At 38.6% G+C, this 144,179-nt stretch overlaps 3 protein-coding genes, 1 non-coding gene and 2 pseudogenes across 5 annotated transcripts in view; all 6 read left to right on the top strand.

Moving 5' to 3' along the window:
* Mcm4 (minichromosome maintenance complex component 4) overlaps positions 1-8,038 on the top strand; it is an 18,004-nt gene extending 9,966 nt beyond the window's left edge. For both annotated transcript variants that reach the window (XM_027932901.2, XM_027932902.2), the window contains exons 11-17: positions 791-1,050; positions 1,700-2,065; positions 2,551-2,678; positions 3,140-3,347; positions 4,467-4,695; positions 5,642-5,775; positions 7,127-8,038. In XM_027932901.2, the coding sequence (XP_027788702.1) occupies positions 791-1,050; positions 1,700-2,065; positions 2,551-2,678; positions 3,140-3,347; positions 4,467-4,695; positions 5,642-5,775; positions 7,127-7,219 (1,418 nt within the window). In that variant the 3' untranslated portion in view covers positions 7,220-8,038. The remainder of the gene's footprint in view (positions 1-790; positions 1,051-1,699; positions 2,066-2,550; positions 2,679-3,139; positions 3,348-4,466; positions 4,696-5,641; positions 5,776-7,126) is intronic.
* Positions 5,177-5,310, top strand: LOC114090713 (small nucleolar RNA SNORA71). Its single transcript, XR_003582405.2, has one exon. It is a non-coding gene; the product is annotated as a small nucleolar RNA SNORA71 (small nucleolar RNA).
* Positions 8,039-20,436: 12,398 nt separating the features above from the next.
* Positions 20,437-21,875, top strand: LOC114090566 (perilipin-2-like; annotated as a pseudogene).
* A 23,656-nt stretch (positions 21,876-45,531) lies between these two features.
* Positions 45,532-46,842, top strand: LOC114090569 (chorion-specific transcription factor GCMa-like). Its single transcript, XM_071602005.1, has one exon. The coding sequence runs from the start codon at positions 45,532-45,534 to the stop codon at positions 46,840-46,842; it is 1,311 nt and encodes a 436-aa protein (XP_071458106.1).
* An 8,535-nt stretch (positions 46,843-55,377) lies between these two features.
* Positions 55,378-92,920, top strand: Ube2v2 (ubiquitin conjugating enzyme E2 V2). The gene is made up of 4 exons (XM_027932823.2): positions 55,378-55,431; positions 73,234-73,382; positions 81,825-81,950; positions 86,234-92,920. Exons 1-4 carry the CDS (start codon positions 55,416-55,418, stop codon positions 86,378-86,380), a joined length of 438 nt encoding a protein of 145 aa, XP_027788624.1. The 5' UTR covers positions 55,378-55,415; the 3' UTR covers positions 86,381-92,920.
* Positions 92,921-103,527: 10,607 nt separating this feature from the next.
* LOC114090661 (serine/threonine-protein phosphatase 2A catalytic subunit beta isoform pseudogene) lies at positions 103,528-104,466 on the top strand (annotated as a pseudogene).
* Positions 104,467-144,179: the final 39,713 nt, after the last annotated feature.

Here is a 144,179-nt window from a genome sequence, read left to right as displayed (position 1 = left end):
TATCGCTTTGGGAAACAAAGTGGGTACATAATTGGTGCACTTGATGTGTTATTGATTGTAATTTCTCAATTATATTCTTTATTTTGGGGGATTTTTGTTTTTTGCAGTGCTGCAGTTTGAACCTTGCACATGCGAGGCAAATGCTTTAGTCCTGATGTACATTCCCAGCCCTTGAATTGTATTCTCAAGAAAATACCCAGAAACACCTTCGATTACTAACCAAAAATAGTCCTTTTTCTTTCACCTTTGACCCAGTAGTCTGTCTTGTTCATGAAACTTACTTTCTAGTTTGAGCTTTTAGAATTTTCTTTCTTTCCAAGTTTTTGGTATGGGATTTCAGCATATGTTCCTGTCAAAATTGTTAGCGGGTCTTGTGCACTGAGCCAATGGAAATACAAGTACTATATATTGAACATAATCATGAGCCAGGCCTTGTGCTGGAAGCAGTGTAATGTCATTTCATCCCCAGAATGATTTTATGCCATGCAGTTATATCTAGATAGATACCCAAGGTCATAGCTAACGGGAAAACAGATGAATATGATCTTAGGTTCACCATCCTCAGAAACCTATGTTCTTCCCAGCGTGGCCTTTTCCTGTTGCCGTTACCTGACTTGATCAAGGACAGGAGCTTAATAGTATAGGCCCAAGTCCTCAGCCCAGGAGGTCCACGGAGGTTATGTCTTAGGAGCTCAGCATGGAGCGTCTCACCTTGGCCATTGCCAGCTACTTAGCCCTTCTGAGGAACAAGCCTGAGGGTAAAAGTGTGTCTCCTGGTTGTAATTTTCAGGCATCTATCGAGCAGTGCCTATTCGAGTTAATCCAAGAGTGAGTAATGTGAAGTCTGTCTACAAAACCCACATTGATGTCATCCATTATCGGAAGACGGATGCAAAGCGCTTGCATGGTCTTGATGAAGAAGCAGAACAGAAACTTTTTTCAGAGAAACGTGTGGAATTGCTTAAGGAACTTTCTAGGAAACCAGACATTTATGAGAGACTTGCTTCAGCCTTGGCTCCTAGCATTTATGAACACGAAGATATAAAAAAGGTAACAGGGCTGGGATTGTGGCTCAGCAGTAGAGTGGTAGAGCCTCGCATGGGCGGGACCTGGGTTCAATCCTCAGCACCACATAAAAATAAAGGCATTGTGTTGTGTCCGTCTACACCTAAAAATAAATAAATAAATATTAAAAAGGTAACAAAGGATTTATAACTCAGAGTTGGAATCTATAGTTCTTTGAGATCCAATAGTATAAACACTCATCTTCCATGTTACTGCCATCCCCTTGAGGATAATAGTTACTGCTTGATAGAGCAGGTGTGTTGTCTTGATCATTGGTTGGGAATCATAGCATTATTGTCTGTTTACTCATCCATGCACTGGACTCATTCGTGTTTCTAAACATATTAGGCCACATGGGGTCAGAATAGAGATTTATGTGAGTAGTGTTCTGGCATGATTTAAATTTTTGAGAAAGTGGGTACATAATTGGTGCACTTGATATGTTATTGTTTTATAATATTAGTGATAGTTTAAAGTAATCAAAGCACTTTCATGTGCTTTTTTTGGTAACACCTTCAATTAAGAATAGATAAATACCTCTAAAATTTAAGCTAAATCTGTTATTCTGCAGTAAATGAACATTCATCATTCATTTGTGTTATTTGTTTGGGGTTTTTTTGTTTTTGATTTTTAGGGAATCTTGCTTCAGCTATTTGGTGGAACAAGGAAGGATTTCAGTCACACAGGAAGGGGCAAATTTCGTGCAGAGATCAATATCCTGCTGTGTGGTGACCCTGGTACCAGCAAGTCCCAATTGCTACAGTATGTGTATAACTTGGTCCCCAGAGGCCAGTACACATCTGGGAAGGGCTCCAGTGCAGTTGGCCTCACTGCATATGTGATGAAGGACCCTGAGACCAGGCAGCTGGTCCTGCAGACAGGTGCCCTTGTCTTGAGTGACAATGGCATCTGCTGTATTGATGAGTTTGACAAGATGAGTGAAAATACAAGATCAGTGCTGCATGAAGTCATGGAGCAGCAGACTCTCTCCATTGCCAAGGTAAGCCATGGACTCACTGTGTACTTGGACACATGTAAATGTATGGGTCCCTTGAATCAGCATCTGTAGAGCTATGCAGCACTGCCCTGGTTCTAACTTGAGGGAACTGATATTTTTCATACCAGATATCAGCTAAATCTATAAGTGTCTTCTACAGAGTAACCTCTTTAATCATTTTTGCTATACCACCCACTAATGTGTTATTCATAGCACCAATGTTTGTGTTTAAGTTCATGCAAGGGTGGGGGGGTTGGTTTTTTTGTTTTTCTGAGGAAAAAATGTGACTGAGGCACACATTCATCTAAAATCAGGCATGAAGAATGGGACATTTCCACATTTAACTATGGAAGTCAATAAGGGTGACAAGGCCCTTGGGTAGCAAAAATTTAGAGTGAATGAAGTTTAGCAGGATTCTGAGCAGAGACCACTCTTTCCTGCTGCTAGCATCAGGGTGAGGCTTCTAACTGTACAGTTTTCTCTTATAGGCTGGGATCATCTGTCAGCTCAATGCACGCACTTCTATCCTGGCAGCTGCAAACCCCATTGAATCTCAATGGAATCCTAAAAAAACAACCATTGAGAACATCCAGCTACCCCATACGTTATTGTCAAGGTATTGAAACTTTTTTTTTTTTTTTTTGCGGGGAGTAAGGGGGTACTGAGGATTGAACTCAGGGGCACTTAGTCTTACTCTCCAAATGTGGATATATATGGATTTTAGATCTTAATTACTTTTTCTAACCAAATAGTGTTTTGTTTTGTTTGCCTGTGTCTGAAAACAATCGAAGGTATTTTCCTTTGAATCTTTAGATCTTCAGAATTGTAGTAACATTTTCCTAAGGGAAGTCTTACTTCCTTGACTTAACCATTACCTGGACAGACCTAAGGATGAAACTGCATAGGTTTAACCCACGGGCTCTTTCAGGGATGGAAAGCTGTTTTTTCCTGTGATGGCCCTCACTGGGTACTTGTTCAATACATAGTCTGCAGTGGCTCAAGCAACCATTAAATTCTGTTTGTAGATATATTTTCTCCCATACAGAAAGACAGTGTTTATTTCCTACTGTTCCTCAGGTTTGATCTGATCTTCCTCATGCTGGACCCTCAGGATGAGGCATATGACAGGCGTCTGGCTCACCACCTGGTTGCACTGTACTACCAGAGCGAGGAGCAGGCAGAGGAGGAATTCTTGGACATGGCAGTGCTAAAGGACTACATTGCGTATGCTCACAGCACTATCATGCCCCGGCTGAGTGAGGAGGCTAGCCAGGCTCTCATTGAGGTAACCTGATAGAGTATTTGTAAGCCCAGTGAATTTATGATCAGAAGACCTATGTTCAAATACAGGCAATGCCACTTAATAACTTTGGACAAGTAATCTAGTTTCTCTAAACTTCATTCTCTTGTCTGAATGAAATTAAAATGAGTGAGGTATGTTACCTTCACTTTTCAGTATCCTTGTACAAGGACACAGTACACTAACACATCCTAAGTTATTCAGGTATTCTAATATCAAGGTTCTTGGTACCTTGATGGGCTTTCCATCCTCACTGAGCTACCAAAAATGCTAAGTGAATGTTACAAAGAACATGGAATTTTCCATCTGAATCAAATTCTTGAGGTTTGTTCATAAGGTTATGTCATATATGAAATTAATACAACTTAATCTTTGTAATATTATCCCACTGATCCTTTCTGTGCCTTATCACACAGATCCTTGCTAGGTATACATCAAAATCAGTATTCAGGTGCTTTCGTCAGATTCATCATCTGCTCTAATCATACCTACTTCTCACCCCATGAGTCATGTCCCCTTCTCTGCCACATAATAAAATTCTTTGTTCTTCAAAGCTACAGCAGATATTGCCTTCTTCAAGAAGTCTTTCCCAGTCTGAATATTTGGGGGTTTTTGTTGTTGTTGTTGTTTTGTTTTTGTTTTTTGTGGTACTGGGGATTGAACCCCAGAGCACTTAACCACTAAGCCAAATCCCCCCAGCCCTTTTTTTTATATTTTATTTAGAGATAGGGTCTCACTAAGTTGCTAAAGCTGGTTTTGAACTCCTCCTGCCTCAGCCTCCTGAGCCACTGGGATTACAGGCGTGTACCTGCCTGGCCCCCAGTCAGAATATTTCTGACCATCGCTGCACAGTGTTGTTATGGTCTTCCTCTGGAACTCCCATGTTCTGTGTGTCAGTCTCCACCACTTGATGAGCTCCAAGGCCAGAAACTTGATGAGCTCCAAGGCCATAAACTAGATTTGATTTGTGATTTCCCCCTATTACCTCTACAAGACAGCCAAGCAGGATTTCCGTTTATTTAATGGCCCCCTAACTTCAAAATTCAGCCACAAAATTTTCTTATGAGCAAGGGGTTTTGCTTTTGTTTTTTCTGCTTTCACTAGGCTTACGTAGACATGAGGAAGATTGGTAGTAGCCGAGGCATGGTTTCTGCATACCCTCGACAGCTGGAGTCATTGATTCGCTTAGCAGAAGCCCATGCTAAAGTACGATTTTCAAGCAAAGTTGAAGCAATTGATGTAGAAGAGGCAAAACGTCTCCACCGGGAAGCTCTGAAACAATCTGCAACTGACCCCCGGACTGGCATTGTGGACATATCTATTCTTACTACAGGTTTGTTACTTGCTTTGAACAAAAAAGACTTGGAAATTATTTAAATATAAGTGGTTGTCATTCTAGGTGTAAGCAACTGTTAAATGACTGAAGCAAGTGTTCTCAACCATTTAGGGATTAGGGCCCCTTTGAGACTGATCAAAGTTGCCACCACCACCTCCCATCTTCTGATAAAACTAAGACAAAAAAATTTTGTCTATAATTTTAAGGGGAGTCTATCTCCTTTGCTGTTTCTACCTGTGATAACCCATTTTAAACAAGCAGAGCCAGGCATAGTTGCACATACCTGTAGTCCCAACTGCCAAGGAGGCTGAGACAGGATAATCACTTAAGCCCAGGAGTTGGAGCCAATCTGGGCAGCATGACCCAGTTTAAAAAAAAGTAGTTCATCTCAATTTATGTGTTTACTATACAGATTACATAGACTGTCTTTCAGTATAAAGTAGCAGCTACTGGCATATACAAAGTTTAAAAGAACAGCCCCTGTATTCGAAAGTGATCATGGGCTACCCGTGCCCTGGTCATTGATAGTACAGGGAGAGGAATTGCTGAAAGCGTTTCCCCGTGTTTGGAGGGTCTGCTTTTGTCCCTTTCAAACTCTGGAGCTTTTGTACATATATTGTCTCTCACTCTCTTTCTTACCTCCTGATACCTGGTGCTGAGGCCCCTGCAGTGCACCTTCTAGCATGGTGTGGGCACTGGGGACTTACAGAAAGGGAGTCAAAGCAGGGCTCTGCCCCGGGGGACTTTGTTCATAGGCTGATTTTACAATCACAATAGAGGTCATTTCTCATCTTAAAAAAGAACAGAATTCAAAATTTATGTTTTTGAATTCTAGGCCACAGTCTCCTTACCTTTCTTGGTGATACTACTAAAGGAATGTTTATAGGAATTTGAAACATTTTAATTCCTAATTGCAAAAATATTATTTTCTTTTTTAAATCAGGAATGAGTGCCACTTCTCGTAAACGGAAAGAAGAATTAGCTGAAGCATTGAAAAAACTTATTTTATCAAAGGGCAAAACCCCAGCTCTAAAATATCAGCAACTTTTTGAAGATATTCGAGGACAATCTGACATAGTAAGTTTTAATATGTATTTTTTGTTTAGTAGAGTTTTCCTCTTAATATTGCTTTTAGAGTTTCCCCCCTTCTTTATTTATTAAGTAATAAATGTAGATGAGAATGAAGAGGTAAGATGATCCATAAACCCATAATCAAGATATAATCAAAATTAAAGTTCTGTTATACCTACTGGGCATAGTGGCACACACCTGTAATCCCAGCAGCTCAGGAGGCTGAGACAAGAGAATCATGAGTTCAAAGCCAACCTCAGCAACTTAGTGAGGTCCTGACCAACTTGGTGAGACCCTGTCTCAAAATAAAAAATAATCGGGCTTGGGATATGGCTCAGTGGTTAAGCACCCATGGGTTCAATCCCCAGTACCAAAAAACAAAAAAGTTTGTTATGCCCTTTCACAGTATTTTTATGTGTATAATTTTGCTTTAAGGATGAAATATTTGGGTGCCTTTTGCAAATAATTAAAGTTGAATTATAAGTCAGGTGCAGTGCGGTGTTGTTCAGCAACAAGGGAGGTTGGGCAGAAGAATTGAGTTTGAGGCCAGTTTCAGCAACCTAGTGAGGCACTAAGTAACTTAAAAAGATGCTATCTCAAAAAATAAAAAGGTTGAGGATGTAACTCAGTGGTAATGTACCCAAGGGTTCAATCCCCAGTACCAATAAAAGGAGGAAAAGGTTGAATTATTCAGTAAAAAGAACTACATGGACTGGGCAGCGCACACCTGTAATCCTAGCAGAGACTGAGGCAGAAGGATTGGAAGTTCAAAGCCAGCTTAAGCAATTTATCAAGGCCCTAAGCAACTTAAAACCTGTCTCAAAATTTAAAAATGAAAAGGGCCGGGGAAGTGCCTCAGTTGTTAAGCACCCTGGGGTTTGATTCCTGTTACCAAAAAAAATGAAAGAACTACCTGGGTCAAATGCAGCCCTGGCTATTTTTGTTTATTTGTTTGTGTGTGTTGTAGATAAACACAATATTTTTATTTATTTGTATGTGGTGTTGAGGATCGAACCCAGTGCCTCACACAGGCAAGGCAAGCACTTTACCACTGAGCTATAGCCCTAGCCCTCCCTGTCTTCTTTTTGATGTTTTTGTTTTACTTTGTTTTTATAAACACGCCTTTGCTTATTGCCCCTGGCTGTATTGGCACCAGGAAGGCAGAACTGGGTAGTGACAACAAAGACAGAAGGGATCCCAAACCTAGCCCTTTAAGGAAATGTTTGCTGTCCCTGATACAGAACATAAGAAATATGTGCAACCACCAAAAAGAGAAATAAATAGAAAAATTAACATTTCTCCGAAAGTTGATGGGATTTGGGATGTGATTTATTTATTTTTCTCCTCTTTCCCAAAGGCGATTACCAAAGATATGTTTGAAGAAGCGCTGCGTGCCTTGGCTGATGACGACTTCTTGACAGTGACTGGGAAGACTGTTCGCTTGCTCTAATGCTCCCTGAGCTGTGCTCTTGCGTGCTCCTAGCTGGACCTATTTGTATGCATGTGCAACCTGTAGACCAGTCACCTGTCCCTATTGCCATCAGTACAAATAGATTCTGAGAGGCATTATTTGGCTACATAAAATATTCTAACCTGGGTTCAATTTTGTTAGTGTATATTTTCATTCTTTTAACTTTTTTTTTTTTTTTTTCCTGCTGGGGATTGAACCCAAGGCCTTGTACTTGCAAGACAAGCACTCTACCAACTGATATATACCCTCACCCCCACATTCTTTTAACATTTTAAGTAAAAATAATATAGCAATTTATAAACGTAGAGATTATGTGCCATCTCATTAGCAGTGGGGCTTTTTGTCTGTACATAGAGAACAACATGTCATCCTTTGAAGGTGGCAATTTGAATTGTGGGTTTTGTGTGAAAACTAATGGTGGACATTTGTGGGCCTGAGGATTTTTTTTCCTGTGCTGGGGATTGAACCTAGGGCCACATGTCCTAGTGCTCTACCCCTAGGCTACAGTACCTCTAAGGATTTTGTAATAAGATATTCTCGAAGACAGAGCTTATTGTTCAGTGTGAAGTGATGAAGGGCTAGAGCCTTCTTTTTTAATAGCACTCAAGTGTAATACTTTTTAGAGACTTTTCTTCATGGCTACTGTTTTATCAGGAATGTGTGGTTGCAGATGATCAGATTCCAGGTTGACTTTGGCTTTATCCTAGTACTTTTCTAAATAAATGATAGAAGAAATAATACTGGCATTATTAATGAATAATTGATATTGTTAAATATTAAAATATTAATAAATAATAATCTGGCATTATTTTTCATTAAGAAGCCTTGCTAAACACTACATTCATGGGAATGCGTAATGGTAAGTGCTTTATATATCAAAAAAAAAAAACAAGATACAATGAATTTTATTTTATTCAAATTTTAATTAGTCCTAGCAATCAGTATTCTCAAAACTATAGCCTAAAACTACTACTGCCAGGCGGTGGCACACGCCTGTAAACCCAGTGGCTCAGGAGGCTGAGGCAGCAGGATCATGAGTTCAAAGCCAGCCTCAGCAAAAGCAAGGTGATAAGCAACTCAGTAAGACCCTGTCTCTAAATAAAATACAAAGTAGAACTGGGGATGTGGCCAAGTGCCTCTGAGTTAAATCCCCAGTACCTCACCCCCAAAAAACTACTAGTATAATAAATGATCCCTGAAACTATGTGAGGCCTCTTTCTAATAACTTGGAATCAATGTTTGTTATTAATAAAAAGTGTTCATAGAAAATTATACATGTAATTGAACACTTAAGCAGAAAAATAACATTGGAGTGACTTTTTGGAGAGGGTGGTACAGGGGATTGAACTCAGGGACAGTCTACCACCCGACTACATCCCCAGCCCTATTTTTATTTTTATTTAGAGAGGGTCTCCATGCCTTGCTTTTGCTGAGGTTGACTTTGAACTCATGAGATCCTCTGCCTCAGCCTCCCGAGCAGCTGGGATTATAGGCGTGCACCACTGCGCGTGGCTTTGGAGTGACATTTTGAAGGAGGCAATTGTTATGTTGGGTTGTCACCAAGGGGCATGGATGACTGCCCACCTATTGATTAATGTGTTTTCCTCTATGGGCACCTATGTAGGAGTTGCTTCCATATGTCACACAGCTACTCTACAGAATCAGACCTTTCACAGAGGAGCAAGGAGTCCCAAAGCAGCGGATGAAGCTGGGATGAACGCAGCTTAATCTTCTGACTTTAGGACTGAACTTGACATACCATGAGTGGATCTAGCTCATGTTTTAACTCTACCCCATGCTTCTTGGACACACAGCTTAGGCTTCCAAGATACTGCAGAGAAGGTTACCTGTGCCTGTCACATGGTAGGTATTCTAAAAATGCTCCAGTAGGTGGAGGAGTTGGAATCAGTCCACTGTTCTCATAACCACATGTGCTTCAGGCTGAAAATGTTTTATTCACAGCTCCATAGTTAATGAAAAATACCTGGTTTTTGAACCATCTTTTCATTTATGATTGTCAAACAGAACAGCACATACTATTATCATGGAAGTTACACATAGGCTTTTGTGGACAAAGCCACCTAAAGGTGATAGGAAGACATGTCCCATGGCCATGGGAAGAAGTAGCTTTTGACATTTCCCCTAAACTGCATCCTGATTAATTTTTTCATTTGAAATTCTGCCTGCAACTGCCTGTGAAAGGAAACGTACTAAGATGTTTTCCCCCTAAACTTTACATGCCAAGATGAAGGTATATACAACTGCAGGTTTATATATAGCTTAATTTTGGGGGGATTTTAATTATTTGAAATTAATGTGGCTGTCCTGATGCTAACAGATTATATCATAGTTAACAATTTATTTAATTCGTTAAACTTCCTTTTTACATCTTACAGTCTATTGGTCTGTAGGTTTCATATTCCCTCAGTGCAGTACCTGAAGCTAGTTGCATATTACATGTTTCTATAGGATTTGCTCCTGTGAAGGGAGGGTGAAAGTGTAAAAGTCAGGGCATCCTTGGAATGAGTGAAATCGCAGGGTATATAGTAAAGGAATACAATTGCATGTTTGGATTATACCTCTCTTAAACGGAAGGCCTAGTGGCCTAATGAAGTACACCTGTTGCCAACTATCCTTGCTGGCAGTCTAATGCTGGGTTCAATAAACCAGAGATCTCTGCGATCTTAAGAGTCCTTGGAAAGAGAGCCAGTGGAATTCTTTATTCCTATACAGGGAACACAAGGGGAGATTCCTTGGAACATTATAACCCCAAAAGGACAGAGGTAGGATTACAAAAGAACAGGTGAGTGTAGCTCAATCCCTCTGGGTGCCGCCTTGTTTTGAGCAAGGAATAAGCCCAGTCACGAGTCATGGCACTACCGCATCAGACTACAGTGGTCTTTCAGATCCCCTTGGTGCATCAGGACTTAAAGGTGCATGCATTTGGAGTGGCTCCCCCCACACACAACCAACCTCTTAAGTTATCAGGGCAGAAAATCAGAAGCACTGCTTTAAGCTGAAGAACATCTTCCCATAAAATGTACAAGGTGGTTGATGGCATAAAGACTGAGAACTCGGGCAAGAGGCTGCCTATTTCCAATTCCAACTCACAACTCAGAATATGCAATGCTTAGGCAGAGATTGGCATACCCTAAGTGTTCAGTAAGTATTATCTGTCATTACTGTGAACAGAAATGAGTGGATTTGTCTTACTAAATACAATTTCACTTAATTCCCATGAATAAATTTATTCAAGTACTACAATGTCATTTATGTAATACAAATGTGCCATTCTTCATGCATAGAACCAACTCCCTCCAACATAGTCAAAAATTAGCAAGACAATTTAAATAATGACATTTTATCAAATTTGCCTATCTCTAATTTTTATTTTAAATAATTTAAGAGTAGGCTGCTGACAAAGTGATCTACTTTTTTGTTTTGTTTTTTGGTACTAGGGATTAAAGCCAGAGGAACATTACTGCCGAGCTATGTTCCCAGTCCATTTTTTGTTATTTAAGGCAGAGTCTCACTAAATTGCTGAAGCTGGAGTCAAACTTGTAATCTTCCTACCTCAGCCTCCTGAACTAGTGGGATCACAGGCATGTGCCACTGTGTGGGGCAAGGTGATATATTTTAAATATTTCCTAAGAACAATGGTATTACCACCACCACAGAACGATTTCATAATAATCAAAAACAATACTGCCAGTCACAGTGATACATTCCTATAATTCCCAGCAACTCTGGAGGCTGAGGTAAGAGGATCACAGGTTTGAGGCCAGCCACAGCAATTTAGCAGGACCCTGTCAAAAAATAAAAAGGGCTGGGATGCAGATGACTGGTAAAGTGCTCCAGAACCAAAATAATTTAGTTTTTCAAAAATTTACTATTACCTAATCTTCAGACACTCAAATTTTACTAATTGTCTCAATAATGTTCTTAATAACAAAAGTAAAAAACATCTGTTTCAGGATCACAAGATGCATTTAGTTTTCATGTCTCACTAGTCTCCACTTTAGAACATCCTCAGTCTTTTCTCATTTTTCATGACTCACATTTTTCACTAGTGAAAGCCAGTTGTGTAAAATGCCCCTCCATGTACATTTTCCTGAGGTCTGCAACTGAGTCTTAGTATACAATTTTGGCAGAAACACCATGGAAGTATGCTGTTTCCTCAGTGCATCATATCAGAAGGCACAGATGTTGAAATTGCTTTACAGGCAAGTGTAAACCAAAGGAGCCAGATTTTAAAAGGCCGCTCCATCAGACCGACAGAGTGGACAGAAGGAGGGTCTGAGGAGAAACTGGATGGGAGCTCTACCGGACTGGGATTTTATGGGGCTTAGGCAGGAAGGGAAGGGCTTGAGACAGGAAAAGGTGTTTTTAGAGTCCCTTATCCCTCTGGAGTTGGTCGGGGGAAGCTGGCTGAACTCCAGGATTGGCCAGGGGGTCCTGCTGATTGACAGACATTAGTCAGGAGATCCTGATGATTGACAGGTGTTTCCAGCAGCGCCTGATTGATGTTTCTTTCCCAACTGGGCTGCTTTGTTCTAAGTCACCGCCATGGACCTGATAGCAAGCCCATTTACTGTTGCTACAACAATATCTGAGCCTGAGTAATTGACAAAGAAAAGAGGTTCTGGAGGCTGGGAAGTTCAAGATTGGCCACTTGTTAGGGCTTCACACTGCATCATGACATGGATGGCATCTTGATGGGAGTGTTTGTAAGAATAGTGAGCTGATAGGTGTGGAAGAGAAAAGCAAAGAACATGTTGAGGAAGCCAAACACTAACAACTTGCTCTTGGGGTAACTAATCTAGTTTCACCAGTGAGAACTCACTCCTCCAAGACAGCATTAGTCTATTCACGAGGGCTCTGCCCTGGTGACCCAAACACCCCCAGCTAGGCCCCACCTCCCCAAACTTCCCCCTGGGTGACTAAACCTCAATATGAGATTTGATGGGGACAAACTGTATTCAAACCATAAGTGTGCCAATTTTCTACAATATAAATTGCTAATTTTTTCCTTTGTAATTAATCTTGTGAGGAGATACTGAGTCTAAATAAGTTTTCCATTTCATAAGGGTTTTAGAGTAACACACATGCTCCCCTATACCCAAATACTAGAATTTGGGGCAAGGAGAGAGAATTTGGGTAGGGAGAGGGAAATTGGTCTTTTTAAAGCAAATTAACTGTCTCCACTTTGGCGATGTCATTATACAGATAGGTATCATCCCCACACCCTCTGAATTTTTGATGGTTGCCTATTCTAATTAGTATCTCCCCCTCACCCCCATCACATTTTATCTACAGAATTTGTTTGGCTCCTTTTTTATTCCCCCCTCTTGACTGATATTCTAATTATGTTCATATATAATTTCTCTAATTTCTTTTTGTTCTTTGTCCGTGTTTTACCATAGCTCTTTAAACATATTTAAGACAGTTGCTTTAGACTTTTTGCTTGTCTGTTTTTTAGTACTAGGGTTTGAACACACGTCCTCATCCTCTATGAGGCAACTTATAAAATTAACTATCACAAAAGCACACTATACACAATTTTGCACCTTGCTTTATTTTTCACTTATTTATTTTTATATGGTGCTAAGGATCGAACCCAGGGTCCTGCACATGCGTGAGGCAAGCACTCTACCGCTGAGCCACAACCCCAGTCCCTTTGCTTTTTTTAAAAAATTAAATTTTATTACTTAATTGGCATGTATTATTTGTTTATAGGACACCTTGTTGTAATTTGATACTTATTTACAATGTGTATTGATCAAACCGGGGTCATTAGCATTTCCATTTCCGCAAATATTATTATTTCTCTGTAATGGGAATCTTCAAACTCTTATCTAGTTATTTTTAAATAGATGTTATTTTTATAGACTATAGTTGCCTGTTGGGGTACTCAACCACTGAGCCACATCCCCAGTCCTTTTATCTTGAGACAGGTTCTTGCTAAATTGCTTAGGGCCTCACTCTGAGGCTGCCTTTGAATTTGTAATCATCCTGCTTCAGCCTCCCTAGTTGCTGGGATTACAGGGTTGTGCCACCAAGTCTGGCCCTCCTCTGTGTTTTTATACCCATTATTCACCCTTCATGATCTGTCCAGCTCCAGCAGGAAGTCTCAGGAGAGATGGTGAGGAGTCGGCAAAATGGGGGTGGAGAAACAACACAGACACAAAAGTGAAGGTGCTGAATCCCAATCTTTACTTGTGAAGTTAATCATATATACTTTTCATTTTGACAGGCTTACAGTATTTTGTAGTTACAAAACAGGAATCATTATTCAAAGAAACAAAATATTACGTAGCTACTATTAGATAAGAAGAATGTATCTTGGCTTATGCATAAGCAAGCATTTTTACTTTCAGTTCGCATTTTGCTTTGAGCTGTTTCTGCTTAGTTAGTTTTTAATAATAGTTAGCAATGTCCCAGACTATTGGCCTATACCTTGAATTCTTTCTTGACTTACTGACTAGAACTGGCGCCGTGGTTATGGCAAGTGATTAACTTGAAAAGAGAGGTTACTAATTTTAATCAAACAAGAGTAAGAGCACCAAACCATTGTGCACAGGAACAAGTTGCACAGTACCAAGGACTAATCTGTCTTCTTAATGTTAATTTTTCTTCTCTAGATTTTAATATAATTTCTCAAAAACTTCCTTGACTGTTTTTCCTACAGGGGGTTTCTCATTAAACATTAACAATTTACGTTCCACAGCTGAATCATTGCATTTAGAACAAACAGATCTATTCTTTAGAAGTAGTTGCATTAATTGGGAAAGTCATGTTTTTTCCTTCATACTTAACGGTCATATGAGAAGTCGCAACTATACTTATTAAAGGAATACAAAAACCAACCAGCCCATTCCCAGAGACATACTGTGCTCCTGCAGAGGATGGACGCCTTGCGCCATCCACCTCAGTAGGGCCTTGCCTTTGCCTGAGTCAGGGGAGGGGCTCAGCAACAATCCTCCCCCACTTCCCTTCCTGCCTCCTAGTGACTACTATTCTACTCTTCACTTCTATGTGACCGACTTTTTTAAGCTTCCTCAGGTGGATGAGAATGTGCAGTATTTGTCTATACCTGGCTCATTTCACTTAATATAATATCCTCCATCCATCCATGTTACCTCAATGATGAGATCATATCCCTTTTAATGACTGCATTATATTCCACCATGTGTATATAACACATATTTTTATCCATTTATGCATCAGTGGACATCTTTGTTGTGTTATGAATAGTGCTGCAGTAATCATGGACATGTAGTTTTCTCTTTAACATGATTTCATTTCCTTTTGATGTATACCCAGCAATAGAGTTGGTGGATCATAGTTATTCTGTTTGCAGTTTTTTTTTAAATTTTTATTTTTTGTAGTTGTAGGTGGACAGAATGCCTTTATTTGATTTGTTTATTTTTATGTGGTGCTGAGGATCAAACCCAGTGCCTCATGCATGCTAGGCAAGCACTCTACCACTGAGCCCCAGCCCCAGCCCCTATTTTCAGTGTTGTTTTTTTTTTTTTTTTTAGGAAACAGTTTTCCATAATGGCTGTACTGATTCTCATTTCCAACAGTGGGTGAGCTCCTCTTCCTTCTGCGTCCTTGCTAGGCAGCTGCTATAACTGCTGTACAACTGAACTGTACCCCCAGCACTGGCTGATTTTCTTTCTCTGAGCTTAATCAGTAAATCCCCCTTGGATACAAGTTTTACAACTTGCATTGACTTGAGTGTACATGAACATTGTTTGATCAGATTAGGGCAGATTGTTCCAATAGAAACCAGAGTAGGTTCAGGAGCAGGTAGTTATGATTTCTAGAAAATAGGAACAAATGTGTTAATCTGTATCCCAGGAGTCTGGTACTCTTCCATCTCAGAACTGTGCTTTCCTGGAGAAATGGCTGACTTACAAAAAAGAATTCAGAGTGAGGGTGGCCACAGTGGGGAAGTTTTAACATAAAAATGTCATTCATCTGAGGGCACATTGAAATAAGAAAAGGAAAGGGATTCTATATACCTTAAAAAAAAAAAAAAAAAAAAAAAAGGATGTTTTCTTAATTGGGATCCAGAAGTTTCTAAAGAGACACAGAAGTAAAAAACTGTCTCTCTAAAAGACTCTTTAGAAAAACAAATGAAAAAAACTTAAAAGGTTTTTTGTTTTATTTTTTAACAAATATTAATGAACAACTTCAGCCATCTGGGCAGGCAATCTTGTTCCATTAGACTTCTGGGCACGTAATATTGTTCTAATAAAATTTGGATCCAGATATTCTTTTATAAATTAAAAAAAAGATTTTCCATTGTTAAATTGTGGTCAGTAGGGCCTGTTTGTGTTACAGCTCTATCAGCTCCACAACAGGCCAGACCTGCTAATCTAACTGCCCAGCAGCAGTTCTGCCAGTGATTCCTTCCTGGGTGTTTGTCTAATGAACCTGAAGAATGAAATCCATGGACAACAGAGAGTGAATGCAAAAGAGTAAGATTCATTCAAGTGAGAAGAAGTGAAACCGAGCTCTCACCTAGCAAGCAGGGTGCCACTAGAGGGTTGTCAAGACAGTGTACTGGTCGAGAGGCCTATATGACTGCTTGGCAGAGACATTGCTCAATATTCTTCCAATCAGGTACCAGAAAAATGCTAAGGCTGTTGGTTTTAACTTTATGACATTTATGTGTTTGGAAGGTGACTTGATAGGGTCACAGCATTCTGATTGGTTGTAACCTTTTATCTGCTGAGTTTGAAATTTTCTGTAACTCCCACTCAGGTCCATCCTGCCTTCCCTATTCCCACCTCTTTGGGTCAAAGAATTTTTGTGGTTGAAATGCTTGGAATGGTTCTGCAGAGCAACCTGTTTGGGGCCTTGCCCTAACTGCCTGCTTATGTCATACTACCTGACTATCCTACCTATTCAGAACTAGTGAACTTTATATCATTGTACCTGGCACATGGATAAAATTTTAGAATTAGTTGTATAAGATCTGCTTTCCCTCCCTTCTCTCTCCCTCTCTCCATATGTGTGTACACACACACATACACATAAATGTAGATATATATGTGATATTTTTCTACCTCTGATGGTATTGTTAAAATTAATTTGTAAAAGAGCTCTATTTATTTATTTATTTATTTATATCCTATTAATACATTAATTTTATGGTACTGGTGATGCAACCTGGGGGTGCTGTACCGCTGTCCTAAATCTCCAGCCCTTTTTATTTTTTATTTTGAGACAAGGTCTGATTAAGTTTCCTAGGCTGGCCTCAAACTTGTGATCCTCCTGTCTGGGCCACCTGAGTCTCTGGAAACCCAAGCATGCACTGCTGTGCGCTAGCTACTATGTCTGACTAAAGGAGCTTTATTTAATTGGCTTAAAGAAAAATAAGTATTCAACTGATCCGGTGGCATGCCCCTATGTTACCAGTGACTTGGGAGGTTGAGGCGGGAGAAGGGTTGAAAGTTTGAGGAGACCTATCTGGGAAATTTATCAAGACCTTCAGCAACTTAGTGAGACCTTGTCTCAAAAAAAAAACAAAAAAAACAGAAGAACTGGGGTTGTAGCTCAATGGTAAAGCACCCCTGATCTCAATCCCTAGTACCAAAATAAATAAATAAGCACTTATATAAATTAAGTATCCTTTAAACTCTTAGAAATATAGAAACTAATCCTAAATGTTTTCACGTTTATGGTCTGGGATAATTTTCTATAAATAAAAACAATTTAAAATTTAATAAGAGGCATGTCCTCAAAGTTGTCAGCATGAAACTAATGCAGACAAACCACGTTTGTTCAAACTAGTACTGTTCAAATAATACTGTTACGGCTACCTGTTTAAGATTATAGAACTATCCTTAGCAGTTAGGCAGATACTTTTGGGGAAGCAGGGAGATTCTGGCCTTTAAATGACTGTTAACATTCCTTCAAAGTTGTTATTTTGTTTCAGATAAGGCTCTCCAATGAAACCCTCAAGGAACCAGCTAAAATCTGACTGAGTCACTCTGACTCACTCTTTTAGGTGATCTAGAGTAAAGTTTGCTCATTAAAATACCAAATTTTTCACCCTGGAGGATTTCTGAGGCAAAGTTTTTGAAAATGTAGTCTATGAAGAACACACTACATTATTTATATAGTGTATGAAGAATAGGATGTCCAACTGAGCATGCTCAGAATGTGCCCACATTCACACCTAGTGAATAGTCTTTCCAGTGTGAATATGTATGTCTCCCCAATAATAGTCCCTTTCCTTTGTTGTTCAGAAGGATATTGCTTTGGGAATTATGTGCTGTCCTCTGCTTAACTTGCCACAGGTGATAAATCTTATTCACTCTTTTATCTTCTGTTTGTGCTTATCAGCTCCGCACTCAACAAAGGGCAAACCCATTGCATTAGGTTACACTCTGAGTTCACCCTAAGAAGAACAGGCAAGTGGAAACAGAGTCCGTTATCTCATGTATATCAAGCACAGCAATGAAGGAAAATGGAATGTCATCCCAAAACATAGCTCTTTGATGTAATTATTTTTTAGTTGAAGATAATTGAGAATCAAAGTGCAGGATAAACTCTCTGCCCTCCCCCTTTTCTGCTTAAGAGTCAGGATAGAAATTCTCCTTTACTGGTGAAAATTCTGGACTCTTTTTTTTTTTTTTCCTGTACAAGGATGCTCTACCCCTGAACTACATAACCCAGCCCTTTTTATTTTTTATTTTGAGGCAGGGTCTTGATAAGTTGCCCAGCCTGGCCTCAAACTTGCTGTCCTTCTGCCTCAGCCTCCCAAGTCACTGGGATTACAGGCATGTGCCATTGTGCCCAGCAACTCTAAATTCTTAATAGCCCAGAGACCAATACCAGAAGAATCTACAAACAAACATTATTCTATCTGTCTCTGCTCATGTGTTTACCTTGCCACAGTTACCCTAAAACTGGTTTGTCTTGTCATCTCTCCACAACTTTTTTTTTTTTGCTGGGGCAGGGAGGGGTGCCAGGGATTGAACCCAGGGCCTTAGTGCATGTGAGGCAAGCACTCTACCAACTGAGCTGTATCCCCAGCCCTCTCCACAACTTAATTCTTCTTTGTTGAGGATGTCATGTTAGAATTCTAAGCCACTGCTTTGAGTTACTTTTAATTGAGATTTCTCTTGTGTGACATGCACTGTGTGCATTAATTAATGTTTTCCTCATGTTAATCTCTTTTGTTACATAGATTCATTTCAACTAAGAACTCATAAGGGTTAAAAAAAATTGTTTTTCTGGGCTGGGATGTGGCTCAAGCAGTAGCGTGCTTGCCTGGCATGCAAGCCGCCCGGGTTCGATCCTCAGCACCACATACAAAGATGTTGTGTCTGCCGATAACTAAAAAATAAATATTAAAATTCTTTCTCTCTCTCTCCTTCTCTCTTTAAAAAAAAAAAAAAAAATTTTTTTTCCTCCCCCACAGCAGTAAGAAAAAAAGGCCCATGTAAATACTCATGTAAATTTTTTAGGATTTTACTTTTCATGACAAGCACCTGAAGTGTAATATTGTAACAGGGGTGAAGTGTAATATTGTAACAGGGGTTCACTTGATGCTTTGACTATATTCCTTGTGGCTTTGAAACTTACCATTTATTTCTTTTTCCCAAACTTCTTTTCCCTAAACTTCTCATCCCTGATTCTCTTTCCCCCTAACCTTCTCCTCCCTGATCTTCTTTTCCCTTACCTTCTCCTTCCTAATCTCTCTTCCTTAATCTCATTTTTCTCTGAATCACCTCTATGAAAGCACCCACTGGGGCTGGGGTTGTGGCTCAGAGGAAGAGCGCTTGCCTAACATGGGTGTTGATCCTCAGCACCACATGTAAATAAAATAAAGGTATCTTGTCCACCTATAACTAAAAAATAAATGTTTTAGAAAAAAAGTGCCCCTTGTTCCTGCGGATGGACAGAATACAACCTTTGGGATAGGAGTCCCCTGTGTTTTTCCTTTGCTAGTAAAGCAATAAACCTTCTTCCTTTTTCTCAAAACCATGTCCTCCCTGATTATTGGATTGGCCTTGGGGACAAGGACTGAGCTTTCAGCAACAATATGCTATAAAAATACTTAACAGGGAAATAACTTAAGATGATGGTTAGCTCTACCTAATGCCTCATGAAAGTTTTATGAGCAATCCAATCATAATTTTTAAGAATAAGTCAGTTAAACAGATGTAAAAGAATAAAATTTCATGACTAAAATTTTCAGTGATGATTGTTTATAATGTCTGATAATTTTTTTAAATCTCTTTTGTATCTTACTTTCTACCTTTAGATGTTTGCTAAGTAAGTTAAATTATGGATATTTATCTCATATCTTAAAAAAAGATAATATTGAAATATTGTTAAACATAAGGTTGAACTCATCTTCATTTGCCTTATTACAAAGAAACTAAAAGTATTAGGGTCTTAGTAAATATGTTCTGTGTCACAGTGAATATTGCTTATTGGTACTAGGGATATAGTTCAGCGGGTAAAGCACATAATTAGCATGCACAAGCTTTAACCCCACCCAGCAGCACAAGGGGAAGAAAGGGAAAAAGAAAAGAAAGGAAAAAGAAAAATTGTATTATGAAGAAGTAGATATTTCAAGAAATTATAAAATGGTATTAATACTACAAAAGTTAATACTACAGATGATAGACAGTTTATAATTGCTTACTTACTACTTTTCTCTAGAAATTAAAATTGCTAACAGTTAAGAATTCTAATTAATATTATTTTAAGGGAAACAATTGTATACGTAAGTATATAAGAAAGGCAAGATGTGTTTTTGGTAAGGAAAAATGGGAGAATGTGTTTTTTAAAATAAAAATAAAGCCATTTTGTTTTAAAGTAGAATTGAGATAGATGGGCTCTCAGGAAGAGAGAAAAAGAGACCTTTACCTGATAGATGGAGACCCAGATCTATGAACAGGACCAGCCATACTTGTCTCAACAAAATCTCTAGCATACCAGATCAACTAGAACAAAAATATAATCAATTTAAATGTCACCAGATTCAAATACCTACACGATGTGCCCACAACTGATTCATCAAACAATTTTTTTTAAATTTCTTCCCAGTAAAATCCTATATATAACTGTATGAGCAAGTCAGGGTTACTGAATAGCCTGCAGGACTTGCCTGTTTCTCCCTGCTTTGCTACAATCTGTTGGTTTTTTTTCCCCACTCCAGGAAGAAAATGGCATCTGTTGCAGTTGATCCTCAACCACGTGTGGTGACTAGATAAGGTAGCCACATATGACTTGGTGTCCTCAGCTTATGTCAGCACAAAGGATTACTACTTGAAGTCTGGGTGAAATGCAGAGAAGTGTGTGAAGACCATGACCTGAGTAACAGTGACAAGTACTCTACCCATCATTGAGAAGCTAGAGTTGGGCTGGGGATATAACTCAGATGGCAGAGTGCTTGCCTTGCATGCACTAGACCCTGGGTTCAATCCCTAGCACCACACACACACACACACACACACACATAAAACAAGACAACAACAACAACAACAAAAAAAAAAACCCAGAAGCTAGAGTCACAAATTGCAGTTGCCTATACCTATGCCTATAAGGGGTTGGGCAGGACTGAGGAGAAATTGCTTATTCTGAATCAGCCAACAGTGCAGGTTGTTGCCAATGCCAAAGGGTCTGTGACTGGGAGACAGATGCTGTCACGACTACTGTGACTGGGACTGAGGATTCTGTAGCCAGCACAACCACAGGGGTGATGGACAAGACCAGAGGAGAAGAGACGGGCAATGTGGAGAAGACTAACTCTGTGGTTGATGGCAGCATTAACACAGTTTTGGGAAGTTGGATGGTACAGTTGATGAGCAGTGGAGTAGAAAGGCGATCTGCAAATCTGAGCTTCTGGGAGACCAGTATCTTCGTCTCACTGAGGAAGAAATGAAAAAAGAAAAAAAAAAAGTTGAAGAATTTGATATGGTTCAGAAACCGAGTTATTATGTTAGCCTGGGATCCCTGTCTACCAGGCTCTGCTCACATGCCTACCAGCAGGTGCTCAGCAGGGTTAAAGAAGCCAAGCAAAAGAGCCAAGGGATCATTTCTCAGCTCCATTCTACTGTTCATCTGATTGCATTTACCAGAAAGAAAGTGCATAGTGCCAACCAGAAAATTCAGGATGCTCAGGATAAACTTTATTTCTCACAGGTAGGGTGGAAGAAAAGCATCGGCTATGATGATATGGATGAATACCACTGTGCTAAGCACATCAAACATCAAGTCATGTTGCTGTTGCACGCAACCTGATTAGCAGCTCTAGACCATGTGTCACACCCTCCTGTCCAATGTCCAAAGATTACCACAGAACATCCAAGATCAGGCCAACCATTTGGGGGTGATAGCAGGTGACATCTGCTCAGTGTTCTGCAATGTTGCCTCCTTTAAAGAAGTGTCTGATGGCTTCCTCACTTCCAAAGAGGGGCAGCTACAGAAAATGAAGGCATCTTTAGATGATGTGATGAATTATCTTGTTAGCAACACACTCAACAACTAGCTGGTAGGTCCCTTTTATCCTCATCTGACTGAGTCTCAGAATGCTGAGCACCAAAGCTCAGAGGTAGACAAGACCAGCCAGGAGGTCTAGGAGTCTCAATACAAAATTCATTAAACCTCTCCTTGTCACGAGTGCATAATATAGCCAGCCAGATGACACCTTTTGTCATGTTGAAATTAACCTGTTAAATGACTCTAAACTGAAAAAGCATCCAACTAGGAAAAAGGCCTTCAGTTATATAGTCATTTCCAGCTAGATTAAGAACCTTAAAGTTCCTGGCATTAGTAGATTTCTGTGTACTGGCTGGTGAGAAAAGAATGTTATTGTCTACATCTGGAATATCTCAGAAGAATTTGTTTTTCACCTTATAAGTGTTAGATATGGAAAAAGACAAACCCAAAAATAATGTGACTCAGGGAGAAGGAATGAGGCAGTAACCGTCTTTCCAAATGACAAGACAGGCCTTGGGGAGAAGATATCCATCAAGTCAGAAATGACAGTTTCTGGGATGAGGCCAAAGCATTGATACCACCCTAAGCAAATTCTTTCCCAGATACTGACCCCACACCCTCCATCTGTCCCAGTAAAGATAACCCAAACTGATATGCTCATTAATTAAGTCACCTCTCAGTGTAATCTATAAAAGCCTAAACACTCCCTTTGGCTGGAGACTCATTTTCCACCAGGAAAATGGGCCCATCAGAGGCATTACTCAGTTCCTGAAAAAAAAAGCTGTGCTGAGCTAATCTGTGAAGTTTGTGTCTGGCCTGGTCCTTTATGGTAACACTAAGGAGATTATAAGTTTTATAAACCTAGAAACATTAAACCAATATGACTTGTATTGGAAGTATTGTCAGATTTTTTTAAAATGATGTTTTACTCTTTAAGTTAGATTTGTTTGGATGTATTTATGAATAGAGTTCCAGACATTATCTGAAATTTCTATAAATCTTATAGTACTGGTGTAATGCTATCAGTCATAATTTTAGTTGTTACCTTAAATGGTACAAATGTTACCAAAATAATGAAATTTCCTTATCAGTTTCATATAACAAACTTTCATCAGATCTTTAACCATGGCCAGTTTAAGTCTTTTCATGTACACACAATTAATTGTTTTATTCCTGAAGTGTTATGAAAGCTTTTATAGACAACTGTGTAACTGTGTACTGTCTGGTAAAAAAAGAATGTTGTTGTCTACAACAACCGAAAGCTTGGTCCTCATCATCAACACCAACCCAATAATGAAGACAAGGTTTTGAGAAAAAGGAAAAAGCTTTATTGTTTTGCTAGCAAAGGAGAAACGTAGGGGACTCCTGTCCCAAAGCCTGTGATTCTTCCTATCTGCTGGAACAGGGGGCTTTTATAGAGGTGATTCAGAGAAAATGAGATTAGGAAGGAGAGAACAGGAAGGAAAAGATCAGGAGGAGAATATCAGAGAGGACAAATTTAGGGAAAAAGGAAAAAACATGTAAGTTTCATAAGTTTCAAAGCCACAAGGGATATAGTCAAAGCATCAAGTGAACCACTATTACAACTGTAATCCTGAAATGTTTTAGGACTCTGAGAACTATAGGTTTCTGGTGTTAAGCTCATACCATTTGAGCTGCAGTTGTAGCCGAGTGGTAGAACACTTGTTAAGTGTGTGTGAGGCACTGGGTTTGATCCTCAGGACTACATCAATAAATAAATAAATAAATAAAGGTTAAAAAAAAAAATCTTACCATTGGGTTGGGTAGGATTTTCCAGAACTCTAATGAAGTAAATGTTAGGTGCAGGACAAGCTGAGTAAGTTGTCTGCAGGGCATGCCAAACAAAGTTAGCTGCAGGGTGACCTGGTCACTCAAACTCTCTGTCTGGCTCTTTATCACCTGTTTGCTTCAAGCCCAAACACCCAAGCCCCCACTCAAGGCTGAGCGCTTCGCCCCCCTGCTCAAGGCTGAACACTCAGCCCCCTGCTCAAGGCTGAACACTCAGCCCCCTGCTCAAGGCCGAACACATTACCCCCCTTGTGCCAACAAGGCAGCTTGCAGACCCAGAGACCTCATTAGATTTGGGCTATAAAAACTCCCTCCTGCCGGGCCCCTCTCTCTCTTGCTTTCTCTATCTCTTTTGCTATTTCTCTTGCTTTTCTCTCTCTCTCTCTCTCTCTCTCTCTCTCTCTCTCTCTCTCTCTCTCTTCTCTTTCTCTCTTTTCTCCTCTGTTGTACTGCTGCAATAAAGATCTCTTGGTTGCTCTGAGTGTTTGGTCACTTTCCTTTCATTTGGTGCTGAAAACCCGGGAGAGGGTTAAAACCCACTTTTGGGTCCCTCTTCCCTCAGAAGTGCCACTCACTGGACGGCCTGAACCCATTTTCTCGATCGCCAGAACTCCATCCACCACCAGCCTTCAATTGGTGAGTTTCCCCTTCCTGGAGCCCTAAACCCAATGGTGGTGTCAGGAGGATTTGACCGTTGATCGTCTGGCAAACCTCTTTGCCCACCTGCGGGGAGGAAAGCACCCCACTGCAGCCTTCAAGGCTACGGTGGCCCTCAGGGACTCCTTCCTTGGGCAGATTAGACTCCTGGGTTCAAAATTATTCCCTTCCCTTCCCAGCTGGTAGTTTACCAGCATAGGTTTTGTAGTTCTCCCTCAAAGGACTGTGTAACCTCCAGGGACACATAACAGAGAACTGAACATCACACCCCACCCAGACCTTCATGGTCTCGGTGGCTCTACTAAAATCCTAGTCCTCACCTCCAAGATTCAGCCGCTAGAGAGAACCTTACCCTCCCCTTCCTCTCTCTTCCCCTGTCTCTCTCTTTCCCCTCTTTCTGGCCCTGGGAGTCTCCGGCCTCTCCAGGAGGGGTCCCGAAAAGCCTTGGCCGAGGTCTCCCACGGCTCCGGCTCCGTCCAGGATGAGAGCTTCGACTGTCAGTATTCGGTGACGACCAATCTCTGCAGCTCGAACCTGCCACTAAGGCACTCCTGATTTTTGGCTTTAGCGGGGACGCCCCTTTTGCCAATAAATCAGTTTCCTCCTTCTCTCTTATACTATCTTTGCGTCTCCTTCCCTCTCCCTTATACTACGTTTGCGTCCTCTTCCCTCCTCCTTATACTACGTTTGCGACATGGGTAATGTGTCCTCTCTGCTGGTCGACTCTCCCCTACAATGCCTCTTGGATAACCTCAAAACCCTCTCCTTGACACCAGACATCAAACCCAAAAAATTGATCAAATATAGCACCCAGGCCTGGCCCACTTATCCTTTAGACAACCAAAGCAGATGGTCCCCTTTTGGGTCCCTGGATCCCTCCATTCTGAGGGATCTCTACAATTGCTGTGAGCATTCGAAAAAATGGGTAGCGATCACTTTCTTCTTGCTCCTATCCAATCCTGCTCTCTGCACCTCTTGCAAATCTCTACAAATTCTTCTAGCTTACAAACCAACTCCCCAACCACCGATCCCCAATCTTCTCCTCCTCCAGACTCATCCACTTCTTTTGACCCTGCTAATGAACCTCCATCCTATCGCCTGGCTCAAATAGGTCCTCACCCTCAGCCATCTGCCCCAGACACTATGCCATCACTCCCACCTCAGTAACCTGCTTTCTCCCCTCCAATTACTAGATCAAAAACCTACACCACCACCCTTCCTCAGACTGTTGCCCACTTGCTGAGGTAGAAGTTACTGAAGGAATCCCTCCACCCACTCACTCCTCTCTTCTACTGTTAATACCCACACCGGATCCCACCAGGTCCTTTTATCAGCTAACCTAAAGCTCAAATGAGCTGAGAGCCCTCAGACCCCTATCCAAGATCTGGTGAAAATGGCCTTTAAAGTTGCTTTGTTATCACTGAAAACAAGTTACTAAGAATTAAAGTCCCTTATAGGCTTTTTGGGATATTCATTCCCGTCTTCCCCTCTGCTCTACCTGTTCTGCTGCTCAAGTTTCCTTGCTAGAAAAATCCCAAACCCCTTTTCCCATTTTTCTTTTACATCTCTCCTTCTTCATTCTCAGAATCCACTGGAGTTGCTCTCAGCCCTGCCTTCCTGTCTTCCCCTTCCCTATCAGGCCCACAGAAAAGTCTTAACTGATCTTCTCCAGAATATTCACCATGGCTGATTTTAGGACTTTCAGCAAAAGAATCTCTACAAAAGAGTTCAATGTAGATAAACTTCCTATTTTCATGTTGCCCTGTTTTAATTGTCTACTGTCTGGGAAAAATCAGCACTCCAGGTGCTGGACACCCCCTTACTAGTTTTTCACAAAAATATGTAAACAAGGCCTCTGTCCTTGAGCTGGGCTTCACAGTGCTGACTACATTTCTAAGATAAGGAAGTTACCAACTGGGCTCCATGGTAACAGCTGGAAGGGGGAGGAAAAAAAGGGGAGAAGAAGCTCTCCCCCTCCCAGGTGTCCTTGAAGGGTTAACTTGCCCAGAACAGAGGAAAAAAAAAAAAAGAAACAAACTGCCTTTTGTGAACTTCTGCAGACTGAAAACTTCTGAGCCCCACCCTTTACATGCTGGGTGCAAAATTCTGAAACTACCTAAACTTGGGGTTCAGGGGATTAATTGATTACAGCAGAAGATGTGTCCTCTGAATCTGGCTGCAACCAAATAAGACTGTTTTCCTATCTTCGCTGCTATCTTAGGTGCCTTGCCTTGTCTGTCCCTACAACAGTATAATTCTATATACTTAAACATTGTTCATGTTTTCATAATATGGTAAACAGATGTGATTAGTTGTGTACTGCAAATAACAAAATATCTCTTATTAAAATGGAATAATTTGCCTAAATTCAGAAATTTACAAGGATTATTTCAAAGTGTGAATAAAGAAGGAGTTAACAGATAGGAAAGAGAAATTAGAAAGTTCTAAGTATGGATTTAATAGAAGGAAAAGGTGTTTCTGGATAAGTAAGTAAATAAGAGGGTTTAAGCAAGTGATAAAGAAGGTCTATGTATGTTGGCTATATAGGTGTAAGTAAGTGCTAAAGAAGGTCTATATACGTTGGTTATATATGTAAGTTTTTTGAGCAAGTAATCTTGAAGGAATTAAGCATTATACAACTATGGTTAAACAACAACTGTTATTTTGCAATATTGTAATATGTTATTTCTTTAAGAGCTAAACTTGATTAATATAAAAACATCAATGTAATTGTGGTACTATTACTCTTCTTTGTATATTAAATGTGTTCATATTTTCCAGGTATATAAGTCTTTAAGATAGAAGCTTTAAAAAAAAAAACATTATATCAAGCTGGTATTCTCCAAAAGGTTGCATGGTAATTTTAGGCTTATAAAAATAAGATATTGGAGATTTATTTATATAATTTAATTTTCTATAACTGGACCTGTTATCAATAAGATTAATATAAAGTTCTATATACTGGGTACAATTTAAATGTAACATCATATTGTGTTAGCTAATATTCATGTGACATCAAGCAACAATATATGTAAACTTTATAAAATAATATTTAAAAAAAAAAAATCAGCTTCAATACTAGAACACTTTACCTAAGATTTATAAAGAGCCCTGACTTACCTGAGATAAGGCTGTGCCTCCCATCTTACTAAATGTCAGAATGATTCCAAAGTAGGCCAGACTTCAGGTAAAGCCCAGTACTCTTAATTTAACGTGAAATTGACTTTGCTGGATGTTTATGATCAAGATTTAAAGTTAAATTAAAATGGCCAAGAAAACCAATATTTTGTTGGTTTGGGCCCTCTGAGTCAGTCTGAAATCCAGGGAACAGGGAACTTTTCTAAAGAGCTTTGCAACTCTAGGTCACATAACCTCCTGATCAGGGAAATTAATGAGACCACTGGAGAATGAAAAGCCAATCAGTGCATTTGCTATGAAGAGGAGGGTCATTAGAGACAAGAGACATCCCTGATGCTTCCAAGGGAAGCCACATGGTCAAGCAAGACCTGGACCCATCCTAGCGCAAATGGCACTAGCAGAACTGACAAGCTGCTCTCAAGTTCCCCAACGAGTGACCCCTATGGGAACTCAGCTGACTCTTAACAATAGATAGAAACAAAGTCAATTTTGACTAGCTTGATCTTAAACACCTACCAAAACCAGTTAAACCAAAACACAGTCATTCCTAGGAGTAATGAAAGACAAAGAACAGCTAAAAAAGAGGAGACAGCAACTAGGCCAACAGGCTCCATGGGGAATGTTCCAGTCAAGTATGGCCTTGGCTCCTCTCCCTCACAGGACCCCTATTAGCCCCCTTTATGTTTCTCCTAAAAGGACCATGTCTATTAAATTGCCTACAGAAGTTCCTGCAAGATCAGATACACAAATTCACCAACCAGTCAGTCAATCACTACTTCTTTAAGACTACCATCCCTGATGCCCAAGATGGAGACCTACGACTCATGACCAACTCCTCTGGCTCCAGAGACTCTGCCCCCACCTAAAACCCTCCCTAACCCCTTTTCCAGATTTTACAACCCCTCTTTCACTTCCTAGGAATGAGAACTACTCTCCAGCAGGTCCACTCTGCTTGTTCTGTCTGCTCTACAGTATCCCCACAAGAAAGCATCAAACCTAAACTCCCCACACATCAGATGAGGAGCCACCAGTCAGGCGAAGACTGGTAGATCAACTTTACTCACATGCCTAGGCACAAAAAGCTTCACTACCTACTTGCTTTGGTTGATACTTTTTCAGGTTGGATAGATGCCTTCCCCACATCCAGGGAAATTGCTGACAGCATTGCCTCCATCCTCATTGAGGGGATCATTCCCAGGTTTGAACTTCCCACCTCCATCCAGTCAGACAACGGTCCAGCCTTCACTTCTCAGGTTGTTCAACTAGTCTCCAAAGGCCTCAACATCACTTGGAGGCTCCACGTCCCCCACCAGCCCCAATCCTTGGGTAAGGTTGAGAGGCCTAAAGGCATTCTCAAGGATCATCTCACTAAACTTACCATAGAACTCAGGCTCTTCTGGCCCAATCTCCTGCTGTTGGCCCTCACCTGAATTCAGGAAGCCCCAAGGGCCCCCCTCAGGCCTTAGCCCCCTTGAGCAATTCTATGGATTCCCTTTCTTAACCACCCAAAGCTTTCCAATCACTCCTCCTCCCCTTGTGTCCTACCTGTCCTATCTCACACTTCTATGCAAACTCCTAAGGGAACATGCAGACTGGTGTCTTCCTGCGCCATTCATTGCCTCAATCCCAGCACAACCACAAACTGAATTGGACCCTCTTCAACTGGGTGACTCAGTCTTACTTCAGGAACTGCATTCTCAATCATTGAAATCTCGCTGGACGGGACCCCATACAGTCATACTTACTACCCCAATGGTGACCAAGCTTTTACACACTCTCCCTGGTACTATGTCTCCTGCCTTAAAAAGGCACCTATTCCAAATGTCCAGTCCTGGACTTCCACCACGACCACCAAACTCAAAAATTCTCACCAACTCTCGTCTTCTTTTACTAATCATTAATCTCTCTCAAGTTTCTATCCCAACCACAGATGGCGCTTTAACATCCAAGCGACATGGCACCAGGATGACACCACCCACTCTCAGTTTATGGGTCAAGGTGATTGTCCTTCCACTGGCTACAATGGGGCTGTCACCCTTAACATTACTGGATTCAACCAAGCCACCTCTGATTCTTCCTAGAGTCCCTGCTACAGGACCATTGGCTGATACCAAGAATCTCCTCCATCCAGGACTGGTTTGATGCCATTGATGACTTGTGGCTTCAAGGAACTTTTATGGACTTTACCCCTACCAAAGTAGTTCTCTATAGCCACTGAGTGTTATTTCTGGCTGCCCTGGTGTTCTCAGACCTGTCCCCCGAACATTCCTCCACTTCCCCTTCTAGGCCCAACGCCGCCCACCATTAAGCAGGAAGTAGCCAGAGGACTTTACACCGTCCCCCATGTCACTTAGAAAAACAAAAAGGGAAAAATGTTAGGTGCAGGACAAGCTGAGTAAGTTGTCTGCAGGGCATGCCAAACAAAGTTAGCTGCAGGGTGACCTGGTCACTCAAACTCTCTGTCTGGCTCTTTATCCCTGTTTGCTTCAAGCCCAAACGCCCAAGCCTCCGCTCAAGGCTGAGTGCTTCGCCCCCTGCTCAAGGCTGAACACTCAGCCCCCTGCTCAAGGCCGAACACATTACCCCCCTTGTGCCAACAAGGCAGCTTGCAGACCCAGAGACCTCATTAGATTTGGGCTATAAAAACTCCCTCCTGCCGGGCCCCTCTCTCTCTTGCTTTCTCTATCTCTTTTGCTATTTCTCTTGCTTTTCTCTCTCTCTCTCTCTCTCTCTCTCTCTCTCTCTCTCTCTCTCTCTCTTTCTCTCTCTTCTCTTTCTCTCTTTTCTCCTCTGTTGTACTGCTGCAATAAAGATCTCTTGGTTGCTCTGAGTGTTGTGGTCACTTTCCTTTCAGTAAATAAGTCAGTTCATAAAACTGCTATCCCAACATCAAACAAAAGAAGAATTAATTACTCAAGACTTAAAAAAAATGATGAAAAAAAATCATAAGCTTTTAAATGGCTTTTTGGCTTGAAACATTGCTGGCACTTTAATGTTTTGTTTCTCAGATTTAAGGAAAACATTTTTCTTTTATCTTAGGCTATCACTTACAACAATTTGGCAAATTATACTCTCTTCCCATGAACTGAAATATTTATCTTTTTCTCTCTCCCTGATCTCGCCAGAATTTCAAAACTACTATTCTTATTTTCATGGCAATTTGGTTATTTCCATAAGTTCAATTAGAATCTGTTTTCTTTGTAGCAGGACACAATTGGAAACATTGGTTAGTTATATTATCGAGAATTTAAATAGAATGTCATATTTTCGGATGTGATCAGACAATTGTAAAAAGCTAAGGCTGACTTCAGGGATCCAATAAAACCCCTTGGAGGCAAACACTGACCTGATTCCTACATTGTTAACTAATAAATAAGAAAGGAATGTTACTTCTGGGCAGGCCTAGGACTCTAGGATTATAACCAGACAGTTTGGTTTGCTGCCACCCCATAAAGTCAATGAATCAAGAGGGAGAATGAGGAAAATAGAACTTTATTAGTACCAAGCCAGCATTGTTGAAAGACAGTTGACTTTTGACTTCTTGCCCTAAGGGAGAATCTTTTACATGATTTTTGAAGAGAAAGTATATGGGTCCCAGATAGGTAAGCACATCGGTTGTACAATGTTTCAAAATGTAACCTCTTCTGGATTGTGGGCAGTGTGCATCTTATCTCCCTTTACACAGGCTGGTGAGAGTTGCAGTCCAGTGGATCTAAAGGAGACATAAATGATGGAGGTTTCTGTGTTGATTAAAGTGACTTGTATCTGGTTTCATTTATGGTCAGTGTTTCTGGTTACTTTTGTAACTAGCACCTAGACTGCTGATCTCTTCCAGACCAGTGGCCATGTAAAATAGAGCAACAGGAAAATAGGAAGTTTAAGTACATTGATCTCTTTTGTAGAGACTCTTTTGCCGGTAGTCCTAAAATCAATTATGGTGAGGATTTCTGGAGAAGTTAAGATTTTCTGTGGAGGAGGGGGTGCCACTACACTTGCATAAACAAACTGAAGAACAATGCAAATAGTAAAAGGAAATTTAAGATAAACCAATCACAAACTGTCAAGGAACAGAAACTTTCTACTTTAACCAATTAAAAAAACTCATAACAGTTTTCCTCTCACTGTCATTACCTCCAACCCCGACACACCAAGAGAATACTGAACTTGTGGTCTGGTGATGCCTGATTTATGAATTTCTGTCTGCTCAAATAGATTCTTTAAAATTTTAATGTACCTAAGTTTATATTTTAACACCCATTTCTTTTATTAAAGAATGGCATTAGAAACCACAGTCTGAATACTTACTATTCTCTGTTTTTGCAATGTGATGACTTCCAGGCCATCTCAGTGTATAAAGGTAGGAAATATATGTGGTATACTAACCCAGGTAGATACATACCTGTGCTTATTTCTGCATTTGTAAATATATGTCTCCATGGATATATATTTTTGAGAGGTGGTACTAGGGATGTATCTTAGGGGCACTCATCCACTGAGCTACATCCCCAGCCCTATTTTGTATTTTATTTAGAGACAGGGAATCACTGAGTTGCTTAGTGCTTCACTTTTGCTGAGGCTGGCTTTGAACTCGAGATCCTCCCGCCTCAGCCTCCCCAGCCACTGGGATTATAGGCATGTGCCTCTGTGCCCAGCTCTGGATATATAAAAATATGTATTCATGACTTCATTCTGATATGCCTGATTCCAAAGCAATACTACAGATTCTTTTTTTTTTTATTACTGGAAATTGAACCCAGAGTTTTATGCATGCTAGGCAAGGGCTCCACCCAACAGATTCATTCGTCCTATTCCTCTTTTCTGTCCATTTATCCTTTCCTTTAAATCAGGCAAACTGAAAAGAAAAAGTAAAACTGAAAAATGGCAGTTGGAACTTAACTGTTTTTCAATCAACCTACATGCAGAGGCTAAAGGAGCATATGATTACAATCACTTTGCCTGCTTCAAATTTTATGTAGAGAAAGAATAAAGAAAATATTAATTCTACGTTATCATTTTATTCCTATTCCACGTAATCTGAACTACTAAGTCTAGACATCACAATGAAGAAGTGAAAAGCTTAGTTTAGGGGCTGGGGTTGTGGCTCAGTGGTAGAGTGCTTGCCTAGCACATGCAAGGCCCTGGGTTCGATCCTCAGCCCCACATAAAAATAAATAAATAAAGATATTGTGCCCAACTAAAAAAAATATTAAAAAAAAGAAAAGCTTAGGCTAGAGTTAAAATAAACTGTGTTTAATCTCTCATTTTCACCTCACTGTGGAATCTCAGGCAAATTACTCAACTTCTCTGAGTTTTATACATAAAAATAATAACAATAGTATTCTTTTCATAGGGTTGTGGTGAGGATTAGGTGAAAAAACATGTAAATAACTGAGTAAAAAAAATCTGAAGCAGGGGAAGCCTTCAATGTAGAGGTGGAAATTATTGTTGACATGGAAAAATATGCTGTTTCCTTCTTAGCTGCCCCACGGTGCGGTACTGGGGATTGAACCAGGAAGTCTGGCACTATTCATTAAGGCAATGGGAGTGTCCTGGTTTAGAGATAGGAGGTGTTCTCTAAAAGCTCATGTATGAGACAATGCAAGAGTACTCAGAGGCAAAATGATTAGGTTATGAGTACTTTCAACCTACTCAGTGGGCAAATCCACCGATGTAGATTAACTGGGTGGTCATTGTAGGCAGGTAAGGCATGGCTGGAGGAAGTAAGTCACTGGGGGTATTCCTTTAGGGTTTATACTTTGTCCTTGATGAGGACATCTTTCTCTGCTTTCTGGCTGTGATGTCCTGAGGAACTTACATCCACCATGATGTTCTGCCTCACTGTGGGCCCAGAGCTATGAAGTGTGCTGACTATGGACTGAACCTCTGAATCTGTGAGTCAAAATAAACTTTGCCTCCCTTAAGTTGTTCTTGTCAGGTGTTTTGGTCACAGCAAGCAAAGCTAACTAAAACAGGGAAAATGGTCTGAAAAGCATTTCAGCTGTCATGGAGGCCGCCCCTTCCCTCACAGAACCACAGTGCTAGGTCTTGGGGCCAGAACAGTTTGGGGAAGGGGCCCAAGATGCCAGTGGGTTCTTTGTTCTATTTTGATTTTTGTATTGGGGACTGAACCCAGGGGTGCTTTACCATTAAGCTAGATCATTTTTAAAAATTTTTATTATACACCCCTTTTATTTTTTATATTCAGCCCTTTTTATTTTTTATGAGACAGGGTCTCACTAAATTGCCCAGGCTGGCCTTGAACTTTGTGATCCTCCAGTCTCAGCCATCCTGAGTCACTGGGGTTGTAGGTGTGCACCACCACAGTGTGATCTTTGAAGTCCACTGCCCACAGCCACCTTGAGTCTCTGCTCTTCACATTGTAGTACCGTGCTCCTTAGCCACCCTACCTGTGGCTCAAGCAGATCGAGGTACAGTGGGGACCGCTGCTCTGGAGGGCACAAGCTGTGATCCTTGACAGGGTTCATGTGAGGCTGATTCTACAAGTGAATAAAGTGTAAGAGCTGTGGACGCAGGGCTTCATCCACCTAGATTTCAGTCTCAAGGCCCAGAGACTTCCAATAGGGACAGAATCACCATAGAGAGCAGTGCCTAGCATAATTGTGAGAATGAGTTCATTTTAGGAAGATCCCAAGAGGGCAATCCTTAGTGGAGCAATGGGGCAGAGCCAGAGGACTCCCAGAACTATAGAGCTGTCAGTGTACAGCGCCAGCCTGGGAAAGCTGCAGGCAAGGAACTTTGATATGTCAAAGTGCAGCCTATGCTCAGCAAATCCATATGGGCAAGATTGTTTGAGGCCTTGGGGGCCCAACTGTAACAGTGGTCCACTAAGCATAAAGCTTTGAATAAAACCCTTGTTGCTCTGACACTGCAACTTATTTTTTAAATGGACACGTCTCTTTCTCTTCCTCTCTCCTTGTTCCTCCCTAACAACCCCCACCCCACTGCCAGCCATTAATCTCAGGGGAAACTATATTACCTTCCTTCTCCATTTTAGGCAGATTTATCTATTCTTGTGTACCAACCCACCATAAGAACAAAGTAATCAAGACTTTGGAGAAGGTACCAGAAGATCTCAGAAATGACTCTCTCTCAAATTAACAAGTGGATTACAACTCCAACAGAGAACACATGGAAGGTAGCCTCTGAGTCATCCTCTTTAAAAACCTCCTGTTCCTGCTGATGGACAGAATCACAGTCTTCGGGACGGGAGTCCCCTGTGTTTCTCCTTTGCTAGCAATGCAATAAACCTTCTTTTTCCTTTTCCTCAAGACTGTGTTCTCATTATTGGATGGGCATTGGGGACAAGGACAGAGCTTTCAGCCAATACAATCTTGTATTGGCTGGAAATAGATAGTCAAAGAAGATTACTTTCAAGCCTATTTCTCCCTTTTGAAATGGGAATGTCTATCCTCTGCCTGTCACACCATTGTATTTTGGAAGCATTTAATTTCACAAACTCAAAAAAGGAGAATTTGCCTCAGGAGGAATTGGACCCTTTAGCCTCACCCTTGTCTGATTTAGAGGAGACTCTGGACTTTAAAGTTGATTCTGGAATGAGTTATGACTGTTGGAACTATCAGGTAGAATGAATGTATTATTTAGCATATAAGAAGGGCATGAATATTGGTGGCCAGGAGCAGAATGCTAGGACCTGAATGTCTCTCAAAATTCAAGTGTTGGAATGCAGTTCTCCGTGTAGTGGTGTTGAGAGGTGGGGACTTTGGGGGAGGTGTTTAGATTATGAGGGTTCCACCTCCATGAATAGGTTAGTGTGGTTATAAAACTGCTTTTTTTTTTTTTTTTGGAGGAGGGTGCTAAGGATCAAACCCGAGGCCTTGTGCATATGAGGCAAGCACTCTACCAACTGAGCTATATCTCCAGCCCACAAAACTGGTTTGAATTTGGTTTACTCATCCTCTCCCCTATGTGAGGACACAGTGTTTGCTCTCTGACGTCCTTCCATCTTCTATAATGTGAGTAAAAAGGACTTCACTAGACACCAGAGCCTGTGCATTGACCTTGGCCTTCCCAGCCTTCACAACTATAAGAAAATTGACTTGTGTTGTTTATAAATTTCCTAGTCTGTGGTATTCTCTTTATAGCAACACCGTGGACTAAAACAAGTATTATACAGAGTAGCTTCTTTCTTTCTCTCTTCCTCTTTCATTTTTTTTCTCTATTTTTACTGCCTTACAAATTCTCTGTGTTCTTGATCTTCATGCCTCCCTCTCCTCAGTCATCTGGTAACCATTGATCTTTTTACTGTCTCCACAGTTATACCTTGTCCAGGATATCATGAAGTTAGAATCATATAGTAGTGACAAATTGCTTGAGATAATAAACTTATAAGGAGAAAAAGTTTATTTTGGCTCACAGTTTTGGAGTTTTTGGATAGTACTTCATTGTTTGGACATGCCACAGTCTTATCCATGTACCTACTGAAGGACAACTTAGTTGCTTCCAAGTTTTGGCAATTATGAATAAAGCCACATAGTTAGCCCTCTGCAAGTTTTTGTGTGAATGTAATTGTTCAATTTATTTGCATAAATATCAAGAAATGAGATTACTGGATCATTTGGTAAGAGTATATTTGGTTTTGTCAGAAAATGACAAATTATCTCCCAAAATGACTGTCATTTTGTATTTCTACCAGCACTGCATGAGAGTTCTTATTGCTTCACATATTCATTGGCATTTTTTTTTTGATGGAGAAAAAAAATTACTTTTATTTAATACAAACTTTATAGAAATATGTTACAAAACAATTTGAATCAACACTCCTAAGCAGTACATTTAAAATATAAAGACAGTAAATTTAAATAAGTTAATAGTTTTGATGACAACTAAAATTTGAAAATATATAAAATAAACATTTGAATCGTATGTATGATATGTCAAGATCATTGTATTGTCTTGAGCAACTAATAAAAAAATTTTAAAAATAAAATAAAATAAACAAAATTGTGAAAATCATTATATTTAAGTGCTAAAGTCTTACTCCTAGACAAAAGAACAGATTTATCTATATAGAGATGGTGAATTTGCTAGTAATTCTAGCTACATGGAAGTTTGAAGCAGGGAAATGCAAATTCAGCTTCAGCCACTTGGCAAGAATCTGTTTCAAAATAAAGTCAAAATGTGCTGGAGATGTAGTTCAGTATTATAGCACCCCTGAGTTAAATCCCCATTATAAATACATATGCCTGCATATATTTATATAAACAAATTTTGATAAATTAAATGAATAATTATATGAACCGAGTAAACAACCACGACACTATATACAAATCATAAACAAAACAAGGATAATATTTACACATGTAAGTAAAAGCATATATGTCATTGGCATTTTTTTAACCTTTTTTTTATTTTTTATTTTTTTAGTTGTAAGTTGACACAATACCTTTATTTGTTTATGTGGTGCTGAGGATGGAGCCCAGTGCCTCATGCATACTAGGCAAGCACTCTACCTCTGAGCCACAATCCCAGCCCTATTCATTGGCTTTTGATATTAGTGTTCTGGATTTTGGTCATTCTAATAGGTGTGTAGTTGTATTTCATTGTCTTTTCAATTTGCATTTCCCTGAAGATATATACTCTGGGGCATCTTTACATATACCTATTTATCATTTGTATATCCCCTGATGAAGTCCATTTTCTTTGGTCCATTTTTAAATTAAGTTGTCCATTTTCTTATTGTTGAGCTTTTAGAATTAAAAAAAGAACTTGATTAATGGTCTTTTACCAGATATGCCTTCTTTTGGAAATATTTTCTTTAAGGCTATGGTTTATCTTTTCATTCTCTTGATAATGTCTTTCTCAGAACAGAAATATTTTTATTTTAATTTAGTTCAATTTATCACTTTTTTCTTCATGAATCATGCCTTTAGTGGCATATCTAAAAAGTCATCACCAAAACCACATCATGTAGATTTCTTCCTATATTATCTCTAGAAGTTATTTTATTTGATTTTCAGTTTTGTTTTGTATTTTTTTATTTGTTTTAATTAGTTACACATGACAGTACAATGATCTTGACATATCATACATTTGAATCAGATGGGATATAATTTCTCATTTTTCTGAGTGTACAGGTTGCAGAGTCACATTGGTCATGCAGTCACGTATATACCGACAGCAATAATAAGAAGATAGTAGATTCCCAGATGTTTCTGTACCCTCTATTCTTTTTATTTATTTATTTATTTTGTGGTGCTGGGGATTGAACCCAGGGCCTTATGCATGTGAGGCAAGCACTTTACCAACTGGGCTATATCCCCAGCCCTGTAGAAGTTTTATAGTTTCGCATTTTACATTCAGGTCTGAAGAACTAAAACATGTATCTAGATTCTCTCTTCCTCTCTCCTTCCTCCCTTCTTTCCTTCCTTCCTTCCTTTCTTTCCCTTTCTCCTTGCTTGCTTTGCATGGATGTCCAGTTGTCCTAGCAACATTTGTTGCAAAAACCCTGTCTTTTCTTCATTGTATTACCTTTGTTCTTTGGTCAAGTTGATTCTGTTTATGTGGGTCTATTCTAAGCTCTGTATTCTGTTCTATTGGTTTATTTGTTTACTCTTTCATCAGTGCCGCACTATCTTCATTATTGTACACTTATAGTAAGTGTTGAAATTGGGTAGTGTCAGTCTTCCAATTTTGCTCTTCTCCTCCAGTCTGATCTTGGCTATTTTGGGTGATTTGTTTCTTCATGTAAAGTTTAGGATGAGCTTGTTGGTGTCTACAAAATAACTTTCTGGCTGGGCACAGTGGTGCACACCTGTAATCCCAGTGGCTCAGGAGCGGGAGGCAGGAGGATTTCGAGTTCAAAGCAAGTCTCAGCAAAAGCCAGGTGCTAAGCAACTCAGTGAGATCCTGCCTCTAAATAAAATATGAAATAGGGCTGGGGGTGTGGCTCTGTGGTTGAGTGTCCCTGAATTTAAACCCCGGTACCCCACACCCCCCAAAAAATAAGTTTCTGAGATTTTGATTGGATTTCACTGAATCTGTAGATCAAGATAGGAAGATTTGACATCTTGACCATATTGAGTCTTTCTATCCATGAACATGGAATTTCACTCTCCTTTGATTTCTTTCTATTATAATTTTTCTCATATATATCTAGTACATAGATTTTCCTAGAATTTATATTTAGGTATTTCATTTTTTTAGATACTAAAGTAAATGAAGTAAATAGTATTATTGATCATTACAGGTATACAGAAAAGTCATTGATTAATTGATTTTTGTTTGTATGTAGTACTGGGATCGAGCTCAGGAGCACTCTAGGAATGAACTATATCCCCAGCCTGCAGTCCCTACCCCTGTCCCCATTGTTTTATTTGGTACTTAAATCCAGGGGCACTTAACCACTGCTCTGCATTCCTAACACTTTTTAGTTTTTATTTTGAGACAGGGTCTTGCTAAGTTGCTTAGGGCCTTGCTAAATTGCTGAGGCTGGGCTGGGGATGTGGCTCAAGCGGTAGTGAGCTCGCCTGGCATGCGTGCAGCCCGGGTTCGATCCTCAGCACCACATACAAAGATGTTGTGTCGGCCAAAAACAAACTAACCAACTAACCAACCAACCAACTAACTAACCAGCTAAACAACCAACTAACCAACTAACTAACCAGCTAACCAACTAGCTAACCAACCAGCTAACCAACCAGCTAACCAGCCAACCAACTAACTAATCAGCTAACTAACAAGTTAACCAACCAACTAACCAGCTAACCAACCAACCAACCAACCAACTAAGTAACCAGCTAACTAACCAGCTAACCAACTAACCAACCAACCAACCAACTAACCAGCCAACCAACCAACCAACCAACTAACCAGCCAACCAACCAACCAACCAACTAACCAGCCAACTAACCAACCAACCAACCAACTAACCAGCCAAGCAACCAACTAACCAGCTAACCAACTAACTAACCAGCTAACCAACCAACCAACTAACCAGCTAACCAACCAACCAACCAACTAAACCAGCTAACCAACCAACTAACCAGCTAACCAACTAACTAACCAGCTAACCATCCAACTAACCAACTAACCAGCTAACCAACCAACTAACCAGCCAACTAACTAACTAACTAACCTATTTTTAAAAAATTAAATTGTGGGGCTGGGGATGTGGCTCAAGTGGTAGCGCGCTCACCTGGCATGCGTGCGGCCCGGGTTCGATCCTCAGCACCACATACAAAGATGTGTGTCCACAGAATACTAAAAAATAAATATTTCTCTCTCTCTCTTTAAAAAAAAAATTTAAATTGCTGAGGCTGGTCTTAAACTTCCAATACTCATGACTCAGTCTCCTAAGTAGCTAGGATTATAGGTTATATGGTTATATTATAGCTAGGATTATAGTAACTTTATTTTATTTAATTGATTTTTGAATATTGAACCATGATGGCATTCCTGGTATGATTTCCACTGGGATACAATGCATTTTTCTTTTTATGTATCACTGGGTTTGACTTGCTAATATTTTGTTGATGATTATTGCATCTGTTTTTATGTGAGACATTGGTTCATAATTTTCTTCTCTTGTCATGTCTTTGTGTCTGATTTTGCTGTTAGGGTAATGGTAACCTTATAAAATGAGTTAAGAAGTATTATTTTTGTTTCAATCTTCTGAAAGAAATTGTAGAAAGTTAGTATAATTTCTTTCTTACAAGTTTGGTAGAAGCCAGGCATGGTGGCATACACCTATAATCTCAGCTGTTAGGGAGACTGAGACAGGAGGATTGCAAGTTTTAGGCCTGCCTTGGCAACTCAGGAAGACCTTGTCTTAAGATAAAAAATTTGAAAAGGGCTGGGGATTTAGCTGAATGGTAATGTGCCCTCAACTACCAAAAGAAAAAAAAAATTGGCGGGGGGGGGGGGTAAAATTCAGCAGTTAACCCATGTAAGCTTAGTGCTTTCTTTTATAGAAAGTTTTAAATATTGATTTAATTTCTTTAATGACTTAAACCTATTCATATTGTTTATTTCTTCTTGTGTGGGTTTTGGCATATTGTATCTTTCAAGAAATCAGTCCATTTCATCTAGGTTATTAAATTTGTGGGCATCAAATTAAGCACAGTACTCTTTTATTATACTTTTAATACCTCCTCTTTCTTTTCTGATATTGGTCATTTGTGTCCTCTCTTTTTCTTAGCCTGTCTTAAGGTTTATAAATTTTTTTGGTGGCAGTGGGAGTGGGAATCATGGATTAAACCCAGGGGCACTCAACCACAGAGCCCCATCCCCAGCCCTTTTTTGTATTTTATTTAGAGACAGGGTTTCACTGAGTTGCTTAGTGCCTTGCTGTTGCTGAGGCTGGCTTTGAATTCATAGTCCTCCTGCCTCAGCCTCCTGAGCTGCGAGGATTACAGGCATATGCCACCAAATCTGATAAGATTTGTAAGTTTTATAGATATTTTTAAAAAACCCACTCTTGCTGAACATGGTGATGCATGCCTGTAGTCCTAATGACTTGGGAGACTGAGGCAGGGGAATTACAAGTTTGCATCAAGACTGGGTAACTTAGAAAGGTTCCATCTTAAAACAAAAATAAAAAGGATGTGCTCAGAAGTTGAGTGCCACAGGGTTTAATCTTCAGTACTGAAAACAAACAACAACAACAACAAAACAAACAAGCAAACAAAACAACAACAAAACAAAGCAAAATACTCTTAGTTTTATTAATTTAATTTATTGATCTCCTGTTTTCGATTTCATTGATTTCTACTCCTGATATTTTCTTTTCTTCTTCTGTGAACTTAATTTTCTCTTTTTCTAGTTTCTCAGGTGGAAGTTTAAATTAAATATTTTAGATTTTTCTTCTTTTCCAATATGTGCATTCAATGTTATAAAATTTTTTTCCTAAACACTACTTTCACTGAATCCCACAAATTTTGATAAATTGTCTTTTTATTCTCATTTCAAACAGTTCAAAATAATTGTTAATTTATCTTAAAAAATTTTTTTGACCCCAAAATCATTTAGAAGTGTGTTATTTCATCTCCAATTATTTTGCAAGCCACTGGAGAATTCTGAGCAGAGGAGTTTTCATAATCTGATTTATGTTTTTTTCTTTGTTTTTGGTACTGAAGATTTAACCGAAGGGCAAGTAACCACTGAACTACATCCCTAACCCTTTTTATTTTAAATTTTGAGACAGGGTTGCTTAGGGCCTCGCTAAGTTGCTGAGGCTGGCTTTGAACTTGCAACTCTCTTGCTTTAGGCTCCTAAGCCACTGGGATTACAGGCATGAGCCACCATGCTCAGTTGATTTGTATTTTAAAAAGATCACTCTGGGGGCTGGGGATATAGCTCAGTTCATAAAGTGCTTGCCTTGCATGCATAAGGCCCTGGGTTCAATCCCCAGCACTGCCAAAAAAAAAAAAAAAAAAAAAGCAAACTATATGTGTAATTATTCAAATAAACTAATCCCTAACATCTTTAGAGCAAGAACAAGGTATTTGGGGAGGAAGAGCAGCAGCAAGGAGACCCTTGCAATACCCTAGGTGAGATATGATGGAAAGTTACACAAGCGTAGGCAAAGTGGACATTATGAACAATGATAAACTATTAGGAATATTTGGAAGGCAAATCCACCAAAACTTCTAGATGACCTGCATGTGTGGTATGGGCAAAAGAGAAATCAAGGATGACTCAAGGATTTTGGCTTCAGCAAGATGAATTTATCATTTACCTGAGGTGGGAAAATAACCTTTAAGGTAGAACTCTGGTGGGGTTCTAGTTAAATTTGAGTTCAGTTAAATTTGAGATGTCTAAACCAGGCACAGTAGTGCATGCCTATAATCTGAGATTAAGGCAAGAGATTGCAGGTTTGAAGTCAGCCTGAGCAACTTCAAGATCCTGCCCTAAAAAAAAAAAAAAGTGTGAAGCGTTTGGTGCTCAGTGTTAGAGCACCTATGGGTTCGAACCCAGTACACACACAAAAAAAATGAGGTGTCCAATTAACTATTGCATTTGAGATGCTAATCTGAGTTAGCTTAATTAGAGTGTAGAGTTTAAAGGAACAGGTTCAGGCTTGAGATAAAAAATTGAGAATGAATACATTTAGATGAAACTTCATGTTGTAAGCCTGGCTGTGATCTTCGACTAAATATAAAAAGGAGAATCAAAACAGTCAAGAATGGAGACCTAGGGGCTGGGTTGTAGCTCAGTGGTGAAATGCTTGCCTCTCAAATGTAAGGCACTGGGTTCAATCCTCAGCACCACATAAAAATAAAGGTATTGTGTCCATCCATAAGCTAAAAAAAAGAAAAAAGAAAAAAAAAAGAGACCTAGCACTTAATACTATGAATTCACAAGTAAGAGGAAGAAGCAGAAAAGAAAAGCAGAAAAGACCCAGAAAGAATGGCTAGTGAAGAAGAGGAAGATCTGGTCTTTTACTTTGTATATTCTGATGCTATGAGCTATGACATCTTGCAGCCTTTTTCCTCTGGAAGGATGATCCCTCCCAGGGTGAGCTAATTCTTAGAGATAGTGAACAATTCTCCTTCGACTTGTCTTTCAAATGCAAATCAATCAGTCCAGAGTAATACCCTATCACCTCCTTTATCAAACTCTCTATATCAAAATTTCTGGCTACTATTCCCTTCCCCTAATCACCCTAGGGTCAGACATCAGGCATATTAGGGTTAGCCCTATGCCCAGGAGTCCCCTGAAATTATTCAAACAAACTAATCCCAAACAAGGCCTTGTCTATTTCTTCCTACATTTCCTCCTCACTCCCTCTGCCTCTTGATTGATGCTGGAGCACCCCCATGTGGCCTTGCATGGCCTGCCAATGCCTCCTACTTCTGTGAACATAATTTTTCCTTCATGATGGTCATTTCCATGTCAGTGTGTCTTACCAAACCTGATTAGTACAAATCCTAGATATCCTTAAAACACTAGGAAAGGGTGGTAACATGCAGCCCACTAAAAATTTGGTCCTCTAGAAGACACTACCTACATAATGGAAGAAGATGGCTGCAAATCATATGCATAATTAAGGTCTAATGTCCAAAATATGTAAGGTCTAATATCCAAAATATGTAAGGAATCCAATAGCCAATGAAAACAATGGGCAACATCTGGCTGGGGAATCTAACTCAGTGGTGGAGTGTGTACTTAGCACGGGCAAGGTTCTGGATGTGATCACACATACACATATGCACACACACATACACATATGCACACACACACACACACACACACACACAAAGGGCAATGGTCCTGAATTGACATTTCTCAAAAGAAGGTATACATATAACCACCAACAAGTATATGAAAAAAAGTTAGCATCACTAATCATCAGAGAAATGCAAATTAGGAAAACAATTTTATTATCGGCCTGGGGTTGTGGCTCAGTGGTAGAGCGCTCACCTAGCATGCATGAGGCACTGGGTTCAATCCTCAGCACCACATAAAAGTAAAATAAAGATATTGTGTCAACCTATAACTAAAAAATAAATGTTAAAAAAAGAAAAAAACAATTCTATTATCTCTCATCTGTTCAAATACCTATTATCAAAAGGATGAAATATAATAAATAAGTGCTGGTAGGTTGTGAAGAAATGGGAACCCTTGCATATATGGATGGGAATATAAATTTATATGGCCATTATTGTAGTTTCTCAAAATTTAAAAATAAAAGTACCACAGGACCCAGCAATGCCTCTTCTGGGTATGTATCCAAAGGAAGAAGAAACAGGATGTCAACAAGATATCAAAGGATGAATGAATAAAGAAAATGTGGTGTGTACATACACACACACACACACACACTGAACTCCTACAGGATGGAAGACTTAAAAAAGAATAAAATTAGCCAGGAGCAGTGGCACACCCCCGAAAATCCCAACCACTTGGGAGGCTGAGGCAGGATGATCACAAGTTCAAGGCCAGCCTGGGCAATTTAGCTAGGTCCTAAGCAACTTAGATCCCCATCCCAAAACAAAAACAAACAAACAAACAAACAAACAAAAACTAAAAAAGGCTTGGGGTGTAGCTTAGTGTTAAAGAGTTCCTGGGGGTTCAGTCCCCAACAGAAAAAAAAAAAAAACAAAGGAGGGGGAGGTGGGAGAGGGGAAGGAGGACAAGAAAGGATAAAAGGAGAAGAAGAAAGGAGAGGAGGAGAAGGAGAAGAAAGGAGATGAGGAGGAGGAGGAGGAGGAGATCAAGATCTTGCCACTTGTGGTAAAGTGGATGAATCTGGAGGACATTATGTTAAGAAAAATAAACCAGACACAGAAAGACAAAGGCCGAAGATCTCACTTATATTTGCAATCTAAAAAAGGTGAATTTATAGAAGAAAAGAATAGAATAGTGGTTATCAGAGGTTTGGGTTGTGGTGGGGATTCGGGGAGGTGTTGGTCAAAGGATACAAGTTTCAGCTGGACAGCAAGAATAAGTTCAAGAGACCTATTGTGCAATGTGGTTAATAATAAAAGTGCATTGCATTTTGATAATTGCTAAGAGTAGATTTTAAGTGTTCTTATCTTAAAAAATCATATGTGTGGTAATTCATATGTTAATTAACTTCCCACAATATAAAAATAGTCCAAATATCATGTTGTTAAAAACAATTGAGGGGCTCATTGTTGGGCCTCCTCCCATAGCTCTCCGACACCATTCTGCTGCTCCAGAATGAAGGCCTATTCATCACACTGCACCAAGCCTTCGGCAATTTGGGCAAATGAAGAGGAGACAGGCTGGATAAATGATAAGAGAATGAAGATCTACAGTGATTGAATCTGTTTGGGCTTACCCTATGAAACAAGAAGGAAGACATCTGTACTTCTTCACAAGGTTCTTCTCAATGTCCATTTCAGTTACAAGGTCCTCAACATAAAGAAGGGGAAAGTTCAGAAGCACACCATAGAATATTCATTACATTGTTGGCTGCTGAGAAGAAACAGGCTGCTTTTACCTATCCTGAGCTGAGAGCATCTAGATTTTGATTGGATTGTTGCCAGAGCTCATTAGCATAGTGTACCCTGACCTGGAATAGGGAACAGGAAAATGACCAGAACTTACTGGGACCTGAACGGGAGATGAGTTCTTGACAATATTGTCTACATCTGGATAAGAAGTCAGAAGGCTGATCCACCTATATCAAGAACCTTTGAGAGCAAATTCTCAAGTTCAAATTGAAGGAAATTGAATAGAGGAAAACGTGTGGGTGACCTGACTTTATCATGGAACCTGAAGACTTTGATTCTGAAGACAAAGAGGTATTAAACTGGGACATTAATGACATGAAACTGCCACAGAATGTGAAAAAGACTGACTGGTTCCAGGAGTGGCCAGATTCCTATGTGAAGCACATATACAGCTCAGAAGACAGGAATGCACAGCGGCACCTGAGCAGCTGGGCCATGCGCAACACTAACAACCACAACTCTCGCATCCTCAAGAAGTCCTGTCTGGGTGTGGTGGTGTGCGGCCACAATTGCTCTACCAAGGAGGGGCGCAAGGTCTACCTGAGACCTGCGATCTGTGACAAAGCCCGGCAGAAGCAGCAGAAGAAAAGTTGTCCCAACTGTAATGGGCCTTTGAAGCTGATTCCTTGCCGAGGCCATGGGGGCTTCCCCGTCACCAACTTCTGGAGACACGATGGACGCTTCATATTCTTCCAGTCAAAGGGAGAGCATGATCATCCAAAGCCAGAAACCAAGTTAGAAGCTGAGGCAAGAAGAGCAATGAAGAAAGTGCATGGGGCACCTGCCTCTGTCTCCCTAAAGCTGAAGGGGAACCCAGGATCCAAGTCTCTTCCAGGTGAAACACAAAGTCAGGGAAGTTTACCTTTAACTTGGTCATTCCAGGAAGGTGTCCAATTGCCTGGCAGTTACAGTGGACATTTAATAGCTAACACTCCCCAGCCGAATTCACTGAATGATTGCTTATCCTTCTCCAAGAGTTATGGTTCAGGGGGAACCACTGATCTGGCAGACCCGACTTCCACCTTAGACCCCACTAAGCTGTATGAAAAATGCAGATTTTCCAGTAATAGGATCTACAATAGTGGAGACCTGTTTCAGCCTTCTGCCTCTGGAGTCTACTCAGATTATGACAATCTGCAAGCATGGAATAAAAACGCTGCTTTGGGGAGAAGCCCTCTCAATGACAACTATTGTCCCAATTATCCTTTTCCTCTGACCAGCTGGCCTTGTGACTTCTTTCCTTCCCAGAATTCTTTGGAGAACTTTCCCCAGCAGATTCCCCTGGAACCACCTGCTGCCAAAACTAGCTGCCACCCATTATGGCCAAATCCAGGGGGCGAGCTTTATGAAGAGAAAGTGCCTGTGGATTTCAACAGCTACGTTCCTTCTCTCGCTTACCATCCACCACAGGAAGACCCCTTTCTGTTCACCTACACCCCCCATCCTCACCAGCAATGCTCCCTGCCAGGCAAGAGCACTAAGTGGGATTTTGAGGAAGAAATGACATATATGGGTTTGGATCATTGCAACAATGAAATGCTTCTAAACCTCTGTCCTTTAAGATGACTTAAATTTTTCGACAATCCCTTCCCTCCTGCAAAAAACAAAACAAAACAAAACAAAACAAAAAAACAAAAAAAAACTACTTTGAGAAATGGCTGGAAGAATTTCCTTAGGAAGCAGCTTTTAAAACATAACTACAGATAAATGGGAATCACAACAAGTGGTAGGCAAAACATTTTTCATGCAAATAATCTTTTTGCCTCCTCCACCCTAATGCTTCCATCCTCAGTCAGGACTAGAAACTTACCCAGCCTGCTGTGTGAAATGCCCTCTGATCTCCCTACCCCACACTCATTGTTTGGGGCTTTTAGCACCTCTGCTACCTATTGGGTTTCATTGTCACAGACACATATCAAATGGAGCAAAGATGTGAAGAGTCCACCTGCTTAGGATCTCCTCCATGCCTTCTTTTTCATAACAAAAAATGACAGAACCCAGAAACAGAGGGTAGAAAGAGCTGCAGAAGTATATAAAGATAAATAGTCTAGAATTGATATATTTAATACTTTGTTTAGTAATCAAATTCATTTATAAAATATATATTTTCTAGTTGATTTCTAAGACTTGTCAAGACAAGAAGCATGAACTAACTCCATAAAGGACAGCAAAACTAAATGGACACATGAAGAGAATTCCAGTGTTCTCCTACATTACTCACGTCCTTCTCCCTCCTCCTCGCTGACTACACCTTTTAAAGGGATTCGATTCTGTCCGATTTATGTTTATTCTTTATGGCACCTAGCTCAGTGCCAAGTTCATAATATGTAAGAACTGTTTGCTTAGAAAAGTATCTTTGGGGACTGGGCATGTTGCTCAATGCTGAGGTGTATTTAGAACGCACAAGTCCTTGGGTTCAATCCTCAGTACCGAAGAATAAGAAAGAAAAGTCTGTACAATTAATATGGTCATGATTAGCTAGCCATATTTGAATGCCAGTTCCTCCTCTTTGCTGAAGTGTGTTAATGCAAACAAATAAGTATTTTTAAAAATAGATGATTTTTTTATTTGTAACAAACGCACATGATATAAAATTAAAAAGTAAAACAGAAAAAAAAAAAAAACAATTGAGGGCCAGCACAGTGGGGCACCCCTGTAATCCCGGTAGCTCAGGAGGCTGAGGGAGGAGGATCATGAGTACTAAGCCAGCCTCAGCAAAAGCTAGGGCTAAGCAATTCAGTGAGACCCTGTCTCTAAGTAATATACAAAATAGGGCTGGGGATGTGGCTCAGTGGCTGAGTGCCCCTGAGTTCAATTCCTGGTAATGCCCCCACCAAAGGGAAAAAACAAAACAAAACAAAACAAAACAAAAAAAAAACAATACGGAAGCTGGGTAGCTCAAATTCCCTCCCCTCCTCCTTTTCTCTACTCTGACTGATCTTTCTTTGATTTTCATGAGATTACCCCTCACCATCTGAGAAAGGTAAACTTTAGACCAAACACTTTAAGTGGTTAGATTTTTGTCCCAAGCTGGAGAAAGAAACCCACTTACAAAACAGAAGGCACAGGGAAGCATGCTAAAATGTTCAAAAGACAGCAATACTCCTGGGGCAAATAATGAGGTCTTGTGTGCATATGTGTAAATGTTTTCTTATTTTTGTGTTTTAAGGAGCTGGAAATCACACCCAGGGCCTCACATGCTAGACAAGTCCTCTACCACGGAGTTTCATGAACATGTTCAGCTACAGGTACTGAAATTTCCATTCAACAAGATCCATGAATTCCTTGGTTACTGAGGCCTCACAAATCTGTAGTTCAAAAAGGTAAGTGGATTAAAATGAATTTTTTTTTTTGGTACCAGGAATTGAAACCAGGGGCACTCAACCACTGAGCTATATCTCTGGCCCTTTTATATATTTCATTTAAAAACAAGGTTTTACTAATTTGCTCAGCACCTCACTAAGGTGCTGAGGCTGGCTTTGAACTCACAATCCTCCTGCCTCAGCCTCCTGAGCCACTGGGATTATAGGCATCTGCCATAGAACCTGGTTGGATCTGCTTTTTTTAAAAAACAAAATGTTAGCTTTTTGTCCTACTGAATTCTTAGTACATACTAAGAGAAGTAGAGCAGTTTAACAAAAGGACAAGAAACAAACCAGGAAAGATTCAGGCAAGTGGTATTTGAATTGGACCTTAGGGAGCACTAGGATGTTGAAAGTGGAGGAAAGGAAATCTAAGGAAGAGAAACAACCCTGAGAGACAGTAACAGTGCATGTGGAAGATGGCTTGAATGTAGTGTGGGCATCCACTGGTTAAGGATGAAGGATCACATGGGATAGTTGGAGGAGGAGAATTCTGGCTGGTTGTGAAAGTCAAACAGTAATATTTGGCCTTTACATTATACCCCAGGCTGAAAACCCCCTACAACAGACATTGACACATAATACAGTACTTTCTTTCTGTTGAGCTTGGTGATGGCTGTAAACATGGGTCTTCAGCTGCCACTATGAATTGATTCAAATTGGAAATCAACAGGAAACTTATTGCCAGCCTGGTAGTTAGAAAAAAAAAAGTAGCAAATGCAGGTTTTCTCATTCAGAAAGTATTGCTTAAGAAACACAGATATTGTTGGGCTGATGGTGCATACCTGTTATCCCAGTAGCTCAGGAGGCTGAGGGAGAAGGATGGAGAGTTTAAGGCCAGCCTCAGCAACTTAGTGAGATCCTGTCTCAAAATTAAAAACAAAAAGGACAGGGAATGTAGCTCAGGGGTAAAACACCCCTGGGTTTGATCTTCAGTAACATACACACACATACACACACACACACAAAATTAGGACAGGTTAGCTGAGATGCTGTTGCAATCTAAGTATGTCTGCAATGAGGCCATTAGAATTGAGAAGATATGCTTGGGGAAAATTCAATAATTTGATGAAAATATTAGAATTTCCCCACACTGGTAAGACATTCCTGTTAGGTTGTTGTGTAAGAATCTTTTAATTGTGGGCTGGGGCTGTAGCTCATTGGCAGAGTGCTTGCCTAGGATGTGTGGGGCACTGGGTTGGATCTTTGGCACCACATAAAAATAGACAAATCAAATAAAGACATGCTGTCCATATACACCTATCAAAAGAGAAATTTTAAAAAATCTTTTGTTTGTGAGAAAATCAGGCTCATCCAGGCTATCAGGTTATAGGGCCTTATAATCAGAATGTTGTGTTATTTTTCTATTGATGCAAACTAATTATCACAAACTTGATGACTACAGCACAGTTATTCTCCCATAGTGTCTCTGGGTCAGGTCTCTAGGTTTGGCTCAGCTGTGCCTTCTGCATGCTTATGATCCAAGTTCCAGTTCAGGAGCTGTAGCCTTGTTCCAAGACTTGACTGAGGAGGGAACAGTTTCTAAAGCTCACATGGGTGATGGCAGCACTTGGCTCCTTATAACTGTCCCACTGAGAGTCTCAGTGTTGGCCAGAGGCTTCTTGTCATGTGGTCCCTTCCAAAGTGAAGCTTGCAACATGGCAGTTTGCTTCATCAGATCCAGCAAAGGAAAGAATTTCCTTGTAGAACAGGCATTATGATAGTATGTATCACAGAGTCATCAATTCCAGAAGGTATGAGTCATAGCGCACTTTGAAGTGTATCTATTACAGACACTGATGGCAGCAAGGGAGGCAGGAACTTCATGGGAAGAAGAGGAATATTTGTTTTGGCAATTGGAAGGATGGAAGGATCAGATGAGTTAAGGAATGTGACTGCCTTCAAAATGTCATTAGCAGCTTAGGCTGCTAGTCACCCTAAGCTGAGAAGCAAGGTGTCTTCCACTAGTAGCATATAATTGGACACTTTTTCTTGGAAGGGAATTAGGAAATGGTGTGTGCTAAGTAATTCTCAATTATCCAGTAATAAAATAGTTTATTCATCATAATTAATACTATTCTTTCTAAAAATAAAAAGGAAGAAGTTTGGGGGGGCTGGGGTTGTGGCCCAGTGGTAGAGTGCTCGCCTAGCACGTGTGAGACCCTAGGTTCGATCCCCAGCACCACATAAAAATAAATAAATAATATAAAAGTTATTGTGTCCAACTACAATCGAATAATAAATGTTAAAAAAGAAAGGAAGGGGCTGGGGATGTGGCTCAAGCGGTAGTGCACTCGCCTGGCATGTGTGTGGCCCGGGTTCGATCCTCAGCACCACATACAAACAAAGATGTTGTGTCCGCCGAAAACTAAAATAAATAAATAAATTAATTGAAAAAAAAAAAGAAAGGAAGAAGTTTTGGAGATGCTTATAGAGATGTAGTAAGTACCATGATAAGGAAACAAATAAGTATAAAATAAGAAGGAGAAATGGGAAAGTAAGGTGAATTGAGGCAGTGAACTCAGTATATACATTAAGAATATATATGAGATGTATATTTAATACATATTAAATATTTACTAGTGATGTGCTACATATTTGGATTTAAGTTTTTGAGCAGCTAGAGAGTCAAGAGGAAAACACACAATTCCTCTAAAACTTATTTGCCTGTTAGTTGAAAGAACCATTTTCTCTTGGGATCTAATCTTTGTAATAATCGACACCATTTTTTGTTCACATTTAAAAAAAAATATTTTGTTTTAGGTGTCGATGAACACATTACCTTTATTTTATTTCTGTGGTGCTAAGGCTCAAACCTAGTGCCTTATGTGTGCTAGGCAAGTGCTGTACCACTGACCTACAACCCCAGCCCTGTTGTACACATTCGATGGCCCAGACACTGTATTAGATGTGCTAACTATAAACCTTAAAATTATTCCTATTTTTTTTCTGGTGAGGAGATGCAAATTAATAGAGATTAAATGCCTTCCTCCAGGTCATAGGGTGCACAGTGGATGGACTTGGATCTCCGGTTCCAAACCCATCTTCTTCAGTATGCACTGATGAGATGGATGAGTGAGCAGAGGTGGAGAACTACGGGGAGTGACTGTTGTTCACCTTGGCTTCAAGGTCTCTCCTATGTTCTTGTGTTACTCAAGCTGCCCTCGCCTCTTGCTGATTCTCCTGTGCACCAGGATTTGCCTCCACAGGTGTTGTTTGACTGGTTTGTTTGACCCTCCAGGTATTTTTTGATTTGCTCTTTTCTGCCACTTAATTTCCATACTGAACAAAGTTTTATTAGTCAACTCATTTTCTGGGAGGTGAAGGGAATTAACCCAGAACCTCACACATGTTAAGCGCTGAGCCCCAAACAATATTCATTCCAATACATTTGCCAGACCTTTAAATTAGCAAACATTATGTAGTGATTTTCTAATCTCAACAGAATAATGGGAGATTTTAGACTGTTTTAATATTTTATTTTTACTGCTGGGATTGAATGAAGGGCTTTATGCATGCTATGCATGTGTTCTACCAATATATTACATCCCTAGCAAGAACCTATTTGATTTTTGTGATTTTCTTCTTTTGTTCACTTTTATATTCTGGTTGTTTTTGTTTCGTGGTTGTCTCTGATGTAATCTGAAGGAATTATTCACTTGTACTTGTTTCTGGTTGTTACTAAATTTGTTGCTTTTTTCCTCATATACCATTGAGTAAACGCCAAAATTATGCACTTTGTTTTTCAAGTTACACAAAATCTAACTTTCTCTCTCTCTCTCTCTCTCTCTTTTTTTTTTGTAATTTATTCTTCAAAGAAAGATGGGTAGAAACATGATAGTAGTACTGGCTTCACAAGTTTACTTTGCAATATAAGAGGAAATATATTTATGTATTTTGTCATTAAGATTGAGACATTTCCTGAGAAAATGTTTCACATTTTAAAGGAGAATCAATGTTTGCTAATTATTGCTTTTTTTGGGGGGGGGGGTGTACCAGGGATTGAACTCAAGAGAACTCAACCTCTGAGCCACATCCCCAGCCCTATTTTATATTTTATTTAGAGACAGGGTCTCACTCAGTTGATTATTGCCTTGCTTTTGCTGAGGCTGATTTGAACTCAGCCTCCAGAGTTGCGGGGATTACAGGTATGTGCCACTGCACGGGGCTAATTACTACTTTTGATTTTGTTGGAATGAGCATATTTAAACAGTCTATCTTAATAAGATGGAAAACTTATGTCAACACAGGTCTCCTGTAGCCAAGTGTAATTGGGCCGGAAATTTGTGAAAAATGTATGATGATTGTTATGCAATGTTCGTATGATTAATGAATATACAGTAACAATGCTGCTTAGCAAATCATCCTCAAACTTAGCAATCTAAGAAACCATCACACCACCCCCCCCAAACAAAAAGCAAACATCTCATTTTTTGTGGGTCAGGAATCTGAGTGTACCTTATCTTGGTTCCTCTGTCCCATGGTCTCTGGCAAAGTGCCAAAGGAGGAGTTGGCCAGGGATGTGGTTTCATCCGAAGGCTAAACCGAGGGAGAATCTGCTTTTAATCACACTCCCATGGAAGTTGAAGGGATTCAGTTCCTCTTGGGCTGTTGAATTGAGGGCCTCATTCTTTGCCAGTTGTTGGCTAGAGGCTGCCCTCACTTCTTTGCCATGAGTACTTCTCCACATGAAAGCTCTCAACAAGGCAGCTGTCCCTCCTCAGAGGAACTAAGAGAGTGCTGGGGACAGAACCCAAACTTCTAAAAATAGAACTCGGAATTGATATAGCAGCTTGTCTGCCTTTCTCTGTGTAATAGAAACTAGTCAGTAAAAAGAAACAAATCACCATCAACAACAAATCCAATTTTGCTAGGTGTGGTGGCCCAAGCCTGTAATCCCAGTGGCTTGGGAGGCTGAGGCAGGAGGAGCACAAGTTCAAAGCCAGCCTCAGCAATTTAGTGAGGCCCTAAGCAACTTGGCAAGACCCTGTCTCAAAATAAAAAAAATTAAAAAATTGGGCTGGGGATGTAGCTCAGTGCTGAGGCAACTTTGGGTTCAATCCCTGGTGCAAACAAACAAACAACAGACAGAATGGAAAGAACTAAAAATCCCCATACGGCCAGTAATTACCTGTCTCTACATCATGAATACCCCTAAATCAAACAAACAAAATAAATAAATTCAGGATATATATATATATATAAATAATTATAGCAACACCAATATCTACAAGTATCATGACCAACAAAGTAATGGAAACTAGGAATGAAAAAAGCATTAACTTTGGGTTCAAAACTGCATTAGAGTCTGTACTCTCAGAGACTCCAGAGGCAGAGGGAGGAGAATTGCAAATTCAAAGGGCAGCCTTCAGTAATTTGCCAGGCCCTAAGCAACTTAGCAACACCCTGTCTCAAAATAAAAAGGCCTCAGGAGTACCTTAGTGGTAAAGCATCCCTGGGTTCATTCTCCAATACCCAAAAATGAAACCCCCAAAACAAACAAAAAATTGCATTAGATTCCCAGATCTGTTGCAAACTATTGGTAGTGTTACCATCTAGGAGTCCTGGGTTCCTTGTCTCCCTTCAGCAAAGACTTGAAGAACAGAACACAGAGACAGCAAGCAAGAAGCAGCTATTGCAAAAGTGACAGAGACAGACTTCTCTGAAGAGGCCCCAGAGCTGGGAACCCAGTGGGGGAGTTTTGGTCCATTCTTTTTACTGCCTCTGAATTTTCCCCTTCTCTCATCTCCTCCCCTGTCCTCAACATTATTGATTGGTGTCCCTTCTGTCCACACAACTGTTTTAGTTTTTATATTGGATCCCCACTTAGTAGCAGGAGTACAGAAGGGTCTGTCTGATTGGGTCCTTTCCTTGTGTCCTTGAGCACTTTCCTCATCCAGGAAGTTGACATCATCAGAAGACCCTCACCATGCTCCTTTGTTCTGGCTCTGACCCAGCCTCCTCACTGGCCATCTTTGCTTTTTGAAGGACATAATGATTGCTTAGAAATTTTAGTTTATTCCTCTTGAAAGATGTTTTTAGGGTTAGTCATACATTTAAATAATTTTCACTATTGTGTATACAACTAAATACAATAAATTGGTTTCTTAGGGGTTCTTCAAATTTACTGTCCAACTCAATTTTTCAATTGTTGATGCACATATTTTGTGTAGGTTTTTATTTTAATAACATGTCCAAATTCAACTTTGTTCAAATATCATTTCGATAATTAATGAATATGAAACATTACTGAGGGCCCCCCCCCTCTTTTTTCAAGGTTCTATAGGATGGACAATCTGTGTTCTCCCTAGCTGCACATTTCTTTAGATGCCCTTTGACTATCACATCGCAGACTGCTGCCCTCCTGCACACGCCTTTGTTTTTTTTTTTTTTTAAATATTTATGTTTTAGTTACAAGTGAACACAATATCTTTATTTTTATGCGGTGCTGAGGCTCGAACCCAGGGCGTCACTTGTGCCAGGCAAGCGCTCTGCCTGAGCCACAACCCCAGCTCTGCACACGCCTTTTAACACGTTTTCTTTTTCTATTTTATGGAGACTGACTCATCTTTGTCTGTCAGCCCTCTCCTAGTGTTTTGAGGTAACTATAATCACGGGGCCGAGTCCCCAGCGCCCCCGGGCACAACCATCACTGGGGCCCAGCAGCGCCCGCCGCCGGGGGTGGAGCCCATGGTGACGTGGACCCGGCGGCGTGCTCCCGGAAGTGACGAACCACGTCCCGTGCGTGCGGGCGGCTGCGTCGGGCTGCAGGAGAAGATGGCGGTCTCCACAGGTCGGTTCCTGGGCCGGGCTGCCTGCTTTCCCGCTCTGACCCGGCTCTCCCCCTTCGCCCGCTCCTGGCGGCGGGGTGCTGTCCGTGTAGGAGAAGCCGGAGTGCGCTCTCTTGAATTCTGCGCTCCCCTGGAACGAAGCCTGGGACTGGGGAGGGATCGGGTGGGACCGGCGCGGATGCCAAGGGCCCGGGTCGGCCGTCGGGGGTGGCGGGTCGTGCTCGTGCGTCCGTCGCGCGCTTGTCCGGTGGCGGGGTGGCCCCCGCCCTGGCGCAGAATCAGGGCCCTGCGGGGTGATGATTGAAGGCGCTGGGGGAAGAGAGGAGGCGAGGCCCAACCAAGGTGGGCGGGTGTCAACCTTGGTCACCGTAGGCGGGTGGCGTTCAGAGACATCCTGGGTCGAGTTGGGAGGTCCGGTTCTCCAAGACTCTCCTTGACGTGGGTGGAGGAGAGGACGATGGCTCTTCAGAATGAGGAGAGAGGATTCTTCTTACCTCACTGAATACATACTATCCTTTTTAAAATTTTTCATTTCAGTGAAAAGCTGCAGTGCAAACAAAACCAGACCAAGATGAAACATTGAACAAGTGGTTTCTTAGATAAGCTTTGCAACTTCTCTCTAGTACTGAATACAATGTTTGGTTTCTCAGGAATGCAGACTTTGAAATTAAGTGTTAACATGGAGGCTTTAAATATTTGACTGTTTCAAAAATAATTAATTACAAATGTTAGGTGTTACTGTTTAAAAGTGAAAGCGCATATGACCTATTTGCTATTCTTTATCCAAACTAGATTATAGAACTGTGATTTAATATTTCATGCCATCATTGCATAATAAAAAGAAATTTCAAATCTGTGTGCTAAAATGAAAGGATTTGAATGTGTGTCGTGATTGATACTTTTAGGGTATTACCTCAGTACATTCTGTGTCGGTTAAATCATCTTTATTATGTGTAGGTGTCATTGATGATAAAATCTAGCAATTTTAGCCTTGGAAAAATATTTCAATATTCTTGGTGTCAGTACTAACCAGCAAAGGAAGGAATATTTATTTATTTATTTATTTTGGTACTGGGTAGTGAACTCAGGAACACTTAACCACTGAGCCACATCCCTAGCCCTATTTTGTATAACTTAGAGACAGGGTCTCACTGAGTTGCTTAGTGCCTGCTGAGGCTGGCTTTGAGCCTGCAATCCTACTCTCTCAGCCTCCCAGGCCCCACACTGGCCAGGAAAGATCATTTTAAAAGTGAAGGTTTTTTTTTTTTTTTTTTTCTTTCCCCTTTTAATATATTTTTTTAGTTGTAGATGGATACAATACCTTTTTTTAAAAAAAAATTTTATTTTTATGTGGTGCTAGGAATCAAACCCAGTGCCTTCCACATGTGAGGCAAGCACTCTACCACTGAGCTACAACCCCAGCCCTAAAAGTGAAGTTTTAGCGTTACAGTTTTTGTTTTTGCTAGTTGATATCCATTTGCTTGTGAATGGGGCCTTATCCTTTTCAGACTTGTGTTTGGTACCTATAGTTAAAAGTATACTTGAAAATTAAATAATAAGATGATACATTTAATTGGATAGTTTTCATCCTCCCTCCCCCAACACTAGACATGAGAGAATGTTAAAATAATTTGAAAAAGAGGAGACATTAGATGATACTAGGGCCACATACTTTTTATTAACAACTTTTAGTTTTTATAGGAAGTTGAATATACACTATAAACAAGTTGCTGATAGTTTATTAGGGTGTTTGTTGCACATTAGAATCCTGTTTATATTTCAACATTCTGTTACAGTTTCACTGTTTTTAGATATAAGAAATTTGGAACCTTGGAATAATTAAGAAAATATACTTTAGGCAGTCGAGTTTTCATAAACCATTGAAATTCACTTTGAAACTTGTTAGTGTGGATATGGCTCAGTTGAAGAGTGTTTCCCTAGCATATGCAAGGCCTTGGGTTTGATTCCTAGTACTGCAACAACAAAATGCCATGCTTAGTTTCATATTGTTTTATTTACCTATTTTTGTGCTTTAGATAATTGATGGTATTGTCAAATTGGGAGGGGATTGAGTCAAGAAGAAGCTTTACACTATGTTTTGAAATGAATTATTTTTGAATTACACTATTAGTTATATTTTTGTTTGCTTTTTGGTAGCATGAGAGGGAAACAGTACTTACACAAGTAAATATAAATAAATGTTATATGAAATTTAAACTGAAATTTGATGTTGAAATTTAAAATTAGATGAGCTGGATGGATAATATGTTTTTTTCTTTAAGCCAAAATATCTTAATACAAATAGTTATTTATGTTTTTTTTTTGGTTTGTTTGTTTTTTTGTGGACCTGGAGATTGAACCCAGGGCCTTGTGTATGTGAGGCAAGTACTCTACCAACTGAGCTATATCCCCAGCCCAAAATAGTTGTTTAATAGGCTAAAAAAGAAAAAAAAAAGGTGCAGTATATACGATTTTATATGTATATGTGCAACATGTATATGAATATTTGTTTATTTTTTTATATACATACTTAAGAATATTTTGGGGGGCTGGGATTGTGGCTCAGTGGTAGAGCGCTCGCCTACCATGCATGAGACACTGGGTTCAATCCTCAGCACCACATAAATGTAAAATAAAGATATTGTGTCCACCTAAAACTAAAAAATAATGTTAAAAAAAATTCTCCAGTTCAATGTTATAAAAAAAAAAAAAAGAATATTTTTGGTACTGGGGATTGAACAAAGGGGCACTTTACCATTGATCTACTTCCCAGCCCTTCCCCCTTTATTGTTACTATTTTCTATTTTGAGATGGTCTTACTAAATTGCTGAGGCTTGCCTTGAACCTATAATCCTGCTTGAGTTCATGGGAATACTGCTGTACCTGGCCAGAGCTAGTTTCTTGATTTTAGATTCTTTAATACTACTGTATCACACTGTATTCTTTTTTTTTTGGGGGGGGGGTGGGACTGGGGATTGAACTCAGGCACTCAACCACTGAGCCACATCCCCAGCCCTATTTGTATTTTATTTAGAGACAGAGTTTCACTGAGTTGCTAAATACCTCGCCATTGCTGAGGCTGGCTTTGAACTTGTGATCCTCCTGTCTCAGCCTCTGGAGCCACTGGGATTACAGGCATGCGCCACCACGTGCTGCTTCATCATATCATATTTTATGTATGCTTTGGTTGCTTTTATTTTGTGGAAACCCAGTTGTGTTATTTCACAGATAAATGCCATTAACGATAAAGGCAAAACACGTTAGAGAGAGACTAAAAAGGCATTATAGGTAATTAAGAGTCCATGTTGTTTTATCAAGTGAAAGGTTGTATTGCAAAGAATAAAATATTTAGACAAAGCGATGTTAGTGGCTAAATATTGTTCCACATTAAAACAAATTTGTGAGCACAAATTTGGTTTTATAGGCAAATGACATATGAATTGTTATAAATTTATGATTGTCTCTCAGGTTGTTTTGGGTGGAGTAGAGGAAGGGAATATACTGGTAATGCTACAAACAATTAATAGAACTGCATTTAACCTGATGTGTTAAATTTAAAATATTTACAGTATTGTAATTTATTATTTCTAAAGTGACCCTTATTTATTTTTAAACATTTTTTCAAAGTCATAGCCAGGTTTTGTTTAGGTAGGTAGATACATTCTCTTGGGATTGTTGGAATCAGTGCCTTAAAAATTCCCTATACTGGGCTAGGGTTGTGGCTCAGTGGTAAAGTTCTCACCTAGCATGCACAAGGCACTGGGTTCAATCCTCAGCACCACATAAATGTTAAACAAAGATATTATGTCCACCTAAAACTTAAGAATAAATATTAAAAAAAAATTTCCCTGTATTGGTTACCTAGAGATGTCATGGGAGAAAAATGTCTCTGAAGGAGGATTTGAGGAGTATCTGAAGAGTTAGGGGAACTTGACTCAGGACCAATGAGATTCTTGGCATATGTGACAGATTAGAATTTCAGCACAGGCCAGTCAAAGTCATAGACAGGTTTATTTAGAAAAGTAGATACATGTTCAGGAAGAATGGGGCAATCTCAAGAGAGAGATGTCTTTGGGGTGAAGCAAGGAATATACATGAATGCAGGTAATCTTCAGGGGGAAAGACATCCCTAAAATGGCTCTTTAGAACTTAAAAAAAAATCTTTAAAAATTCTTTAAAAAATATTAATTTTTTTAAAACACATTCTCCTTTCTTTTTCTCTTGTGGTGCTTGGGCTCAAACCTGGGGCCTTGTGCATGTTGGGCAAATGCTGTACTGCTGAGCTACATTTCTAGCCCCCTTTTTAAACATTTAATTCTGTTATCATTTCTTCTTTTTTCTACCTTTCTGTTCTTATTCTTACCTACTTTTCCGGATAGAGTACTTCTGGACAAGACTATATATTTGATAGATAGAAAGAACTTGGTTCCAAAAATGTTGGTACTGGGAAGATTGGGTAATGCCTGTGTAACCGGCTCATCTTCTCCAGGGATTTTGAAGTTATGAAAATTTAGAGTCTTATGGAAAAGAGCCAGTCTCCTTTGGCCCTTGACCACACCTTTGAGTGATTGTCATAAGGAAGCTGAAAATTCTGGTAGATGGAGCTGTAATGGATATTGAGTTTGGTTTCAGGAAGTTACTTTTTTTTTAAAGCTTTCCTAAGATATTCATGTACAGTACAGTTGTCTCTTTAAAGTGCACAATTTAGTGGGTTTTGCTATATTCACAGAGGCATGCTGTAGTTATCTTAGAACATTTTCATTTTCTCAGAAAGAAACCCTTGGGCTGGAGACATAGCTCAGTTGGTAGAGTGCTTACTTCACATGCACATCCCCAGAACCAAAAAAAAAAAAAAAAAAAAAGGAAAGAAACCCTTTTGTTTCACTAATGTGTGCCCTAAAGCCATTTATTAACCCCTACCAACTACCTGTGTACTTCTGTCTTGGTATATATGCCTATTCTATACTTTAATATGAATGCAATTATATTGTTGTATGTGGTTATTTGTGTCTAATTTGTGTAATGTTTTTAAGGGTTATCCATGTTGTAGATGTATCTATACTTTATATCCATTTTTGTGGCTGAAAACTATCCCACTGTATGGATATGCTGCGTTGCCTTTAACTGTTTGTTTGTTCATGCACATTTGGTTTGTTATCTGTTGGAAATGGACTGTTATAGACATTCAGGTTTTTGTATGGACATTTTTTTTTGGGGGGGGGGTAGATACCTAGGAGTGGAATTTTTGAGTAGTAAGGTGACTTTAACTATTAAGGGAACTGCCCTATTTTTCCCAAGAGTAATAATTTTACATTTGTACCAGCATTATATGAGAATACATCTTCACCAGTACTTCCTTGACTATGATTATAGTCATCATGAGATGTGACAGATATCTCATGATTTTGACTTGCATTTCACTGATGACTAGTGATATTGAATATTGCTTCATGTGCTTAGTAGCTGTTTGCCTATCTTCTTTGGAGAAATGTCTTTGTAGATCCTTTGTACATTTTTAAATTGGGCTTTTTAAAAAAAATTGTTTATTTATAGAGGTTCTTTATAGATACAAGTCCCTAATCAGATATATGGCTTGCAGGTGTTTTCTTCTGTCAGTTGTCTTTACTTTTTGTTTGGTACCAGGGGTTAAACTCAGTAGTACTTAACCACTGAGCCACATCCCCAGCCATTTTTTGTATTTTATTTAGAGACAGGGTAGTTACTTATTTAGTGCCTCGACATTGCTGAGGCTGGCTTTGAACTTTTGATCCTCCTGCTTCAGCCTGCTGAGCTGCTGGGATTATAGGCATGGGCCACCATGCCCAGCATCTTCTTGATGGTATCCTTTGAAACCTAAAAGTTTTAAATTTTGTTGAACACCAATTTATCGGTTTTTCTATTTTATTAAAATGCAGAGTATGGCTTTTTTTTTTTTTTTTTTTTTTTTTTTTTTTTGATTAGCTGCTGCTTTGTACTCTTGAATTCTATTGATTGTCATGTGATGAGGCAGGAGTCACATCTTAAAAGGTGTGAGGTTTATCCCCATGTTACAAGTTATGTAGGTAGATATTAGGCATACTGCAAAGTTTATTCTTTGGAAATACTGTAATTATGCAATGTAGTGACTGGAATATTATTGAAAAGTACAAGCAGTGCATAGTCTAGTGTTACCTGCTACTGAAATTACCAGTTGTGGTTTACTAAATTGTACTGATGAGTGGCTGTTTCCTCAGAGGAAATACTTAAGTTATTGAAAAGTCTTTAATTTTTGAAAAAGAATGTTAGGTAACTGTTGAGTTCTCCCTGGATCTGTCTGTCTAGATAGCTGAGATATCTATAGTGTAACTAGCAGAGCCTACAACAACTTACTGCATTATATTTGAATGAGTCCCCTTCCATAGCTGGGGATTGAACACAGGGCTTTGTGCATAGGAGGCAAACACTCTACCAACTGAGCTATATCCTCAGTCCCCTATGGTGCAATTTCTATGTAAGTGACTTAAGAATGGCAAAGTACAATCTGTTTTCCCCTTTGCACATCATAATATTTCACTAAATTTTCATTTTTAATTTACTTTTATGAATTGAAATAGTACTAACAATAATTTATTGTTTATTTCCTCCTATTAGCTGAATTAGTGTCAAGTGAATAGGCTTCTGAATGAAATATCCACATAGTTGCAGGTTTTTGTGCAGGTGGCTGGTGGGTGGGAAATGGTGCTTAGGTTGTAACCTAAAGAGTAACAGTAGCATGGTTCATATTCTTTTATACAATGCATGTTCCCCATGACAAGATTGAGTTACTTTGTAGATGATCTAATCCTAAAGTTTTTCTAATTGTATTTGAAGGTATAGAACAAATACATCAAATCCACAAAGTTTCATTTGAATTTTGTTTTTTTTTCCAGATATATTTTTCTATTTTTACCCTATTTCATCAACTCTAAGACCCATTTTAATTTCTGAAATGAGTATTTCAGAAATTTATGTTTTAATTGGTAGTGTTTTTTCCCTTTCTTTCTTTGTTTTTGGGTATCAGGGATTGAACTCAGGGGTACTTGATCACTGAGCCACATCCCCAGCCCATTTTTGCATTTTTATTTAGAGAAAGGGTCTCACTGAGTTGCTTAGTGCTTTGCTATTGCTGAGGCTGACTTTGAACTCACAATTCTCCTGTCTCAGCCTGCTGAGCCACTGGGATTATAGGCGTGTGCCACTGTATCGGCTCTGTGTTTTTTTTTTTTTTATTTCTTAAAGTAATGGTTCATCATATAGTTGATGCCATTTTAGATTTAGTAAAAATTTTTTTTTTGGGGAGTGGGTGGGCGGGCAATACTGGAATTGAAACCAGGTGGACTCCACCATTGAGCTACATCCCCAGCCTTTTAAAAAAATTTTTTGAGACAGGGTCTCCTTAAATTGCCTAGACTAGTCTTGAACTTATGATCTTGCCTTGGTCTCCTGAATCACTGCAGTTACAAACATGTGCCATCATACCTGGCAAAAGACTGTATTTAAAAATACATTAAGAAGCACTCATTGAGGTGAACATGTTCTAGATTCTGTACTGGTTTCTACAACAATGTTAACGTGTTCTTATTTATTAACTGAATACAAAGCAACTGTTATAAATTAAAACTTAAATGTATTCTAGTGAAATACGTTTTTAATCTTGTGCAGTTTTTTTGGAAATATTTATTTTAGAGAGCTAGATTTCTGTTTCTGGTAAGCTTTCATTTCAGCAAAATGATATTACCTGTTTTTTTTTTTTTCTGTTAATTACATAAATAATATTTTAGGTTTGGCATGGTGGCGCATGGGTGTAATCCCAGCAGTTCAGGAGGCTTAGAAAGGAGGATCCCTAGTTCAAAGCCAGCCTCAGCAATTTATTGAGGTCCTGCTTCTAAAATACCACAAAGGGCTGGAGATGTGGCTCAGTGGTTGAGTGCCCCTGGGTTCAATTCCCAGTACACCCCCCCCAAAAAAAAAAATTAATATTAAACCAATATTTATATATATTCATGATGTCTCAGTGATGGCTGCAATTCAGTTCTAAAAATGTTTTTTTCTTTTTTTACTTTGTAAATATATTTTATTTAAACAGCCTGAGTTTTTGAAACTGGGACCAGTCTCCTACTCTCCCCAAATTTCAATTCTTTATAGTCCTAACCATAGGAAAAAACAGAAAAACTAAAAATAAACAATTAATTATTCTTACGAATTTATATAATCACAAGGTAGCAAGTTCCTTTTTACTACTTATTATGTACTAGGTAAACTGTGCGCAATATATACACACACTCATATATATAAAATCACAATTAAACCTCATGATACTCCTCTTAAAGAAAATATACTAGATGGGCTGGGGTTGTGGCTCAGCGGTAGAGGGCTCGCTTAGCATATTTGAGGCCCTGGGTTCGATCCTCAGCACCACATAAAAATAAATAAAATAAAACTATATATAAAAAAGAAAATATACTACATAGTTTCTCATTTAGCTTTTTAAAAAATATTATTTTAGTTGTATATGGACATCATATCTTTATTTCTTTTTATGTGGTGCTGAGGGTCGAACCCAAAGCCTCACTCATGTAAGGCAAGTGCGCTGCCACTAGTTACAACCCAGCCCATTCATTTAGCTTTGACTTGCTTTTTAGCTGGGGAAACTATCTGAGGATTAAGCTTAGGAAAAAAAGCCACCCATGCTAGCTAACCTGTCCTTCATAAATTAATCCTCAACTGAGTGGTCACCGCCTACTTGCATTCACAATTATTACAGACACAGTGTAAAAGGACCAGATATGATAAATTTCTTCATTTGCCACATGAATTGATAGACATCACACAATAGTTCAATCCCTTGGCCTTTACAATAGTTATCTCTCCTGGACTTATACTGAATGAGTTTTCTGATAATACATGGTTATAAATCTTAATATGAAAAAGAAGGCTTAGGTAAACAGAGTGTTTTGGGAAATTCTGCAAGAGCAATAGGACAACTATGAAAATAAACATGCAGATTTCAACATACTGATCATCTCACATACTTACCCCATTTTTCCCCTGAAGCAATAGCAGCTGTAATCTACTTGTTAAGCAAAAATTCTGGACACAATATACTATTAATATGCAAAGTTGATTATTGCCACCTTATGTATACATACCGAACAAATAAAGACTTTAAATATTTATTTTTATTAGTACATATAGTACATATAGCTATACATAATAGGTTCATTTGACATAATCATATACACATGGAATATAATTTGCTTCATTTTGGTACCCTGTTCAGTTCAAAAGGTTTTTTAAAAATGTAAATAGTATTGTTAATTGTGGGGTTGTAACTGATGTTTTTGAAACAGCCACTTGGGGTTAGCATTATGGAACAGGGTTTTTTTAATAGTAAAGAATGGTGATGGGAATTAATGATTTAGATTCTATTTCTTGTATTACTAAATGTTCAGAACTGATAGGATGCCAGGGCTACCAAGCTAGGAATTCCACCTATATAGTGCTTGGAAATAAGCAAGTACATGCAGTCCAGAATAGAAGGCAGAGAAAAATGATCATACAGAATAATATCATTTACTCTTGGGAACACTTTACTTTTGTTAGAGCTCTAAAATATTCTAAATATCTTTATGGGGAAAAGAGACCCAGTCAGTTTATATTTATCATCTTATTTTTAGTGCCTTAAAATAAATTTTATTGTGTATAGTTAAGTATTCATATGATGTCATTTTACACATTTATACACAGATACAGACATGTATAAATTGCTACTGTAATGAAACAAATCAACATACTCATCATCTCACATATTTACCCCATTTTTCCCCTGAAGCAAGAGCAGCTGTAATCTACTTGTTAAGCAAAAATTCTGAACACAATATGCTATTAAGCATGATCCTCATGTTGTATTAAATCTGTAGACTTCTTATGCTACGTATCTGCTGCTTTGTTTCTGTTGACCTTCATCTCCTCATTTTTTTCCCCCTCAAGCACCGTTTCATTCTTTGTATATTTGACCTTTTATGTGTTGCTATTAAGTCTTTTTTATTTTTAAAAATTTTCATTAGAGCTTTATGGTTATACATGATAGTTAGGTGGGTCTGTTTTTTTCACTTACAGTTGATATAATTCACATACTTTAAAATAACTTTATAATGTTTTAAATGATGTGACATAGTTTGCCTAAATGTATATGGCAATTGTTCTTTAAGAAGTTTTTATACTGCCAAACATTTTTGTTTAGTTGCTTTTCTACACTCTTCATCTCTTTTAGGTGTTTATTGCTATGAAGCAAATCATCTCAAAACGTAGTGGCTTCAAACAATAATGATTTTTATTTTTCATGACATAGGAATTGACAGCTTGGTGTTCAGTACATGGTAGTTTTGCTGCTAGATGTATTTGGAGAAGCTGCTGTGGCTTCTTCAGATGGCTGGTTTGGTGTTCCTCACATCCTTATAAGTGTCAGGGTGGTCAGGAATCTTATATGATGATTAGTTTCCAAGAAGCAAGCAGAAGCTACCAGGCCTCTTAAAAGGACTTAGCATTACTTCTATTACATTCTGTTGATCAAAATAAGTGGGAAAGTCAGCCCAGCTTCAAGGGGAGCAGAGACAGGCTCCGTCTTGTTGAGAGGAGAAAGGGATGGGGCCTGGGTCTGGGCCTGGAGGGTAGGAAAAATGATGTACCATGGTTCTAGATGTTGTTAATACCTGTGTTTTGTTCTTGAGGGTAAGTTTTACAAGCAGGATTTTAAGTCATAGCATATAAATGTTCAAAATTCTTGTTATTTTTTTGTTAAATTAACTTCTTAAGCAAGATTTGCAGTCACTAATATATTTTCCCACAGTTTTATCTTATTGGAATTTTTCTTCCAGTAATAATAACCTCATTTTAATTTTAGTTTGCATGTATTTGTTTAGATCTGTGTGTATGTATATTACATGTATTCATTTTACTACTTCTTCAGTGGAACTGTATATTGATATTTAAGGTGTTTTTTTTTTTTTTTTTTTTCCTGAGACAGAAAAAAATCTTGCTATGTTGCCCAGGCTGGCCTTGATCTCCTGGGTTCAAGGGATCCCCCTGCCTCAGCCCTCTGAGGAGCTGGGACTATTTTACGCAGCAGTATGCAAAGATTTTAATAGTTTAAAAATCACCTTGAGGGGCTGGGATTGTGGCTCAGTGGCAGAGCGCTTGCCTTGCACGTAGGAGGCACTGGGTTCGATCCTCAGTACTACATAAAAATAAATAAATGAAGGTATTGTGTCCAAATACAACTTGTGTGTGTGTATATATATATATGTGTGTGTGTGTGTGTGTATATATATATATATACACACACACACACACACACACACACACATATACATATACATATATTTATTGAGCCCAGAGGCACTTTACCACTGAGCTCCATCCCCAGCCCTTTTTATTCTTTATTTTGAGACAAGGTCTCACTGAGTTGCCCGGGCTGGTCTTCTAACTTCTGATCCTCCTGCTTGGGTCATTGGGATTCCAAGTGTGTACCACTGTGCCTGGCTCAATTTGAAAATTTTATACCTTATACTAATTACTTTTACCCTTTTGCCTTGAATTTTTTTTTTTTTTTTTTAACTTCTTAGGATAGGATCACATCTGATTTTCTGAAACAGTGTTACAAATGAAACCAGAGAAGGTTAAATAGGGAGGAAAATCAGACTTTCCCTCTCTGTGGAGGGAAACCAATTTTTAATCTGTAATATATAATAATTCTTGACTTTGTGATTGAGAGTTACTATATGCAGAAGTGTTTTGTTTTGTTTTTTAAGTGAGTTGTTGTTGGTGGTGGGTCCTTGCTGTTGCCCAGTCTGGCCTCTAACTCCTCAGCTCAAGCCAACCTTCTGCCTCATTCTTCCGCCTCATTTTTCCAAGTAGCTGGTTCTACAAATTCACAACACTGTGCCCTGCTAAGACTCACAAATTTTTAGGAAGTGAAACAGTATAAATTGCACAACTCTTGAAATGGATTTAATGTTTGATTCAGAAGGCATTTCAGACACTGTATAGATAGTTTGTTTCAAAATCAGTTTATGAGCCAGATATAGTAGTCACCTGTAATTCCAGCAATTGGAGAGGCTGAGACAGGAGGATTGCAGGTTTGAGGCCTATCTGGGCAATGTAGTGAGAGCTTGTCTCAAAAAAAAATAAAAAGGGTTGGGGATATAGCTCATTGGTAGAACACCTCTGGGTTCAATCCCCAGTACCACCAAAAAAAAAAAAAAAAATATCTCCGATAGCTTGTTTTCATAAAGTGCAAGAATCTTACATTTGAAAGGGGCTTTAGAGATACTGTGGGTCAGCAGCGGTTCTGGGGGGCGATAGAGATGTGGCAAGATTTCTCCTTTCCACAGCCTTATCTCAGTCTAGTAGATCTCTCTCCTGCAGTGGGCTCTTATATGTTGGTCATTGAGATATGCTGAGAGTGAACAAAAGATTTTATATCACTGATGGCATTCAGCCAAAGTATGAAAGTAAACGCTTTACCCAGAGTCATCTGACTACCCAGAGTCATCTGACTAGTATCTTAGTAAAGGGGAACTATCAGTTTTTAAAAGTTTTATGTTGCCTTTTCTTGTCTTATATTTTTCATACTCTAATTGTGTCATTTCTGTGATTTGCCTCCCCTTTGAACTGTAAGCTCCATCAGGGAAGGAACTATGAAGTTGCTCCTATAGTTGATGAGGGTGTGTTTCCCATCCCCATCAGATTTGCAGGATTTGGGGACAGTTTAACCAGGAGTTAGGGAAGCGAGTACCATCTAGGACCAAATAGGTTTCATGATGAAGCCATGGGAATAATGGCCGTGAACTTGGGTTTTGAACTAAGTTTCAACCCTTATTCCTCCACTCATGCTCCATGTTGTTATGTCAGACCATATGAAAGTGCTATTTCTGTTGGTTTAAAATAAGCCTGAGCATTAGCAATTTCGTAAGGCTTAACCTAATAATTAAGCCTCAGTTGGTTTTTTTTTTTTTTAAATTTGTGGTGCTGGGGATTGAACCCAGGGCCTTGTGCATGCAAGGCAAGCACTTGACCAACTGAGCTATATCCCCAGCTTAAGCCTCAGTTTTCTTACCTAGTAAAAGGTGAGGTTTAATAACTTGCATAGTGAACTATGATAAAATACTTTTGCCTGTAAAGTTTTTAGCAAATGTCTGTCACATAGACATGTTCAATAAATATGTTAGTTTTCATTAAGTCGGCTATATGGGGAGTTGAATTCCCAGATTGATAAAGGAACCAGAGAGCTAAAATTTAACAGATGCGGCTTTTAATGAGTTCCATCTTAACAAGGTGAACCCTCTAGTTTTTTGAAGAGTGACAGAAACCTATGTGTCTAAGGAAACTCTGCAAAGGGAAGATGAGCAGAGGCTGGTTGTGGAACCTGGAAGAGCTGGATTGTCCACCAGTACATGTGTTCCTGTCACCCTCCTCCTTATCCCCACAGATACCCTGGAAACTGGGGAAAGGCAGACCTGGGTGTTTATGAGGAGCACCTACAGTAAGGTTAGAAAGTAAATGAGATGAAAAACATTTTAAAGGTGTTTTCTTTAATTTTTGAGTAGATGATCATTCACCTGGTCAAACTGTGCAGTAATATCTCTTTATTCTTGTCCTCCCAACCAGACTAGTATTTAAAAATATTTGTTCAATTTGTGTTTTCACCCTACCCGCCATTAACTTGAAAAAAATTAAAATGGGAAAAAGACAAAAGGTCAAAAATTCATGTATTAAAATTAGAAAATCTTTTTTCTAATGAGCATACTAAGACATGACTTCTCCTGGAGTTTTTTTGTCAGTCTTTATGCGTTTTTTGGGCACTGGGCTAAGGGGGCGGGTAGCATGTGAATTTAAGGCAATTAATAAGATTAGATATATTTCAGCTGAAAAATTGAGGCATTCACCCCCCCCCCCCTTTTCAGTACTAGAGATTAAACCCATGGGTGCTTTACTACTGGCTACATCCCTAGTCCTTTTTATTTTTTGAGATAGGATCTTGCTTAATTGCTGAGGCTGGCCACAAACTTGTGATCCTCCCGTCAGCCAGTCAAGTCCTGGGATTGCAGGAATGTACTGCTGCCCCTGAGGAGGCATGTTTTCCAGGTTCTTTGCAGTCATGGTTTGCTTATTAATATTACTACTATTTTTGGTCATGGTAGAGGATCCTTGTGGTGTAGTTACTAGAAAATTCAGTTGGTGGGAAACCTGGAGACTTGAATTCTTGATGTGATTTGGTGACCAGTGTTTCTGTAACCTTAAGATTTTTTTCTGCAATTTGAGATTCAGAGGGCAGTCCTTGTGTAGAGTAACTTTGTGAAGCAACAGCCCCATCTTGTGGCTGTTTTCTCTTCACAGGCATTAATGGTTAAATGAAATAAGACCAGAGTGCTCTAGCTCTGAATTTGAAAATATAGCTCATCATTTGTTTTGGTTTTGAGTTTTATACTTTATTAGAATTTTTTTAAGTGTTAACATTGTCGGGTACAGTGGCTCATTCCTAAAATCCCAGCTACTTGGGAAGCTGAGAGAGAGTCATAAGTTTGAGACCAGCCTCAACAATTTAGGCCTCGAGCAATTTAGACCCTGTTTCAAGAAACTAAGTAAAAAAAAAAAAAAAAATAATGAGGATGTAGCTCAGTGATAAAGCACCCTGGGTTTAATACCCATTGCCAGAAAAAAAATGTTAACATTGCCAATAATGATGAGTCTTATTAATATTAAAGCTATTTTCCCAAACTGTTATGTGGAGAGGTGGCAAAAAGTTTAGCAGTAAATGTTTGTCACATTTATGGTACTTAAGTACAGGAGACATAAATTTTACATTGTTTCTTTGTAGTTTTGGATGCTTGCCTTGACACAAAATGGAGGAAAAAATTTAACACATTTAGTTATTTTTGGAGGGCTGACTTTATAATGGCAAGGGTAATTGAGCTTGTTTGCTTGTTTAAGATTACTTCAAAAAGCAGTTTTATACAAATGTGTTATAAAGATCGTGATTCTGTAGCTACCAAAAATAAAGTAAATAAACAAATAAACGGAGTAGTGTCTCACTAAAATGTAAATAGAAACTTAGAATAAAATTTCCAGAGGCCACCCTACCAGAATTTACAAGGAGCTTTGATTCTCAACAACTCAGATGGAGTTAAATAGAAGTTTATGTCATGCTTTGGACACTACAATGACCACAGTCAATATTTATAGTATATAAGGTATACTCTTTATGAATTTCTACAGTGATTCAGTAAGGTAGGAACTATTGTTATCTGATTTATAGCTAAAAAAATGTTGCTAGGATTACATATCAAAAGTGAGTGGCAGCTGGCTGCGGTGGGCCACAGAGGCTGAGCCAGGAGGATCATGAATTCAAAGCCAGCCTCAGCAACTTAGTGAGACCTTGTATCTAAATAAAAAATATTTAAAAAGGACTGGGATGTGGCATAGTGGTTGATGCCACTGGTTTCAATTGCCAGTACCAAAAAAAAAAAAAAAAATGTGATTGGCAAAACTGAAGCTGGAGCTGGCTTTAGGCAGTTTAATTCCTAGATCTGTGTGTTTATGCCACCAGGGTGTACTACTGTATAGCTAATAACACTGTACAACTAAGTGGTGAAAAGGGCATTAAGATCTAGAAACTAGGTTTCCTTTTTCTTTTCCCAGAACTGGGGGTTTGAACCCAGGAGTATTCTACTGAACTACATCCCAACCCTTTAAATTTCTTTCTTTCTTTTCTTTTTTTTTTTTTTTTTTTTAATTTTGAGAAAATGTCTCACCAAACTGCTGAGGCTGGCTTCAGACTTGATATTCTTCTGTTGCAGCCTCCCCAAAACTATGATTACAGGAGCATATCATTGTGCCTGTATAGAAACTAGGTTTTAATATTGGACCTGTTCCTGTGAGCTGTGTGACCTTGGGAATGTTGTATAACTTCTTTGGTTTCAAGTGGCTGTAGGAATAAATGGAATAATTTATTTAAAACAAGTGGTTACTAATAATCATAGTAATTATAATGACTACTGATATTGGGATTTATAGCAGCTCCATATTTCTGTGCTCTATGATTTTCAATCATTTTTATGAAGCATAGTATACAAAGTGGCTTATGGTTTTTGGTTTTATTTTGTTTTAAAGTTATGGTACTTATTGGATTTTCATTATATGTCCAGAAGGATTACCAAACATTAGTAATGCCTAGTTGCAAGTTGTGCATTACCATGCACAGTTGCTTTTAAGGACAAATCAGCCTATATGTATGTGTATGGGTGGGAGGAGAGAAAGCATACAAGCACATGCATATGGATCAGAGACAGGATTTTGAGGGCATTTATGTACTTTTAACAGAATTTGTGTGGTGGGGTTGGGGAATGTTTCATGTAAGATGTTCTTGAGAGCATGGAAGACCTCCCCTTTAATAGAGAGTCCTTACTGATACAGTAATCATAGGAAAGAAAGGTTTTGGAAAAGTAGATTTGTGGTTGGCTTCTAGGGATTGGAGATTGGAATTATGGGAAAGACCAGGTTCCTTGAGAAAGAAGGCATAAATGTAAACAGGACATTCTAGGCACAGGGATTCCTGTTAAGATTTTAGTAATACAGTAAGGAATGTTAAGGTCAAAAGAGAAATGAACATTTATGAACATTCTGTTGAGGTCTAGAAAATGGAAAAGTGTGACATGGAGTGGAGGTGTGAGAAGGGTTACTGGATGATGAAACATTTGCTAGATTGTGCCAGGAGGTGGTGGGAGTGTCCTAGAAAATTTAGGAATATGAGATTTATTCTCAAATCAGGTAATGCCCCAAGTGACCTTTGAGTGATGGTGTTGACCTGGTAGAAGTAGGCCAGGTAGAAGTAAAAGTAGGACCAGAGTCCTAACTAATGGAAAGACGAGGAGTAGGAACCATCGGGAGGGCTACTTCTGTATCTAGAAAACTGTAGCTTCTGGTGAATTTTCTAACATGGAACATGATTCTTATTAAAAATTATTAAATGGGGCTGGGGTTGTGGCTCAGCGGTAGAGTGCTCGCCTAGCATGTGTGAGGCGCTGGGTTTGATCCTCAGCACCATATAAAAATAAATAAATAAATAAACAATTAAAAATTATTAGAACATATACATTAAATAATTTAACCATAAATTTTTGGGTCATGCCTACTTACTTGATACAGAATCCTTGGCTTGGAACAGAAATCTCAAGTAGGAATTTTTTTTTTAATGATTTCCTTATGATTGATTTATGTTAGTGTAAAATTGATTAAACAGGAATTTATATATACATTTTATTCTGTTATTAACTCATTAAGTCCCAGGTTTTCAATTCTCCAAATATTTTAGTGAAATTGATACAAGTGCAAGTTTGAAATCATAATCTAGAATTTATATATTTCTACATATGTAGTTTATATATGAATAAATATAACATTAAAGTATAAAGTAATGTGAAAATACATATATGAAAAAATACATATTAAAATGTTCTAATCTTCATTTATTACTTTTCTCAAAAGAATAGAACTCTAAAAACAATATTTATCAAAAGTTATCATAAGTAGTATATTTTTTGTTCAATTTATGTTTTTGTAGGTATCCCACATCTGGGATGATGGTACGTAATGGGTTAATGTTTGATACAGTGCTTTCTATATCAAACAGAAGTCATTTGTAAAATTAATTTGGAAGAAGTTGAATTTACATATGTGTAGCTCTTATTATGAGTTTTGTACATTTACATTGATGTTCTTTTGTGTAGGAGTTAAAGTTCCTCGTAATTTTCGCTTGTTGGAAGAACTTGAAGAAGGACAAAAAGGAGTAGGTGATGGCACGGTTAGCTGGGGACTTGAAGATGATGAAGATATGACACTTACAAGGTGGACAGGCATGATTATTGGGCCACCAAGGGTCAGTGCTATAAATTTATATTTTTTCTATTAATATTGTTACTTTAGAATAAACCTTATTTTTATACTATTAATATTAAAATAAAAACTTATGATAAACCTTTAATTGAAAGAATTATTCTGTTAAATAATTTTGTATACATTTATGGGTATCTCTTGTGTGCAGGGTGTAATGCTTGATTATGAGGAGGATTGTGGGGGGAGGAAGATTGAGATGATTTTGTCATGAAGGTGTTTGTAGTTTAGTAGAGGAAAAAAAATCAGTAGAAATGACAGATTCTAAATATGGCAGAGCAAGTTCACTATGGGACTTTAGAATATGTTTCTTCTAGCTGGAATAATTGAGGAAGGCTGGACAGTGGAGGAAGTTGCCTTTGGAATGAGCCTTAAAGAACTGACTGGTAGGATTTCTGAAGGTGGTGATGGGGATGGAGAACATTCCAGATAGAGAGGAAAAAGGTGAGGAAATGGAGGGGGTGTTTGGGAGGAGCAGTCATTTTAATGTAACATTTTACTAACCCCCTTGTATGTATATAACCAAGGGTTTCTAATTTTATTGAGCGCACATTTCTATTTTCCCCTCTGTTTCGCGTGCCTTGGAAATGCTGTGGGCCTCAATTTCTTCATTTATAAAATATATTAAAAAATCTAGGGTTCTGCTGATGTAGCTCAGTGGATAAGCATGTATGTATTTAGCATGCTGAAGTCCTGGGGCTCAATCCCCAGCACCAAAAAAAATGAAACAAAACAAAACACAACTGAATTTTTACATACTGACTAGTATTGTTGGCAGTTGGTCTGTTGTGCATTATTCTTAGATCTTTCTTGGGTTTATAAAGATCTATTTTTTTTTTTTTTTCTAGATTAGGATTCTTTTTTTCCTGCATTGCATTTCTTACTCAAAGGTCCAACCTACTATACTCCCTGCAGTGTTTTTGGAACATGTGTTATGTAATGTTTTTGCCTTGCAGGAAAGAATACAAATTTGAAGGGTTTCTTTAAATCTTTGGTGTTTTTTTTTTGTTTGTTTGTTTTTTGCTGTTGAGTAAAGATTACATTTCCTCTTGATTATTGCAAAAGAAAAATAGGTCAAGTAATTAGCAGTGTTAACTTTAGAGAATAAATTAATGAATGTTTTATGTTGTTTTCTGGTGTTCCTTTGCAAAATTCTCATACGTTCTTTTTTTTTTTTTAAATTTTTTTTTTTTTTTAGAGAGAGAGAGAGAATTTTTTTAATATTTATTTTTTAGTTCTCGACGGACACAACATCTTTGTTTGTATGTGGTGCTGAGGATCGAACCCGGGCCGCACGCATGCCAGGCGAGCGCGCTACCTACCGCTTGAGCCACATCCCCAGCCCCCTCATAGGTTCTTAACCGTCACCTTCTTCCTTCCCCTTCTCTGGTTTTTCCTTAAGACATTTAAGGAAGGAAATAGGATGTTGATGGTTAGAATTTTTTATAACTTGGAATTTGTAATGAATACTTGGAGTTTTTACTGCCTGTGAACCAAGTCTGTTTTGTTTTTTAAAAAAATGCTTGTAATTTATGAACATTCTGACTTAGAATAGTTTGGAGATTTAAGTCAGAAGTTAGATATAAATTTGTGAAACTGTTTAGATTTGGTTTCTCCAGCCATTGTTTCTGCCTCCAGTGGATTCCCCCGACCCCTGCTCCCCTAGCTGGGGTTTCATTTTGTCTTGCCCAGGCTGGTCACAAACTTGTGGGCTCAAGTGATCCTTCTGCCTCAGTCTCCTGAGTAACTGCGACTACAGGTGTTCATCATCACACCTGGCTCTTTCAGTGGACTTAAGAATGTTTTGGAGCTTGTATATGGGTTCATCAGTGGTCTTTTTTATTTTATTTTTATTAATATAATTTAAAAAATATATATATATTTAGTTTTAGGTGAACACAATATCTTTATTTTACATTTATGTGGTGCTGAGGATTGAATCCAGTGCCTCATGCATGGTAGGTGAGCCATCTACCATTGAGCCACAATCCTAGCCCATCAGTGGTCTTGTGAGTTGACCCATAGCACAGTTCCCAGATGTTGAGGAAATGTTAACAGCTCCTGCTTACTTTCTCACTCAGTTGGGGCTCCCCATGATAATTCCCCAAGTCAGCTGCCTTTTCTGGTGTCATTGAACCACAGAAAACACCATGTACCATCCATCCCTAGGTAGTGAAGGCTGTTTCTCTGCAAGTAGCGCAGAGGGACCTAGGGAACATAGACAAGATGCTACTCTGGACCCTCTTCTTTCTATGGATTGTAGTACTGGAGCTGTAAGAGAGAAAAAGTAATATCTTTTCCTCATTTATCACAAGGTTTATGGCTGAGAAACTGGTAGTAAAAGATTAACAAGAGAAGAACATACAAATTATGAAGAAGAAATGAATACCTAAAGAAACAGGGAAGCCTGTGTATTTTTATACTGACTTTGATGAAGAATGAATGTGGACATTTGCAGGAGCATGCTTGGACAAAGGGAATATGATCTAGTGGTAATAAATTGGGCAGAATTTAGTAAGTCCTATTCAAATTTTTCTGTGTGCCTTCAGAAATGAGGATTTTCCTTTCCTGTGGATATCAGGAGAGTACCTCTGAAATGAAGTCTCATGATCTACTTCAGGGGAAAGTCAGCAAGATTTTGTGTTCTGCTGCAGGGAAGAAGGGGAGGCGCCTCGAGAGTAGTCTTCACTGTTTCTCCCATTTTCCCCAATGCCACGGTGCCATATTTTAGGGTAGTTTGTCCTGAATCCCATCAGGGCCCCCTCTGACCTTCTTTGGGTGCCAGGATGAGGCAGTAAGGGCATGGTCCTACAAAGGCACCCATACTTCCTGAGCTAGACTCTGTCTACGGTCCCCTTGTCTTCTCCAGTTCTGTTGAAGGCAGATGTTTACATTGCTGCCTTTCTGTAAAATAACAAGGGATAGTGTTTTACCCCAATTTTTTTCTCTTTATAAAGTGGAATATTTAGAGCAATTTTGTTCCCAGTTTTGAGTATCCACATTCAGCCACAACACTAGTAAGACTCTTACCTTCACATACTGTTTCATGGTTGTTTTTTATTTATTTTTTTCATTCTCTCTTTTTTTTTATTGGTTGTTCAAAACATTACAAAGCTCTTGACATATCATATTTCATACATTTGATTCAAGTGGGTTATGAACTCCCATTTTTACCCCATATACAGATTGCAAAATCACATCGGTTACACATCCACGTTTTTACATAATGCCATACTAGTGACTGTTGTATTCTGCTACCTTTCCTATCCTCTACTATCCCCCCTCCCCTCCCCTCCCCTCCCATCTTCTCTCTCTACCCCATCTGCTGTAATTCAATTCTCTCCCTTGTTTTTTTTTTTTCCCTTTCCCCTCACAACCTCTTATATGTAATTTTGTATAACAGTGAGGGTCTCCTTCCATTTCCATGCAATTTCCCTTCTCTCTCCCTTTCCCTCCCACCTCTAGTCCCTGTTTAATGTTAATCTTTTTCTCATGCTCTTCCTCCCTGCTCTGTTCTTAGTTGCTCTCCTTATATCAAAGAAGACATTTGGCATTTGTTTTTTAGGGTCATGGTTGTTTTTTATTTTGTATGATATTAATTAAGATCCTTAATATTTTTCCCCACCATGCTGAGGATTGAACCCAGGGCCTCACTCATTCAAAATACACACCCTACAACTGAGCTACATCCACAGCCTTTCTTTTTTTTCTTTTAAATTTTTTTTAAAGAGAGAGAGAGAGAGAGAGAGAGAGAGAGAGAGAGAGAGAGAGAGAGAGAGAAGGAAGAGAATTTTAATCTTTATTTATTTATTTTTAGTTATTGGTGGGCACAACATCTTTGTTTGTATGTGGTGCTGAGGATCGAACCCGGGCCGCATGCATGCCAGGCAAGCGCGCTACCGCTTGAGCCACATCCCCAGCCCCATCCACAGCCTTTTATATTTCTGCTTTTATTTTTATTTTTTGGTGGTGCTGGGATTGAACTCAGGGCTTTGTGCATGTTAGGAAAGCACTCTACCAACTGAGCTATATCCCCAGCCCTTGTATTCCTGTTTTTAAAATTATTCCAATAGTTATTTGGATCTATAGGATTAACAACTTTTCTTTGTATTTGTTTGTTCTATTTTCTGTAGCAATATTTGTTGGCATAAGAGGCTTAGTAACTTTTTCAAGCTTTCTCATATGTAAATAGAGGTACTGTCTCCATCTTTAGAAGTTGTGAGAATTAAATGAAATCATAGACAAAGGAGAGCACCTGACTTGTAAATATTAGCTCCTTTTCCTACCTTCATTTCTATTTTATTTTGCTATTTTGTTAGATAAAAGGAAGACTAGGCTGTTAATTTAAAATTTAGAGGAGGTAAAGTGTTAATTAAGATGTAGAAATTTAAATTTATTCTAAGCATTGAATTAGGTTAGTGGGCTAGTTTAGGGATCTCTATAACTTTACAAAAATTAAGGTAGAATTTATATTTAATGAAATATATAGATTTTGCTGTGAATTTGACAAATACCTCACTACCTCTGCTACTATTGAGATATAGAATCTTTTATTCACTTCAGAAAGCTCCCCATGCCCTTTTTCACTTGCTCTCCCTTCTTCCTGCTCCTGAGAGTAGTTTCACATGGTCTAAGACTTTGATCAGTAGAATCATAGCGTGCACACTTAATGGTTCTGCTTCTTTACACAATGTTTGCGCAACTCAGCTATGTTGTCACAGGTAGCAAAAGTGTTTCTTTTATTGCAGAATTGTATTTTAATGTATGGATGTCAGTTTTCCTGTTCATTAGGATTTTATCTTTCTGGATGTTAGAAATAAAACTGCAATGACTGTTCTCTTTTTTTGGTACTGAGAATTGAACCCAGGGTTACTTGACCACTGAGTTACATTTTCAGTCCTTTTTTGTTTTGTTTTTTTCCTCAGTTCTTTTTATTTTATATTTTAAGACAGGGTCTCACTAAGTTGCTGAGGCTATCCTCCAACTTGTAATTCTCCTGCCTTGGCCTCCTAGTCATTAGAATTACATGGGTTTACCACAGTGCCTGGCTACTATGAGTGTATTATCTTTTAAAAAATAATTTATTTTAATTAGGTATATATGACAGCAGAATGCATTTTGATTCATTGTACACAATTGCAGCACAACTTTACATTTCTATATTGTATACAGTGTAACATTGCACCTTATGTGCAGTCATACTTGTACCTAGGGTAATGGTATCCATCTCATTCCACCATCTTTCTTGCCTCCATGTACCCTCCCTTCTCTCCTTCCTCTTTGCTCAAAGTTCCTCCATTTTTCCCATGCCTCCCCTCTGCCTGTTATGGATCAGTATCCACTTATCAGAGAGAACATTGGCCTTTGGTTTTTTGGGATTAGTTTACTTCGCTTAGCATAATATTCTTCAACTCCATCCATTTACCTGCGAATGCCATAATTTTATTCTCTGAGTAATATTCTGTTGTGTATATATACCACAGTTTCTTTATCCATTAATTTATTGAAGGGCATCTAGTTTGCTTCCTGAAGCACAAGAAATAAAATCAAGAATTAATAAATGGGATAGATTCAAATTAAAAAGCTTCTTCTCAGCAGAAGAAACAATCAATGAGGTGAACAGAGAGCCTACATTTTGGGAGCAAATTTTTGCCATACACACGTCAGATAAAGCACTAATCTCTAGGATATATAAAGCTCTCAAAAACCTAACACCAAAAAAACAAACAGCCCAATCAATAAATGGGCTAAGGAGCTGAACAGACACTTCTCAGAAGAAGATATGTATTCAGTCAACAAATATATGAAAAAATGTTCAACATCTCTACTAATTACAGAAATGCAAATCAAAACTACTCTTAAGATTTTATCTCATGCGAGTCAGAATGGCAGTTATCAAGAATACAGACAACAATAGATGTTCGTGAGGAAAAGGCACTCTCATATATTGCTGGTGGGACTGCAAATTGGTGCAACCAATCTGGAAAGTAGTATGAAGATTCCTTGGGCTGGGGATGTGGCTCAAGCGGTAGCGCGCTTGCCTGGCATGCGTGCAGCCCGGGTTCGATCCTCAGCACCACATACAAACAAAGATGTTGTGTCCGCCGAAAACTGAAAAATAAATATTGAAATTCTCTCTCTCTCTCTCTCTCTCTCTCTCTCTCTCTCTCTCTCTCTCTCTCTCTCTCTCTCTCTTAAAAAAAAAAAAGATTCCTTAGAAAACTTGGAATGGAACCACCATTTGACTGAGCTATCCCACACCTTGGTCTATACCGAAAGGACTTAGCCACATCAGTGTTCATAGCTGCTCAATTCACAATATGAGTATATTCTTTTTTAAAAAATATATTTTTTAGTTGTAGATGGACACAATACCTTTATTTTGCTTATTTAATTTGTTTACGTGGTGCTGGGGATTGAACCCAGTGCCTCACACATGCTAGGCAAGCTCTGTACTACTGAGCCACAACCCCAGCCCCATGAGTATATTCTTTTTTTTTTAACCTTACAATTTATTTTTATTTTATTTTTTTTAGTCATACATGAGAGTATATTCTTAAAGAAGCCTTTTTATGAACATATGTTTGTTTCTGTTTTTCTAGGGTAAATGCCTGAGAGTAGAATTGGTACATTGTAGAGTTGGTGTATGCTTATTTTTCTTTACAAGAAAACACTAAATTATTTCTAGGTACAGCAAAGTGTAGGAGTTTGGGAGTTCTAGTTTTGTTTTTTTAGATATCTCAGGTATTTTTAATATTACAGAATTTTTTGGGTGGGGGGCTAGTAATTTTTTTTTTTTTTTAGTGTTCTTTTGTCTGATGAATTCAGATTGAAGAACCACAGACAAGATGATCTCTTGAGATCTAATTTTAGTAATTATTATATCTATCTAAAATGGAGGGCACACTATTTGTTATTAAACTTGGATGAGTTTTATACATCTCTTTTTGAACATATTGAAATGTTTAATAACATTTGTACCTTGATTGTTGCATGCATTTTACATTACAGTAGTTTAATGTTGCAAATTTTATATGCACTTGGGATTAGGGTTTATTTACAGTAAAGGAACCAGCTTGGTAAGTAAGATCAATAGAACAAATTAGCTTTTTTTTTTTTTCTTCCTGGTTTATATAGGAATCAGTAGATATTGAATTTGTTATCCTGTTTTAGTATAGACTATAAGTTAACCAAATAAAAGCCTTAAAAAAAAAAGTTAGTAGACATAAGAATAAGCATTGAAGTGAATAATCTAGAAGCTTTAAGTCATAGCCTTAAAATGGGTGTTTTATAAGGCAGTAATATTAATTAAACTTAATATTTAAGAAACCCTACTTCAACATTATGTCGAAGTGTAAACTTTGCTATTGGGTGCTATGGCACATGCCTATAATCCCAGTGACTGCGAGGCTGAGGCAAGAGGATGCTGAATTCAAAGCCAGCCTCAGCAAAAGTGAGATGCTAAGCAACTCATTGAGATCCTGTCTCTAAATAAAATACAAAGTAGGGCTGGGGATGTGGTTCAGTGGTCGAGTTCAATACCTGCTACTCCTCCCCCAACCAAAAAAAACCAAAACAACTTAGCTGTTGTATCTCTGATTTCAAATAATGATGTTTAATGAAACAGTAATGTAAGTATAAGTAATTGGAGACTTAAAATAATTATGTTTTACCACTGCAAGATGGTATAATATGATTTTCTCCCTGTCCCTTTCCCTGTCCCTCTGCCACTCCCTCGTACCAGGGATTAAACCCAAGGGCACTTAACTACTGAGCCATATCCACAGCCCCCCACTGTTTTATGTTTTATTTAGAGACAGGGTCTCACTGAGTTGCTTAGGACCTTGCTAAGTTGCTGGGGCTGGCTCTGAACTCCCAATCCTTTTGCCTCAGACCCCCAAGCTGTTAGGATCACAGGCATGCACCACAGTGCCTGGTGCTGATATTTTCTCTTTTACTAGAAGTTATTGATTGCCATTCTAAGTAGAGTGACCATAATTTGTTATCCAATCAGATCCTTTTGAGAATGAAAAGAGGCACTATTAATAATTAACATTAGGTCACTAGGAATAAACAGGACTATGTTGGAAAATGAGAACCTTTCTATATGTGTGACACAAATCAAATAGTCCCTCCTTTTATGGTGTATCTTTTTTAGCAAATTCTAAATTTAAGTGGTTTCCTTTTTCCTTATTTGTCATAGGCATTGTTTATACCACAAAAAGTGAGTTCTGATTATGTTATTTTGTAGAATTATTTTAATTTTATAAAATTTCTGCTTTTCAGTATGTTTGCATTTTTTCCTAACTATATAGACCAATTAAATGTAGAAAAATAAATTCTTAAGTTTACTGTCATAGTGAGTACATTTATTCTTTATTATTTCAGGTATTATAATTATGATTATCTTTTTTCTTTTCCTTTTCAGACAAATTATGAAAACAGAATATATAGCCTGAAAGTAGAATGTGGACCTAAATACCCAGAAGCTCCTCCATCTGTTAGATTTGTAACAAAAATTAATATGAATGGAATAAATAATTCCAGTGGAATGGTAAGTTAAAATAGTTATTTTATATAATATAGTCAGGAGAAAGTTTTAAAGAACTTTTGTTTAGCTGAAAGACTAAAAAAAGGTGCTTGTCTCATATTATTTTTCTTTATAAATCAGTGTATCCTTAGAAACCTTAATGCACCTACCTAGGTAGATGTGATGATAACCGTTAATTATTAAGATTTTATTGTTTGAATCTGTAGACATAGTTTGACTGAATCCTTATTTGTGAAAAAATGACTATTATTTCCTTTCTTTAGGGATAAGGGTACATTTATTAAGATAAAAAGGACGAATATTCACAAATGGTGTTTTTCTGGGAGGAACAAGTGTGCCTACTGTAACAGTCATGCCTGAGCATGTCATGTTAAGCAAATAAACCAAAAGGACATGCTGTTTCTGACCCCTATAAATTAATAGAAATAGCTGAATTTGTTATGTGAATAGATTCCTAGGTTCATTCTTGTTAGGGCCTTGAAGTCCAGACCGTCTTGGTGCCATGTTGAGAGCATACTTACATGCAAAATACATCTGTCTTAGGAAATAAGTTGTAGCCTTGATTTAGTTACTTGGTGGTGAATGCTGTAATCCCAGTGACTCAGTTGGGAGGCTGAAACAGGAGGATTGCAAGTTAGAGGCCTGCTTCAGCAGTTTATCAGGCCCCAAGCAACTTAATGGACTCTTTCTCAAAATTAAAAAAAACAACAAAAAGAAAGGGCTGGGGATGGGGATGTAGATCAGTGGTAAAGTGCCTTTGGGTTCAATCCCTAGTATCCCTCCCTCACCAAACAGCTTGACTTCTTGTATATTCCTTTTTACATTACTAACATGTTACCCATGTATCATCCATTTTGTGTCTCTCTCCATGTTTCTTTCCTATCTGCCATCTATTAAAAACCACAGCCTTATCTTGATGCCATTTGTTGTGTTCCAGCATTGTAAGATTTATTCCAGGTTTTTCTTTTTCATATTCCTCTTCAGTGTGCATATTTCTTTCCATGGCTCACTGGGAGCTCACAAGATATATGCTTGCCTGCATGTTATAAATCTAACTGATAAAGGAGCAAGTTTTTCATTTTGCCTCAGGACTTTTCCACTTTCTATTCTTTCTATCTGAGAATTTCATCTTCTGGTCTGGTTAATCCCCTATGAATACTTCTCAGTGTAAATGGCAGTTCCTCAGAGAAGTCTTTCCTGATTGCCTAATTTGAATTATGTCCCCTCTTTTACTCTATTGGAATCACCCTTTTATTCTTTTCTTAAAGTTAATATACATTTATTATTTTTCTTTGTTTTATTTTTGGTGATTTTATTTTTTCAGGGGCTTTGTGCCAGAATCAAATATTTTTGGTGTTTTTGAAACATTTATAATATATAGATAAGTTTTAGAGAATGATATAACCAACATCAAGAATGATATAACCAACATCTATATATCTTTCACCTAACTTGTCAAATTTTAATATTTATCTTTTTTGTAACTGATTTTTAAAAATTTAATACAAAAGGACATTCTAAAGTTAATTCTGTGTGTGGTGCTTTCCTCTTTCCCTGTCCTCATTCTGCAGTGGAAGCCCCATCTTTAATTTGGTGTTTATCATTCTGTACATAATTATCTTGCTTTCACTATGCATTGTGTATCTGTGTCTGTGATTATATCACTTTTATATGGTATCATGTTAGTGATTTTTCAAGATCATCCATGTTGAAGCATGCAAATTATAGCCCTCATTTTTACTGTTTAATATTCATTTTCCACTTTTTGGGCCTTTACATTTTTTTAGTTTATACTGAAAAGATTGCTACAATGAACATTCTTTTTTTTTTTTTTTTTTTTTAATACCTTTATTTATTTACTTATTTTTATGTGGTTCTGAGAGTCGAACCCAGGGCCTTGCACGTGCTAGGCGAGTGCTCTACCGCTGATCCATAGCTCCAGTGCCCCTACAGTGAACATTCATATACAAGTGTTCTTGTACCCTAGGGCTGTGCTGCTTAGGGTGGCATATTTTTTGACTTAGTTGTCTGGCTTTAACCTGTTGTAGATCTGTACTTTGTAAAACACAGTAAACATTGCTAGGAAAATGAAATTTAAAAAGATATACAAAATGAAAGCTCATATTTTTACTGTTAATTAATTTATTTATTTTTGATGCCCAGGGATTGAAACCAGGGGTGCTTAACCATTGATCCACATCCCCTACCCTTTTTATATTTTATTTTGAGACTATCTTGCTAAGCAGTGTAGGTACTTCTTGAATTGCTGAGGCTGACTTTGAACTTATGATATCTTCCTGCCTCAGCCTCCTGATCTGCTGGGATTACAGGCATGCACCACCATACCCGGCTATTATTGTAGCTTTGCAGCAGTTTTTGAAATTAGTACTTTTCTTCTTTCTTGTATTGTTTTGACTATTCTGGGTTTCTTGCATTTCTGTATGAATTTGGGATCAGCTTGTTCATTTCTGAGAAATGAAAAAGGCAGTTGAAAATTTTTTTTAGGGAGAGAGAGAGAGAGAGAGAGAGAGAGAATTTTTAATATTTTTTTTTAGTTTTCGGCAGACATAACATCTTTATTTGTATGTGGTGCTGAGGATCGAACCCAGCGCCGCACGCATGCCAGGCGAGCGCGCTACCGCTTGAGCCACATCCCCAGCCCAAGGCAGTTGAAATTTTTATAGGAATTTTATCTGTACATTAATTTGAGGAATATTGTCATCGTCATACTACTTTATAGTTCTTAATACGTACATCTCATACTTCTTTTGTTAAATTTATACCTGTGTATTCTTTTGATCCTGTATTAAATGGCATTGTTCTGCTAGTTTTTATTTTATGCATTGTAAGTGATTTTTACTTGTATTCTGCAGCCCCGCTGAGCTTGCTTATTATCCATAGTTTCTTCAGTGGAGTCTTTAGAATTGCCTGTATACAAGATTATGTCATCTGCAAATAGAGAGTGTTTTATTTCTGTCTTTCCAAGCCAACTGCCTTTTATTTCATTTTTTTACTTAAGTGTCCTGTTCAGTATAGTGTCAAATAGAATTGATAAGTACAGACATCCCTGTCTTTGTTCCTGATCTGAGAAGGAAACAGTTTATCACCATTAAGAATGATGTTAACTGTGATTTTGTAAACTCCCTTTTGAGAATTGAGGCAGTTCACTTCTATTTGTAGTTTCTTATGTGTTTATATCATGAAAAATTGTTGGATTTTGTCAAATTATTTTTGCACATACTAAGATAATCATAATATTTGTTCTCTGTTCTAATACATGGTATAATATACTGATTAAAAATATATTTAAACTGTCTTGCAATTCTGGGATAAATTCTACTTGGCATATAATCTTGTATGTTGTTCAAGGAAAGCTGTAAGTGAGAACTTATGGCCTCTGGGGTCTTTTGTAAGCCTGTGCACAGCCCTATATTTGCATGTAGTCTTCTATATTTGTAGGCATATGTTGGAGCTTTTTGGTGCCTTTGTGGACATCTCATGTTCCAGTTTTTCTGCTTATGTATTTTGGTCATCTTTCCATTGGTTATCTTCCCAGTGGTTACTTATTTTTTAATTTAAAAAATTATTTTAGTTGTAGATGGACATAATACCTTTATTTTATTTATTTATTTTTAAATGGTACTGAGGATTGAACCCAGTGCCTCACATGTGCTAGGTGAGCACTCTACCACTGAGGACCCCAGTCCCCCAGTGATTATTGACAAACACCCAGGGTGGGAGGTGGGGAGAGATAGGAGGGTCCCAATGGGTGAGTTCTGAAGTCAGATTTTAAAAAGCTTCCTGAATGGGGTTTTTAGGAAATAACACTATCCCCAGATAAATGTCAATACCTGACAATCAGGTCTTTGAAGAAGTTTTAGCCCAATTTAGTCAATCACAGTGGAAGGTTAATGGATTACATTGGAAAGAAAAGTCTGAATGCAGAGATCAGATTAGAAACTCTTATCTGAATTTCAGTTTGAGTTAATTTGTCCAGATTTTGGGTAGTGGCCTTGGAAATAGAAACTTTTTGACCTTATATCATTAAGAAGAAACTTATAAATATTTTTATAAATTAGTTATTTAGTATAACATTTTTAGGAAATTCCTGTTAAAGAAGAAATATTTCCCTAAATTTTGTATTAATTCTGAACCTGTAATTTTATAGTATACTTTTTGAATCTATAATTTCATTATATAACATTCTTATTAAAGCATGTTTACAAAATTGGTGCCATAATACTTTAAACTTAGAAGTTAATTGTCCTTTTTCCTTCCCCTTTCAGGTGGATGCACGAAGCATACCAGTGTTAGCAAAATGGCAAAATTCATATAGCATTAAAGTTGTACTTCAAGAGCTAAGACGTCTAATGATGTCCAAAGAAAATATGAAGCTTCCACAGCCACCAGAAGGACAAACGTACAACAATTAATTTTAGTGAATCTCAAACTTGTCTTAAATCAACAACCTTCTACTCATATTAATGTCTTGATTAAATATCACAATGCAAAATTACCCACACATTAAGTAAAAGAATTCCAGCTGGTAAACATGACCCGGACATTTGTAAGGATATATTTAATATATGTACACCCATTATGTTTTCAGGTAACAGGAGGAAAAATGCAGCACAATTTTTCTTTCTTTTGTTAAGGCACTGTCATTTAAACATGAACCTGGAGTACTCGAAATAGAATTCAGGTTTACAAGAGGAAAGCATGGCAAGAAGTGTCAGATGCATTGGAAACTTGCGTGTTTCTGAAAAGTAAAATCTCAAGAAAGACAAACAGAAATGGCATGCTTTGTCCATCTCGCTTAGTGAAAGAGCTGCAGTTGAAATTGTTTAAGTAGCAGGTACAATGAATATTGTCACAAATTGTGGTAATTTTTGAAGCGGTGTGGGTGCTGACTACTAGTAGTATCAAAAATATGTTCAGGATTGTTTTGATACCTGTATTTATAATAAAAAATGTTGGGGGGGGGTCGATGGATTTCTGTTAAAAGCTGTTCCTGTGTGTTACATGTAACATGGTAAATATTTGTTTACAGTCTTTGTTTAATAAACCATGCATTTAAGTTTAAGTGAAGTCAACAAAAAGGAAATAGGTGTATGGATATGTGATTTTGAGATTAAAGTTAGTCTTAAAATGTAAATAAAATGTGGAACGTGTCCTCAGAGACTGTGCCATTTCTATTATATTAATGTATATGTGCAGTACCTTGCCAAGGTGGCAAAAATTGGAATTATTGTAGCTTTTCATTCATATACACCCTTTATTATTTATCCTATTTTGTATACTTGTGAATTGGGATTTTCAGAGTATCTACTTTAAAAATTACATAATTAGTTTAATTTCTGTTTCAACAAGGAGGAATCCAGGTATTATATTTTTAGATTTGATTTTACTAGAAATAATATAATTAAAAAGGTCTTTGAATTTTAGTGATTCGTATAGAATTACAGGTTGCAAACTATTCAAACATATTTTTTTTCTTTATAACTTTTTTTCTGTGAAACTTTTAGTTAATAGATTGAACTAATTGCAGACATTTCCTCCTCAAGTTAATGCTTTTAATACTAACCAGGATTAATATATCTCTGTACGCTAACAAATATGTAACCCCGAAGGTAGAAACTCATTTTTGTCTGCTTTTACCAAAGCTACATGAAGTTGCAGGTCACTGTTTTCACTTCCAAGCACTGGGTATAATGTTTTGTTGAACATGTTGTTTTCTTATGAATTCACTGAAGCATATCAAAGGCAGTCAGATAGGCTCCTTTTATTTTGGCAAGTTTGATAATTTGTCTCACTCTCAGCCCAGAATATATAGGTAAACCAAAACCATGATTGTCAAAATATCAAGTTATATGTTCAAACTTTGCTAACATAGTAAAGGAAAAATAATTAACTTTGAATTGTTTTAAAAGTATTTGAAATATTTTAGTTACTTTTTTTATTTTTTTTTTTGGTAATGGGGCTTGAGCCACATCCTGAGCCCTATTTTGAATTTTATTTAGAGACAGGGTCTCACTGAGTTGCTTAGTGCCTCACTTTTACTGAGGCTGGCTTTGAACTCTCCATCCTTCTGCCTCAGCCTCCAGAGCTGCTGGGATTACAGGTGTGAGCCACCACGCCCCAGCATTTTAGTATAACATTTAGTATAGGGATAGATGTCTCAAACTTACCCTGATGTTTTTTATTAAGCTCATTCAAAGTTAAAGCCTTGAGCTACCTTAATCACTAGTGCATTCAAGTCCGTAATAGTTTATGTAAACTTATTATTTTCAACATGGCTACTCTATTTTAATTATCAAAGATGTCTTAAATACTTTTAAAATGACATGTGAAGAACATACATACAAATTAGAATGTGTAATTTATTAAAATAGACCAAATGAATTGTTACCTTGGAATAGTCTTTAAAGTTTTTTTTAATGGTTAAAGAAGATTAAATTGGATTACATTGACACTTTGTAGAGTTTGATGGTAACTGGTATGAGTCAGTCTAATAACTTACACTTCGAAAATATGTCTTGTCATACATGGAAGCTAGTAATTTTGATTGCTGTTGGAAAGCTGAAGAACTCGTGTCCTCTTTCCTTGCCCCATATCCATCATTGTGAAAGCTGCCCCCACCTTTAGTATATGTTGTCAGTCAGCCCTATAATGTTTCCCTTCCTTTGTTTTTTGGGATTATGGATCTCTGCAGAAATCTGCATGCCAATTAACTAATTTCCAAAGCAGAATCCATATTGCATGTCTCAATCAAGATGTACATGGCAATCTAAGACACTGATTGATATGAGTTAACAGAGCTGCTCTAAATTATAGTAATATTTCTAAGATAGCAGTTTTGAAACAATTTTTCCTTTGTTTTGTAAAGTGGCGAAGGTTGTAGGAGTTATGTGATATCACCTTTCAAATGAACTGTAAAATTGCCTTAGAAATTTGTTTAAAAGGCTAGCAAGTAAGACCCTTGAAGATGATCACATATTAATAAAGATTATAAAAATAAAATTCTTGTCCTGTTAGGTCAGTGTTATGCTTTAATGGTTTTAATTACTTAACTAATTTTCAGAATTGATGATTAAAGTTTTTTTTTTCCTAGCGTTTTAAAGTAATGACATTTGTTTAGGGGTTTGTGTGTAGCCTTCCAGGATTTTAGACATAAATATTTGGAAGGATCATCAATGGCATTTAAGTTTTTGGTTGTGAAAACAAAATTTATAATATTGTTTAAAAGAATTTATAATATTTAGAGCTTGAGTACTTAAAGAGTGAATTATTTGACTCATGGTTTATTACTCTGAATTACTTAATACTAGTAGATTGATTTTAATGTTAATTACCACTAAATATATATATTAGAAGTAGTAATTACATGTGAAAAATATTTGAAAATTTAGAGAACTGCTGGAAACTATTAATGACTTATTAGGTTTGGTGTGTATAGCTTTAGGTGGTTCTGATAGGTACATCATTGAACTATACAGCACTGAACTATATATTGTCTTTGATCAAAGCCATGTCTGCTATTTCAGTGAACAAGTGATTGTGTTCTTGTACATCTTAAAGAATAAAAATACTAATGATAAAGGATATTATCATGCATAATAGGATTTCAAGAGGCATTTAAGGATTTTTCCCCCCTAGATTTTTCCTGTTAATAAGTATACTTTTTGGATATATAGGGAGAGTCATGCCATCGTTTATTGTGGGGAAGGATATAAAAGAGACTGATTTTGCTTTTTTGGTATCCATATAATTTTCCTGCACCAATTTGGCAAATTTGATGGATTTTGACAAAAAGATTCCAGCTTCTCAAGGTTCTAGAAAGGTGTACATGTTTTGTAACCAGAAACACCAAAATAAGAATGGACATAGTGTATTATAGATTGATAGGAAGGTTAGTGGTTAATTTCCACCCAAAATTGAGTTTATTAAAAAGAAGGAATATCTTTTATGCTAAATATTCCTTAATAGAAGTTACTAAAGAGTAGATGGCAGACTTAACATAATTCATACTGAAAATATTGGTTATTTATACTCTAGAACGTCAAAAATTAAAATTCACCAAAAGAAATTTCTGAAGAGAAAATTATTGAAGGTATTGGGTGATATATAATAAGTGACAAGTCAAAACCACCTTTTTGTGAAATAAAGCAGTTTTGAGAATTCCTGGAATGAGTAATGTGATTTTAGAATAACCATCAGATAGGAAGAGGTTGCCATGGTGTTTATATCCTTAGTAGGATGTTCTCATTTTAAAAAATTCCCCAGAGTCAGAGTCTGCTTGTCTAATTTTTTACATGTGATCCAAGACCCAGGTTCTTTTTCCTTCATGTTTGTTTATAAAATAAAAGCAAAACATCTCACTTTCTTAACTTGGAAAGATTCCTTTCTAAAGGAATGCAATGTAAGAGTTGCGCAGTGATCCATTTGCTGTTAAATGTAGACTTACATGAATTCTTTTATCTGGTCTTTGTTCAGTAGTGAGCAGCTATAGAAATTTGGGGAGCCCAAGGATTGTACAGAAATAAAGTTAATATTCTCCTAATAGTTGACACAAAGAAACCATAACAGAAATATGGGGTCAGTAAATAAGCAAATTATTGAATATTGGTAGTGAATAATAATAGTTGATCATATTAAGTATATAAGCCCTAATGTACCTGTATCAATTTCATTGAGATATTCACAGAATTGAAAACTTGGGGGTTAAAAAAGAGGTAGACAATGCATAATTGTATTTATACTAAGTGAAGGTCAAATAATAAGGATGTTGTTTGTTCATTGCTGTAGTTGAGCAATTTAAGAAAAAATTCTTCAACCCTTACAAGGGGGCACTCTTAACAATTGAGTCTGTGTTCTTTATTTTTTTTTTTAAACAATAGATTAGTAATAGATTGCAAAGTAATCTAGAAAATTTATGTTAAAGTGTGAAGTTTTAGCAGGATATATTAAAATATAAAATTTCAACAATGAATATATATATTTTTAAACTGTAAAACTTCAGAAAGTATTTAAGGCATTCCCCTCCCCTGTATTTTTATTTTATAAGTATGCTTTTTTAATTGTATGTAAAGTTATGGTACTGTTTATTACTGGGAAGGATGTAAAAGACACGGATTTTACTTTTCTGGTAAGCATCAGTAGAATTCATTTACGATTAAGAAATATGATATCAGCCAGGCATTTCATGCATGCCTGTTATCCTAGCGACTTGCGAGGCTGAGGCAGGAGGATTGAGACCAGTCTCAGCAACTTAGTGAGACCCTGTCTGAAAATAAAAAGGGCTAGGGTGTGGCTCAGTGGTGAAGCGCCCCTGAGTAAAATCTGCAGTATCCCCACCCCTACTCTTCTAAAAAAGAAACATGATACTTGTATATTCTTTAATATCCAAGGATGGAATTTTTATAGTCCTGAAAGTTTATCAGTTTTTATTTGGAAGAAAAATTATTTTCTTCACAGTTTATAATTGATGATGAGAAATGTACTGTTTTTACTCCTTTTCAGATGGCATCAGCTAAATAAGTAGATGGTAAAATGTACAGATTATATCTACTATCACAAATTATCTATTGTATTATCTTAATTTTAAAAGTCTGGGTAATTGTTAACAGTTACACAAATTTGAAGTAGATGATAAGCTGTTTCTTCAGTTACTCTAATGCTTAAATGAAGGTGATTGAATATATAAGAAAGGTAAAATATTTCTTGCTTTGGTTTCTTGGTTAATATGTGTATCTCTTTAAAAAGAAAAAGAGGATTAGGGATATAGTTCAGTGGTAGGAATTCTTGTTTAGTTTGTGCTAATTCAATCCCAGCCCTGTTTTTTTTTTTTTTTTAAAAAGCCAAGAATCCTCATGGACTCAGGATGGTAAACCATGTAATGCATAAAACTATTAATGCAAATATTGTATGCACTTATGTCTTAGCTCTCTTAGAATTATTAGCAGCACTCAATTACATAGCAATTAAAACAATATTCAAGATGTTACATTTCTACTTGAAATGTAAATATTAGTGTCATCTGGGGCTGGGGCTGAGGCTCAGCAGTAGTGCACTTGCCTGGCATGTGTGAGACACTGGGTTTGATTCTCAGCACCACGTATAAATAAATAAAGGTCTATCAACAACTAAAAACACTTAAAAAATATTAGTGTCATCTCTTTTTGTTAATAATTTGCCATGTCCATACTACTGCACCTCTCAAATTTTCTTCATCCTTTTTTCTTGGCAAACTACTATGAAAACATCCTTGTTATTTGATCTTCACTTATATAAATAAAGTTATGCATTGTCTGCCTCTTTTTTAACCCCCAAGTTTTCAATTCTGTGACTACCTCAATGAATTTATACAGGTACATTAAAGTAGGGTGGAAATCACAATCTAGGGCTTATATATTTAATATCCATTATTAATATTACTAATCATTCACCTATTAGTAGAATTCTGAAAAATATTTCAAAGTTACTATATGTATGTTGCTCAATTTTTTTTTAAAGATTTTTTATTTTTCGGTGGACACAACATCTTTATTTTATTTTTATGTGATGCTGAGAATCGAACCCAGTGCCCCGCGCATACCAGGCAAGTGCTTTACCGCTTGAGCCACATCCGCAGCCCTCAATTTAAATTTTTATATGTGTTCAACATGTGGGATGATGAGAAAAAAAGACACTTCTTTCAAAAAACTAAAACTTGAAACTTTTGACTCCACTTTGGGACCACAGTTGATTATGAAGAATTATAATAATACTTTGTTGAGGTTGTGACACTCTGTAGGAATAAAAATAATCATTGTGATGTAAAATAGCTTGATATATTAATAACACCATTTTAAACTAGGGTGGCAATTTTAATCATTGATTTCTTAAAATTATGTGATTTCCCCAAGCACAGTACTAAGGTGGCATTGAATACATTTATTGGTTTAGAAAACTGCAATTAAATTGTGACCCCCATACTCCATTGCCTGTGACTATTGCCATCATTCTCTTATAAATCTCTTGTAGTCTCTTTGTCCTTCCCTTTTTATCAGTGTGCTCACGTCTCTCATGTTTAGTTCTGTCCCCGTTGAGTTAGTTCTTTTATCTCAGCTCTTTCAGTTTTCCTTTCCCTGTCATCCTTAACATCAATACTAACCATGAATTTGAAGGTTCCTCCTGAAAACCTGCTTCACTTGTGCACTACTTCCCTTTCAAAGCCTAACTCTAGTCCTATTATTATTTTTTGCCCATGAACCTTTGACCTCAGCTATGTGGATTTCTGTCCCCTCCTCCAGCTGGGTCTTTTCTTAGCCTCTTTACACTCTAATTTGCAGATCACTGTCATTGTTGTCCTTGGATTACTTGAGTTGAGGTTTTTTGACTTTACCTGGCATTGGAGAGTTGATGTCCAAGCAGCCAACTATGATGATAACAGTAATAAAGTTATAAAATCATCTACAAATTTATTTTTTAAATAATTATATCATTTGAGTTAAAACTCCAAAGTATATATTTTATAAATTAAAAATGGGCCCAAATTAGATATTATTTTCTTTCACATTTGAGATTTTTTTGGTTCTATTTATTACTGCAATAAGATGCACATTATAAAATTCACTGTTTAAAGGTTTTACGTTTTCTTTTAAATTTTTTTTTTCAGTTGTAGATAGACACAATACCTTTATTTTATTTATTTATTTTTATGTGGTGCTGAGGATCGAACCCAGGGCTTCACATGTGCGAAGCAAGTGGTCTCCCACTGAGCCATAATCTCAGCCCAGATTTTACATGTTTTCTAATAACCGTATAGTTTTACCTTTTATTTTTATGTATTTGGTATATTTTAGGAAAATTATTTCATGTTATGATATAGGTACCAACTTCTTTCTTTAGCATGTGGGTATCCACTTGTCTCAGAACCATTTGTCACAAAGACTTTTTCCCCCGTTGGAAAAATCATGACTTTTACATCTTTGTCATCTTAGATGTATAGGATTATTTCTGAAACTACTGATCTATGTATCTATTCTTATGCCAGCATCATATTGTTTTGTTAAGTTTGTAGTAGGTTTCGAAATTAGGAAATAAAAGTCCTCTTTGTTCTTTTTCAAAATTTTTAGTTTTGACACATTTAACAGGAATTTTAGATTTTTTCATTTCAAAAAAGACTGATGGGATTTTGATGGGGATTGCACTGAATCTGGATCACTGGGGATTATTGCATCTAATAATATTCTAATTCGTGAATATCTGATAATAGTCTATGTCTTTATGATTCTTTGGACTTCATAATTTTTCCAACAAAGTTTTGTAGTTTTCAGTATGTATGTAGTTTTCACCTCCTCTCCTTGGTTAAATTTATTCCTGAGTATTTAATTAACTTATTTAGAGGTGGGGTTTGGATCCAAGGCCTCCTGTATGCTAGGCAAATGCTTTACCACTGAGCTCCATCCCCAATCCCTTTATTCTTTTTGATGCTACCATTTAAGTTATTTTAAGATTTTTTTTAAATTAGGTTTTGAGGACTATATATTTGATAACAAGGAAATATTAGTCATTTTTTCAGACTAAAAAATGCTGAATGGTGCCCCAAACTAGCATTTAATGAAATGACTAGAATTGTATTTCCAAAACATGTAGGCATGCTTCCTGTTAAATCCCATGTTAAGTCCTTGTAAAAGTCTACTTATTTAGTACAGTGTGTAGATGATAATACTGAGGTCATAGATAATCATATATAAATAATGGCAATGATCAAATTGCCTCCTTGACACCTATCCTTGTTAATATAACCTAATTGCCCATTCAGTCATTCTATAAGCTGATAAATGAAGAGTAGTTGAGAGATTTCGTGCAAATTCTGGGACAAATACCATGTTGCCCTATGTCCTATGACTGACTGTGTAGTTTGCCCTTTGTAGCCTTCCGTTTTTCTATAAAGGCCATGCTTACCTCAGAGTTTTGGTTTAATGAAATTAAGTGAATAGCTATAATTAAGAGTGTTGCATAGAGATTGATCAATAAATGGTAGTTAATCCCTTCCTTCCCTCCATCCCTCTGTCCTTCCTTCCTTTTTGTAGTATTAGGGATTGAACCCAGGGGTGCACTGCTACTGAGCTACGTACATGTCCAGCTCTTTTTATTATTATTATTTTTTAAAACATTTTTTAGTTATAAGTGAACACAATTCTCACCCACGTTCCCCACGAGTGGTGGAATTTGGATTTCCTCTGCGTGTAGCAGGCTGGCTGTAGAATAAAAGCTAAGAAAAAGAAAACAGTGAAGAAGCCACAGGACACAGGAAGTAATTTTAGAAAGCAGAGGGCAGGAGGGCTCTCGGATCTTAGGGAGTGAGCTTCTGCACTGGAATGAGAGCGAGAGCCCACGCTTGCTTTATTTATTTGGGGGAAACATCAAAGATTTTCCATGGAATGTTCTTTGCCAAATGAAGTAGGGGGTGGGCTGTTCTGTTCCCAATAGGTTACACCCAATTCTAGAGCTATGAGAGCTGTCCCACTAGCAGAGATTTTACGCCTTGGGCAGTCTACACTCAGGACTGCTGGGATCATTCCCAAGGGGAGACCTAAGTAGCTTTATGGGTGGTGTCCCACACACAATATCTTTGTTTATTTTTATGTGGTGGTGAGGATCAAACCCAGTGCCTCACAGGTACAAGGCAAGAGCTCTGCCACTAAGTCACAACTCCAGCCCTCTTTTTTTTTTTTTTTTAGTAGTAGTTTTTATTTTGAGGCAGGGTCTTGCTAAATTTCTGAGGCTGTCCTAGAACTTGTAATCCTCCTGCCTCAGTCTCCCAAGTTGCTGGAATTATAGGTGTGCACCAGTGTGCCTTCCTGGTAGTAATTTCTTAATGTTATTAATCTAAGAATGTTTGGTCAGTGTTAAAATACACATATGCATCAAACCTGTACTCCTGTGTAAAGAATTGATTTTTTAAAAAGAGGTTAAATGGTGCATTATTAAGCTACTAGTGCATTCTGAATGAAGCTAATTTTTGCTCATGGTCAAAGGTGGATAGATGGACTTTGGGACTTTTTTGAGCCCAATTACCCTAGATGCTGTCATAAATGCCTTCCCCATATTACACATCGGTGCAGTGTTGCTGGGGTTGTTAATCTTTTGTTGGGTACAGTTTTTCTGGCACCAGAAGTAAGTCTTAAACATAAAGTTTGTTAGAAAGAGGTACTGCTTATAATGAGGGACTGGGGTTGTGGCTCAATGGCACAGCACTCGCCTCGAACATGTGAGGCACTGGGACCACACATAAATAAAATTTTAAAAAGTACATACAAACTAAAAAATATTCAAAAATAAAAAGAGGTACTGCTTGCAATGAAGAATAAAATTTGCAAAGCCTGGGTTGAAAAGTTACACATTTTAATGACATTCTAAAAAAAACCCAAAAAACCCTGATTCTCTAACATGATATATGCAACATGACTAAGAAAGAGAGATGAAATTTTAAACTTGTTTTATCACTAAGCCCTCCTACTTTTGAATTTTGTCATTGCAAAGTCATCTGGAACCCTTCTTCCAAAAAGTCGCTTTCTACTTTGAATGAGCATCAATGAGGCAAATCTAGATAGTAGGACTTTTCATAAAGAAGAATGAAATCATGTAATTTGCAGGATCATCATGTTAAGCAAAATAAGTCAGTCTCAGACCTAAGTGTCCCATGTTTTTCTCATGTGGAATCCAGAAAAAAGATTTAAAACGGACATGAAAGTAGAAAGAGGCCTAGTTGGAAGGGAGAGGGGACTAGGAGAAAGGGGATGTGGTAAGGGAGGGTGGTAGGGAGGGTGGATGTGATCAAAGCGTGTTTTATGCATGTATGGAAATGTCACAATGAAACCCATTTGTACAATTAGCATGTACTAATAATTGTAATAAACAAAGAGTCGGACTTTGGTCTTACATCCTTGACTTCTGGGAGTTGGCCTTAACCTAATTCCCAGTCAGGGAAGGTCTTAGTAAATGTTTATTTCATTGGCCTTTAAAAGTAAAATGTGGATTACGTTGATAAAATTTTCTAATAATTCCCCTCCCAAAGGACAAACTCTGGTCTTACTAACAGTTGTATGATTTTTGTCAATTGATTTTTATTTCGTCAATTACATTAATTTTTCTTCTTCTTTTTTTTTTTTTTTTTGGTATGGAGAGTTGAACCCAGGGGTGCTTACTCGCTGAGGTACATCTCCAGCCCTTTTTTATTTTTTTGAGACAGGATCTCACTGAGTTGCTTATGGCTTCACTAAGTTACTGAGGCTGGCTTTGAACTCGCAACCCTCCTGCCTCAGCCTTCCAGGACACTGGGATTAAAGGTATGCACCACTGCACCAGGCACATTAATTCACTAATTCAATAAAATGTATTAGGTTTCTGTAATTCACTAGGCACCATTAGGTGCTGAAGATAACAGTGGTATCATCCAGTCTCTCTTCTCCTGGTTTATAACCTAGTGGGGCTTAAAGATGGGTATATGGGCAATTTACATAGATGCCAAGACAAATAAACTGGTGGTCTTTGGGCGGGAGCATTAGTAAGGGGCACCCACCATCTTGGGACAAAATTTCCAACTTCTTGGGTGGCTACAACAGACAATATGATTGAGAGCACATCTTTTTAAAATATATATATATATTTTCAGTTGTGGATGGACACAATACCTTTATTTTGTTTATTTAGTTTTATATGGTGCTGGAGATCAAACTTAGGGCCTCACACATGCTAGGCATGTGAGCTACAATCCTAGCCTTTGAGAGCACATCTTTAAACCCTAATATTATTGTTTTGCTCCTCATCCTGGTCTTTGTTAGCTTGCAATTATTTGTTAGAGTTATATTGTCCTTCTACAAAAACTCTTGAAGACCTTGGATGACCCACACATTCGGAATAAGTTATCATTCACACACAGGCAGTTGGAGTAGGCAATTTTTTACACACTTTTAGTGCTAAGTCCTTTAATTTCTCAGTCATTGTACAGCGTCTTCTCAGCAGCACAGAATGCTATACTATGTTTTGATCATTGCTGGTTCTATGGAGGTACTGGAGTAATGGTTTTATTCATACGTAGGGTACAGTCTGTCTTTTATTTTGCAGGGGGCATACCTGGGATTGAACTCAGGAGCATTCAACCACTGAGCCACATCCCCAATCCTATTTTGTATTTTACTTAGAAACAGGGTCTCACTGAGTTGCTTAGCACCTCGTTTTTGCTGAGGCTGGCTTTGAACTCACCATCCTCTTGTCTCAGCCTCCTGATCCATCGGGATTACAGGCGTGCACCACTATGCCCAGTTTACAGTTTGTCTTTTGAAAGGACTTAATTCAGTGGTATAGACCAGTGCTTCTCAGATTTTGATGGTTTTCCTGAGACTTTGTAAAGCTGCAGATTTTAATCCAATAGGCCTGGGATGGGACCTGAGGTTCTATATTTCTTCTTTTTCCCTATATTTTTTTTATTGGTGCATTATAGTTGTAATGGTGGGATTTGTTGTTAAATATTCATGCAGGAACACAATAGAGTTCTCTATTTTTAACAAGCTCCCAGGGATGTTCACCAGTTAGTAGGCCACAGTTTGAGTAGAAGAGCCTAATAAACAGTATACTGGGGGAGGGACTAAAGGAAGTGTACCTAGCAAATAGACACTATGGAGTAGGAAATGAAGACTGTGTTTTTGACATATGTGTTTAATTCTCTTGCCTTATGCAGATAAGCAAGTGTTGTCTTGCGGCAGTGCCCTTTGGTGTCCTGATTCAGTTTTTCCAAATTCTCTTTTCTCCCTCCCTGTCATGGCCCTTGGCTGTAAATTTGTATGGTGTTCTTCAGGCCCAGATTTTTGACCTAAGAGCCACTGATCATCAAAGCTTGTGGGTTTGTGTGTAGGTGTGTGTGTGTGTGTGTGTGTGTGTAGGCAAGGGGTGATCTCTGGTGATTCCACCCTGAATATGTAAACTTTAACATTGTCATATTGTGAAGGTGAGTTCCCTTTTAGACATTTCCCAACTGGGCTATGTACACAATAATTTTTGCCCCATCACTGCCCTTCGCATCAGCATAGGTCCTTGGTTGTGCAGACAGGGATGTTTCAAATTTAAATTTTACCTTTTCAAATAAAAGTTGCAACTCACATTCATTTCAAATCTTCTCCAAACTGAACTGATGAAGGGAAGTCTTTGCAGGTAGAGACATTATATTCCAGAAATGACTTGCCATGGTGAGTTCTCCCTCCCTCTAGCTGGGCCACCTAGTGTTGGCATAGCCACAACGTGAAAGGGTCAGGGTGGAAAGAAGCAAGTGATTAGATCAAGTTGCAGAAATGCCAACTTGTAGTGGAAGATGAAAGAGAACTTAGGGCCTCCTCCGTTCTTGGTCATTGTTAGAGCTGTGGAGGATTGTTTTTAAACATTTAATGATACATATTAACATATTTAAAAATATTAAATGACCGAGGCAAATAAGTATAAAGCAGATACAAATAGGTATATAGTAGATATTTGTCAGTGTATTTGCTAGGTAGTTAGAGTGATGTTAAGGAGCCTTGCTATCTGTTGAAAGATCTTTAATTGTATTCCTTTTTCACTTGTTTTAAACTTTAGCATTTATTTCTTTCCCTCTTTCTTCAATATTGAACCCAGGAGCATTTTACCACTGAGCTGCATCCCCAAACCTTCCCCCCGGCCCCCTTCTATTTGAGCCCTTTTTATTATTTTGAAGCAGGGTCTCACAAAGTTGCCCAGACTGGCCTTGAACTTATGATCCTCCTGTCTCAGACTCCCAGGTACCTGGGATTGCTTGTGTGTGTCACTGTGCTAGGAAGAAAGCCTTTTAATACATTCTAAGACCTGCAACCATTTCTTTTTCTGTGATTATGTTTTTTATTATTTTAAAATTATTATTATTTTTATTTGTCCTACTTCGTTTTACATGACAGCAGAATGCATTCCAAGTCATTATATACAAACGGAGTACAACACTTTAATTCTCTGGTTGTATGCGGTGTAGAGATGCACCATTTGTGCACCATTTGTTCAATCACACATGTACCTAGGGTAATGATGTCCACCTCATTCTATCATCTTTCCTAACTCCATAACTCCTCAAGCCTCCACTTTTCCCAATCCAAAGATACTTCATTCTTCTTATTCCCCCTGTGCCTTCCGACCCCCATCATAGATCAGCATCCACTAATCAGAGAAAACATTGTTTTTTTAGTTTTTGGGGACTGCTCACTTCGCTTAGCATAAAAGTCTCCAACTCTATCCATTTACCTGCAAAAGTCATAATTTTATTCTCTTTTAATGCTGAGTAATATTGCATTGTATATATATATATGCCACAGTTTCTTTATCTATTTATCTATTGATAGGCATGTAGGTTGGTTTCACAGTTTAGCTATTGTGAATTGTGCTGCTATAAACATTGGTTTGGCTATGTCACTGTAGTATGCTGATTTTAAGTCCTTTGTGTATAGACCAAGGAATGGGATAGCTGGGTCAAATGGTGGTTCCATTCCAAGTTTTTCCATACTGCTTTCCAAAGTGGTTGCACCAATTTGCAGTCCTACCAGCAATGTATGAGTGTGCCTTTTCCTCCACATTCTCTCCAACACTTAATGTTGCTTGTATAATTGATTCTTGATAATTGCATTCTGACTGGAGTGAGATGAAGTCTTAGAGTAGTTTTGATTTGCATTTCTCTAATTACTAAAGATGTTGAACATTTTTTCATATATTTGTTGATCGCTTGTATATCTTCTTCTGAGAAGTGTCTGTTTAGTTCCTTAGCCCATTTATTGATTGGGATGTTTGGTTTTTGGTATTAAGTCTTTTGAGTTCTTTATATATCCTGGAGATCAGTGCTTTATCTGATGTGCATGTGGTCGATTTTCTCCCATTTTCTAGGCTCTCTAAAGAGGTTTTTTTTTTTTTTCCCCAAGAAGAAGCTTTTGAGTTTGAATCCATCCCATTTATTGATTCTTGATTTTATTTCTTGCATGTTAGGAGTCTTGTTAAGGAAGTTGGAGTCTAATCTGACATGATGAGATATGGGCCTACTTTTTCCTCTGTTAGGGGCAGGGTCTCTGGTCTAATTCCTTGGTTCTTGATCCACTCTGAGTTGAGTTCACTTTTCTTGCTAAGGGTTGCTTTGGCTATTCTGGGTCTTTTATTTTTCCAAATGAATTTCATGATTACTTTTTCTATTTCTATAAAGAATGTCATTGGGATTGTAATAGGATTTGCATTGAATCTGTATAGTGCTTTTGGTAGTATGACCATTTTGATAATATTAATTTTCTCTATCCAGGAGCATGGGAGATCTTTCCATCTTCTGAGGTTTTTTTCAATTTCTTTTTTTAGTGTTCTATAGTTTTCATTGTGGAGGTCTTTTACCTCTTTTGTTAGATGGATTCCCAGTTTTTTTTTAAAGCTATTTTGAATGGGGTAGTTTTCCTAATATCTCTTTCAGTGGATTCATCACTGATGTATGTCATGTTCCTCATGACTAAAACAATCAGGGTCACTCCAGGTGAACTGGGCTGCAAGAGGTAATCACACAAGGGACAGAGATTCCTTTTTCTTTGGGGTTCTGTGATTGCTCCTCTGATCTTAAGGGTCTGCAGAAATAGAGAGCATGCACGTGCTGAACCCCTTTATTGAGGAGAAGCCATTAAAATGAGGCAAGGAGTCAAGTTTTGGGGGGGTTGAGTCTAGCTTCGTGATGTCTGCTGTCAGCAGGCTGACTGATATTTAGGAAGGCCACACCCAAAGGCAGAGTAAGAGAAGGGGTCCCACAAAGGACGTTTCCATGGAACATTCTATCCCAAACAGGGCAAAGGGGTAATATCACAAAGGAACAGATGAGTTCCATCTGAAGACACGCCCTAACTTCCTGAACCGGGTCAACGTCCAGGTCACTTCAAAATGTAGTGACCGGCCAAAGCCTCTCGCTCCAGGATAGAAGGCACGAATCATTCAAGTGGTTCCCCACAGGTGTATAAGAATGCATTTGATTTGTAGGTGTTGATTTTATATCCTGCTACTTTGCTGATTCATTTATCAGTTCTAAAAGTTTTCTGGTGGAATATTTTGGATCTTCTAGATATAGAATTATGTCATCAGCAAATAGTGATAGTTTGAGTTTTTTTTTTTTTACCTATTTGCATCCCTTTAATTTCTTTCTTTAATTGCTCTGGCTAGAGTTTCAAGGACACTGTTGAATAGAAGTGGTGAAAGAGGACATCCTTGTCTTGTTCCAGTTTTTAGAAGGAATTTTTTCAATTTTTCTCCATTTAGAATGATGCTGGCCTTGGGTTTGGCATATATAGCTTTTACAATGTTGAGTTATGTTCCTACTATTTCTAGTTTTTCTAGTGTGTGCTATTTTGTCAAATGCTTTTTCTGCATCAATTGAAGTGATCATATGATTTTTGTTATTAAGTCTATTAATATGATGAATTACGTTTATTGATTTCTGTATGTTGAAACAACTCTGCATCCCTGGGATGAACCCCAGTTGATCTTGGTGCACTATTTTTTTAATATGTTTTTGTATGGAATTGGCCAGGATTTTATTGAGAATTTTTGCATCTATGTTCATCAGGAATATTGGTCTGAAGTTTTCTTTCCTTGATGTGTCTTTGATTTTGGTATTAGGGTGATATTAGTCTCATTGAATGAGTTTGGAAGGGTTCCCTCCTTTTCTATTTCATGGAATACTTTGAGGAGTATTGGTGTTAATTCTTCTTTAAAAGTCTTGTAGAACTCGGCTGAGAATCCATCTGGATCTGAGCTTTTCTTGGTTGGTAGGCTTTTGATGAAGTTTTTTATTTCATTAATTGAAATTGATCTATTTAAATCATGTATGACCTCCTCACTCAGTTTGGGTAGGTCATATGTGTCTAGAAATTTGTCAGTGTCTCAATATTTTCTATTTTATTGGAGTATAAATTTTCAAAATAGTTTCTTATTATCTTCTGTATTTCAGACATGTCCATTGTGATATTTCCTTCTTTATCTCATATTTCAGTAATTTGAGTTTTCTCTCTTTTTCTCTTCATTAGCATGGCCAGTGGCTTATCTATTTTTTTAAATTTTTTTCAAAGGACCAACTTTTCGTTTTGTCAAAAATTTTCAATTGTTTCTATTTCATTGATTTCAGCTCTGATTCTAATTATTTACTGTCTTCTACTGCTTTTGGTGTTGATTTGTTCTTTTCCTAGGGCTTTGAGATGTAGTGTTAGGTAATTTGTTGACTTTTTTATTCTTTTAATTTGTATTCTTTTAATATGTTGACTTTTTATTCTTTTAATGAATGCACTGAATGCAATAAACTTTCCTCTTAGTACTGCCTTCACAGTGTCCCAGAGATTTTGATACGTTGTATCAGTGTTCTCATTTACCTCTAAGAATTTTTTTAAATTTCATCCTTGATTTCTTTTACTATTCATTCATCATTCAATAGTGTTCTAGGAGTGTGTCTGGGGAGGCTAGCGTCGCAGGCAGAGGTGGGGCCAGGGTGGGTGGGGGCGGGGAGGGGAGAGGGAGGCGGCTGGGAAGGGGAGCTGGACCAATGGGTCAAGCAGCTGAATGAGTGTAAATAGCTTAATGAGAACCAAGTGAGGACGCTGTGTGAAAAGGCTAAGGAAATTTTAACAAAACAGTCAAATGTGCAAGAAGTTCGGTGTCCTTTTATTGTCTGTGGAGATGTACATGGCCAATTCCATGAACTTATGGAACTCTTTAGAAATGGTGGGAAATCACCAGATACAAACTATGTATTCATGGGTGACTATGTAGACAGAGGTTATTATTCTTTGGAGACTGTGACTCTTCTTGTAGCATTAAAGGTGCATTATCCAGAACGTATTACAATATTGAGAGGAAATCATGAAAGCTGACAAATTACCCAAGTGTATGGCTTTTATGATGAATCTCTATAAAGTATGGAAATGCCAATGTTTGGAAATATTTTGCAGATCTATTTGATTACCTTCCACTTACAGCTTTAGTAGATGGACAGATATTCTGCCTCCATGGTGGTCTCTCTCCATCCATAGATACACTGGATCATATAAGAGCCCTGGATCATTTACAAGAAGTTCCACATGAGACCAGGGCCCAATGTGTGATCTGTTATGGTCAGATCCAGATGATCGTGGTGGCTGGGGTATTTTACCACGTGGTGCTGGCTACACATTTGGACAAGACATTTCTGAAACATTCAACCATGTCAATGGTCTCACACTGGTTTCACATGCTCACCAGCTGGTAATGGAAGGATATAATTGGTGCCATGATCAGAATGTGGTTACCATTTTCAGTGCACCCAATTACTGTTACCATTGTGGGAACCAGGCTGCTATCATGGAACTAGATGACACTTTAAAATATTCTTTTCTTCAGTTTGTCCCAGCACTTCCTCGTGGAGAGCCTCATGTTACCCGATGCACCCCAGACTACTTCCTGTAAATCCCTCCTGGGAAAACCTGCCTTTGTATGTGGAAGTATACCTGCCTTTAAAAAAAAAAAAAAAAATATATATATATATATATACACACACACACACACACACACACACACACATACATAGTTAGATACAATACCTTTATTTGTTTTTAAGTGGTGCTGAGGATTGAACCCAGGGCTTCGTGCTTGCTAGGCGAGTGCACCTCCACTGAGCCATAACACCAGCCCCTATCTTTCTTAAAGTAATGTTTTTACCTGTATTTCCTCTCACACGTCTTTGCTGAAGTAGTCGATTGTTGCTTGTATTTGCTCTCGTAATTCTTCTTTGCTTCACATAGCATCTTAATTGGTACATTCTGAACTCCTTCTCTGACATTTCATCTGCTGTGCTGTCAATAGAATCTATTATTGTATCAGCTTGGTTTGTTTCCGGCACTTTCTTCCCATGTTTCTTCATGTTGTCCATGTGTCTTCCTCTCTAGCAGTGTGGATTCAAGGTATTACACTTTCTACCTTATAATCTTGTAGTGTCCCTTTATGTTACCAGTACCTTGCCTGCAGGAACCTGGATGATGGTCTTGTAGGTCCTGGCTGTTGTCACTAGAGGGAAGCCTGCAGGGAAAGCCACCCCATGCATTTGTAGATGGGATGCAGCTCCTACTGTGTGTGCAGGGTCTCTCTGCTCCTACCACACAGCTGGCCAGGGTCGCTGTAGTCTTCTGCTTCTCCTCCTTCTGTGTGTTGGGTAGGCCAGGGTCATAGTTGTCTCTGTGATTATGTTTTTAAAATTTTAATCTAGGGTCCCTTGTTAGCACTTTTGGTTGAATATGACCATTCTCTAAGTTGAGATCAGTTCTTTTGAGAGAAATTTCTCAACTAGTAACGATGGCTCCAAATATTCGGTTACCTTGAGTTTCAAGATATATTCCTTGGGCAAGGAAGAAGCCAACTACTTATCAAGGGTCAGCTATCTTAAAGGTGAATCCTGCTAGACTAAAAGTTGGGGAATACTGATATCATGAGGTACTTTTGTGTTAAGATTTTTTTTTTTTTTGGTACTGGGGATTGAATCCAGAGGTGCTTAACCACTGAACCACATCCCCAGCCCCTTTTTATATTTTTATTTAGAGAACAGGGTCTCATTAATTTACTTAGGGCCTTGCTAAGTCACTGAGGTTAGCTTAGAAACTGTGATCCTTCTGCCTCAGCTTCCCAAGCTGCTGGAATCATAGGTGTGCACCACTGCACCCAGTGAGGAAATATTTTTATCACTGAGAAGTATTCCTGTTGTTGTCATCAAATGTACTTGTTTTCAAAATTGTTTTCTCTAAGCAGAGAAGGTATGAATAAACATATAATAACTTCCAGAACTTTGTCATCAGCTCAGGTTTAAAAATAAAAGTTTCAAATCGAAACTGGAAGTGTTGTTGGTAGTCTAATTCACTCATTCATTCAATGTTGAACAAATATAGATAGATATTGACACACACCTCACTGGCAAATGCCTCACATTGCTGAGGTGGTGCAATGTACAAGAATTATAGGCTTTAGACTTGGGTCTTGAATTAGGTAAACCTGCAGAGGCCAGACAGTCCAAACATATCCACCTTTAAGTCAACCTGGTATGAAATGCTGATCAATAGGGCTCTTTATTAGAGGATGGTGACTAATAGCTGATCATTATTTTCTCTCTAAGCATGAATGATTTGTGCTTTTTCTTTCTTCGTGTGTATGTGTGTGTGTGTGTGTGTGTGTGTTGTATGTGTGAAGCTGGGGGGGGGTTGGGATTTGAACCCTGGGGTACTTTACTACTGAGCTATATCCCCAGTCCTTTTTATTATTTATCTTAAGATAGAGTCTTACCAAGTTGCTGAGTCTAACCTTGAACTTGCAATCCCCTTACCTCACTCTCTCAAGTTGCTGGGATTATAGGCATGCACCACCATACCTGGTCGGTACCACCATGCCTGGCTTGCCAGTCTTTCTTCCAACATGGCTTACCATTTTACATCCCCACCAGCAATGTAAGAGAGTTCCAATCATGTGCTCACCAGCACTTGTTTTTCTTTTTAATTCTAGCCATCACAGTGGGTGTGAAGTGGCATTTCACGGTGTTTTTTCCTAAATACTAATAACATTGAGCATCTTCTTGTGTCTTCATTGACTATTTTCATATCTTCGGAGAAATGTCTATTTAAGTACTTTGTCCATTTTGAAAATTAGTTTGTCCTTTTAGGCTCAATACTGGTTTGCACAAATTTTCTTCTATTATTGAAGTGTCTCTTTACATTTTCTTGTTAGTATCATTTGATGCAAAAAGGATTTTAATTTTATGCAGTCCAATTTTCTATTTTTTCTTTGGTTACCTATTCTTTTGATATTTTATTTAAGAAACACTGTCTGGACCAAGCTCACTGTATTAGTTGGGGTTCTCCAGAGAAACCAAACCAATAGGGAATGATAGTTAGCTAGCTAGCTATTTATTATGAGGGATTGGCTTACATGATTATAGAGGCAAAAACATCCCATGACCATCTATCTGCAAGTTGAATACTCAGGGAAGCTGCTGGTGTGGTTTAATTGAAGTCTGAAGGTCTGAGAATGTGAAGAGCTGATGGTCTAAGTATCAGTCCATGGTAAAGAGTACACCAATGTCCCAGTTCATGAAGTCCAGCAGTAGGAGCAAATTTCCCTTCTCTTTATTTTGTTCTATTCAGACCCATTTTTTTTCTTTCTCAATATTATTTTGGCTCTTCTGGGGTACTTTGCATTTGTGTTTAAAATTTAGGATCAACTTGTCTTTTGATGTAAACTAAAACAAATCAAAAAACAAATGGAAGTTGAAATTTTGATAGAGATTGCACTGAATATGTAGACTGTGTTGAGGAGTACTGTCATCTTAATAATATTAAATCTTCCAACCCATGAACATAATATGATTGCCTTAGTCTATTTTGTGTTGCTATAACCAAATAACTGAGGCTGGTGCCTTAGAAAGAAGAGGTTCATTTAGCTCATGATTCTGGTGGCTGAAGGGTCCAAAAATCATGGAATCAGCATCCCGGCAAGGGATCCCTGGCTGCATCATGCATTGGAGGGAGAAGTGGAAAGAGAAGTGACAAAGGTGGCCAAGTGTGGCCTTGTTTTATAATGATAAACTCTCACAAGAACTAATGGACTAACTCACTTTGCAAGACCAGCATTAACCCAGAGATGTCCCCACGATTTAATTACCTTCCACTAGGTTACATCCCTTAAAATTTCCACCCCTCAACATGGCCATAATAGGGGCCAAGCTTCTAGAACAGGAACTTCTAGGGGACAAACCACATCACAATTATAGCACTGGCTTTCTATTTACTTATGTTTTCTTTAATTTCTTTTAGCAATGTTTTGTCATTTTCAGCATACAAGTTGTGTACCTTTTTACTTTATCCCAATGTGTTTTATTCTTTTTGTACATGGGACCGTTATCTTAGTTTCATTTTCACATTATTGTCACAACTAGTTTTTGTATGGTGATCTTGCATTTTGCAATCTTACTGAACTTGTTTATTAGTGCTAATAGATTTTTTTTTGTGTAAATTTTTTCCATATGTGAGATCCTGTTATCCTCAGAGAGAATTTTTCTCATTTCTTTTTCTGCTTAATTGCTCTTCCATTATCTTTTGCAGTCAGAATTTCTACCAAGTCCAAATTTCCTGTATCATTTTTACTCCTTTTTAAAAGAAAAATTTGCAGATTTAAATTCTACCATGAGCAGTTTATAGCCATGATCTGATTTTTTTATGTCAGTTTATTTCTAGCAATATTGTTCAAGATGAATTGAATAAGACTGACAGGTGGTATCTTATGTCAAGGGGCATAGTCTTGAATTGTGCTATAATGCAGAATTGATTGATGAGATTATTTACCCAATTTTTTATGATATATATGAGCATTGCATATTAACTTTCTATGTGGTTGGCAGAAAAAATAACCAATTATGAGGATCAAATTTTTTAGGAGTCCAGAGTGAGATTAACCAACTCTTCCTTACTGGTAATTTATCCAAGGTAATTCATCAGTAATTGTATTTATCTGCATTCTCAAATTTTATCCTTTTCCTTGAGGTCTCACTTCTCAGGATCTCAAATCCAATGGGGAAAAAGAGATCACTTAAAAATTAACTTAGGGGTAAAAAAAAGAGTACATGTATAATGGCATAAGTTGGTGTGAATATACTTTATATACAGAGATATGAAAAATTATGCTCTATATGTGTAATAAGGATTGTAATGCATTCCACTGTTATGTATTTTTAAAAAAGGTAAAAAAAATATTATCTGAACTGAAAAAATTGATTAAATAAAAAAAAATTAACTTAGGGCTGGGGATATAGCTCAGTTTGGTAGAGTGCTTGCCTTACATGTACAAGTCCCTGGGTTTAATCCCCAGTATATATATATATATAATTCCCCCATTTTTATACTGTTCTCTATTAATAGACATTAATTTTATAATATGGAACTTAAACATCACAAAACTTGGTGATTTGGCCTAGTGTAATTTCCTGTTGCTTAAATAGTTATTACAATCCTCTGATAAATGTGCATATTAAGATTAGAGAAATCACAGTGTTTATCATAGCAAGATATAAACACTAAAACCCATGACTACAAGAGAACCTTTTTTATGGGCCCCATAAATCAGATTAATGTCTGGTTTGGACTGGAACTTAATAGGCAAATTGAATAGTGGTAGAGATATATGATTTTTGTGTGTGTGTGTGTGTGGTAATTTTTATACAAACAAAGTGAATTTTCCAAATCACAGAGTGGAACCAATCTGTGACCTTGGCTGTCCTGTCAATTCCTGGGCAGCAAGCCTGCTAAATTTGCAAAATCTAAGGCAACACCCGTAAATGGATACTATCATGCTAAGTGAAATAAGCCAATTCCTCAAGAAATAAAAGGTCAAATGTTCTCTGTGATATGCATGGATGCTAACACACAAAAGAGGTAGTGAGAAGAATAAAAGTTCATTGGATTAGACAAAGGGGAATGAAGGGGAGGTAGGGGATGGGAGTAGGAAAGATAGTAGAATGAGTTGGATATAAATTTCCTATGTTCACATTTGGATACGTGACAGGTGAAACTCTACATCATGTGCAACCACAAGAATGAGATCCTAATTAGAATAAGTTATACTCTATGTATGTATGTCACAATATACTCTACTGCCATGTATATCTATAAAGAATAAAAAATAATAAACCATAAAAAATAAAAATTATATTTGTACTGAATTAAAAAAAAAAAAACAATCTCAGAGAACAGCCAGGGGATGAGAATCTTCTGTGCTTTTCCCAACTCCATGTCACCAGTTGGGGCAGCTGGCTCAATCCAGGAGCTCCCTGGAATAGCTGATGCTCTTGGTTGGCAGATTGTGGAGAGTAGGGAGTCTTGCTAAAACTGGAGCTCACAAGTTCTGAAACACTGGTTTACAGGGCAGATTGCCAATATTCCTATATACCTGAACTGGGAAGTGGCAGAGATAGCTAAAAGTGAAGGTAAATAAAGAAAACTGAAGAAGATAGTGCTTTATATTCCATTATTATGGTTAACATCATGGATGATTCAAACACAAACTATTAACTTGTGTGAATAATGGTATCAGTTGGCCGTGTGCAGGATTAAGGATTACAACTGTCTCTCTTTGTCTGTGGTTTTACTTTTCACGGTTTCAGTTATCTGCAGTCAACTGAAAATATTAAAAGTCTGAAAATATTAAAAGCAAAATCCAAGAAATAAACAATTCTTAAGTTTTAAATGGCACCCCATTCTGAGTTGCATGATGAAATCTCATTCTGTCCCAATTGGTCCTGCCCAGGACATGAATCACTCTTTTGTCTAGCATATACATATTTTTATATGTTACCTGTCCATTAGTCACTTAGCTATCTAGTTTATCAGATCAATTGTTGCAGTATCACAGTTCTTGTATTCGATGATCCTTATGTAGAAGCCTCATAGTATGTCATGATATCATCATTTACTTCAGTTCATCTTATCATGTAGGTGTTGTGTCATCTTACATCACCACAAGAAGATGTATACAGTACAATATCTTATGAGAAAGACTGTATTCACATAACTTTTCTTAGGGTGTATTATTATAATTGCTCTATTTTATCATTAGTTATTGGTATTAATCTCTTACTGTGCCTACTTATTAATTAAACTTTACCATACATAGGCAAGTATAGGACAAAACACAGGGTTTTTAAAGTACTGTGTTCGTCATCTTTTTGTGCTATAACAAAATGCCTGAGATTTTTATCTCATGCTTTTTTTTACCAGTTGGATGAAGGCTCTTTTTCCTCAATTTGGATAGAAATCACAAAAAGGAAAGTGCAACTCCCTTTAAAAGCTCTGAATCTCCGATGCCAGAATCTTTCAGCCCTCAGAATTCTTCCAGCAACTGGAGCTAGCAGTTCCTGATAGCTCTCTCTTCCTCTCTGTTGCTCCCGGCTATTCTATGACTACTAGCTGCCTTCAGTGTTACCAGACCTGGATGCTGGCCACTTGCAGCACCTGCAGTCTTCAGTGCTACCAGCTCTTAGTGCTGTTAGCTCAACCCACTCTAAGTGAGATAGAAATCAAGAATAGGCAAAATATAACAACCATCTGAAAGAGGCTTTATTAAGACTTATGCTGCAGCATAAGGGCAAGCAGTACATGGATTTTTCTGAATCCATAAAGGGAGCATAAGGAGAAGGCTGCTCATATAGACCGCCCCCCCACACCAAAAAAAAAAAAAATATATATATATATATAAAGGAGACCTTACTTATAATGCCAGATAACCCTCGACTTTATGCTTAGTAGCCGGTGTGAAAGGGGCTCCTTGCATACTGACTGGGGACAGCTGAAGAGTTTACAGCTGGGTGGAGTCATCTGGGATGGACATATTAAACAAAGCTGCCATGGCCATAGTAGAAGTCTCCAGGTGGCTGCAAGGCATTTGGAGTAACCATGGCTGTCAAAGGAAAGAATAGAGTTATTTTAGATTAGGCAGAGGGGAGAGAAGGGAGCCTAGTGGGTATGGTGGTAGGAAGGATAGTAGAAAGAATCAGACATTATTACCCTATGTACATATATAAGTATATGACCGGTGGGATTTTATATCATGTACAACCAGAAAAGTAAGAAATTATACTCCATCTATATGTGATATATCAAAGTTTAATTCTACTGTCATGTATAACTAATTAGAACAAATAAAAAAGAGAGGGAGAGATTGGGGTTGTGGCTCAGCAGTAGAGCACTGGCCTAGCACATGCGAGGCCCAGGTTTGATCCTCAGCACCACATAAAAATAAATAAAGATATTGTGTCCAACTAAAAAATAAATATTAAAAAAAGAGAGAGGGAGATAAAAAAAAGAACAGGGGCTGGAGTCTCAATAGCCCTTTTGAGGTCATAACCCCAATTAACTAATTCCTTCAACTAGGCCCCTTTCCACCATCTCCCAAAAGTGCCACCAGGTGGGAAACAAGTCTCCAACATATGACTTTTAGGGGACAATTAAGATCCAAATGATAACAGGTATTATAAGTGGTTTTAGGTATCCACTGGGGCCTTGCAAAATTCCTCCACTCCCCCCCACAATGAAGGGAAACTACCACACTTGCAAAATTCCTATTTCTGTTTCTTTTGATCTGTGGGTAAATATAATGACTAGAGATGACCAGATTGACTTGAAAATAAGCAGGCTCAGCAAGACAGCTATTTGAGGGAATTCACTAGAGATGATGCAATACTCAGAGAGAAAGCAGCTTGACATAGCCAATTTTCATGTCTTAATTTCCAGAACAGCTTTCTTTGCTATTTATAGGCACATGTGTTATCTTGGTCCTCTGGGAGCAAAAAATTCATATGTTTGAGTAGAAGAATTTCGCCTGTAGGAAGTTTCCTATGAGAAACAGAACATTTGTTTATTTGTTTTACTTTTTGGTTTCACTAAAGGAAAGCTGAAAATTTGCAAAGACTAGAGTTGTTTAGTATCAGGCGCTTGGAAGATGTGAGAATGTGCACACATGTTTTATTAAAATGACCTGTCATTTAGTGATGCAATAGAAATCAGAGTGGACCACAGCACTCAAGATTGTATCCAGGAAAGGAGTCTAGCTTGGGAGACATGAATACATACATAAGAAATCTAAGAGGCTAGAAATAGACTGAGTAGAAGCTAGCCCAGGTCCTCAGAGCATGCAGATGCTTTTCCTTTTCATCTATTCTGAAGGATTTACTTTTTACAGTATGCTGTAAACATGTTAAGTGAAACCTAGATAGTGCTAAAGGCCTTTCTTTTCCTCTGTTGCTCTTAAAAAATAGATAACGTGGAGTATGATTCATTTCCTTTCTAGTTCCAAGAATGCTGGCCGAAGACATGAGGTAAGATGGAGTCAGGTTGACCATAGGAGTTATAGAAGGGGGAACTTCAGAAACCTAGGAGGGGAAGCATTGCTCATTCCTGCTTTTACCTGTACACTGCTAATGAAAGTGGCAACATGTTTCCAGAGAAACAATGTTTCTCAAATGTTCTTGGCTGTTTTAAAAATGGAAAACCCATTATAAACAAAGACTCATCTTTGAGGAGAAAACAGAATGTCCCAGAGTCCTGGAGGGCTATAAAATTTGTAGGTTACCATCAGAATAATGAATAAGAAAACTCAATACCAGCAGACTCTTGTCTACTTTCTGATTGAACTTCTGGTATTTCTTGTATTGAACTTGAACCTGTATGTTCTCTAGGGATCCAAATTATTATTTTACCACTTTGGCATATTATTTTGTTATGTCTCAAAAAGATGTGGGTTTGGGATTAATTTTATTTTAATATACAGAAATCATTTAATAAGTGTGATAAAATTATGAGATTTGCAATAAATTAAATTGAGCACCTTAATGCATTCATTTCATAAACCGAATAAACACACTAAGATTAATACAAGATGTCATGTTGGTGGTGGTGACTTAGGACAAAGCAGCCCATGGCTTGAAAGAAACATCAATCAGGCACTGAAGGAAATGCCTGTCAATCAGCAGGATCTCCAGGCTAAAGCCTGTCAATCATCAGGATCTCCTGATCAATCCTGGTCTCAGCCAGTTCCCCGGACCAACTCCAGCAGGACAAGGGACTTTAAAAATACCTTTTCCTGTCCCAAGCCCTTCCCTTCCTGCCATAAACCCCATAAAATTCCAGTCCTGTCGAGCTCCCACGTGGTTTCTCCTCAGACCCTCCTCCTGTCCACTCTGTAGGTCTGATCGAGTTCCGCCCAGGAGTGAGTCTCAAGTAAACCCTCGGTCAGCGGGCTTTTAAATCTGACTCCTTTGGTGCCACCATTGCCTGACCTTACACAAAACAGTGCTGGGGTTGTAGCTCGTGGTAGAGTGCTTGCCTTGCAAGTGTGAGGCACTAGGTTCAAAGCACTAGGTTCAAAGCACTGCATTTAAATAAATAAAATAAAAGTCCATCAACAACTAAAATATACGTGTGTGTGTGTGTGTGTGTGTGTGTGTGTGTAGATTGAAGCCAGAATTAGGCAGTCAGTATAGTTAGGTAAATCAAGTCAGGTCAAGACCAAGGAGGCCAATTTTGAGTGAGTCAGGGAAGTTGGAGACTGTCCCCTGAAGGACTGAAATGTTAACCCCTTCAGAGCCCTTCCTCCACCCTTAACAAGTACCTGCTCCTGCTCCAACCTGTAGCTAAGGTCACCTGTCCCAGGAATTGCCCCTCCCTATAGGAAGCTGTAAGGATGACTGCTCCATCCTGTCCTTCCCCCTTCAGCCCACCTGTTTCCCACCTTTTGGCCATCCCACCAAGCATTACTGGGCCTGGTCCTGTAGGCTGGAAGGAGAGAGATAAAGGGAAGAGGGCAGGAGAACAAAGGAACCTATAAAAAGGGCAGAACATCTGCTTCTTGGGGTATCAGGATACCAGCTTTGGCCCCCTTCTCCGTCCTGGGAGAAGTTTATGTTACCCATTTTAAAATGAACCCTGCTTTATACTCTTGCCTGGGTGTGCTTCTCTAATGTTCAAACTTCAACATGTGAGAAAGCAGAACTTGTCACTGATAACTGGCGGTATCAAGAATACACAAGAATATTCTTTAAAAAAGATTATACAAAAGTTTATAAATATGGCATCTGTAAAAATTTCAGTCCAAGGGAGAGAGAAGATGGTAGGTTGAAGGAAGGATGCACTTCCCAGCAGTGCCTGGGCTCCAGACCTACACGAGAAGACTGCTCCTCAGGGAGGTGGGTGTGAGGACGGCCTTGGGCCTGAGCCTCAGCAACTCCATTTTAAAAACTCCAGTGTGAAACCTGCAGTCTCACCAGGCACTGGCAGGCTGTCCTTGCCCAAAAGGTGAAAAGATCAGGGCGGGGACCACCAGAATAGATGTTTTAACCCCAGAGTAAATGATGTCACTGAGAGATCTGGTGGCCGCTGATAAGGATTGAAAGGGGGGTCAAAAGCTCCAAAATTTGGTTTAAATAATAGAGCAAATGAACAGGTATTCAGCTAGTTGACAATGATGCCCTCACACTGAGAGCCTGATGAGGACCTGGACTGACATCCCCACACTTCTCATTGTGACGCCTGATCCTCTGCATTGTTCTCATGGCTCTCAAACTCTACAGCAGCCTGTTGACTCTGGTGAGAAAAGGACTTCTCCCTAAGACCACATCCTCAGCCAGCCATCATCAGCTCCACCCCAGGAGAACCTGCCTTGGTTCCTGGCCTTACCACCATGGTCTGAGTTAGTGTGCATCTGCTGGACTTAAAGCCTAAGGCTTGAGACTTCTGATCTGACACATGAACTTAGCATGCAGAGGGAATGTCTGTCATGAGCCTTGTCAGGTCGGTGGCGGAGACTTAGAACAAAGCAGCCCGTGCTGGAAAGGAACATCAATCAGGTGCCTGTGGAAATACCTGTCAATTAGCGGGATCTCCTGACTAATGCCTGTCAATCAGCAGGACCCCCTGGCCAATCCTGGAGTTCAGCCAGCTCCCCTGACCAACTCCAATGGGACAAGGGACCCTAAAAACACCTTTTCATGTCCCAAGCCCTTCCCTTCCTGCCATAAGCCCCATAAAATTCCAATCTTGTCGAGCTCCCACGCGGTTTCTCCTTAGACCCTTCTCCTGTCCACTCTCTCAGTTTGATGGAGTTCTGCCCAGGAGTGATATCTCAAATAAAGTCTCCTTTGGTGGCTGCCCGCCTCGCCTGATCTTACAAGCCTGTCATGATTAAGTGTGTTTGCAGTGCTTAAAATTAATCTAGAATTGTTAGCTGTGAATTAATTAATCTAGAATTGTTTGTTGTGAATTGATCATGTCTATTGCAGTACACAGCATTAAGGAAATTGTCATTTCCCTGATTAAGAACCCACAGAGTAAAATTGTTTTGAGGGATTTGAGTGAATAAAGCATTTACTAGGGCAGAAGCACGTGGACATTCTTTATTTTTCTCCCCCTGGACTGCGTAAGTCACACCTTTTGCCCATTGCTACAGTGGGTAATTAAGGGAACCCTCTGAAACTTAGTTTTGGACTGTAAAAGAAACCATAGAGACACAGAAAGTCAGAAACCTTATAATATAAGAAATCCTATGTTAGAGGTGTGCCAGCTTGGCAGTAGAAGTGGCTGCTAAGGGAAGGGGGAGTGCAGGCAGATAAAGAAAACTAGATGGACAGAAGATAAAGAAATAAAAAAAATAAAGAAAAATTGGCTTGGGGAAACCTGTGGATCAGAGAAGAAGACTGATTTTAATGGGTACAATGTTGGGGGATGGGGAAGTAATTCAGTGAAAGCAAACTCCAAAATAGCTCACCCAAAGGATGGATAGTTTGGTGGGAATCAGGATCAGTGGCAAAAAAGCATTTGGGTACAGAAAACATCCTCAAGTGTGGGAACTGGTTGCTTTATGTAAGCGCTGAGCAGCAGTGAGCAGAGACAGGAGATAGAAGACTCACAAAGTTGCCTATTATAACTGCCTATTATAATTCCCAGAGTTGCCTGAACTAGAGTGACTGAAATAGGCACAAAGAAAATATTTCCTGGACCATTCAAAGTCTGGATTCCTTTGTTGCTGGCACCTTATAAAAGCTTTCAGGAAGACACTGAAGTCAGAATTAGACAGGCAGTCAGTATAGTTAGGTAAATCGAGTCAGGTTGGATAAAGGAGGCCAATTTGAGTGAGTCCAGGAAATTGGAGACTGCCCCCTGAGGAAATGAAATTCCTTCAAAGCCCTTCCTCCACTCTTATCGGGAATCTGCCCCTGCTTCAACCTGTTGCTAAGGTAACCTGTCCCAGGAATTGCCTCTCCCCACAGGGAGCTATAGGGTCGTTAATCAGTGTGTTCTGGGCTGCTCCATCCTGCCCTTCCCCCTTCTGCCCATCTGGTTCCCACATTTTGGCCATGCCACTGAGGATCTCCTAGCCTAGTCCTGTATGCAGGAAGGAGAGAGATAAGGGGAAGAGGGCAGGAGAACAAAGGAAGCCTAGGACCTATAAAAAGGGCAGAACACCTCCTTGGGATGGATACCAGGATACCAGCTGTGGCCTCTTCTCCCTCTTGGGAGCAGTCTATGTTACCCCTTTCTAAATAAACCCTGCTTTATATGCTTGCCTTGGCATGCTTCTCCAATGTTCAAACTGCAACATGTAGGGGAGCAGAACTGTCACTGATAACTAGCGGTATCAACACCTCTAGAGGCCACACAAGAGTACCTGTACTCCAGGGTGGATAACTGGTATTTCATATTCATAGTGGTGGAAGTGCAACCAGTGGAGGTTTAGTTCCTATACTCTAAAAGTGGATTTTACTGAAGGACTCAGAGATCCAAATGTCCTGCAGAGACCAGCATCTCCCCAGCAATAAGTGCAGGTCAGATCTCTAAGTTTAGCCAAGACTAACCCCCAATTATTGGAACTTCCTGTTTAGAACTTTGAACCACCCCTTCTGCAGAAAGAAATACACAATTTGTCAGCACTCCTCAGTTTATTCCACCCTGTACAGGGAGACTGGAAGCGGAGATCTAATATAACCAGCTTTGCTTCTGAGCCATAATGACTGGCAGTAAAGTGAGAAATGCAAAGGCGTTGGACTTAATAACCCCCAGACCTTGAACCAAGGGTTACAAAGCCAAAAATAAGTATAAAGAACAAAAATTAATCGCTGCTAAGCGTTTTGACCGCTACAGTGAAAATGAGCTCTTTATTTCTCAAATTTTTCCTTTTTTTTTTAAAGAGAGAGAGAGAGAGAGAGAATTTTAATATTTATTTTTTAGTTCTCGATGGACACAACATCTTTGTTGGTATGTGGTGCTGAGGATCGAACCCGGGCCGCGCGCATGCCAGGTGAGTGCGCTACCGCTTGAGCCACATCCCCAGCCCTTTTTGTTTTTCTTATTTTAATTTTTTTCCTCTGTATCCACCCATTAAAAAAAAATATTTTTGAGAGCCAAGTGCTGGAGAGTTAGAGGGCAGATGAGTTTGCCTCCTGTTGAAACGGAGGACCTATTCCTGTGCGTAAAGGGAGGGACCATGAAGCAGCTGCCAAAGCTTCTTTTGCTTTGAGAAACTCCCACCTTCTCTCCCTGGGTGGAACAGATTGCTCCACCATGGTTCACTTTGAGAAAAAAAGAAACTGAATGTGGTAAAGTAGGAACATCCTTGGCCATATGAAAGATCCCTGCCTATGTGTGTCTTGTCCAATCACCTACCAACTGCCATCATAACCCTCTGGACTGCCCTAATACTGAATAACCTTAACAGTCCATGCCCCATCTGATGGAGAACAAGGACTTTGGGTCAATTCCCCCACAACTTTGTTCTCCCTCAGCAGTAAGTAGCTTGGAGATATCTTCACTCATTTTTCCATTAAAAAAAAGGAATGTAGAAATCAGTGGTGGAAAAATGTAACAGTGGTTCACTCTATGTTTTGAATATACCTCTTGATTCTCTGCCACTGAGACTTATTTATAAAAGGACTTGTTTCTTTCTCTTTCTCTTTCCCTTCTCCTTCTTAATCTCGCCCCCTCCTTAATCTCAGGGGAAACATCCTAGACAGAGCTGTCTGTCCTTCAGCACACCCACCACAGGAACAAAGTAATTCAGACTTTGGGGATGGCACCAGAAGATCTCAGAAGTGACTGTCTCCTAAATTAACTAGTGAATTACTACTCCCACAGAGAACAGGAAGAAAGTAGCCTTGGAACTACACCCTATTCTCCCTGATGGGCAGAATCACAGTCTCTGGGCAAGAGTTCCTTTTGTTTCTCCTTTGAAAGTAAAGCAATAAAAAACTTCTCCCCCCACTTTCATTCATATATATATATATATATATATATATGTATAATTTTAGGGCTGGGGATAGAGTTCAGTTGGTAGAGTGCTTGCCTCACATGTACACGGGTTCAATCCCCAGCACCACACACACAGAAAAAAAAAATTTCTATCCATTTGGGCTGGGGGATGTGGCTCAGTGGGGGAGTGCTTCCCTAGTATCTGTGAGGCACTGGGTTTGGTTTTTAGCACCACATATAAATAAATAAAATAAAGGTCCTTCGGCAACTAAAAAATAGTTAAAAATATATACAAATTTAAATTGATTTTTTTCAAATATAATTTCACTGTATTTTATTACTATTATTTTTTATTTTTTCTCCATTCTGCAAGATTTTGTGTGTATATGTGTGTGTGGGGGTGTGTGGGTGTATGTATTCTCTATATTGGTATGTATGTGTGTGTGTATTCATATAATTTTGCTTTTACTTTAACTGCTTTCCTCTTCACTTGTTTATTATTTAGCCTTGGTTTGACATAGGTGGGGTATAATTATATGTGGGTTTTAGTTTTTTCTTTTTCTTTTTTTTTTTTTTTGGTACCAGGGATTGAACTCAAGGGCGCTTAACTCTACTGAGTCACACCCCCAGAATTTTTATGTTTTATTTAGAGACAGGGACACATTTATGCTTAGGCCCTTGCTAAGTTGTTGAGGTTGGCTTTGGACTCACAATCTTCCTGCCTCAGCCTCCCAAAATGCAGGGATTATGGCTGTGTGCCACCATGCCCAACTTTGATTGTTTTGATCTACATTTGTTTTTTTTTTCACCTAGATTTTTGTCCCTCTTATCACCCCTTCTTTAATCTCTTCTCACACTAACAGCCAAATTTTCCTGTTCCCTTTTCCTCTTTCTCTCTCTTTTTAATACTTTAATTTTTTATTTCTCCTTTATAGCTGATATAACTTATCTTATGCCTCTCCTATGTTCACTTTTTAAAACTAATTCAATCTTTATTTTGTCTTCCTACTCTATTTTCTCTTCACATAAGAAGCTATAATCCCACTAAATAATAGAATTTACAGTTTAGGTAATTCCTAATCTATTCATGTTGTTGTGAATTTTAATGTAGTGGATGACATAGTAGACACCCTTTCCCTTGTTCTATAATCTAGTACCGCTATATTCTTACAACCTACCTCCTAAATATCCCAGCCTCTCCGGGCCCCCCATCTACAATTAAAAACTATAAACCATTATGCAAATCTACCTGCTATATGGTAAAAGATAACTGAACTCATCATTTCTGTTTATAGTGACAAAACTGTAAATGTCAAAATAGAAGCTAATTTGCTGGACACAGTGGTGCACACCTGTAATCCTAGCAGGTTGGGCGGCTGAGGCAGGAGGACCATGAGTTGAAAGTCAGCCTCAGGAAAAGCGAGGTGCTAAGAAATTCAGTGAGACCTTGTCTCTAAATAAAATACAAAATAGGTCTGGGTCTGGGGTGTGGCTCAGTGGTTGAGTGCCCCAGAGTTCAATCCCTGGTACAAAAAAAAAAAAAAAAAAGAAGAAGAAGCTAATTGATCTATTGCTGCATTGGATGTGTAAACATTGATATTGATATCCCCCTTAAAGGCGAGGTATTGGTAACTTGCAGGGACACTACAAGACAATAGGGTAGAAGCTGCAATACCTTGAATCTACACTGCAAGAGAGGAAGACACATAGGCAACATGAAAAAACAAGGGAGGAAAGTGCCCCTAACAAACAAAGATACTACAACAATAGAATCCATAGATAGTGCAGTAGGTGAAATGTTCGAGAAAGAGTTCAGAATGTACATAAATATAATGATCTGGGAATTAAAGAATGACCTAAGTGACCAGATACAGGCAAAAATTGATCACTCCAGAAAAGAGATAAGAGAGCAAACACAAGCAACCATTGATCAGACCAACAAAGAGATAAGAGAGCAAATACAGGTAGCATAAGATTACTTCAAAAAGAAATAGAGATTCTAAAAAAAAAAAAAGCAAACAAAAATGAACAGAAATCCTTGAAATGAAGGAAACAATAAACTAAATAAGAAACTCAATAGAAAGCATCACCAATAGACTAGATCACTTGGAAGACAGAACCACAGACAATAAAGACAAAATACACGATCTTGAAAATAAAAATGACCACACAGTGAAGATGGCAAGAAACCATGAACAGAACATCCAAGAATTATGGGATAACATCAAAAGACCAAATTTAAGATTTATTGGGATAGAGGAAGCCACAGAGCTTCAAACCAAAGGAATGCACCATCTCTTCAATGAGATAATATCAGGAAAATTCCCAAACACAAAGAATGAATTGGAAAATCAAATAGAAAAGGCTTACAGGACACCAAATGTACAAAATTACAACAGATATATGCCAAGACACATTACAAATGAAAATGCCTAGCCTACAGAATAAGGATAGAATTTTAAAAGCCTCAAGAGAGAGGAATCAGATTACATACAGGGGAAGACCAATTTGTATCTCAGCAGTTCTTCCAACCCAGACCCTCAAAGCCAGGAGATCATGGAACAACATATACCAAACTCTGAAAGAAAATGGATGCCAACCAAGAATCTTATATCCAACCAAACTAAGCTTCAGATCTGATTACAAAATAAAAACCTTCCATGATAAATAAAAGTTGAAAGAATTTATAGCAAGAAAGCCTGCACTACCAAATATTCTTTGCAAAATAGTCCATGAAGAGGAAATGAAACACAATGAGGAAAACCTGCAAAGGGAGGAACTACATTAAAGGAAAGGTAAATCAAAGGAGAAACCAAGTCAAGTTATAAACCGAAAATAAACCAAAATGACCGTGAATACAAACCATGTCTCCATAATAACCCTGAATGTCAATGGCCTAAACTCATCCGTTAAAAGACATACACTAGCAGATTGAAATAAAAAAGATCCAACAATATGCTGCCTTCAAGAGACTTATCTCATAGGAAGAGACATCCACAGAGTGAAGGTAAAAGGATGTGAAAAAACATACCACTCACATGGACCTAGTAAGCAAAAGAACTTGGCTGAAAGCAGGAGAAAAAAGAGAGACAGGCAACCCCATGCAAGGCTCCCTGTTACCTCTTCCATCCTCATATCAGATAAAGTGGACTTCAAACCAAAGTTAGTGAAAAGGGATAAAGAAAATCATTTCATACTACTTAAGGGACATCAACAGGACATAACAATCATAAATATCTATGCCCCAAACAGTGGGGCTTCTATGCATATCAAACAAACCCTTCTCAACTATAAGAATCAAACAGACCACAACACAATAACACTGGGTGACTTTAACACACCTCTCTCGCCACTAGACAGACTTTCAAACAAAAACTAAACAAAGAAACTATGGAACTTAAAAAAACAATCAATAATTTAGACTTAGCAGATATATATATATATATATATATATATATATATATATATATATATATATATATATACTATTCCACCCATCAGTGAATGAATGAATACAGTTTCTTCTCATCAGCACATGGATCCTTCTGTAAAATAGACCTTATATTATGCCACAAAACAACTCTTAGCAAACACACAAAAAATAGAGATACTACCCTGCATTCTATGATTTGTAATGAAATTATAAATCAATGATAAAATAAAGAATAGAAGCTACTTCAACACCTGGAGACTGAATAATATGCTATTGAATGATGCATGGATAACAGAAGACATCAGGGAGGAGATAAAAAAATTCTTAGAGGTAAATGAGAACTCTGATACAATGCATCATAATCTCTGGGACACTACAAAGGCAGTATTAAGAAGAAAGTTCATTGCATTAAGCTCATTCATTAAAAGAAGAAAAAGTCCACAAATAAATAACCTGACATTGCATCTCAAAGCCCTAGATAGAGAAAGAAGAAAAACCAACACCCAAAAAGCCGAAGACAGAAAAATAATTAAAATTAGGGCTAAATTCAATGAAGTTGAAACAAAAGAAACTATTAAAAAATTGACAAAACAAAAAGATGGTTCTTTGAAAAAATTAATAGAATGGACAAACCCTTAACCAGCCAATGAAAAGAAAAAGAGAGAAAACTCAAATCTCTAAAATTTGTGATGAAAAAGAAAATATCATAAGAGACAGTATTGAAATACAGAAGATAATTAGAAACTATTTTGAAAACTTATACTCCAGTAAAATAGAGAACCTCAAAGAAACTAACAAATTTCTAGAGACATATGACCTAACCAAAATGAACCAAGAGGACATGCACAACTTCAACAGATGAAATCCAATCAAGAAAATTGAAGATGTCATCAAAAGCCTACCAATCCAGAAAAGACCAGGACTAGATGAATTCTCAGCAAGTTCTACAAGACCTACAAAGAAAAATTAATAGCAGTCAATACTCCTCAAATTATTCTATGAAAAAGAAAAAGAGGGAACACTTTCAAACTCATTCTACAAGATATCCCCCTGATACCAAAACCAGACAGAGACACATCAAAGAAGGAAAATTTTAGACCAATATCCCTAATGAATACAGATGCAAAAATTCTCAATAAATTTTTGGCAAATTGCATACAAAAACATATTAAAAAATAGTGCACCATGATCAAGTGGGGTTCATTCCAGGGATGCAAGTTTGGCTCAAAATACGGAAATCAATAAATGTAATTCATCACATCAATAGACTTAAAGATAAGAGTCATATGATTTTACTAATTCATGTAGAGAAAGTACCCTTTCATGTTCAAAACACTAAAAAAACTAGGGATAGTAGGTGCATACCTCAACATTGTGAAAGCTATCTATGCTAAAGCCAAGGCTAACATCATCCTAAATGGAGAATTGGAAGCATTTCTTCTAAAAATGAGAACAAGATAGGGATGCCCTCTTTCACCACTTCTATTCAACATAGTTCTTGAAATGCTAGCCAGAGCAATTAGATAGACAAAAGAAAAAGACATACAAATAGGAGAAGAAGAACTCAAACTATCATTATTTGCTGACAACATGATTCTGTACTTCAAGTATCTAAAAAATTCTACCAGAAAATCTCTAGAATTAATAAAAGAATTCAGCAAAGTAGCAGGATATAAAATCAATACCCATACAGCAAATGCATTTCTATATGTCAGTGATAAATCCTCTGTAAGAAAAATTAGGAAAACTACCCCATCCACTATAGTCTTAAAAAAAATTTCTTGGGAATCAATCTAACAAGAGAGGTGAAAGACCTATACAATGAAAACTACAGAACACTAAAGAAAGAAATTGAAGAAGACTTTAGAAGATGGAAAGATATCCATCTTGAAGAGAGCCTACAAAATTGAAGAAAATCTTTACCACATGCACATCAGATAGAGCATTGATCTCCAGGATATATAAAGAACTCAAAAGATTTACCACCAAAAAACCAAACAACCCAATAAACAAATGAACTAAGGAACAGAAGAAGATATATGATCGATCAATAAATATATGAAAAAGTGTTCAACCTCTCTAGTAATTAGAGAAATGCAAATCAAAACTACACTAAGGTTTCATCTCACTCCAGTCAGAATGGCAATTATCAACAATACAAGCAATAATAAGTGTTGGGTAGAATGTGGGGAAAAAGGTACACTCATACATTGCTGGTGGGACTGCAAATTGGTGCAACCACTTTGGAAAGCAGTATGGAGATTCCTCAGAAAACTCGGAATGGAACCACCATTTGACCCAGCTATCCCACTCCTTGGTCTATATTCAAAGGACTTAAAATCAGCATACTATAGTGACATAGCCACATCAATGTTTATAGCAGCACAATTCACAATAGCTAAATTGTGGAACCAACCTAGATGCCCATCAATAGATGAATGGATAAAGAAACTGTGGTATATATACACAGTTGACTATTACTGAGCATCCAAAGAGAATAAAATTATGGCATTTGCAGGTAAATGGATGGAGTTGGAGAATATTATGCTAAGTGAAGTAAACCAATCCCAAATAACCAAAGGCTGAATGTTCTCTCTGATAAATGGATGCTGACCCATAATGGGGGGAAATGTGGAAATATTGGAGGAACTTTGATTGGGTAGAGGGGAGGGGAAAGAAGAGAAGGTACATGGAGGGTAGGAAAGATGGTGGAATGAGATGAACATTCATTACCCTAGGTACATGCATGGCTGCACATGCTATGTGACTCTACATTGTATACAACCAGAGAATTTAAAAGTTGTGCTCTGTTTGTGTACAATGAATCAAAATGCATCCTGCTATCATGTATAACTAAATTAGGATAACAAATAAATAATAAAAAACCAACTACTTTGTAAAACTATAATGTAATAAAAAAATTGCCATTCGAGGAAGATGTGTCAGAATCACCACTTTGTTACTGGACTTTCCAATAGACTTATATGATTTGAAGGGCTTGTTTTCATTTTTGGTGATTTCTGGCTTTTGGGGCAAGAAATGGGGAGAAAAGGAAAAGGGGTTGAGAAGGAGATGTACTATCTAATTTTCTAACTATTTCTCCCTGATTTATTAGGAATTGTGTTTTTCTCTTTGGGAGCAATATTTGAATTCGCTCATGACTTTATTTGCCTATTTGCATGCTTCATTGGGCATTAAGAATAGTCCTTTGCTGGATGGGGGTATATAGAGCACTTGCCTCGTGCTTAAGGCACTGGGTTCCATCCCCAGCACTGCAAAATACAAAACAAAACAGAACACCCTTACTTTCTGTTGTGTGTGAACCATGCTATGGTTTGGATCTGGACTATCCCTCAAAGACCCATGTTGTAAAGCCTTGGTCCCCCACATGGCCATATTGGGAGATGGTGGAATTTAAGAGGAGGGGCCTAATGGGAAGTTTTAGGTCACTGGCCCATGACTCTGAAGGGGATGTGGGATGCTTTTCTCTTCCTCTCTCTCTGCTTCCAGGTTATGAGGTGAAGCAGCTTTGCCCTGCCACATACTCCCACCATGATGTGGTACTTCTCCACAGGTCCAAAAGCAATAGGGCCAATGGATAATGGACTGGGACCTCCAAAACTGTGATCCAAAATAAACCTTTTCTCTTTATAAGTTTATTTATCTCAGGTATTTGTTACAGTAACAGAAAGCTCACTAACACAGACCGACTCTTGGAAGGCCATATACAGAGATCACATAATTGATTGCAGAGACATTATTTTATTGCAGCTTTTGTCCAGTTTAATAAACTCTTTCTCTAGACACAATGCACTTTATGAAATAGAAGACGACTAGTCTCATGCTTGCTGTCATGTTCAAGTTGTTCTTATTGTTTGAGCATTTCACATAGAGCACATTTTATTTTATGACTCTAATTATGTAATACAAGTTACAGTGGTGCCTGTGGCGACTAATGTGACCCTCTTTGTTAAGTATATTTGCCAGTTTGATAACATTCTTCTTGCTCGCTTTCAAAATCCTCATTGTTGGGCTGGGGCTGTAGCTCAGTGGCACAACGCCAGCCTAGCACGGGTGAGGCACTGGATTTGATCCTCAGCACCACATTAAAAAATAATAATAAATAAAGATATTGTGTCCATGTACAACTAAAAAAATATCAAGAAAAAAATCCTCATTGTCTAATTCAGGGGAAAAAAAACAAAAACAAAAAACACTGGAAGCACTTTCAGTTGCCCCCTGGATTCCTTGATGGAAACTCTAAAGTCAGGATCAGGAGTTTTGTCTTTGGAGACCTAGTGCCAGATGGTGCTGGGCCGGCACATGGAGAGGTGCTTGCCCACACGGCGGCTCAGCCCCACCCTCTGCTGCAGATGTTTCCCAGGGATGCAGACGATGAGATAAAGATGTCCACGCAGGAAGTTTAGCGGGAATGCCCTTGGGATGATCACCTGTGAGGGACAAAGGGCACATGATGGGCAGAGAGATCACTGGAGTTGTGAGACAGTCACAGCAGAGGGAGGCCCTGAGGAGTCGTCCTGGTTGGGGTTGAGCTTTAATGCCCTTGTACTGATGGCATTGTTCTAGGCCACCCCAGGGAACGGGGCACGAGGCTCCATGGGCAGGAAAAGGTGACTCATCTCAACTTACATTTCTTTCAGGTAGGATCATCTGAGACCATCTGTCGCCAGGATGGATAGCCAGTGGACTCCCCTTGCCAAGGTCCCTGATGGACCATCTCAGGGATGGTGTGTGTCAGGGCTCAGTGTTAGTCATTGTCACAGTCTGATGATCACTTGGTGGCCGTCGTTAGAAGGCTGGCGTTCGTAGGCAGAAGCTCACACTTCCAGGCCCGTCACAGGCTGCGCACTGGACACAGTCTGCACTCCTTTGGGCATCGGTTGTATGTATGTGCCAGCACCAAGGTGGCTGGAGCCAGACCCAGGGAGGTCGAGTGGCTGAGAGCTTTGTTCCATGTGGATGTTCGATATCTCTTCCGTGGTTTGTATGCTCTTGTTTGATTCTGTGACCCAGTGATGGTCGCACTTTGTGCCACTCTCATAGTTCTACCCCTTGACTCTTCCTTAGACCTCCTCGTCCCAGTCCCCTCAATGTTTCTCTCCAGGCTCCTCAGCAGCCTGCTGAGCCTTTGGCCACTTCCTCAAGCCCATGTGTATTCTAACCCCAGGCCTTCTCTCTCTTTACAGGCTGGACGGCAGGTTTGATGCCCTCAGCTCTACTGGAGGACGTTCCTGAATCGCTCTTGGGGCCACTGTAAGTGGAGCTGTGCTATAGTCACAGTCCATTTTTTTTTTAATATTCTCACACTGATTTACCAGTCCCTGACACATGGGCCATGCTTCACCTTGTTCTTCCTTCTGGTCTCAGGGACTCTCCACCCCACAACGTGGCCACAGGACTAAGTGGAGCAAGTGGCCCTGATGTAAGGATGGAGAGGTATGATGTTCACGTGATGTGCTTGGGAACTCCCTGTTCCCTCTGACATGCCCAGGTCCCTAAGTGCCTCTATTTTCACAGTGGATTTCTGATGGGTTCCCACCTTGACCTGTGGCTTGGTGGGTCCTACAGATCCCATCCATCATCATCACATTGGCAGTTCTGTATTGTCACCCGGTTGGATGTCATGACACCATCTCTCTCTATAGCGCCAGTCTCACAACAAGGGCCATTTTTCAAAACACAATTGTTACAGAGGGCAGACCCTGCTTCAGAACCTGTTCATCAACTCCTCAATGTCTCGTCACCACAGATACTGCAAATATCCTAGGGTTTCTTGAGTGGTGTGGCCCCAGTGGTGGGCCCCAGCACCAGAGCACAGGGAAGGGATGAACTGTGAGGCAGTCACAGCAAAAGCCGTGATCAGTCTACAGAGAGTTCTGGGGCTAGAGAAGCCCTCGAGAATGTTGTGAATCCAGGTGAGGGGCATCGGCCCGTGGACTCTGGTGTCCACAAGTCAGTGCATGGAGATTTCCAGTGAACGCATGTCTCTGTCCTCTAGGATTCTGTTTGGTTGACCCCAGGCAAACAGTCAGTCCTTCTTTTTCTTCTCCAAGTAATCTTTCTATTTCTCTGACACTACATGGTGTTGGTGTTCTTCCTGCTCCTCTGGCTTTTCCTACCTGGTGAGTGTGGCCCTTTTCTCTGTCTACTGCCCTCTATACTCTTCTCTGGTTTTCTGTAGACTACTGGAAATAATGTCTGTGTCCGGTTCTGGTGTTAGGGTGACGCTGGCTTCATAGAATTGCTTAGAAAAGTGTCTCCTCTCCTATGCTCTGGATGAGATTGTAGATAATTTGTACCATTTTTCCTTAAATGTTCAGCAAAATTCACCAGTGCACCTATCTGGGCCTAGTGATTTTTTTTGGAAGGTTATTGATTATTGATTCAATTTCTTTCATAAATATTGGCCTAGTTATATTACCTCTTTCTCCTTTTATGAATTTTGATCCATTGTCTTTCAAAGAATTGGGTCCACATCATTTAAGTTATCAAATTTGTGGGCACCGTAGTTGTTCATAGTATTCCTTTCTTGTTCTTCAGGTGTGCATATTGGTAATGATGATCCTGCTCTCATTTCTAATATACTTAATTTGTGTCTCATCTCTCTCTCTCTCTCGGTTAGTCTCGTTTATCAATTTTATTTCTTTTTTGAAAGAACCAGTTTTTTTTTTCCCCCCAGGTGCAGTGGCACGTTCCTGTAATCCCAGCAACCCGTGAGGCCAAGGCAGGAGGACTGCAAGTTCTAGACCAGCCTCAGCTATTTAGCTAACCCTAAGCAACTTAGTGAGACTCTGTCACAAAATAAAAAATAAGAAGGGCTGGGGATGTGGCTGAGTGGTAAAATGCTCCTGGGTTCAGTTCAAACAAACAAAAACAACAAGAAAAAAAAAAATCAACCAAACAACGAAAACAACAGAGTTTGGATTTGTGGACTGTCTCTGTTGATTTCCTGTTATCAAGTTTATTGATATCTGCCTAATTTTTGTTTTTTCCTTCTGCTTGCATAAGGTTCATGTTGCTCATCTGTCTCTACTCTTAGTCTTATATTTAATGTTTTAAAAGTTCACCCACAATCAGAAAGTCAAGCAGAAAGTACATCAAACTCCATACATGAGTATGGTTTACAACATACATTTTTTCTAATGATATATTTCTTTGGTCATTCTGTCCATTTCAATGTTTTAAAAGGGGTTCAAAATGTGAAACATGGGTGTTCAACATTTGTTATTTGTCGCGGTCATTTAAGCCCTTAACCTTGTAGAAATAAAGTTTTCCAAAACAGTCACCTAAGACCAAATTTTAGTGATATTTGAATGACATTGAGGGGAAAGAGAAGAGAATGCAATTCTGAAGACTGAATTAAGGGAGAAGTGTTTAATGGCTCTTCAAGATACACATGGTAGTGTGACTCAGTGTCACGCGGTCTCTCTTGACACCCTGAGTTCTGCATAAAAGTCAATGTGTCAACAAAGTTGACAAACTTTGCTGGGTACAGTGGTACGTGTCCACCATTCCAGCTACTCAGAAGACAGGCGGGAAAATTGCAAGTTCCAGCCCAGCCTCAGCAATTTAGCAGGATCCTGTCTTAAAACATAAAAAGGGCTGGGGATGCTGCAGAGTAGCCCTGCAGAGTAACCCCCAGCAACTCCCTCCCCCAAAAAACAACTTTAGTTGCTAGACTGACCAAGTTAAAAAAAAATGAAGATTCAAATTATTAAAATTAGAGACATACTGACCTTGGAGAAGAAAAAGAGATTGTAAAGGAATTTTATGCCAACACCTTAGCTAACCTAGACAAATTTCTAGAAAGACACGACCTAATGAACTAACAAAACAGACTCAAGGAGGTACAGAAAATCTGAATAGACCTGTGATAAGTAACAACCACAACCACAACAACCACCACAAAGTGACCACAAAGTAAACCCAGGCACAGGTGGCTTCACTCCTGAATGCCACCAAATATCTAAAGTAGAATTCACTCCAATTCCTCACAAACTACTAAAAAAAAGAGTACAGGAAAGAACACTTCTCAACTCATTTTATGAGCTCATCATCATCTTGACACTAAAACCAGACAAAGACATTCCAAGAAAAGAAGACCATAGACCAACATCTCTTATAAATATGGATGCAAAAATCTCAACAAAACACTAGCAAGCAAAATCCATCCATCTATAAAGATGATTATATAGCATAGTTTAAATGAAATTTATCTCCTATATGCAAGAGTGTTCAATATACAAGTCAAACAAAACATGATAAACCAAAGTGATAGAATAGAGGACAAAGTCCCCAGATCACCTCAGTGGAAAGAGAAAAAACATTTGACAAAATCCAACATACTTTCTTTAAAACCCTCCATGAATTAGGAATAGAACCTGATATGTCATCTATGAAAACCCCATAGGTAGCACTGTGCTTAAATATTTGGTAGTATTCAGGAGTGAAGTCATCTGTGCCTGGGTTTACTTTGTGGTAGTTTGTTTTTGTTGTTACTTATCACAGGTGAAAGATTGAAAGAAAGCTTTACTCCAAAGAACTGGAAAAAGGAAGTGTGTTTGCTCTTACCACTTCTACTTATCATAGTCCTGGAGGCGCTAACCAGAGTAATTAGGCAAGAAAAAGAAATGAGACATTAACATTAGAAAGAAAGAATTACAACTAGTTTCACATATGCCATGATCAGTTATATAGAAAGCTGAAGCAATCTGCACACATACCCAAAACTATTAGAGCCAATAAATGAGTTCAGCAAAAATTCATTGTGCATAGATAGTTGATTGATGTTTCTAGTGGAGGAGGAGCAAAGTGAGTGAAGGGATTTGGAAGAGGACGTGGTAGGAAGGACACAGGGGCACGTTGGGCCATTATGAGATCTTGGGCCTATCCTGTTGCAGATTCTTTGGTACATTTGTTGGACAATCAGTGTAGGCATAGGTAGAAAATATAGGCATACGTCAGGGTTCTAGGTGGAGGTATCAGGTGGAACCAAGGTCAGCTGAAAACCATGTTCTGAAATGTGACTCCGATGCACCATTTTTTTTTCTGTGCTGGCTGCCACCAAGTGTAGATGTAAAACCAGTTCATAAGGGACCAGGAGTGACCTTGGGGTTGTTTCAATTCTTGTCTGACCTCAAAGTCTTGAAACGCTTCCCCAGCCATCTTTATCCAGACTGCTTGCTGAGAAGTTCCATTTCTTCCAAATAGGGACAAAACACTAAGTGAAGTAAATAATTCTGGGTGTGGGAATAAGGAGAATACAGATAATTGAATGCAGAACAAGGATTGCTACAACTGTTAAATTCTATGGCTGATGGGCATTTAAAACAAATAAAAAGATCTTTTTTTAGTACTATATTTTTCCCAAGGAAAAAAAAAATCCATAGTAATTTAATCATGGTCTGAAATCCCAATTTTCACTCAGACTCTCATCAGACAGTAGGCTCATTTAAAGAAAATCCATTTATCAAGTATTTGTAAATGGTTTCTAAATACCACTTTATACTTAAAACCAAAACCAAAACTTGCTCTTAGAGACTTGGAGAGGCCCATTCTTATTATGTTTATGTACATTTAAAACAACATATAAATGGATTTGTTCTAAGTGTAATGTAATGTGCTTTTAAGCCCTGCACACATCCAGGTCAATGTTTAGTTTCCAACATCACGGAAAATGCTACAAAGAGTATGTTGTATGAACATGTATGCATGATTATTTCTATAAGAGAGACTATGTGTGTGAAAACTTGTACCTCACTAAGATGCAATCTGGGGGCTGTGGTTGTGGCCAGTGGTAGAGCACTCACCTAGCATGTGCAAGGCCCTGGGTTTGAGCCTCAGCACCACATTAAAATAAAGGTATTGTGTTCAACTACAACTAAAAAAATAACAAATAAAAAAAAAAGATGCAATCTGTACTTCTCTGATGACTAATGGTTCTGAGTTAATTTTTCTGTGCTTCTCATCCCTTGAGTCCCTTTAAGGAACTTCCATGTGCGTGCGTGCGTGTGTGCGTGTGTATGTGTGTGTGGGTGATCTTCTTTTCCTTACTGCTTTTGTAGGAAATATTAATTTGGATATGAATCCACTGGTTTTATGCTCTCTGAAAGCCATTTCTCTCAGCCTGTCACTTTGTTAAAACATTTTGGTTATATTCTATTCCACACTTAAGAAGATACTTGTCATCCGCCCACAGGGTAAGGGTTTCTCTCTCTTCCTCGTGTTCTTACCTTCCCTGGTTTAAGACCACGCAGCTCTGATAGAAATGATGGTGGTAGTGGACGTCTTGTGTTGTTCCCACTCCATCAAGGGAACACTATTAGCTGGTCGTGTCTGATGGAGTTGGCTGCCTTCATCAGGCCAGCTCCTGCTGAACGAAGTTTATTATTAGCTTACCAGTAATTTTGATTAGGAACAGGTGGGGCTTTGTGACACTTTGTGACTTGTGCCTGAACCGAATGACTGGCATTTGGTGTGTCCCGTGTTTCACAAGCCGCTGAAACATGAATCAGATGCTGAGGAACTGGTTGGCTTAGTCACCACGTCTTCAGGTTTGTGTGGCATCTTCCCAGGGGGGTCTCTTGTTCTCCCCACGCCCTGCTCCCTATCCTCAGCATGGAAGAAACTCTAGGTTGGATCTCATCTGCCTGGAGACCCAGATTGTTTTCTCCTAGTCATTTCCATAGCATCCTGGGACGAAGGCTTGTTCAGCCTTGGGCTGCATTCCAATCCAGGAGCCGAATTTTTATTAAGTATTTCTTAATGGGCAGGCCCCCTCATGTGTTTATGCTGGGGGGTGGGATTGCCACACTCAGACCACATGGACTGAGGACCAGAGAGGGCGTCTTCCCAGGGAAACTGCTATGCTGGGCAAGCAAACCAAAGGTGTAAATGACAATGACTTTCATATTAACCATTCAACAGACCACACGCACAGGGCATGCTCGCTTCCCATCCTTTCCCGCAAAGCACTCTCTTTCTTGGTATTTATACAGGTCCCCAAAAGGGAAGCTTACATGTGTTCACAAACATGTCCATCATCCCCATCCCCACTGCTCCTTAGGGAATGTTCTAGTATTTGCCTAGAGTGCCTGCCTAAGTTCTCTCATAGCTGCTGTTGTCCAGCGGCATTGGATCTCTCCAGCAGTGTGCACAATGGTCTCTTCCTGCTCTGTGAGATGCTCTGAAGCATGCACCTGCCATCTGCCTTGAGAGCAGGTAGCATCACCTGGCCATGTGACTCACCTCTCTGGATATTGGAAGGCAAGACAGATCTTGAAGACTTTGCTGCCATAGTTTTTGTTCCTTAATACAAATCATGGGCTATGCTTTCTGTAATCTATGTGGTTGGGGGACATAACATGACAAGTGGAGGGGCCGTCATTACTGATGTTGCACTGGAGTGTACAGATGCCAATATTGACAATTGACGTTAGCTTTCCCAGTCTCCAACACCTTGTTTGACAACTGTGTTTTCTTGTTTTTATTAATAAGGGGGAAGGAAAAGGAGATAATTTGAAGTATTTACAAAAAAAAAAAAAAAAAAAAACCCAGCATTTTGTATTGTAATAGTCCACGTTCTCCAGAGAACTCTAGGTTGGATTCTTTACAAAAGAAAAAGTAAATATTTACTAAAATAATTAAGAAGGCTGAAAAATCCATAGATCTGTGGTTGGCAGGGTGGCAGGACAGCTGATGGTGTAGTTCCTATCTGAGTCTAAGTCTGAAGGCAGAAGAGCAATGCCCAGGCTTAAAGATAGGCAGAGAGAAAGGATTCTTAGTCGTCGTTTTATTTTACTGAGACCCTCAGTGGTTTGGATAAGGTCAACCACATTGGGGAGGGCAATCCGCTTTATTTCATTTATAGATTCAAATATTAATCTCATCCAGAAATCACTTCAAGATAGATCCGGAAATATGTTTAACTAAGGATCTGGGTACATCCTGCCCAGCCAAATTGACACACACATGGATTACCCACCTCAGGCATGATTTACATTGTTCTGTGAAAGGCGAGAGGGCCTCCTTCAGCCTTTGTCTCAGGACATGTACTAACCTTTTCTTAGTCCTGTATCTCTCTTGATATCCTTTCCTCCTCCTCCCCCTCCTCCAGCCTTTAGAGCCATGGACAATCCTCTAGATATTATAACAACTATTCTAGAGCACCAATATATCTAGAGATGAAGGAAACAAACGTGTGCAAGAAACGTCTTGGAAAAAAAAAAGGATACAAGTTCATTGAAAGATGTAAATGAATAGAGAGAAAGATGTGCACAATTGGGAAGACTTGCTATAAAATACACCCTTTCTCCCTGATTTATTATAACAGTGTCAATCAAAATATCATAGGCTTTTGTTAAAGCTTGAGATGCTGATCCTAAAATTCTTACAGAAAATCTGATAGCTGATAGCCGTAAAAAGCAAATCTAAAGAGGAAGTATAAAGAGGGAGTATTATTTCTACCAGATATCAAATTTAAAAAAAAATAAACTTAAGTAATCAAGAAACAGGAATAAGTAGGTGACTTAAACAGAGGTAACAAAGCTGAGAAACAGTCATGTGTGTGTGTAAACTTGATTGGAGGCAGGGGTATCTTGGGAAACCAGTGCAGGAGATTGGATTATTTCCTACAAGATGCCAGGAGGAGATGTTATACAACAGGAGATGAATGGTTTTCTGGAACTAAAGACCCGGTTCCAGATAAATGCAGGCCTACGTGTAAAAGGCGAAACTCTAAAATTTTGACCATCACCAGCACTACCAACACACCACAACACAAAACACAAAAGAGTCTTTGGTTTTATTTTTGTCCTCTTAAAAGAAAATGTTGGAATGTTGGAAGTCCTAAACCTCAACCTCAGATTGTGACTTTTTTTGGAAATAAGGTTTTTCAGAGATAGCAAAGTTAAGATGAAGGCATTAAGGTGGGTCCTAATCCAATGATTACTGGTGTCCTTACAAAAGGGGGAGTTTGGATACAGATGTACACAAAAGGAAGGCAATGAAAAGACACAGGGAGAAGGTGGTTACGTGAGTGACGTGCCTGTAAGTAAGGAAATGCCAGGGACTGCAGGGAAACAGCAGAAGTCAGAGGAGGCAGGAAGGATTCTCCTCTAGGGCCATGAGAGGAGTGCAGACTTGCTGACATCTTGACTTCAGATTTCTAGACTCTGGAGTATAAGAGATTAAACGTGTTGTTTAAGCCACTATGTTAGTCAGCTTTCTGTTACTGTGATTAAAAACCTGAGGTAAGCAACTTATAAAGAGGAAAGGTTTATTTTGGTTCATGGTTTAATAGATTTTCAGTTCATGGTCTGTTGGTTGCATTGCTTTTGGAACCGTGGCAGCACAGTATATAATGGTGGGAGCACATGCTGGTATGAAGCTGCTCACCTCATGGTAGCCAGAAAGAGAGAGAGGAAGGGGCTAGAATTCCAGTATCCCCTTCAAGGGCATACTCCCAATGACCTAACTTCTTCCCACTACACTCAACCTCTTAAAGGTTTCCACTTCTGCCAATAGTATCTAGCTGAGGACCAAGTGTGTACTACATGGGCCTTTGGGACATTGTAGATCAAACTATAACAGCCACCCAGTTTGTGGTACTCTGTTTTGGCAGCTCCAAGAAACTCATATGGCAACTATTTTTATGACCTTGGGATACATTAAGATGTCTTAATGTGCAAAAACCCCAAGTTGTAAAGGAAGAGACTGAATGGCAGAAAACCATTCATCTCCTGTTGTATAACATCTCCTCCTGGCATCTTGTAGGAAAGTAAAAAATTTCTTTACACCAAAAATCACCATAAATAAGAGAGAAGCCCAGAAGTTCTGGGATAGAAACACTAACCTGTGTTTGATGCTGCTGATGTTTCTGATCCTACAAGATGGGACAAAATAATGGCAGATGGGAGGCAAGCTTCAGGGAGACAGTGGTATAACTCAACCCAAAAGCTGGAAGAAAAATTACAACTCACGAAATAGATGCAAGAGATGTACTCAGAGTGTGAAAAATCACAAAACTTGTGGGATAGTCACCCCATGGAATGTAATAAAGAAGTAAAAATAAATGAGAGGTATATACATCATCATGGGTACATTTAAAAAAATTTAATTGATTTTTAAAAAACTAAATGACAGCATTCTTATTACATGTACATACCATAATTTTTCATATCTGTTTATATATAAAGTATGTTGACACCCAATTTGTGTCTTTATACATGTACTTTGGATAATGATGTCCATCACATTCCACCATCCTTGCTAATCCCCTGCCCCCTCCCTTTCCCTCCCACCCCTCTTCCTGATCTAGAATTCATCTAATCCTCCCATGCTCCCCCTCCCTACCCCAGTATGAGTCAGCCTCATTATATCAGAGAAAACATTTGGCATTTTTTTTGGGGGGGGATTGGCTAACTTCACTTAGCATTATCTTCTCCAATGCCATGCATTTACCTGGAAATGCCATGATTTTATTCTTTTTTATTGCTGAGTAAAATTCCATTGTGTGTGTGTGTGTGTGTGTGTGTGTGTGTGTATCACATTTTTTTTTATCCATTCATCCACTGAAGGGCATCTAGGTTGGCTCCACAGTGTAGCTATTGTGAATTGTGCTGCTATGAACATTGATGTGGCTGTGTCCCTGTAGTATGCTGTTTTTAAGTCCTTTGGGTATAGACCGAGGAGAGAGACAGCTGGGTGAAATGGTGGTTCCATTCCCAGTTTTGTAAGGAATCCCCATCCTGCTTTCATCATGGATAAATTTTAAACATAAGATGAAAAATCTAGCTTATAGAAAATGCATAATTGGATATTTGTTTAAAGTTTCAAAAGAAGCAGAGTAGCATAACATTGAGTGTGAGCCCTTATATGCATGTAATAATAACATGAAAGTGTGTTTGGGGTGACAGAATGAAACTTGGAGGTTTCTTCCGGAGAGGAAGAGGGGCCATCTAGTGTCACCTTGATCTGTAATCTTGTATTTATTCAAATTAAACAAATATGACCAAAGGATGTTTATCTTTCTGGGTTCTTCTTTAGGCTTGAAGTAATTTAATGAACAAGAGGCTAGACTGTTCTGAATGTGCCCTCAGCATGGATGCCATTCGATAATCTGGCTGTGCAAGGAAGGAGAATGGTCTGGGACACACCAGGGCCCTGCCTTTGGGACAGCCACTTCAGCCAGGGAGAGACAGCAGCTGGTAAATGCAGGGAAGCACTAAACTGCAGATCACATAGGCAGAAATGGAGCAGGAGTGAGGGGCTGGGCGGACTCCCCCTTTAAAGAGGAGGCCAGATAGGCATTGGTGAAGGTAAGGGAGCCCCTGGGCAGACATCTGGGAGAAGGCCCAGAGCCTGTGCAGAGGAGGGCCAGGGAGCGGCAGGTCAGGGTGGTGGAGCAGAGGTCAGAGGTGGTGGCTGCAGGCCTCTGAGGGGCCCATCCTCAGTGGAGCTGTTGCAGGTTCTGAGCTGAGAAGGACCTATGTGGACATACATCTTAACACCGGCCCTCTGGCTGCAGCGTTGATGAAAGACTAAGGACAGAAGGAACAGGAAACCTGCAGCCCCTGTAGGGCAAAGGTGCAGAGAAATGCTCGGAGGAGTATGGAGACCTCTTCTCCCAGGCCCCCCTAGTGTGGTAAGACTTGCAACCATGACAGGCACCTCTTCCTGGGTGTAAAATAGACGCTCCACTTGTGCTTGGTACCTTTCTACCCTGTTTGCTGTTTTGTTTTTCAAGACTAGGGTAGGGTCTCTAGGATGGTCTAAGCTGCATAGGCTCAGGAACGCCACAAAGAGTTCTGGAAACTTACAGGTGGATTTTTTTTCTCGTAGACGTGGCAAGATGATTCTTTTCAACATCTTGTGTTAAGAAAAATTTGTACCATACTTGGGTTTGACTTTTGGCTGTGTGTTGTGTCCTTGTCAATGTCCCAGGCTGAAGGGTGAACATGTGGCCAGGGAGGTCTCCCATAGAGGCTGGCCTCTCTCCCGCACCACCTCTCTTGGGCTGGCTTGGTTACGCATTTGGCAGGGCTCAGGCACAGTGTGAATGTTACCTCGAGTGGTCCCTGAGTCCCCTCAGATGCTGCGTATTTTAAGGAAAATGTTGGTGTATTCATTTCGGTTTCTTTATTTTTCAATGAAATCACAATTCTAGGGTAAAGTGGAGTGAAACAAGACTAAATTTGACAAGGAAATTGCAGTGTCTCCTGGACCCCCCCTAATACCTTCTATAAGATTCGATATTGAAAGTAAATGCACATCAAGATTTGCTTGAGTTGTTATCCATAAGTGCTGTCCATGCACAAGCATTTTGAAATATCTATCATCTGCCAAACAAAAAACAGAACAAACCTCTCTCTTGGGAGCTTTTTATGAACTGAAGACCCAGGACAGGACAACATGTACTATATAGTACTGAGAATTTGCAAGCAAGAAGTGAAGTGGTGTGTGGTCTCTAGGGAGGAGAATCTGCATGGAAATTTATTTGAAGACTGGTGGAGACCCCTTCTTCACACTGTGGGTGGTTACACATTTAATGAGCGCAACTTTGGAAAACCACATCTTTTCTTTTCCCCAGTTCAGTCACTAGGAGGAGCATGTGCCTAGCAAGTCCATGTTGTTTTCTAAATCCTCATGAATTTCTGGAATTATACTTTTAAGATTTCAGCTGGGTAAGTTTTTAGCTCTGATTCCTATCCTTGAATGACTGTTTCATTTAGCATGCATTTTCATTTGCCGTAGGAATGAAATGGGATTATAATGAAGAAGGTGCTGAAATAATAGAATGGCAGGCAGTATGATTTTTTTTTTTTTTTTGATTCTGAGGTCAGCCTTACTTTACTGATGGAATTAACAGAAAATCAATTAAAATTTGGGTGATATTTACAGATACCTTCAGTGTATCTGTTCCCCACATGGAGGTATTTCTGTATCTACTCTTGGACATGTTTGGAACCTATGGAGAAATGCAGGTGTGTTAGGGAAAGGTTTCAAAATATGATGTGGGTGAAGCATGCCTTATTTTCAGAAATCACTTTCTTAGTTTTATAATTGTAAATATTTTGGGGGATTATTATTATTTAAATTTTTTTAAGTTGTCGATGGACACAATATCTTTGTTTATTAATTTATTTTTATATGTTGCTGAAGATTAAACCTAGTGCCTCACACATGTGAGGCAAGTGCTCTACAATTGAGCTACAGCCCCAGCCCTGGGGGATTATTTTTTAAGTGAGTTTTATCAAATCTGGAAGTGATTTTTCTGTGTGAATGTTACTTTAGTTTATGAAGTTGTTAGGGTTGAAATGTCCCGAGAATGTAAAAGGTAAAAGTGATTTGTTAGGGTGTTGGGATGGTAAACATATTAAAAATTATTTTTATTACTGTTGTATTGTGTATTAGGGCAGTATTAAGAATACTGATGACTTGAGAAATTTTGCTTTTCTTCAATTTTAAAATCAAGTGCTTTTTTTTGGCTGTATCAGGTAATGATGTAAATCATTTCCTTGTGATCTCCCATTCTCCACATCATATGTAACATTTTTACTTAATACCTAGCAAAAACGCATTTCAATAAAGGAATGTCAGTTTCTTTGCATTAATAACTTGAGACTTTTATAGTAGACACGTTTCTATTACAGCATAATAATTTGTTTTTCATATGAAGTTGTGTCAAATTGCAGTTATAATTGATAGAGGAGATATAATTTTTGAACAATATATTTAAACTTGTTTTTTCAAGTTTTACATAACAATGCATTAACTCACAGATATTTATTTATTTGGTACAGGGGATTGAACCCAGGGCCTAGCACACGCTAGGGAAGAGCTATACGATTGAGCTACATTCCTAGCCTTTTTTTTTTTTTTCATTGTATTTGAGACAGGGTCTTACTAAATTGTGCAGGCTGGCCTTGAACTTGAGATTCTGCTTTAGCCTCACCCAGATTTATTGCTTTTTTTTATTGGTTCTTTTTAGTTATACATAGTAGTAGAATCCATTTTAATATGATTATGCAAGCATGGAACATACCTTATACTAACTAGGACCCCTTTCTTGTGGATCTACACAGTGGTGGGGTTCACTGTGGTGTATTCATGTACGTACCTAGGAAAAGGATGTCAGATTCATTCCACTGTTTTTCCTTTTTCTATCCCTCCTCCCTTCTTCCCTTCATTCCCCTTTGTCTAATCTACTGAATTTCTATTCTTCCTCTTCCCACCCAGATTTATGCTTGATACTCCTGATATGCTTTTAAAGTACTTTAGCTTGTTTTTCAAATTACCATGAATAAAGTAGTAGTGTAAGATTCAGATTCAATAGGACTCAATCAGTGATAGTTTTTTTTTTTTTTGGTACTGGGGATTGAACCTGGTGTGCTTTGCCACTGAGTTATGTTCCAAGTCCTTTTTATTTTTTATTTTGAGACATTGTCTTGTTACATTGCTGAGGCTGGTCTCAGATGTGCAGTCCTCTTGCCTCAGTTTCCCAAGTTGCTGGGATCACAGGTGTGTGCCACTATGCCCAGTATCAGTAAGCTTTTTGATTTCAGGAACTTCTTTTATCTGCTGGATGGGAGTGTTTTTTTTTTTGTTGTTGTTGTTGTTGAATGAATGTTCCTTTGAAGTATTTTATTGTATTTGACAAACTTAGACATTTTGGTTATCCATCTTTTGCAAGTATCCAGATTTCCTCGAAGGGTCATACTGAAGTGTTTCCATTCCTAGTGGGCTCACTATGTGTGGAAAGGGCGAGCGTGGAGAATCTTTTGTGTCAGAGGAAGGAGTTTTAAAAATATTTTATTCATGAAAGTAATAGCTTTTCTCTATGACTCTGGACTCTGAAAGCACAATATGATATTTAATATCATGGAGCAGGGGAGTCCCTGGTGCCCAGCTGGACTAGAGAAGGAAATAGGAAATGTAAAGTGTCCTTTCATGGTGAACTAGAGTGGAGGGGCTTTCTTTCACTGGGAGGAAAAGAACAGGACAACCTTATAGACTCTGTAGAACAACTTCCCCATTCTAACCTGGGTATAAGCAGGGAAGAGGATCACATTTGCAAAGTGAGTCTGGCTGTGCTTTGGTCATGGCTGTTATGTATGAAGAACTCACAGCTTTGTAATGAGCCCTTCTCCAGCCATGCCCTTGACAGAGACAGCAGCTGTCTTGGCTGCGTCATAACCAGAATGGAATAAAAATGAACCTTAATCTGTCTGAAGATTCTGAAATTGAATGTTAAGTTCTTTAGCGGAAATCATCCATATGTCTGACATGAAAGCACCGATAATATATGTTACGATTTCTATCTGGAATATCCCCCCCCCAATTCATGTGCTGAAGATTTAGTCTCCAAAGCAACAATATCTAGGGGTGGGGCTTTGGGGGAAGTGATTGGGTCATAAATACTCTGACCTCATCATCAGTGGACTAAGGCATTGATAATTGAGTGGACGACTGGTAGGAGGTAGAAACTTTAGGCAGTGGGGAATGGTTGGAGGAAGCAGGTGGCTGGGGTATACCTTGGGGGTTTATCTTTTTTTTTTTTAACATTTACTTTAAATTTTATTATGGAAAAGGTTTCTTTATTTATATATGACAGTGGAATGCATTACAATTCTTATTACATATATAGAGCACAGTTTTTCATCACACCAACTCATATCTTTATACGAGTACTTTGGATAATAATGATTATCACATTCCACCATCATTTATAACCCCATGCCCCCTCCCTTCCCCTCCAACAACTCTGCCCTATCTAGAGTTCGTCTATTCATCTCATGCTTCCTCTCCCCATTCCACTATGAATCAGCCTCCTTATATTAAAGAACACATTCAGCATTTGGTTTTTGGGGATTGGCTAACTTCACCTAGCATTATCTTCTCTAACTCCATCCATTTACCTGCAAATGCCATGATTTTATTCTCTTTTATTGCTGAGTAATATTCCATTGTGCACATATGCCACATTTTTTAATCCATTTATCTATTGAAGGGAATCTAGATTCCACAGTTTAGCTATTGTGAATTGTGCTGCTATAAACATTAATGTGGCTGTGTCCCTGTAGTATGCTGTTTTTAAGTCCTTTGGGTATAGACTGAGGAGAGGGATAGCTGGGTCAAATGGTGGTTCCATTCCCAATTTTCCAAGAAATCTCCATACTGCTTTCCATATCAGCTGCACCCATTTGCAGTCCCACCAGCAGCAATCATGAAATTCATCTGGAAAAATAAGAGACCCAGAATAGCCAAAGCAATCCTTAGCAGGAAGAGTAAAGCAGGTGTCATCGCTATACTGGACCTTAAACTATACTATCGAGCAATAGTAATAAAACCAGCATGGTGTTGGCACCAAAACAGACTGGTAGACCAGTGGTACAGAATAGAGGACACAGAGACCAACCCACACAATTACAATTATATTAGACAAAGGTGCCAAAAACAAATGGTGCTGGGAAAACTGGAAATCCATATGCAACAAAATGAAATTAAACCCCTATCTCTCACCAGGCACAAAACTCAACTCAAAATGGATCAAGGACTTAGGAATAAAACTAGAGACCCTGTGTCTAATAAAAGAAAAAAATATGCCCTAATCTCCATCATGTGGGATTAGGCCCCAACTTCCTTAATAAGACTCCTGTGGCACAAGAATAAAATCGAGAATTAAAAAAAAAAAAAAATCAATAAATTGGATGGACTCAAACTAAAATGTTTCTTCTCAGCAAAAGATACAATCTGTGAGGTGAATAGAGAGCCTACATCTTGGGAGCAAATCGTTACCCCTCACACATCAGATAGAGCACTAATCTCTAGGGTACATAAAGAACTCAAAAAGCTAAACACCAAAACAACAAATAATCCAATCAATAAATGGGCCAAGGACCTGAACAGATGCTTCTCAGAAGATGATATACAATCAATCAACAAATACATGAAAAAATGATCATCATCACTAGCAATTAGAGAAATGCAAATCAAAACCACTCTAAGATTTCATCTCACACCAGTCAGAATGGCAGCTATTATGCATACAAACAACAATAAGTGTTGGCAAGGCTGTGGGAAAAAATTATTCTAAGATTCCATCTCACTCCAGTCAGAACAGCAATTATCAAGAATACAAGCAACAATAAGTGTTGGTGAGGATGTGGGAAAAATGCACACTCATACATTGCTGGTGGGACTGCAAATTGGTGTAAGCAATCTGGAAAGCGGTATGGAGATTTCTTGGAAAATTGGGAATGGGACCACCATTTGACCCAGCTATCCCACCCCTTGGTCTATACCCAAGGGACTTAAAATTAGCATACTAGAGTGATGCAGCCACATCAATGTTTATAGCAGCTCAATCCACAATAGGTTTATCTTGTCCCTAGCCCCTCTCTCACTTTCTGCTTCAAAATTGCCATGAACTGAACAGCTTTTCTCCTCCATGTCCTTCTGTGAATGATGTTTCTGCCTTTCCTCAGGCCCAAAGCAATGGAGCCGGATGACCACGGACTGCAATCGCTGAAACTGTGAGCCAGAATAAATCTTTCCTCTACCAAGTTGTGTCAGGTTTTCTTTTCTTCCCATTTTTTTCTTGGTGCATTACAGTTGTAAGGATGGGACTTGTTGTTACATATTTGTACATGCACACAATATAAGACTATAATTTGGCCAATATCACTCCCCAGGAATATCACTCCCTGCTCCCTCACTGGTCCCGCCCTCCTCCCATCCCCTGGTCCCTTTCCTCTACTAATTTCCCTTTGATTTTCATGAGATCCACCCCACCTTTCTTTTCCTTTTTTCCTCTGTTGCTTCTGCATAGGAGAGAAAAACATAGGACCCTTGACCTTCTGAGTCTCACGTATTTCACTTAACACGATGGTCTCTATTTCCATCCGTTTTCCTGCAAATGATATAATTTCATTTTTCTTT

This window comes from Marmota flaviventris, chromosome 15, assembly GCF_047511675.1.
Source record: "Marmota flaviventris isolate mMarFla1 chromosome 15, mMarFla1.hap1, whole genome shotgun sequence".
Lineage (NCBI taxonomy): Eukaryota > Metazoa > Chordata > Mammalia > Rodentia > Sciuridae > Marmota > Marmota flaviventris.
The sequence above is the reverse complement of the archived record's forward strand: the minus strand, read 5'-3'. Positions and strand labels throughout refer to the sequence as shown.

Coding starts and splice junctions, on each gene's coding strand:
- LOC114090569 (XM_071602005.1), top strand. CDS start 45,532: ATGGAACCTGAAGACTTTGATTCTGAAGACAAAGAGGTATTAAACTGG.
- Ube2v2 (XM_027932823.2), top strand. Junction 73,383..81,824: donor TGATTATTGGGCCACCAAGG/GTCAGTGCTATA, acceptor TTTCCTTTTCAG/ACAAATTATGAAAACAGAAT. Junction 81,951..86,233: donor TAAATAATTCCAGTGGAATG/GTAAGTTAAAAT, acceptor TTCCCCTTTCAG/GTGGATGCACGAAGCATACC.